Source organism: Xyrauchen texanus, chromosome 11 (genome assembly GCF_025860055.1).
Source record: "Xyrauchen texanus isolate HMW12.3.18 chromosome 11, RBS_HiC_50CHRs, whole genome shotgun sequence".
Taxonomy (NCBI): domain Eukaryota; kingdom Metazoa; phylum Chordata; class Actinopteri; order Cypriniformes; family Catostomidae; genus Xyrauchen; species Xyrauchen texanus.
Genome location: NC_068286.1, coordinates 5,812,452 through 5,943,171, shown reverse-complemented (window position 1 = coordinate 5,943,171; position 130,720 = coordinate 5,812,452). Strand labels below are relative to the sequence as shown.

Below are 130,720 nucleotides of genomic sequence, written 5' to 3'. Positions count from 1 at the left end.
TATTTACCAGAGACCAAATATTGAAAATGTGTTTAAATACTTTTGGACCACACTGTAAATATAATATGATTAATGGAATAATTCATGCTAAGCTATTGATGTGTAATAGATTTAAAGACCTCTCTGTAACTAATGCTGCCACTGATATTTGGGAATTGGCTTGTGAAGGGTCCAAATCCAGATTTTTAAACCAAACAGGAGATTTAAAGTCTTGCAATGCATGAGTCTTAAGAAACATTTGCTGTTAGTAAGGAGGTCTTATATTATGTATATAGAGTTGTTATAAAGTTGTTCGCTGTCCTTTTCTACATATTGCGCCGCCGTTTTGTGGTCCATTCTGCTTAACGCGGCAGGTCATTTTTGCTTGTCGCAGCCCATTTGTTTCCCCGCACGTTTCGCGGCCGACCCACTGGCCCGCCAGATTACCAGTTCAGCCCTGGTTACAAGTTTAGCTTGATCGATAGCATTTGAGACTGTGTTGATTATACTAACAATAGTTTCGACTCAACTCTCGTTTATTTAAAAAAAAAAGCAAAAATCACGGTTACGGTGAGGCGCTTACAATGGAAGTGAATGGGGCCAGTCCATAACATTAAAATACACACTCACTCACGGAAAGCTTCGCCTATATTTAAGATTTATGCATTTCAATGTCAATTTGAATAAATGTAAATGTTGTTTATTTAATTTAGTTAAAGATTACACAATTCAATTTGATGGAATTTTATTAAGAAATTGCATAAATCTTAAAAACAGACAAAATATTTGTTGAGAGCTGTTCAAGAGTATAGTCACACGATGTAAACACTATACATGATAATATGATTTTAGTGTGATGAAATCAGGGATTTACCTGCATTTTACCAGATTACAGGTTTCCCATTATTACATTGTAAAATTGGATAAAAGTTTATACAGTTAAGGTAAGCAAGTGAATTATCACAATAAAATCATCTTAATGTTTACGTCTTGTGGCTATACATTTGTAATGAGTGCCTCAGTATCAACGTGATTTTTGTATTTTATTGTAATAAACTTGGGACGAATCGAAATAATGATTATTATTTTTTGTAATCAACATAATGCCACCAATGCTGTCGATTGAGCAATCGAACAGTTCATTCGTCATTTAAAAAGACCTTCTCATAGGCTACAAGTTGTGAATCTGTGTGTATGAGCCGATGACAATTGACATTTCCCATGAACACTGCTCACTGCACACCGAGTTCATTTTATTCTACATTCTCTGAATTGCCGCCAAAAGCTCATCGATGTTGAAAACAGAATAAGAATGGGAATTTAATAATGTATTATTGACCCTGCTTTTCCATTTAAGTACTTCAAAATACCTCTAAACATACTTTTTTCTCATGTTTTTCAATCTGTTATGTGGTTATATGTTGTTTGTACTTGTTTTACAAGGTTCCTCAGAGATCAACTGTGCAACTGGATCTACAAGCACTGTAGGGAATTTCCAGGAAGGATACGAGGGTGAGATAAATATAAAAATAAACTGAATGCAACTAGTGCATAATTTTAGTGTTAAATATTCAATACTAGTATTGCACTAAACAATATAGTGTATTAGTTTGCAGTATTTCCAAATTCTGAAGCATATAACCAAAACTATATTTTTGAAATTGTCAAATTTAGTGAAAGATTAGAAGTATTGGATCCTTTTTTTATATATAGTTTTAAAATTATAATATAGGGTAGGGTTAGAGATAGAATAAAATAAAATTATATTTAATTATAATTTATTCTCTCTCAAACCCTACATAACCCTGACCATGTCCCGAAATAAAACATTATTATTTTGGTTTCTGTGGTAATCGTAACTTTAGCTTGTTGGAGTATTATAGGAGTAATAATGCACGTAAAGTACTGTTTGATTGTGTGTTAGAATTGAATGGTGTACATTGATTTATCTGGCGGCCTACAGGAGACGTGGAGATTCTCACTAACATCAGACCTGAAGATCATCTGGAACTGCAGGTGTATATATTCCCCATCGGTTTGACATTTCTGGAACTGGATTGGACTGAGGGAGCTTCAACTGCTACCATTCGCACAAGGAAACCTCTGGATGCTGATGCACTAAAGGAGGTTTGTTTGACCTCACTGGTCGACTTTATTTGGGCATCATTTACGGTCTGTACACTGGAAGAAACATATCTCTTATTGTGTGTTTTATTTCTTCTAGTTAGGAGAAAAGGTGTATTATTCAGTCACCTGTACAAACACAGAAGTAGGTTTATTCACATAAATAAATAATGCAAGACATTACCATTATATAGATACCAGTGCATAAACTCTTCTTTTTGCATCTTAGCTTCAAAACCAACGGACATTAAATGTTATTGATGTCAATGACAACCCTCCAGTCTTTGAGAACAAAATATACAGTGCAACAGTATCAGAGGTGTGTACATGGTCACATCTTCTCATAGCTGACAAACACTGACAAAAATCTCTTAGTAAACTCTTTCCTTTGCTCTAGACGCTGTCCGTTAATTCAGATGCGCTCAGGGTAAAGGCTACAGATGCAGATGTCTCTCCAGAAAACAACAGAATTACATATTCAATACAGGTGAGTCATTTTTGAGTGGACATTATGTTATACATTAGGCTAGTAAATGAATAGGCCACCTCAAAAGCACCATAGTAGTCGATACACATATTTGAAAGACAAAGGTACAAGACTGGTTTTAACAGACTGGAATACAGCTCCAAGACCAAAGAGCGTGTCTTACTCGACTCAATCACGATAAGCTCAGTTTATGTCCATACACTTTTAGCGTAGCTTCATGCTAATTCATGAGACTTCCTTCATAAACAGCCTCCAGCACCACCTGAATTTGAGCTGAGAAGTGATGGAACCATCAGGTTGATCCAGCGTCTGAACTACAACATTCATGCGGCCTACACCTTCACCGTAGAAGCTAAAGTAAAGCTCTATCAGTGTCCTCTTTACTGTAAGTATTGCTCTATACTTAAAGACAGACCATAACATTCGTCTATTTCTTTGCAGGACAAAGATGATTTCAGTGACACAGCAACGGTTACAATAACAGTTGAAGATTTCGACAACCTAAACCCTTATTTTGATATCAGTCTCTACCAGGCAACCATAAAGGAAAATCAGGTACATGACATCAGAGGACAAGATCAATGCTTCAAATGCATTTCTGATCAACCGTATAAGACCGTACATCTGTTCTGCGTGTTCACAGGTAGGGCCGTTCTCAACAGTCTCTCCCGAGGCCATTAAAGCTCAAGATGGAGATACTGGGATCAACGAGCCTATCATTTATAGCATAACAGCAGGTACTGTTAACAGAGGATTTACAACATATTTCCATGACATAAACTCTAATCTAAACAACATCCTCCACACGTTTCCAATGATAGATTTTTGATGTGGTCTGGCAAGTGGTGAAACATTTGAAATAATTTCCAATCGAATAGTATTTTCAGTAGATATGTTAAAAGGAGTGGTCAACCGAAATGGATTTTTAAACATCCGATGATAATAATGGTGGTATTCAGTATGTATGATAAATATTTTGGAACAATGCAAACGTAAATGCTGAAAACATAGTAACTAAAAAATATATAATATAATAATACAGTTACAATGAACAGAATAATATATATATATATATATATATAGCGGGGGTATTTCTCCCTATTTCGTGGTAGCCGCGCAAGAGTCATTCACTATAGAAACAGCGATGTCCTCCTCCATTTTAAACAGTGTGTATCCAATGTGGAAACTCTGTAAGCGCCTCGAGTTCTGTAATCAAACAGTCCGTTGTGTCTCTCAGCTGTGATGAGCCTTAATCCTGATATTGTTCATTTAAAGCTGTTTAAAACAATGTCCTAGCTTAAGTAATGTAGTGGTAATACGAGCGATCACAGAGCGCTGTTCTATGTAAACAATGACTAACGGATTAACTTTACGTCACCAACTGGCTCATATTACAAACAAAAATGCCTTTTGCCGCCACCTGCTGACTAACATATGTAATTTCAAAAATAAAGGCAGTAACTCTTAACACATCTGTACTGCTCTTACACTTTAGTTTAGAACAGCACGAACACAAGCGGAGTGCTGATGATGTCACACAATCAGTGCTCATGGAATGTCTCTCATCCAATCAGATTTGAGAACCGTAACTAACTGTGGTTTATATATATATATATATTAGGGCTGTCAATTGATTACAATTTTTAATCAAATGAATTACATGGTGTCCCGATTAATTAATAGCGATTAATCGCAATTAGTCGCATATACAAATATTTGTATACAATAATTCAATATATAATGATTAAACATATTTACATCAATATATAATTATACATAGTTATCTTTATTATTTATATATATATATATAAAATAACTAATATTCAAATAATTAAAATGCATGACATTCTTGTAGCAGAAAAGTTCATCATTGATAAGTCTTTAGAATACAATGTAATGTTTACTACCATATTATTGATCATAAGTCAATCATTGGCACACAGTTCACAGCAATCCATTAAACAAGTGAATTTATTAATCAGTTGGAGATTTATTATGAGGGCTTGTTTAAGGACCGTCAATGTACACCTGCGTCACATTTTTAATTTTTTTATTAATGCTTACAAAACTTTTACATCTAGAGTCAAGAGGTATATTAAAACAAACAACAAAAAAAGTAAAATAAATAAATTAACAGTTTAAATAAAAATATCAAATTGTTTACATATTTCAATACACTTTACAGCTTTCTTGTTACTCAAATTGGAAATTGTTCTTAGGTATCGCTGAACCACTGAATTAAAAATGAAATCTAATGGTTTATATTCACCATACTTACATTTATGAATACTAAACTTTGCCAACAAAAGCAGAACATCAATCAAATAATATTCCTTATGAAGAGACGTGTCATAGCTAAAAAATTAATAAAACATTTTCAAAACAAAGTTGAAAGCTGGGAATAATATGATCTCTAACAATCTTGCAGAAGGTTTGAAGGAAATGTATTTGATTTTATTCGTGATTAAATATTTATAAGTAATATTTATGAGTAATTTCCAAATTTTGCACCATCTCAGTCCAGCCACACCCTGTGTCAGACATGCTTGTGTCGCGTCTCGGGTGTGTTGCGTCATAAACATCAAATGTTTAGGTCACTGTGTCAAGTTAAACATAGTTTAATACTCAATTTTTAAACACATCTTGAGATCTCTTAGTTCGCATTTGCGCTCCTTCAAGTGTTTTGAACGCAAAAACGTGTTGTTCTGCCTACTGAAGTGTTTCTTCACTGTAATAAACTGTGTGTTGCTCACACAGCTGAAGATCCACTTACTGCCCTCTGGAGTAAACAGGTGGTACTACAAGCATTTCTCAGGAATCTTCCTTATTTTTGATTTTTGTAAAATGAATCGCAATGAACTAATGCGTCAAATAGACAGCCCTAATATATATATATATATATATATATATATATATATATAGTGTATATATATTATAATGTAGAAATGTATATATATATATATACACACACTGTATATTTGTATAGGAAATTGGGCCTGTTGTCATTCAATACCATTAAACTCTTTATAATACAAAACAATTTTACTTGATTATAGGTAGTGTCAAAATTTTACTTAAAGGAACATTGTGGACTCAAAACAAGTTAAGCTCAGTTAACAGCATTTGTGGCAAAATATTGATTACTACCAAAGAAACATTTCAGCTTGTCCCTGTTTTTAAAATAAATAGCAAATGTTACAGTAATCACAGTCCCAGTAATGTCTTTACAATGGTCATGAATGGGGCCATAAACAATCAAATGTACACTGTTTGAAAAGTAGAGCCACATGACATCAACTTTATAAGCGTTTTAATTCATTTATTAATTTAGTCTGATAAAATCACTTACTCATCTTATCTGTGTAATGTTATATTCAATATTACAACTTTGTCGTCATGGTGATGGCTGTAAACCATGTAATCTGGTAAAAGCCTTAACTCCGGTAAATCTCTGATTTTTCCATTAAATTATGTTTACACTTATAAAGTTTACATCTTGTGGCAATACTTTTAAAACAGTGTGTATTTTAACGCTGATGCGCTGGCTCCATTCAATTCCATTGTAAATTACTTCCTGTACCTGCAAGTTTTGCTTCTTTAAAAGGAATATTCTGTTGTATAAAATACTACTTTTTTCAAAAGTATAGCCACAAGACATAAATAATATGCATGTAAGCATGATTTTAGTGCGATTAAATCACTTTCTAACCTTTTCTGTGTAAAGCCATGATGTTGTAACGTCAACAAACCCTTAAAATGACTGTAAAAGCAGGATTTAAACAAATTTACAGTTTAACAGTAGAATTAATTTAAATGCATTTGTAAAATTATAAGCTTCACATTTCTGCCTTTAAAACTACTAAACATTGTCCCCATTCCCTTCCATTGCAAGTGCCTCACTGAAACATTGATCTTTGGTTTTTTAAAGAGAAAGAGTGACCAATCAAAATAATTTTTTTATACAAAGTTATACAAATGATATATACAAAGTGGCCAGAAACTAGCCAAAAACATACCTGAATGAAATTATTCTTATGTAATCTCAGTACATCAAATAAAATGTTACTCATAAAAGTAATGTTGATGCACAGGCCAAATATAAAAGACACAAAGTTAGAGAAAACTAATGATTCAAATGTAATGTTGCTTGCCCAGATTATGTAAGACTGTTAGGCTCACTGTTTTAAACATTTCTGTTTCAGTCTTTCCGAATGAATATCAGACCAACTTTGAAATTGACCAAAATAGTGGAGTCATCTCAGTGGTAACACTTCTGGACAGAGAGGAAATAGAGATGCTAACAGTTCACATTCAGGTATTGGAAGTTTTTAAAGGCCAAAAACAACTATGCTATTAAACAAACAACCTTCCCGAAGAACATTGACTATTCACAGGACAAAAAAAGGAAATTTGTGCCCATGTCTCCAGGCCGTTCAGCAGGATGACTCCAGTAAGACGGCTAACGCTGTGGTGTCCGTCACCGTTGAGGATGAGGATGACAATCCACCAAAGTTTGACCAGGACGAGTACACTGTAGATATTCCAGAAAATTCACCACAGGAGCAGTTTGTGCTTCAGACCCGAGTAACTGATTTAGACCAGGTATTATTCCAGAAAACCATTGTCTGCATTGAAAATATAAATATACAGATCTGCATATTATAAAAACATGTCAAGAACGTGTCCGGGTCATATTTCACCTCAAATTCAAAAGTAAAAAAAATTAAGAAATTTGCATTAATTGCCTGAATTAATTAACTGAAATTGGTTGTTTACGTTGCATTACCATTATGAGAATTTTGGGGGTAAAATGTACTTGATTGTCATACAAATGATGTCACAATGCATGTTATACAAATGATGTCACAATGCATGTCTTACAAATGATGTCACAATGCAAAACGTATTTGTGGTCCTAAAAGCAGGCTTCATTTAACGTTTTTCACATTTAACATTTTTCATGTTTATTCATATTCTTTTGATATTTGGGGTGAAATATGACTTCTTCTTTGAGAGATTCACTCAAACACCAATGCAAGACTTTGACTTGAAATAGGAACAAACTAAATGACTTGTTTCACCACAGGGAGGATTTGTAGGATCATTCCGGATTATTCCAGACTCCGTCCCTTTTTCCATCAGTTCTGACGGGACCATTCGAGTGAAAGGTTCTGCAGAGCTTGACAGAGAGACCACAAGCAGCTTCAGTTTTCAAGTAATATTAAGGAGCATTTTAACATCAGATATCACTTGGATTGTTCTCGATGAAATAAAGATGTCTTCTTTTAAACCTTTTTACCATTGTGTAATAAACAGGCCAATTTTGTCTCCAAAAACTAAAGGTAGAAGCACAAGAAAACTCTCCTTCCAGCAAAACGGCGACGGCCAATGTGAAAATTGACCTACTGGATGAGAATGACAACAGTCCACAGTTTGTAACCTCCAAGTATGAGGGCAAAGTTTACAGCAATCAAACAACTGGAATGCCGGTTATCAAGGTGAGTCATCTTATCGTTTCCCAGCACAAGGGCAATCTTTCAGTACATTTCAGAAGATTATTATGTTATTATGTTTTAAGATGCCCACATAACTACCATATTATATAGGAATGTGATGTGAAATACAAACTACACAAATATTTTCATGAAAAACAGGTCGAGGCAACAGACCTGGATGAAGGTCAAAATGGGGAAATCAGTTACACAATTGAGTTTGGAAATGATGAAGGATACTTTGGTATTAATGAGAATGATGGGCAAATCACACTGGTTAATACAATCCATCTGATGGAAAACCAAATCCTCACTTTTTCACTCTATGTGACTGCAAAAGATGGTAAGTTACACAGTTACATACAGTGGGTTCCAAAAACCTGAGACCACAAGATCTGGGAACACTTTTATTTAAACCTAGAAAATAATTTTGTCTTTCAGGATTAAACATTTTTTGCAATTTAAATGTTCAAATTGTTATGTAAGTGATCCTCTAAAGCAAAATAAACCCTGACTGTGTGTTTACTTTGCTATTATGACTGGCTGACTGTTGACTGTCCCCTTATTACATGGCTACTTACCAAATAAAAAGTAAATCGACATGAAATAGGGAATTATGTAATTATTGAAAGTTGAAACTATGTTATTATGTGAGAAGAAAGAGTCCACAGAGTCTCTAGAAACAGCTGAATTACACCTCCATTTTGCGTCGGAGTTCTGTTGGTGTTTATACGTTGAAAATGGCCGTCTGACTGCTCATTATCCTGCTTATTACACGGCTGCTTGCCCAGTGAATAAATAAATGGATATGAAATAATGATCAACGTGAAATTACGTTATAATATGAGAAGAAAGAAAATGTGGAGTCTCCAGAAACAGCTGAATTCAACTTCGGGTTTGCATCAGAGTCCTGCGATTATTATCCCGCTTATTACACGACTACTTGCCAAATAAATAATGGACTTCAAATATTGATGCGAGCTGAAATCATTTTATAAGCTTACTTGTAAAGATTGCAGAATGATATGGGAAGTAGGAAAGAAGACTTGGAATACCCGGATGACCGGTAAAATATCACTTTACCCCAGATGTGCGGCCATTATTCAGAAACATCAGACCACTGGATGGTTCGACTGACCAATCAGAATGGAGACTCCAGAGCATTGTGTAAAAATCTGATGGTTTTTTTAATGATTTTTTGTATTAAATGTAAAAAATTGTGAAATAAAGTAGAAGCATTTTCACTAGTGGTTTCAGATTTTTGGACCCCAATGTATAGGCGCTTTTCCATCATCGCGCAATTCTCGTTGTTGAACCGTGCCATTCCCTACTGATCCGGGCTTGTTGGAACGTTACAGTTGATTTTACCACTGTGATGATGCAAACATTTTAATTTGAATGGACTGACTGAACAAGCTTGAGTTACCACATCACTATTGGCGTTCCACCAGAATGGTTCTCTGTGTTGAGTATGGTTCAGTTACAAATCCAGGCAGGGAATAGTTTGTAATTGTACCATACAGAAGCGTGCTCTAGTGGAATTGCAACTTGAACTGTTACTGACCATTGTCAGAACCGTTTAGCCTGATGATGGAAAAGTGCTGAATGTTTTTTCTTGGTAAACATTTGAAGAAGGTAAATATGGCTGCGGATAAATAGATTACTGTTGGCTTAAATGTGGCTGCACTTCCTTTTCATACATTTAGGAGGCGCTATAAGTCGATCAACTTCTGCAATGGTGGAAGTTAAGGCGCCTGGAGATTCCCGTCCTCAGTTCCTTCAGAAGATCTATCAGGGTCGAGTAGAAGAGGAGAAGTTAGGGGCCAATATTGTCAAGGTACGTATGGTATATTGTGATGGCATAAGAGATTTGAAAGGCATAGCAGAGGGCACGATTTTCAACTACCACCTGCATTGTCTTATGTACAGGTGGACTTCCTTTCCATTAATCCTATTGTTCCTGTCACTTTAACGGTTGAGAGTGAAGATGACAAGTTCTCCATAGACCAGAATACAGGTGTTCTCTCAACCAAAGTCAAACTGGACTTTGAGGTACAGAAAAGTCACATTGTTCAGCTGTCTATATCAGATGGAACCAACCGGGACGAAGCATCAGTTGAGGTTGAAGTGTTGGACATCAACGACAATGATCCTGTGTTTGAATCTAACCCTGTAACCGTTGACGTACCAGAACATCTCACCATGGGAGATAATGTATCAACAGTAAAGGCGTTGGATGCAGATGATGGGTTTAACGGTGAAGTGCGGTACACTCTTCGGGGAGGTGAAGCGAGGTTTAGTGTTGATCAAGAAACAGGGGTGATAACAGTAGCAGCTCCACTTGACAGAGAAACCCAGGATGAGTACCACTTAGAGATCACTGCACAAGATCAGGGACGGCCATCACGTTCCTCCACCACCACTCTGGACATCTCCGTGACCGACATCAATGACAATGCCCCCATATTTTCCAAGCAGCAGTACGAGGCCACTGTGTCCGAGAATGCAACAGTGGGAACAGACGTGGTCAACGTTGCTGCGACTGACAAAGATGAGGGTGCCAACAGTAACATAACCTATCACATTGTCATGCAGGAGCCTTCCTCAACACCACCTGTCTTTACCATAGATGCTGTGTCTGGTACCATAACCCTGGCAGAAGCACTGGACTATGGCAAAGTGAAGAAGTATACTCTGGAGGTGGAGGGACGGGATGGAGGAAGTCCTGCTCTCACCGGCGGTGCTGCTGTCAATGTGTGGGTGGAGGATCTCAATGATAAAGCTCCCCACTTCAGTATGAATGAGTACGATGTGGCTGTCTATGAAAACCTGGCAAATGGTGCTGCTCTGGTTTCTTTGGAGGTTACAGATGAAGATGAGGTGAGAGAGGAATTGTGGATGTCAGAATTGATTGGTAGATTAATAGAGTTAGTGGACAGTTTACCATCAAGTGAAAGCTGTTATTGTACACATCTGGGTTAGAGTTTGCTCAAAATCTAGTTACTACCTGACAGACACTCAGAAGATCTATGCAAATGACAAACAACGGCCTAGAAAAGCCCCAAGCAACTAGCCAGAACACATAAGTAAAACCTCACTCAGAACGCATCTTAGCAACCTACAAGCAACAGCTGGGTACTGCCCCTAGTAACCAACCAGAATACCTTAGCAATCACCTTGCAATGCCCCTAGCAACTACCCAGAACACATAAGCAGAACCTTAGCAATCACCAAACAAGAACCTAGAACACCCTGACAACAGTTTGGTACTGCCCCTAGCAACCAACCAGAATACCTTAGCAATCACCTTGCAATGCCCCTAGCAACTACCCAGAACACATAAGCAGAACCTTAGCAATCACCAAACAAGAACCTAGAACACCCTGGCAACAGATTGATAATGCCCCTAGCAACCAACCAGAATACCTTAGCAATCACCTTGCAATGCCCCTAGCAACTACCCAGAACACATAAGCAGAACCTTAGCAATCACCAAACAAGAACCTAGAACACCCTGGCAACAGATTGATAATGCCCCTAGCAACCAACCAGAATACCTTAGCAATCACCTTGCAATTCACCTTGCAATGCCCCTAGCAACTACCCAGAACACATAAGCAGAACCGTAGCAATCACCAAACAAGAACCTAGAACACCCTGACAACAGTTTGATAATGCCCCTAGCAACCAACCAGACCACCTTAGCAATCACCTTGCAATGCCCCTAGCAACTACTCAGAAAAAATAAGCAAAACCTTAACCTCCCCACCTAGCAACCACCGAAGACACCCCTTAAAACTGTCTAGAAACACACGAGTAATCACTCACAACTTACACAAGACCCAAGAAAACACATAGCAATGCTTTTGCACCATACAGCACCCTAGGAACTGAATAGCAACCACCCAGAAAACCTTATCAATTGCTTAGAATGCCTTAGCAACACCCTGGCTACCACCCAGAACATCCTGGCCACAACTTTTGAATACCAAGACAAATGTTTAGTAATCTACTTTAGCATCTACTCAGAACACCAAAGCAATGGTTTAGTAAAGCAAGTATACAAGTCATAGATCTTTGTGCGTTACAGATTAGGATGAGGTGAGAGACGATAGGATTTGATTGGTAGATGAATAGAGTTTCAGGATAGTTCACTGTCAAATAAAATGTTACTGGATTGTTCACTGTCAAGCGTTTCCACAGTTTTCTCTTTCTTTCTGCTCAGGGCGGGTTCTCGCAAGGTTACTTTTTACTGGACAGCGATACCTTTGATATCAACAGTCAAGGTGTTGTGTTGCTCAAGAGCAATGCCACTCTGGATAGAGAAACGACAGACAGTTACATCATACAGGTACCATACAATCTGGTTCACATTCTTGTTTTCTTCACCCGAAAAATGAAAGTTCTTTCATCATTTACTCACCCTCATTTTCTTCCAAACCCATATGATTTTCTTTCTTCTGTGGATCACACGTGCATTGTCTTTCTCAGATAATAGCAGTAGACCAGCCTGTTGATGGTTTGAGCTCAACAGCTCAGGTCAAAATCACTGTTCTTGACGTCAACGACAACAACCCAGAATTCATTCCTCTCCCAGACCATATTGAGATCCAGGAAGGTCTGTACACCACCTCATCACCTGGAGAGGTGTGTGTGATCTCAGCCACAGACGCAGACATTGAGGACAACGGACGGGTCACCATCTCCACGTCTTCTTTCAGTGATCTGTTCAGTTTTAGAGAGGTGAGAGGTCGATGCTTTTAGTGCATATCAATATAATAAATATATTCCAACGTCAGACACACTGTAGTTCCAGCAGAAACCTTAAATGCACAGTGTCCTACAAAGTTTTTGGAAAAAAGTAAATATTTCTTCTTTTTTAGGATGGGACTCTGCTAGCTATTGGAGAGCTGGATCGAGAAACTCAGGATGTGTATGAATTGGTCATTGTTGCCATGGATCATGGGAAGCCACAGAGAAATGTACTAACTCACTCTTCTTTGTTTTATCACATGATGCTAATAGGTGTACCTTACTGGTCGTTGTGATTACACAACATAAGACATGGTCCCTGGATCAATGTCTTTTATTGGAACTAGACAAACATTCCTGTTAAAGACACAAAGTTCTGACCCTATCCAAAACCCTAACCATTACCCACCACCACAATCAGACAGAAATAATAAGTTGATAAGAATGGTGCATAAGTTAACCCTAAATTAACCCCAACCCTACCCTTTCTGCTATCGCGAAAACATGATTGATTGACTCAATGTTGTTTCAGGAACATGTCACACTTGGCAAAATCATGGCTACCACACCTCAGTACCCTTTTGTGAGAGGATTGATTGGTATATTCCTAGTCTCAGCGTCTGATAGCACCCCACAGACGATCTGATGCATATTGTGCACAAAAATGACATGAACTTTCTTAAACTGGGAAACTCAAATCTGATTAGCTGGATTAGCACAATGTCTGGGTGTCAAAGCGGAAAGGATTTTATTATTCTCCTGGGATACAAAGTTTCTAACGAACGCTTCCAGTGAAGAACTAGTCCCTGGATTTTCTATAGTGTTCCAAACACAAAACGTTTTGCACCTGTTTACACCTGTATTTAACCCTGACCACTTGTGATAGGATCACCTGATGTGCATCTTAATACAAGGTGTAAACGAGGTCACTGTGGATTCTCGACAGTACATTGAAAGTTCTTCAGCTGAAATCGGTCTTTGTTTACCGAAATTTGAACTGCCCTCAGTGCCCGAAGTTGGAAGTGTTGTTGAACGTATGTGCACATGTGAGTTCCAGTATCCAGGTGATATGTAGAGAGTATGGTGCCAAAAGAAAGATGTTTTTAGTTGTTAATGATGTTATACAGTCAACTGGAATGCATATTTTATTAACCATACACACCCTAGCCCAATCCTTACCCGTCAGTGGAGTAATAATGTCATCTGTAATCTCAACCTCAGAATCGCACTTGTCATTCATTACGTGTACACAATTACTTCCTGGTCTGAGGCTTCTCATATAATGAGCTATCAGTAGCAAAGAGGAAAAGGTAAACATTTAAATGAATGTAAAATGTCTGATGGGAGATGGAGCTTTTCAGAAAATCAATAAGGTCAAATATAGGGTTGAAGTGAGGGTACCGGAACATTCGGTAGCAACATGTCGATTTCCTTTGTGATCATGTTAGGGTACTTAGAGGCACTAAGTAGCAAGTCAATTATATATGCTTAGGCACACCTTTGCTCCAAGTTTATATCTGATTTCAAATGTATCCATCCCTAAAGGACACATAAAAAGGCAAACTCAAGTTGATAATTTCTGCATGTTGGTCAGATGGTCTCTTCTCGTCTAAGGGGGGCAGTTCTTGGCCAGAAGAAGCTACTATGTGTACCAGACTCTTATGTCGATTGGCAAAAGTCTACCTAGGCAAGACTAGAACATTCCTTATCAATTAAATACTTGTAATACCAGACGTTAGGCCAGATACTAGACATGTCATATGTGGGCAATATACTGTACCCACAAAATGATTGTTTGGTTCATTTTTGGCAGAACATCACCACAGTGCGGGTCAATATCACAGATGTCAATGACAACCCTCCTGTGTTCAGTTCCGATGCTTACAGCCACAGCATCCTGGTTAAAGACGCCAAGCCTGGAGACCTGCTGTTGACGCTCTCTGCCACTGATAATGATGCTGGAAACAACTCACTCATTACCTTCAGGTCAGCTCCAGACTTTCAGCAAAGTTTACAAGAATTCAAACCATACATGCAACATTCAACATTCTGCTCTTGAGAATCAGTAGTATGGAGGCAAAGCTATGAACAGACTTTCCAGAAACCTTTTTAAGACAGATCCTTGATACAACATGAAACTTGTATGTCTGTAGTTTCTTGGAAGACTCGCCCATGGTCACTCTTGATCCTGAGACAGGAGACATCACTTTAGCCTCTGAGCTTAATGATGTCACAGAGGACACACTGCTAAACCTAACTGCTAAAGCAACAGATCAAGGAACACCACCAATATCTGCTACAGGTTTGTACTTCAAACACACAAACTGTTCTTCTGCCTTAGTGACACGGATGTCTCTGCTGTGCTCTGATCTACATAGTCTTAGTTGCAGACAGCAAGCCTACAGACAGTTCACTGACTGTCTGCTGCATATTGCAGATCAATATTTTGATCTGTTAAGTAATGTGCCATTGTGCAAAAAAATGTTCTTGGATCTAGGAACCTGTTGACCAATGAGGATTTCAGACTCAGAGTCCGGTCATGGTTTCCGAAATCAAATTCATTGTACAGTAATGCAGTCCAAGTAAATAGCAATTCCCTCCACAATGCAGACAATGCGTGCTAACACACAGCGCTAGCAGTTGGCCACAATTTATTCTTAGTGTATTCTGCCCTCAGTATTCCAATACGATCTGACTAACGTGTTCTTCCGTCTCTTTGTAGCGGAAGTCTTGATCTACATCAGACTTGTCTCTGTCAGTGAGGGTGTGGCTTTTGTCAACTCCTCCTATGACTTCTTCATAAAAGAGAATGAACCGGAGGCCACTGTATTGGACGTGGTCAAAGCATCAGCAGGAGATTCACTGGTTACAGTCAGCTATAATATGAAGTCACACAAGGACATCTTCTCTGTGGATGCGAATGGGACCATTAAAGCTCTTATTCCACTGGACAAGGAGGAACAAGAGTGGTACATCATCAAGGTGGAGGCTGAAGACTCTAGAACTCCACCAAATACTGCTGAGGCAACGGTATTATTAAGACACAACACATCATTGATTGGTTTTCAAATGTACTAAAGTCAGAAACATACTGCAAATGTAAAGTCCTAGCCAACACATTAAAAGCGTACCATCCCGTAGATACTTAGCATGCGTTCTTGTGCCAGTCTGGCAATAAAAATACTCAGTACCAAAGGGGGAGTTATAGTTATTACGTTATAGCACCCCTTGTGGCAACGCTGAGAATGCAATGCATACTCGTTATAAATTGAATATGGACACATTTCAGTACACAAAATGCGAGTTTGCATAACTAGAAGGATTTGCATTCACATACTTGCACAGAATACATTTTCGACCCTAATCCCTGCTCTTTAAGCACTTTTTAAAGCCAAGGTTTCTTAAGAGAATGCCCATTCAAGGTTTATTTAAATTGCCATTTTACATTCTCCCTTTTAATGTTTAGGTCAGCGTTCAGGTTCAGAACGTGAATGAGGCTCCTGTTTTTGATGCTGAAAACTACAAGGCAGAAATCTTCAAGATCTCTCCATATAAATTCCCTATAGTGAAAGTACAGGTTTGTATATCTCAGTGAGGCCTGGTGCTTTTCATAGGAGGGCTAGCAACACATTCCTCGTAAAGAGTGAATTTGCCTATTTAGAATACTTGACCAAGAACCGAATAGTTTAGAGGTTTAAAATGGTTATATTATTTGTACGTCCCGCAGGCATCAGACCCAGATGTCGAGGAGAGCTCAGAACTGCAGTACACCTTGCTGAAATCGACCTCACTGCTGGACATAGACGGTGCAACTGGTCAGATCTATGTGTTGGATGCAACCAATTTTGAAGGGTCTCAGACCTGTGAGGTTAAAGCCACCGATAAACACGGATTGTCAACAACTACAACAGTACAGGTGAGCAGAGATGGAGAGAGGAATTAAATGAATGATTCGAAGGCATTACATTGCAGTCAATAAACTTTTTTGAATGTATAGCCACAAGACGTAAACATCATTCGTGTTAACATTAAATGGTCTGCATTATATAGCACCTTTTTAACCTTAACAGTATTCAAAGCGCTTTACACTGTGACTCGTTCACCCATTCACACACACATTCATACACACACACACACTCATACACTCATACACTCATACACCAATGGCTGCAGAGCTGCATGCAAGGTGCTAGCCTGTCATTGGGAGCAACTTGGGGTTCAGTGTCTTGCCCAAGGACACTTCGGCATGTGGAGTCGTGTGGACCGGGATTTGAACCACCAACCCTGCGATTAGTGGCCGACCCACTCTACCACCTGAGCCACAGCCGCCCCAAAATTTAGTTCTATTGTGATAAAATCACTAACCTTGTATGTGTGGCATTAAAATTGAAACAGGAATGTTCTTTGAGTCCAAGCACCAATATGTTTGACCCCCCCTTTAGGTGGTCGTGAAACCAAGTGCAACTGACAACGTCGTGGTCATCTCAATAAACCAACCAGTCTTCACCGTGGAGAAGAAAATACCAGAGATACAAGAGTGAGTAACACTGCACTTTATGATTACCATATTCAAGTACAATGGTATTTACATGGTACTTCAAGTTACTTAAGGGTATACCATGGTACAACAGTGGTACATGCCCAAATAAACCAGGGCATTACCATGGTACATGCCTTAAGAGCTATTTCTATGAATCAATGGTGCATTTTCCACAATATCTGCTGATATATGTTTCTCTCAGTTCTCTGACGAAAGCTCTAGACTGGACTGTGAGCATCCTCAGTGTGAGAGCTGATAATGGAAATGAGATGCGCTCCACTCTCAGAGAAACCACAACCAAGACATACATCACATTTATCGCTATCAGCACAAGCGGGACCGTGATCTCTGCCACAGAAGTCAAAGAGTAAGATACATTCCTAACCGTTTGCTATTTAGATTAATCTTGAGTGGAAGCGTCTACCAGAAAATGTGAAAATGCCGTAGTCTGGGTTATTGTCAACTTAATGTCTGTGCACTGCAAGAGTAATTTGGGGGTGGTTCTCGCCTTGTCCGACTGGACAATTGAAATCTGTTGGGGCAATGCCCCCCTTGTTACCAATCCTCCTAGTTATACCGTATCTGTACAACTAGGAGCAATCCTGGTTACTTTCATGCGTTCATGCAAGGATACCAGGATGGAACATGGAAAGAACATGTCTGAACCTCATTTCCAGATGTTCCTACGCTTCAAACGGACGATTCAGACTTCACCGCTCAAAATACGTTTTTGTAATAAAGAATGAATACTAGCTTTATTGCCTTCTAGACTTCCATTGCAAGTGTATATCTTGCAGAATGGGAGTTTTTAGGAGGCTAGGATCTGACGGATGTTGACTTCCACAGGAAATTGCAACGTGAGCAGAATGCTGTAACAGATGAACTGGAGAGTGTGTTCGGCACTGGTCTGGAAATCTCAGTGGAGGAAAGTTCTCAAGACATTGCCGATTCTGGAGATGCCAATCAAGCAGTCGTCATTGCACTCGGCATTCTGCTGGGAGTGAGCCTTGTGGGGCTTATAGTGCTAACGACAGTCTTTGTGATCCGGTAAGTTATTTATTGTGGCACAACTTTTATTGACTAGGCTGGTGTTTTGAGACACTGAGTAGCCTTAACTTAGTACTGGCCTACTGTCTTGAAAATCTGAAAACTTGGCAGGAAAACAAATTTACACCAACAACGATTAGAAATGATCTCAAAGTCAACATGAAACCAAAAGTTGTCCCATTTACTTTTTTAAATGCACGTTCCAGGTCTTATTGTGCATGTTTGTCTTTGTAATCTTTTATGAAATTGTCATTGAATGCTCTGCCTCTGAAGAGCACAAATTTATAACATCAAGTCTCACTCTACGGTGGCCCAGGCGTGCGCAACTCAACACAATTAGCAAAGCAAAGAGCTGAACACAACTAAATTAAGCCACAACACAATGAGCATGCTTGGACAAGTTTTGTGGGACGATAAACTAATTTAATACACTTTGTTGCTGTTTCAGGTTTAAGAAAACGAGCAAGGACACGTATTCGGACAAAGTGAGCTTCCAAATTGGCAAAGAAGACGGTTTCAACATTGTAAGTGACAAAATATTGTTAAACTGAACATTTGTTCAATTGCAAAATGTGTATTATCTTAATCAGTTTTGAGATGTTCAACTCAATGTTTTTTCTCACTCCAACAGGAACCCACCACAACCAAAGAGGTACTAAAATCACATGACCTTAACCAAACTTCAAAGGGATAGTTCACCCAAAAATGAAAATTCTGTTCATTAACTTTCATTCATTAACTGTATGACTTTCATATTCTGTGTAACCCTTAAATAACGTAAAAGTCTGGCAACATTTTATTGATTGTATTTTATTATATCTGAACGTACCGTGATGTGTGTTTTTCAAAGGTTGATCACAGACGTGATTCAGAGAAAGAACACCCACATGACCAAAATGAAAACAGCATCTCAAGCTTCTGAAAACACCTCTTGGTGGAATCAAAGGATCATATAAGCTCACATCCCTTCAAGAATATATAAAGACACTTTTAGACAATACTTACTGATATATTTAAATATATGAACACAGTCCATGCAACTGCCTTTCTTTTCTCCTTAATTCCCAAATGTCATCTTTGGATATTTTGTGTTTCCAAATAACATTTCATATTTCGCACTTTAACTGTTCTGCATTTAATTTGTATCTTAGATGATGTAAATAACCATGAAAATAATTCAAATGTGCAACTTTTTAAAAATGCTTCTTAACCCGCATGTTTGACATGCCAATGCCAGACATGCAGTGTTGAGTGTAATCTGATTACAAAGTATTTAGATACTTTAATCGGATTACTTTAAATTAGAAAGTAGTGCAACATGTTACATTACAAATTCTTGTAATCATATTAGTTATCGATTTACTGTGTTAATTAATTTTAAGTATTTCAGTTACACAAATTTCTAAAATATTATGTTGAATACATTTAAAACTTGAATAATGTTTGTATGTCTGTTTGCCCGCTAACAAGTCCTTGTCAGGGAGAATTATGTTTCGCTGAGAGCATGACCGTGAACGAGGAGGAAATAGAGACAATTTGGAATTCATTGAGCGGGAAAAAAAACAACTTTTGTGAAATGTGTTTTAGAAAGTAACGTAAAAGTACTTAGTAATGTGATTAAGTGTTCAAAGAATTAATCAGTAGATGGAAGACGTGACTTTTTAAACCGGTGCATTTTTATTGGCTATGTTTATCCATGCACGATCCACGGCACCTTTACTGTTTGCAGCGTGCAAAAATGAGTTTTGAAGGAATCCTCAAGCCTACTAGATACCAAATGTGCAACATATCCAGTGTGACTTAATCAAACTGCCAAAAATAAACACCTTTTCATACAAAGTTTGATTAAAAATGTTAAAAGACCATTTTTATTTTCACGATAACCAGATGGCAGTTTGACTTAATCGTGATCATGTGACAATGTAACTACTTTATGAAACTTTATTGCCACATACACAGTACAGCATACCGCTTCACGTAATGCTTTTTGTTTTGGTGTTTTCCAGGGATATTTTCAGAATAGCATACCATTCATACCACTTCTGCAGTATGCAGCATGTTTAAATGACTATTTTAACTGCATAATCAAAGTACTGAATTCCAAAATACCAAAACTGGCATTATTTAGTAGTATAATAGTAGTCTACCCTAATAGTAGCCAGTATATATTCTATACTACACAGTATGTAGTAAGCAGAACGCTAGTATTCCCATGTTTCCAATCACCAGAGATACACCCAAAACACACACACACACAAAATCAAAACCAATACGCCTGCTTTTTCACTCTGTTCATAATTAAATCATATTAAAATTTTATTAAGTTATATCCTATATTAAAATAAAATCAAAACAGAAAGACTGAGAAAAAAAATCTAATACAGAGAATGCAAGAATGACATCCAATAGATTATGGAATGTATTTCGGTAAATAAAATAGAGAGCTGTTCCAACAAATGTGCAATAATTCAGGCCACAAATGTTCTGAGCCTGAAAGAAAAAGCACCATTAAGATTCTATATACACAATGTGGGTATATATACAGTAGATTTATATATACAGTATAATCTGCTTCAATGGTTATATACTGTATACATATATCTTACAGGAATATGTATATGTATATATGTGAAACCATCTCATTTACAAAGCCAGGCAACAACTAGAAGATTCTCTACAGAATCAAGGTTCTTGTGGTTCGTTCTTCTTTTCAATGTACAAGTAAACATAGTTTTTCATATCCACCACAAAGCAACAAAAACACAGCAAGGCCATTTTCAGCCCCGCATCTTTAAGTACAAAACTGGCACAGGAGACAAACATCATAATAATAATAATAATAATAACAATAATAATAATAATACACGTAAAAACGCAAATTAAACTTTGCACTGATGGGACTAAAACGTTGTAAACCTTTTCCCTGTTTCACTGCAGCCTCAAAAATCAAACATCTTCAAAAGCAAATAAACCAAACAAAATTAAGCTTTTTTTAAAAAAAAAGAAATTGCCCTTTGCGAAAAATAGGTATCAGCTAATATTGGTTATTTTTCCTTTATTTTGAGATAATGTGTAATTGATTTCCCCTGCCAACTGAAATGTCTGTTACCATGGTAACCACATGTATATCCAGAGCGCCACGGAAACGTGAAACAAATGATGCAAGCGTGCAAAGGGCAAAAAATAAAAACATATCTGAAATCTGAATCAAATCGGACTCAAAACTGAAAAGCGTGGTGCACGGAAAAAGGATAAGAAAAAGGACATGACAGTAATGTCACAAAGGCGGCGGGCGCGACCCCTCTTTCCCGTTCGAAAGTTTGGCAACCACCGCGATCGTGGCCTCGACTGTGCGACAGAGTATTTCCAAAGCGTCCTGTTGTGGCCCTGCTGGATTTAAAATGCCCTGTGAGAGGGCATGGCCGTATGACTCCGCCTCCTGGAGTGAGCAGCTCCGCACCTCGGCTGCATCCGACAGACTGGAGAGAAGCGATGGGTCGGCAGAGGAAGTGGAGGGGACTTCCTCTCTTTCTGGCTCTACTTCCTGCTCTTGTGGTTCTTTACTTCCATCTTCCTCCTCTCTTCCTGCTATCTGGGGTGGAGCTTCATCTGTCCGACTAAATGCTTCATGAAGGGATGATGATGATGATGATGATGATGAAGACGATGACGATGATGACGCGTCCATTTTCTTCTCCTCGAGCGATGCGCTGTCGGGAGTGGGTGGGTCGTTCTCGGTTCCCGGGTCGATGAGGGAGGAGTCTCGGGTTTCAGTGTCTGAAGTGCTGGTGGGCGTTAACGCCTCGCCTGGCTCCGCCTTCTGCTCCGAGCAGGGAGCCAATGAGGTGGTAGAGGGAGGGCAAAAGGTGCTGCTGCTGACCTCTGCTGGCCGATCGTCAGCACTGCTGCTCACTCGCCTGCGCTTCACTGGAGTGACACCCTCCTCTTCCACTGACAGAGACACAGAGAAATATTATTAAAGCATTCTTAGATGTAAATTCATTCTTAGATGTTCATCCAATCAGATAATAGAGCCAGAACTATCTATTTTATAATACAGTGAGTTTAGCATTTACAAGTGTCTGAGATTGATACCTTTGACCTTGCGTTCCTTGGCCTCCATCTCTAATGTGGTGTGATGCTGAAGGCACAGTCTGCATTTAGACAACAGCTCCTGTAAAGCCGGACCCAAAGCCGGGTCTAACTGCTGAGGAGCGTAAACCGACACTATCAACACCAGCGCCTGCAGATCCTGTAAAACACCGAAAGAAGAGCGAGAAACAAAGAGTTAAATAAAGAGTGATGGATAGCTGGAGTGTGGATATGATGTGAGGAGGTGGATGTACGGACTGCATTGAGGAGGCTGCTGGTCTTGCTGATCTCTGCTCTCTGATTGGTCAGTTCAGGCTGCAGACTGTGGTACTCGTTCAGTAGGTTGGTTACCAACACATTGATGAGATTCGAACAGCTCTGCCCTGACAACACTTGCACCGGCACCTAAACGAATGGCACACACACACACACCAGTGTTTTTATGGTTAATGAAAGCTAAAACAAAAACTAAATGAACAGATTTCCTGAACTTAAAAATGAAAACTAAATGAAAAAATGTCATTAACTCCAATAAAAATTAAACATAAAATATAGCTGCAAGCAGTGATGACGGGCCCAAGCGCAACTGGTCCATATAGGAAAACAATGCATGGTGGACACATGCATTCAGACTATTTTAAAGTCTGTTGTAAATGCCACACTTCCTGCTGCCAGGTGGTGGCACTATAACCGTTGACCCAAAATATTCAAATCCATGTGATTAGCCCCCAAGACTAAACCTATATCTACATTTTGATATAAATCACACATTATACACAGAAGATATGATACACTTCCTGTTTCCCATTTTTCCCCATTAATGTCTCGTCATGACAACAACGTTTGAAAATCTGTTCACAATTTAGCATCTTCAATGTCTTGGCATAATGTTGTCTATATGTAGTGACAGTCTCATGAATCACCTAGGAGTATTTAAATGTTCAGAGACTGCAATATTAAAAAAAATCCAAAATGGCCGACTTCCTGTTGGGTGGACCTAATGACTATTATTATGAAAGTTGACTGTCTTGAAAAGAACTATATATGTACCAAATTTGGTGACTGTGGGTGAAAATGGGTGTGCTACAGAGGCCATCTTACACCCCTACTTTAAAGGGGGCGCTGCATTTAGCATCGTCAATGTCTTGGCATGATGTCGCCCATATTTGGTACCTATAACATGAAATCCCTAGGAGTATTTCAAATTCCACAGCATGCATTTTTTTTTAATAATCCAAAATGGCCGACTTCATGTCGGACGAAGCTTATAGTTGTCTGGCTTGATGAGATCTATATATGTACAGGAGCCACTGAACATGTCTTCTAGGTGGCGCTACATGGCCCCACCTGCACCTTTGCCCAGCCCTAATGGCCGGCGACTCTGATTCGAGTGAAAACTGCACTCATACATGCTGCAGAGTTTTCACAAATGTTATGAACCTCAAAAGTACCGAAAATCTTGAAAAGAATAATAACAAGCAGCAGCACTTTCAGTGCTTGGGCCCTAAATAAAAACCGAATGAAAACATTTTAGGTATCTAAAACAGAAATAAAAATGAAAAACATTTTAACATTTAATAACGCAAAACTAAATGAAAACATATTCATTAACAAAAATAAAAAGAGAGGTCAGACACATACATTCAAGTCTTTACATTTAAAGTTTGCAGAGATTTGACAGCTTGAATTTGGGTCTGTTCCTCAAAGACATTATATGACAAGAATTAAGCGAATACAACATATGCACAACTTTAATTTGATGGTGCTTTATGTAATTTCTGGAGCTCATCAACTTCCGTCCTGACTTCTGTCTCTTCACCTTGTTTAAGAAGCAGGTGAGGAAAGAGTAGGCGATGTTGTTGTTGAGGAAAGTCCTCTCATCCATCAGGATACACTTCATGTATTCTCCGAATGCCGGATCCTCACACAACAGCTTCACACACGACTGAGCCATCGCACACTGACACACAAGAGAGAGAAGCAAGACTATAAGAGTTTGTGTGCGCGTGTGTGAGAGAGACTATTTTCAATATGTATATGACAAAATATCATACCTGAGATTGAGCAAGTTCTGTCCATAATTTTGGAAAGAGAGCCAAGTGCAGAGGAAGTCCTTCATATGCGATCAACACACCTGTATACACATTAATATAAAACATCAGCGCACGCACGCACGACGCACGCACGCACACAGAGACCGAATGGGCTCTTACTAAGTTTGACGAGAGTCTCTGTGAATTTCTCGCAGTTGATGGCGACTCGACAGAGCAGGTGAATGAACTGATGATATGACAGGAAGTAGTCCAACAGCATCCTGTCATAAACCTCATCTTTACCCTACGGGAAACGCAAAAGACACGCATGAACAAAAGCAGACAGTGAAAAATGATTTTCCTTGAGCCGAATTCCCGGTCATACACACCTTGCTGGTCTCCACCATTGACGGCAGCAGGCACATGTTGAGTTCAGGTCTGGGTGGCCGAATATTGTTCTTTCCTCCCATCAGTTTGATGTTTTCTCTACAGGGCAGATACGGCCCAAACGACACTACAAACACAAAGAAAACAAAAAGTGTCATGCAACAATGCTAAAAACATACACTAAAGTGATATTACAGTGAGAAACAACAGAATAATAATAAAAAAAACAAGATTCACCACTCTTCTCTGCCCACCTTAACTGGCATGAAGTCATGATATTGATTATTATGGCTGTGTGTGTTATGGTTTGACTCACTTGGGATGTTGCTATGGTGATAGGTACAGTGGTTGTGTTGCAGGAAGGGCACCAGTGTGTGCAGGAAGTCATGAGGACTCAACAGCACCAGCTCCTTCAGCACATCTGAGGACGAGAACGGTCACACAAACATTGATTTAAGATGCTAGTTTCCTTTAAACTATGGTATGGAGTGTACTGCCGTTTTTGTACTTTGAGTCTTGTATTGTAAAGGCAACTCACCCAGACAGGCGTTCCTCAGCTCCGGTGGACTGTACGAGTTGAGGAGAGTTAGCAGCTTATGAGCAAAATCAATCCTTTCCTGCCACTGGATCAGAGCTTGCTTCACATCTACACAGAGAAATCATATCGACAGCTACTGAAGATTTTGGAGTTGGTGTAAAACAGTGACCAAAGCAGGTTTGAATTGATAAAATGATAAGCATCAAATCTCTTGTACATTAAAGGAATGTTCCGGGTTCAACAAAGGTTCAGGATCAGACAGTTATTTAATAATTAACGTTCCTATAGGGACATCTAGCGCTCTGCGCATGTGTCAAGCACTAGGAAGTGTAATCAAGCTTGAAATCATAATCGTGCCGAGAGACTGCGTGAAATTTAGCTCAGTTACATCCCATTATTCCGGATCATCTTTGAGATGTTTCTACATTTTGACTAGAGTCCACCTGTGGCCAATTCAATTGATTGGACATGATTTGGAAAGGCACACACCTGTCTATAAAAGGTCTCACAGCTGAAAATGCATATCAGAGCAAAAAACAAGCCATGAGGTCAAAGGAACTGCCTGCAGAGCTCAGAGACGTGATTGTATCGAGACAGATCTGGGGAAGGGTACAGAAACATTTCAGCTGCACTGAAGGGTCCCAAGAGCACAGTGGCCTCCCTAATTCTTAAAAGGAAGAAGTTTGGAACAACCAGGACTCTTCCTAGAGCTGGACACCCGGCCAAACTGAGCAATCAGGAGAGAAGAGCCTTTGATAAGAGAGGTGAACAAGTACCCAATGGTCACTCTGTCACTCCAGAGATCATGTGTGGAGATGGGAGAAACTTGCAGAAGGACGACCATTACTGCAACACTCCACCGATCTGGACTTTATGGCAGAGTGGCCAGACGGACGCCTCTCCTCAGTGCAAGACACATGAAAGCATCTAAAGGACTCTTAGACTGTGAGAAACGAGATTCTCTGGTCTGATGAAATGAAGATTGAACTGTTTGGCCTCAGTTTTAAGCGTCATGTCTGGAGGAAATCAGGCACCGCTCATCACCTGTGCAGTACCATCCCAACGGTGAAGCATGGTGGTGGCAGCATCATGCTGTGGAGGTGTGTTTCAGCAGCAGGGACTGGGGACTGGTCAGGGATGAAGGAAAGCTGAACATAGCAAAATACAGAGATATCATTAATGAAAACCTGGTCCAGAGTGCTCAGGACCTCAGACTGGGCCGAAGGTTCACTTTCCAATGGGACAATGACCCTAAGCACACAGCCAAGACAATGCAAGAGTGACTACGGGACAACTCTGTGAATGTCCTTGAGTGGCCCAGCCACTCAAGCCCGGACTTGAACCCAATCGAACATCTCTGGAGAGATCTGAAAATGGCTGTCCACCGATGGTCCCCATCCAACCTGACAGAGCTTGAGAGGATCTGAAGAGAAGAATGGCAGAAAATCCCCAAATCCAGGTGTGCAAAGTTTGTCGCATCATACCCAAAAAGACTTGAGGCTGTAATCGCAGCCAAAGGTGCTTCAACCAAGTACTGAGTTAAGGGTCTGAATACTTATGTCAATGTGATATTCCAGTTTTTTCTTTTAATAACATTTTCAGTAATCAAAAATCAGTTTTTTGCATTGTCATTATGGAGTGTAGATTGATGTGAATAAAACATGATTTAAAGCATTTTAGCATAAGGCTGCAACAACAAAATATGAAAAAATTAAAGGGTCTGTTCTCTTCCAAAATTGATTGGATCGCTTCTGTAGTCAAGTGCAGTACCCTTATACACTCACCTAAAGGATTATTAGGAACACCATACTAATACTGTGTTTGACCCCCTTTCGCCTTCAGAACTGCCTTAATTCTACGTGGCATTGATTCAACAAGGTGCTGAAAGCATTCTTTAGAAATGTTGGCCCATATTGATAGGATAGCATCTTGCAGTTGATGGAGATTTGTGGGATGCACATCCAGGGCACGAAGCTCCCGTTCCACCACATCCCAAAGATGCTCTATTGGGTTGAGATCTGGTGACTGTGGGGGCCATTTTAGTACAGTGAACTCATTGTCATGTTCAAGAAATCAATTTGAAATGATTCGAGCTTTGTGACATGGTGCATTATCCTGCTGGAAGTAGCCATCAGAGGATGGGTACATGGTGGCCATAAAGGGATGGACATGGTCAGAAACAATGCTCAGGTAGGCCGTGGCATTTAAACGATGCCCAATTGGCACTAAGGGGCCTAAACTGTGCCAAGAAAACATCCCCCACACCATTACACCACCACCACCAGCCTGCACAGTGGTAACAAGGCATGATGGATCCATGTTCTCATTCTGTTTATGCCAAATTCTGACTCTACCAGCTGAATGTCTCAACAGAAATCGAGACTCATCAGACCAGGCAACATTTTTCCAGTCTTCAACTGTCCAATTTTGGTGAGCTCTTGCAAATTGTAGCCTCTTTTTCCTATTTGTAGTGGAGATGAGTGGTACCCGGTGGGGTCTTCTGCTGTTGTAGCCCATCCGCCTCAAGGTTGTGCGTGTTGTGGCTTCACAAATGCTTTGCTGCATACCTCGGTTGTAACGAGTGGTTATTTCAGGCACAGTTGCTCTTCTATCAGCTTGAATCAGTCGGCCCATTCTCCTCTGACCTCTAGCATCAACAAGGCATTTTCAGCCCACAGGACTGCCGCATACTGGATGTTTTTCCCTTTTCACACCATTCTTTATAAACCCTAGAAATGGTTGTGCGTGAAAATCCCAGTAACTGAGCAGATTGTGAAATACTCAGACCGGCCCGTCTGGCACCAACAACCATGCCACGCTCAAAATTGCTTAAATCACCTTTCTTTCCCATTCTGACATTCAGTTTGGAGTTCAGGAGATTGTCTTGACCAGGACCACACCCATAAATGCATTGAAGCAACTGCCATGTGATTGGTTGATTAGATAATTGCATTAATGAGAAATTGAACAGGTGTTCCTAATAATCCTTTAGGTGAGTGTATAAGATGTTAGGGTGCATTAAGGGTAATGAGGTAACTGTTTTGCGGTGTGGTGGATTGTGAATAATGTAATACCTTTGCGCTGCATGTAGGGCCGTGTTGCCTTCAAAACCGACAGGAAGATGGAGAGCAGCTCCACTAGATCTCCTGTCACATGACACGCTGTGGCCTCATGGTACATCATGTGAAGGGTGTTGAACGACTGCAGACACAGACGCATTTAATCAATCATTACATTCAAAGACAATAAACAGTTTAATCACAAGAGACTGAATGTGTATGAATACCTCAGTCATGAGGATGAGGCCTCTGTTAAACACCACCAGCAGCCGATCTTCATCATTCTCCAGCAGTATCCGGAAGGCACTACCAGAGATTTAGCATAAAAGAAAATAGCTTTTTTTTGAGGGTGAACTATCCCTTTAAAATGAACATGAAATGAGATTTAAGACCCGTTTTACCTTTTAATGTGGTGTATTTCTGGGCTAAAATATTTAATGAGAAAAAAAGGGTGGGAAGTGATTCTATTCATATCCTTCAGGAATTGATTGGGACGTGAATAGTGGGCGCTCTATACAAGAGTGAAGCCAGACCTAAATGTGAGGTGTACCTGATGAGTGTGGTCCAACAGGAGCGTCCGTCCAGACAGCGCAGGTAACAGCTGATGGTGGTTTTCTTGAACTGTTTCACGTCCTCCAGTTCTTCCTCTCTCATATCAGGCCTCTGAGCCACAAACAACTGCATCAGGTTAAACAACTCCTCCACCGCCTACAGACACAAAGAGAGAGGTAAATAAGGCACATGTTGTGTTAACTGCTTTTTCTAGCAATAAACATTACATCTCCTATAGTTTAAGAATCTGCACCCTCCTTTTTGTCCTTCGGGTCATTTTGACCCATATTGAAAAACATTCAAAATGCATAAATTCTTGAATGCAAGAATCTAAGAAAATGTTAAATATTTTTTGGGTCAAATTTCATTCTTATCTTTAAAAAACATTATTTAAAACTGTAAAACATCCAGAAAGTCCGAAAGTGAAATGTCAAAAATGGTTCTTCCAATATGGGTCAAAATTGACCCATTGAAATTCTTAACACTTAATTATATACAAAAGTTAATTAGATTTATATTTGATTTGTTTTGATGGTCTTGATCAAGTCACAACTTTCTATACCTGTTCCAGGTCAAAAGAAAACGTTTAAAATAATAGTAAAAATATAGTAAAAAATTCTTGGCCAACAGGGTTGCAGATTTAGCCTAAATTACCCTTAATGGGAGAAAGCTAATTTGGAAGCAAATGTTGATTTGTAGTAACAAAAAAAGTAAATATAAACTAAATAAAATTTACTTTTAGTCATTTTTCTTAAAATATCTTGGGTATTTTTGAAAGTTTGAGCTTCCTAGTTATCACAATTTTATGTAAAGTTTTGGGACAATCATATGGTAACAGGGTTGCATTCAAAATTTGGGCTTTTGGTTATTAAAATCGTTTTTTTTTCTACAACTAGCAGAATATTAATTCAAAATATAATGCCAAAAAGATGATGCTGTTGTATGATAATAATTGTAACAAAAATAAAATAACAAAAAATCTCAGTTTTAAGAAGTTCTGCAAACATTTGATGTCTTAAAAACAAGTTATTTTATGCTAGGTAATGGTTTATTTACAATATCTCAAATTCTAATTGGATCTGTACTTTGAAAAGTACTGTGACCCCAATATGTGCGCTATTTGCAACAGGGAGACATAGGAGTACCCACCCCTGGGTACTGGCTGGCATGGGGCGTGAGGTTTTTGAAGGCCCACTGGATGTTCTGGTGAGATGCCAGCTGCCGGGTGAAGGCAGGCGACTGCTCGCAGCACATGCGCAGTATTGCATAATACGCCGGCAGCATCCCGCGGTTGAACAGCACCACCTCCTGATCGTCATGATCCGCCAGGATGTAGTTGAATGCGATGTTTTTAGTGACCACGGGGTTTTGAACGATGAGACGGACGTTCTCGCTGCAGTCCACACACACGTTATACCAAAAAGACAGAAGAGCCTGTTTGTTGTGATTCGTGGCAATCGCTGGCTCTGATAACTTGGGCTGAAAACACAGTGAGAGAGAGAGAGAGAGAGAGAAAGAGAGAGAGAACGGCTGAGAGGTGATTAAATAAAACAAGACGTGACAGTTAGAAGTTATGCTGAAATATACATCATAAAAGGTGGACAAGAATATCACAGTTGGTCACATTAATTGGTGCGTTATGGTACGCAAATACGGTACTAAGAATTAGAAGTTCAATTTAATTTCCTTGAATCAGTTTAAACTGTCCATGCCAATGAATCGGTTCAAAACACAGATTTAAATATTTGTTGGTATCTCAACTCAGCATTGCTCACGGACGTCTCTGTGAGACATTTTATATGCTTTAAAAAGTTCTAGTTACAATTAGGGCTGTCAATTTAATGCATTAATTCAGTGTAATTCAGTATATTAAAAATAATGCAATCAATCATGCCAACTTCGTAATAAGGAATATTTCACCATAGGAGCAATTCACTCTTGAAGTACCAACTGTTTTCAGCAGGGGGCAGTAAGTGAAACTCCAGCTGTATAGGCAACGTGCAGCAATACAGAGATCAAACAACACTACACATTCTTGCCTTCAAACACAGCTGGACCAGCTGACGTAGGTGTACATTGATGCATCCTTAGACAGACTGACAATTCAATTGCGAAACAGATTGCTGTGGACTGTGAGCCAATGATAGGCCTTTGTTTGTTAATATGGAAATAAACAATATATTGTCTTCTAAAGCAACTTTCTGTCTTACCAATGCTTTATTCATCTGCCACAATCATGTAATGCATTTTAATCATTTTAATATATTTGTTTTTACTATGTATTATATTTAAAATTATTTAAATATAATTATTTAATCATTATATATATAGAATTATTGCTATTTGAGGGGCTCTCTCGGCAAATATTTATTTATGCGATTCATTTGATTAATCAGCCTATCATGCATTAATTAAATTATAATGTAAACATGGCTGTTTATTACTAAGTATTGCTAAATTGGGGCATCTATATTTAACTTTTTGCATTGAAAATGTTTAATCTACTCTGCAACAATGGCTGTTTGTTCCACATGATGTTTCCTGGGGAAAAAAATATCTCAGTTTTTCTAATTATTTAATGAAAAATATATATAAATATTTTTAGCTACAGTTAGGACCACTTCAAGAACGATTCGTTGGTTTAAGGAAGTGATGAATTTGACCGTTAGTTGTCAGACTAATTCAAAACAACAGCGGGAGGTGCTTCATTCATAGTGATTTTAACATGATTAACGTGACTAACATTAACACAATTGTAATCGAATTTCATTATTAATATTTGGACCATGTTGTTCGGTGGTTGGATGCTCAAATTTGGCCACATCCCCCATTGGCCCTTATCCAATCATGGCCTCCTAATAATCCCATTTCATGAATTGGCTGTATTACTCCATTCTCTCCTCTCCACCAATAGCATAAGCAAATAGTCAACAGCAGCTGGAGAAGTATAAAAGCTAGCGCAGAAGAAAGAGACACACCAACAAAGTCATTTTATTAATAATAATAAAATAAAAACTAAAAACGTACCTTGTCTGAAGACACACGCTTACAGCATTAACAGCTTCATTGATTATAACAGGAACAATCCAATATTCCCGACCTAAGCAAGCATGAGCATCTAAACTAAGATACACTTTCATCTCCTCTCTCACGTTGACATGCTCAGTATCAACAACAAGTCTGGATAAGTCACTGGAGGTAATGTTCTTTGAGTGTACTTTAACTTTTAGATTTTCATCATCCACTCTTTATTCATCATTATTTATTCTTCATCCAGAATAAAGCTTAAAATCAACCTTGCATAATTAAAGGAACACCAGTGACAATATCAATAACTCCAACATTCAGTCTCTTCATGTGTGTATGACATACCTGGAAGAGGTTCCAGAGGTCCATGAAGTAGCTGGAGAACATAAGTTTCTCAGTTTTGGAGATGAGGCAGTAGGTCATGAAGCTGAAGTACTGCACCAGTTTGGTGGTCCCGTGCACGGGCACGTCCACGTAGAGTTTGGCACGGCCCAGCAGACCCAGCAGCAGGTTATACACCTGGTGCAGAACAACAGTGGTGTCGGGACTCAGCGGGAGGTCTCGTGTCGGGATGTGAAGAGAGCGCGTGGAGCGAAACATTTGACGAAACGAGTTACTCGGGATGAGAGAGACCAGAAGATATGCCGCAGCTAGGACAGATCACAAAAAATCAAACCAATTGGGAAATTTTTTTGTTATCGAATGCAATTACATTCATACATTTTAAAGTGTGGCGTTGTTCAAATCATTTTCTTTCCTGGTTTGTGCTTCTCCTCATATGTTAAAGAAGGTATGTTTAGATTGTGTCCTTACATGTGCGGACACGAGGGTAGTTGTGTGCCAGCAGAAATCTCTCCACCCAGTTCTCCATGTTCTGCAGAACCCAGCTGTGAGCCAGTTTATTTCGAGGAGTCTGCACCGCCAACCAGTCCAGACACTGAGATGGGTTATACTCGATCACCTTACACAGACATTACAGTTTCAGATTATATCGTTTCAGAACTCAGTAGAGGTATATTAGTGTATCGTGGCACGATACATCGTGGAGCCTGGAAGCTTTTACATTTTTTTATTATTATTATTTTACAAGCGTCTGGATCCGATACGCGCCATGTCCTATGCCTACGTAACGAGGTCATACATATGGAAAATCGCTTCAATGCACACAAAGAGCTCTAAAATGCGATTACAAGTTGAATCTGCGAGAACTGAAGGTGAAACCATGTCAGCTCGCGGGAGAGAGAAGCGCCTATTTAGCCGGGAGGGATCTGTCCGTCTGATGAGCGAGAGAAAATTAGGCTACGTTCACACAGTCGACGTTTGGGATTGACAACTGTATTTACTATTTACAGGTTTGCGTCTTGAAACAGCCTGTTCATATATCAGTGTACAGTAGCAGTTCGAAAACTGTCTGTATGAACGAACAACCGAAGTCAAGCCGTATTCTAACAGCTGTAATTATAGTGACAGTGACTAAAGTAAATATCAAAGATGGCGACGTCCATAAGCCCAGTATGTCTAATCACAATTGATGCCGCGTTACTAAATAAGTCCAATAAAGGAGCGAGTTCATGCATCAGATCATAATTAACCGACAGCAAAATTAAATGCCTTTTAACCGTGTGCAGAGAGCAGATTTTGTGTCGCGCGGATCATGCCTGTGAGCAGCCAGTGGACAACATTGGCTGAATCTTCAGATGACAAGCATATATTATCAGTCCCGTGAGTTATGAAACACACCAGACACTTGTTTAAACGCAGTCTCATGCAAAATAAATGTAAAAAACCCTCAAATCAAATAATCTATCAATTATGAAAACAACTCTGAATCCAATATGGCCGCGAAATTGATAACATCAAAAGTCATTGGTTCTTGAGTCATGACATTTAGTTACTTAACGTGCAAGAACCGACAAGGTTTGATCTTATGCGAGTTTGGAATGACACAAGGGTGAATAAACGATGGCAGAATGTAATCTGAGTGAACGATCTATTTAATATGAGAGTGCCAATCATAAAAAAAACAGGCTGCAGATGGAAGAAATCTAAAACAGATGAATGGTGACTGAAGCAGCATTATAATCTCAGATCAGTGAGGATTGATTTAACAACACAGAGTCAGATCAGTGCGGCAGCATTAGAGACTCAGATTGAAAATGAGCCGATTTACCTCCCAGATCCTCTGCAGAATGTAGGAAGCAAACGAGGGCATTCCAGGAGGACCCGCAGCAAACTCCATCAGCATTGTCAGCAGCTTGAAGAACGGGTTCGCTGCCTGGGAGACAAACACACACAATATAAGGTCATGTGTGTACAACAAAGAGATGAAATGAATAAAAAGCACTTACTTCTGGAGTGAGTTTAGCTATGGAGGTGAACAGCATAGACACGATCTACACAAACAGAAGAAAACACAAATCATGAGGCATTACATTACAGTTTACAATGGATACGTGTATGTCTGTGTGTATAGAAGTCAAATACAATAGAAGTCTATGGTATGTCCTCATTTTGATGTGCAAGTAAACACGTGTTTGTGTGCCGTACGTGTTCTGCCAGGCGGTTGTTGTATCTGCAGAGGCTGAAAATGAGGTTGCAGGTCTGTCTGATATTGATGCTGTCTCTGATGTGCTGGAACAGGAAGGGAAAGCCTTTTCCTCCGGTCAGTGCTGCCATATCACTCTGAGACAAAGTCAAGTGTCTGCAGATTCACACAGACAAAAAACAACCAGATGTTACCATCAGTGTTTTTTAGAAACGCTGGTTATGAATGTGACTGTGGTTCTATGAAAGAACAACAGAGGCAGAACTGAAAGCACAAGTGGAAAACTCTTGCGCTTTGACCGAGAATGTTCTACAGCAGAAGACAGCTGTTCCAATTCGCATGCTAAATCAGGAGATTTCGTTTTCTTATTCCATTTGTCATGCTGAAGTGATGCACAGAGATGCCAGTCGCACTCAGTGCACAGCAAGAAGGATTATGGAGGGCATGGGCATGGATCAGACATGGCCTCTTTATGATGGTCCACACTAAGACAAACTGAAGACGCCTCATGCATTACGGGGTGACAACGGTCTAATTTTATTCTCGGTCGAAGTGCAAGAGTTTCCCACTAGTGTTTTCAGTTCTGCCTCTGGTGGTCTGGAATGAAAGTAGAATTATTTGCCAATGGGGTTAGAAAAATAAACTTAATTCAAAGGGAAAACAAGTTATTTTTCTAACTCTAATGGCAGATTTTTCTGTCTTGTTTTAAAAGTTAAGTTGACAACATTTTGTCAGATTTGGCTGAAAACATGACTTAAAATTTATAACATTTGATAGTCAAATAAAACGGTCAAACACAGTCTTGTGGGTCAAAGTTTTTGTTTGTCACATGACAACAGAATGGTTACCTGCAAGTTTGCTGACTTTGATTTGATGAACTATTAATATTTTTTTAAAAATTCACTGCTTATCTTTTTCAAAAAAAAATAAATAAATAAAAAAATAAAAAAAAATATATATATATATTTTACTTTTATTAATAATAATAATAATAATAATAATAAGACTAATACTACAGATTATCCCATACTACATATGCCAACATTTATTTTTTTTAAAGATTTTCAGCATTTTATTAGAGTTGTCAGCTGGTGAATCTGCACAAATTGGCATATTAATTAGTATTTTTCTAAATATTGGCATAACCAAAATAAAATGGCATAATATTTTAAGTCTTGTTTCCAGAGAAGTCTGTAAACTTTAAACTTAAGACAATATGGTAAAAATTAATTTGTTTTCCCTTTGACTTAAGTTTATTTTTGTGTGAAGTAAATGTATATTGTTTTAAGAATATTTTGACAATTATACAGTAAAACAAAACATAAATATTCATTAAGAAAATTATTTTTGAATAATTTTAAAATCTGTTGGCATAAGTAGTTTGGAATAATCCATTATTATTATTAATATTATTATTTCTGTAAGAAAAAAGCAGTGACACTTTTTTCTAAAGTATTAAATGAGACGGAGAAAACTTCTTGATGTGTACGACTTAAAAATTCATGATATTTACAACAAAAATGTTTATTATAAATAAAAATAAAAAACTTTCACATGTATTCAAGGAGCAAAGAAAGTAATTTAATACCTTTGACTTGATGGTTACATCACTTGACATTTTTTCAAAGTCATTCAATATTTTCTGTTTGTGTAGAAAATGTTATAAATAAATGTTTTTTTAAATGTTTGAAACCAGTATGGACAAAAATAGGACATTTTTATGAAAAGGCACATTTTGTTCAGGTCAAATGAAGTAACCTTAAAAATTCATGATATTTGCAATAAATAAATAATTACATTGAAAACTTTTGTGTGTATTCTAGGGGCAAGAAAAGTATTTTTATACCTTTTACCTGATAGTAACACCATTTAATTTTAGTCGTTAATTTTGTTTTTTGCAGAAAATGCTATAAATGTGTTTTTTTTGTATGAAAGCAACATGGACACAAATATTACATTCATACAGACCTGATGCATGCATGGGTTTTAAGCTAGTTATTTTTTAATATTTCACATTTTTATTGTCTCGCACAACCTTGTTTAGTATAACACACCAGTGTACATTTGAGCGTGTGTGTGTGTGTGTGTGTGTGTGTGTGTGTGTGTGTACCTCTCAGATCTGGACTGCTCCACCAGCAGAGCTATGAGCGCGATCATCTTCTCCAGAGCGGCCGGCCGGTATTTCTCCTCTGCCAGAGACAAGATGTCCTCCTCTTCATCCTCCTCTCCCTCCTCCTCCTCTGATAACACCTCCACCTGAGGCTGAGAGACAGAGTGAGAGTTTGATGTCACAATTTGAGATATTTGAGGGAAAGATCTAGAGAAGGTCTGCAGATCCACTCACATTTTCAGGTCCTTTAGTGCCCATGTAGAAATGCACCATTATAGAAATGGCTTGAAGAGACAAGAGGAACTGACTCTGTTAGGAAAAAAAATGAACAAAAGACGAAAAAACATTATTGTATAAATACATACATGCTTTACAATAAAATAAAAAAAACTGACTGGCTATAAAATGCACGAAACAAAGTAGATAAAGTGATGTGTACCTCCTCTTCACCCATTTTTGCAAACTCATAAAGGAAGGCAAAGTATTCGGTCAGATGTTTGCTGTGCGGCTTCACTCCATGTTCCATGATTGACAGCAGCGTTTTGACAAACCGTGTTACGCAAGAGCGGCTGCCGATGTCCTCCACAGGCCCATCCATGTCATCAGAGCTGTAGAGGAACAACAACCATTTGAACCAAGCCATTTAACCGAGTACAGTAAGCAGAAATGTACAGTGTTACATCAAGGGTGATGCTTTACATTATAGCTAAACAAAATACTTTTTTTTGCAATTAATGTCTAACTAAAACATCTAAAAATATCCCATACCCATCCTCCATGCCAGGCTGCAGGTACAGGTGAGCGTGGACTGGTCTGAGCCTCTGGATCACATGAATACACAACCTCTGGAACATCTGAAACACAACAGCATGTCAGACAACACACTTCATGGTAATTGTTTGTGTGCATGCAACACACTCACCTGCCGTACAATCTGATTGGGACACTTGATGAGAATCTGCATCGGCCACCAGTTATCATCTGCCATTTGATCCAAAAACCACTGCACAGACAGAAAGTTACCTTTGTAAAAACACAGTACTGAGGAGGTTGGTGGGAAACAGGAAGCTGGATGTTAAGTGGGTCTGCTTTTTACCTCGCAGGCAGCTTGACTGTTGTTGAATTGTTTGGTGAGGAGCTCGATCCACTGGAGCATGGTGGGCTTAGAGAAATAACATAGCAGAAGAATAACTAACAAGAACACAAGATAAGCATCAAAAACATACTCTGTCCCATTCAATCAGATACAGTCACGTCATCAACGAGACCCCCTACAAGTATTAATAATTTAAAGCAAACTGCAACAGAACAACCAAAGAAGTGTAAAGTACACAACTCAAGTAAACACATTGTCTTGATCTTTAGGGAAAGTCCACTGACGCCTGTGATAGACGACAACAGTGTCTCACCTTTTCTTTGGAGTGAATGAAAGTCTCTAAAACAAACGACGTGCTGAGCTGTGAGAGAAAGAGAGAGAGGAGAATTACTAATTTCATAGGTTGAAGAAGCGTTGCTCTGATAATGCGGTTTATGTCAACAGACTCACCTTAGCAGTCATAAGAGACACAGATTTAGGATCAGGTAAAGTGCTGGGAATACTACTGCACAGCTGCCACATGAAACTACAGAGACAAAACAACAAACAAAAACAAATTGCAAACAAAAAAGAAAAAAAAAACACAAAAGAAAAAACAAAGTAAAATCACAACAAAGAAAACAAAATACATAAAAGAACAAACAGCAAAACAAAAAGCAAAACAAAGCAATGCAACAAATTTAAATAACAAACAAAAACCATCAAAACGAAACAAAATAAAACAATAAAACAGCAAAACACAAAACAGCACAAAGCCAAAATGAAACACAAAATAAATAAATAAATAAAAAACAGCCACAATGAAAATAAAAAAACAAAAGCAAAAAACATAATAAATAAAAAACCCAAAATAAAACAGCAAACCAAAGCAAAAATACAAATAAAAAATTAAATGCAAACAAAAAACCCAGAAAAAAAACACAATAAAGAAAAAAAACAACCAATGAAAACACAAAAAGAACACAAAAACAGCAAATGAAAGTAGAACAAAAAGGAAAACAAAACATTTCAAAAAATTACAAACAAAATAAAACAACAAAAACAAAGCAAAAAAACAGAACACAAACAAAAAAAGAAAACAGAAAACAGCAAACAAAAATAAAAGGCAAAACAAAATGACAAAAACCAATACAACAAAGTAAAATACAAAAACACAAACAAAACAATAAAACAGTAGAAACACAAGAAAGAGAGAAACGAAGATTAGTTGACAAAGATTTCTAAAATATCTTGATCAAAGTTCAGAAAATGGTTCTAAACGTCTCTCACCCAAAGTATGTGTGTTCAAAGATGTTCTTGTCTTGGAGAAACTGCATGTTGTCATGCCAGATCCACTATGAGAGAGACACAAACAGATGCAGACTGTTAAATGCTCAGAAAAACAAGAGTGAAGTTTGAGGATGAAATCGAGTGAGGTTTACCTCCAGAAGGTCTGGAGAAATGTCAAAGTTAAAGTCTTTCCCATTTTCCTCCTCCACTTCCACTCTCTTGTAGAACAGCATGTACGCACTGTGTGTCTGAAAGAGAGAGAGTCATTTGTCACTCTGTTTTGAGAGTATATTCGAGAAGAAAAAGTGTCAAATCTCACCAACCTTCTCAAAGGAGAAATCCATGAATTTGTCTGTGACAGAATCATATGTTTTTGTCTGAAAACAGACACAAGAGCATATTTCTCATTAACTGTATTTGGATGACTTGATTGGATCAAATATAAATATGAAAATACATACCGTCATCTCTCCACCAAAACACTCTGAAGCCAGCTGAGCCGAATCAAAAGGCTTCACCTCTGCATCATTAAACAGGTACCTGCAAACAAGAAATGACATCAGCACCTCAAAATGACATCAAATGCATCATGTGGGTGGTAAAATGACTGATAGCTGTGAATGCACACGGGAATGAGTGTTAATAATCACCATTTGTTATTTCGGTAAGCGTGTGGGTTAACGATGTCCCTGATGAAGCTGTAATAATGGCCGCCATCCGCTGTACCCGTGTGCACCGTCACACCGATGAGGTCATACTCGTAACTCTCTGCTGCCTTTGCATCACTGTCGTCACGGAAACCTGCCAACGAGGTCACGATATGTTGACTGGAGTGGACAAACTGCATTTTACATTTCAATTCTTTACATCTTTGAGGTTGTATTCTAGAAGAGTCCCACTCTACCTTCCTTCCTGTCTCCCTTGGCCATCAGGAAGTCCTCCGTGTATGGAGTCATATCGAGCCGGAGTGGAAATGAAAAGTGAGTGTTCACTTTTTCTTTCATCATGGTCACCATGTTGAACGTGTATCGCATTGTGTTAAAACTCAAGATCCGCGGAAGCTTCTTAAAACACGCCCTGAGAGAGAAACAGAGGCAAAGAATGAAATATTTGCTTCCCTGTAACATAATGGAAATATTTCAGTTTGCAGACTCACAAAACAGTGAACTGTACCGTTTTTCAGCACGTACTTTCTTCCCACACTGAGAGCAGGTGTACATGTTATCACCCTCTAGTGTGTCTTTAATAGTGACCTCATCCAGAGACTCCTGAAAGACCATAAAATTGATAACGTCTTAATGTTTGTCTGTTCCTTTCAGAAGACCGATGCTGCTATTTTGTCCTTTTTGGAGCTTGACAGCCCCCTGGTCAATTGTATGGAAAAGAGCAGCCTGGACATTGTCTAACGGGTCATTTAGTGTTCCACAGAAGACAGAAAGTCATATGGGTTTGGAACAACATGAGTGTGAAGAATGACAGAATTTTTGACTCACATAGATGTTCTTCATGTCCGCCACCTGACACCTCACTGTGTAGAACTCCTCAGCTGTTTGACTCACATGATCACAGTCCTACACACACACACACACACTCTTAAGATAATACATTCACACTCACTATTTTTCCAATTAAAAGAGGCGGTATAGAGTAGACAGGAAGTTAAGGTAGGACAGAAGAGAAACAGGAAGCCGGCTGCACTCAAACCTACATCTCCTGCATCTCAGAAAAGGCATAGACACACATTCAGACAGTTGAGTGATTAAGTTTGCATCCTCCTTGCAGGAGCCGCATGATGTTTCTCATTTAAAAACACATTTAAGGAAGAGTGTCTATGCTTTATGATGATGATGATGATAATGCTTCAGACAATTGAGGGACTTGTACACAATTATTACAAAAGGTGCAAACATTCATTGATGCGCAAGAAAACAAGAGACTATGTGACTTTTAAACAGGATGATTTGAGTTAACTGTTATTATTCTGTCTTTTGGGAATATATTGTTTAAATATCTGTTATGTAGATTCAGAAGGGCAGAACTAAATACAAAATAAATTCAGAATAGTGGGATGCAAACTTATTCAAAGAACTGTAGAAGTGGTTGACAGTTGAATAAATCCATCGTCTTACCAGTGAAACAACATTGTTTGTGATGACGCCTCCAAAAAGTGTTTTCACTGTGTTTTTCTGAAACAAACACACAACAGTTAATTAATACACAGACAAAGAGACAGACAGACAAAATTATCGACAGATAGAGACACAGACAGACAAACAAATATCTATCTATAAAGACAGACAGACAGATAGATAGATAGATACAAAGACAGACAGACAGGAAGAGATATAAACAGATAGATACACAGACAGACAGACAAATATTTATCTATAAAGACAGACAGGCAGGCAGACAGACAGATCGATATACAGACAAATAGACAGACAGAAAAAAAGAATCCACTGATAGATAAATTTACAGACAGACAGACAGATAGATACAAAGACAGACAGACAGACAGATAGATAGATACAAAGACAGACAGACAGGAAGAGATATAAACAGATAGATACACAGACAGACAGACAGACAAATATCTATCTATAAAGACAGACAGACAGACAGACAGACAGATAGATAGATAGATACAAAGACAGACAGACAGGAAGAGATATAAACAGATAGATACACAGACAGACAGACAAATATCTATCTATAAAGACAAACAGGCAGGCAGACAGACAGATTGATCCACTGATGGATAACCATACAGACAGACAGACAGGAAGAGATATAAACAGATAGATACACAGACAGACAGACAAATATCTATCTATAAAGACAGACAGGCAGGCAGACAGACAGATAGATATACAGACAAATAGACAGACAGAAAAAAAGAATCCACTGATAGATAACCATACAGACAGACAGACAGGAAGAGATATAAACAGATAGATACACAGACAGACAGACAAATATCTATCTATAAAGACAGCCAGACAGATAGATACAAAGAGAGACAGACAGGAAGAGATATAAACAGATAGATACACAGACAGACAGACAAATATCTATCTATAAAGACAGACAGACAGACAGACAGACAGACAGATAGATACAAAGACAGACAGACAGGAAGAGATATAAACAGATAGATACACAGACAGACAGACAAATATCTATCTATAAAGACAAACAGGCAGGCAGACAGATTGATCCACTGATAGATAACCATACAGACAGACAGACAGGAAGAGATATAAACAGATAGATACACAGACAGACAGACAAATATCTATCTATAAAGACAAACAGATAGACAGACAGACAGACAGACAGACAGATAGATAGATAGATAGATAGATAGATAGATAGATAGATAGATAGATAGATACAAAGACAGACAGACAGGAAGAGATATAAACAGATAGATACACAGACAGACAGACAAATATCTATCTATAAAGACAAACAGGCAGGCAGACAGACAGATTGATCCACTGATAGATAACCATACAGACAGACAGATAAGGAAGAGATATAAACAGATTTATAGAAAGACAGACAGACAAAATGATCCACTGATAGACAAATATACAGACAGATAGATACAAAGACAGACAGACAGACAGACAGGAAGAGATATAAACAGATCTATAGATAGACAGACAGACAAACAGGAAAATATATAAACAGATAGATAGACAGACAGACAAATATCTATCTATAAAGACAGACAGGCAGGCAGACAGATCGATATACAGACAAATAGACAGACAGAAAAAAATATCCACTGATAGATAAATATACAGACAGACAGACACATATTTACATATACAGAGAGGCAGATAGATAAACAGACCGATAACATTAGATAGACAGTCTGACAGACAGACAGGTGTCATACCAGGTCCTGAGACATCTCCTCTATCTTGGTGATGAGGTCAGTGAAGAACTCAGTCATGTCTTTTTGTTCTCCTGTGTTCAGAGGTTGTTTGTCCATCGTGTAGGTCTTACAGAACGGCCGAGGGTTATATGCCTTCCTCTCACTTTCCTGCGCATTGAAATAACATTCATATTGGCATTTAATGCACTTTCATTCCAACAGTCTTACAAACGAGAGTAATATGAGAATTATACAAGCAGATGCAGTTAAAAGCACATACCATGAGATAGGTGAACATCTTCTGCAGCTCCAGCAGCGTTGTCTTATGCTTTATATCCTCCAAATACTGTAAACGCACACCAAAAACATACATACACAAGAGTCACACACGGCACATTCCAACACATCTACAGATATACACAACAGAGTAATATCCTGCAGTTCATTAGCTTCCCAGTAGGCCGTTTACGGTTGCCAAGCAACATGCAGGAGACATTCACACTGAACAGTTCTTGCGTTAAAAAAGCTAGATGCAGTGCAATGAGTTTAACAGAGCGCAGGAGTCTTGACAAGTGTTTTCTGGCACGGTGATAAAAAATCAACAAGAAGTGCCGCAACGGTCAAAAATGTTTGTCAAGCGCATGTTTACATAGACCGATGGAAGAACCTGTTTGGTGTGAATGGCCCCTAGCAGGAGTCTGTAAACGGCCTATTTTACAAAAGCTTCAAATTTAGCTCATCCAGTAAGATTAGGGTATCCTCTCGGTGTGTTGTGCTCACTTTAGCAGTAAAGACTGCTTGTCTGGCCTCTGGGATCATGTAGAGTTGTTGGATGGTGGAGGCCAGGTAACATGTGGCACCCAGGTTAGTCAGCCCCACAAATCGACACTCGGCTCGGACATCATCATGAGGCCAGTAATCCCACTTATATGGTGCATGAGATGCTGCAGAAAGTAAAGACATATTTGAGTTGTTTATATGTTTTCCTGGTCTTTATGTGATGATTACAGAGTATGTGTGCATTCCTCACCCTGCATGTGCTGCGACATGACCCAGTTGTGCAGGAGTCTGTAGTTCTCCACCGAGCCCTTCACAACCTCCACCAGCAGGTCGTAGGCTGCTGCGCGCGCCGCGGGACTCTTGCATTTGGGCTGCTGACGGTCCTTTAAGCTGGGCAGCAGGAACAACAGATCATACGTGTCCCTCAGGAACTCTTGACCCTCCCGTGAGAACTTAAAAGTAGGCTTGTGCTTCAAGACGCTGGTGGCCAGACGCAGAAGACCCGTCAGACCGTCGTCCTCGATCGCACTGTCCTGCTGGTCTAGAATCTCACGGCTATGGGAGAAAAACAACCATCAATTTAATTCTGATTGGTCAAACGCAGCAAGCTGATTTCTTAGCTGTGCTTGTTTTATGTCTCCCGAATCAATCAGCGCTCACTTTTTTAATTATGAGGTGAAGACTCCAGTCATATCAGTACCCTTATAAAAGCTGTTTTATTCTACATGAGGCAGGGGTGCCATCATGAGGGCTTCCATATTAATGTCACATGACCAGATGAAAACTACTCTATTAATCGAAGTAACTGTCTTTTAATTGGACACTTTTACTCATTGATTAAATTAATCATGGTTGATTGTGAATAGTGAATATCTTCAATAGCATCTGTAACTGAAAGCTTGACTTTGAATGATGCTGCATCCACACCACTAGGTGTCACTGCAAGTCCAAGATGACACGAGCAAAAACTTACTGAGTGCAGCTTTAAATTAAAATGTTCATAAAGTAACAAGTTAGAAGATTCCCTGTATTATTTACAGCATTAGCTGAGAATTTCTTCTTTCATATGCAAGCAAAATAGACATTATAACTGAAATATAGCTAAATAATTCAGAATCTAATCAAATTGTATCAAAATCAGAATCAAATCGAGAGCCAGTGAATCGGAATCAAATCAAACCGGGAAATCTGTATCGATTACCAGCCTTAATGACTGGCCTACAGTATATCAGACATTTTGATATTTACATGGTTTCTATTCCCGTTGCATGCGTTGGTGAAATCTCATTGGTCCAAAATCTCAGTCCACATAGCTGCATTTTAAAGGAATAGTGCGCTCAAAATAAAATTCTATCATCATTTATCATCCTCACGCCATCACAGATGTGTATAACTTTCTTTCTTTTGCTGAACACAAATGGAGAAATATATTTCAGCTCTGTAAGTCCTCACAATGCAAGTGACTGGTGATCAGACCTTTGAAGTACAAAAAAAAAAATCACATAAAGGCAGCATAAAAGTAATCCATACGACTCAAGTGCATCTTCTGAAGGGATAGGTGTGGGTGATAAACAGATTCATATTTAAGTCTATTTGTTTGCTATAAATTCTCCTCCCTTCTCAGCAGATGGCAATATGCCCAAAGAATTTGAAATCATCAAAAATAAAATGAGAACACTTAGGAGAGATGTAAGAAAGTCGACATTTATAATAAGGACTTAAATATTGATCTGTTTCTCACCCACACCGATCATATCACTTCAGAAGACATGGATTAAACCACTGGCGTTATCAGATGGATTACTTTTATGCTGACATTTATGTGCTTTTTAGGGTTTCAAAGTTCTGGTCAACATTCACTTGCATTGTATGGACCTACAGAGCTGAGATATTCTTCTAAAAATCTTCTTTTGTGTTCTGCTGAAGAAAGTCACACACATCTGGGATGGCATGAGGGTGAGTAAATGATGAGAATTTAATTTTGGGGTGAACTGTCCCTTTAAACATCAAATCTGTTCAGATTGACAGTGATTTTTGTTGCTTTGGGCAGGATTTTCATTTTCAGTGTGGACATTTAAATGACTTGACACGTTGTGAATGGTACAAAGTCTAGTGCTGGACTTCACGCTGATGGTGATTTTCCAAAATCACGATTTCTAAGTTGACGTGTTTGTGGTTGAGCCTAAGAAGAGACGGTTCTCTTTACCAAATGAAATGAATCCAGTTAAAGGAAATCGTGGAATTCTGCTGAATGAGTAAGATGTGTGTGTGTGTGTGTGTGTGTGTGTGTGTGTGTGACCTGCGAATGCAGTCGGCGAGGTGTCGGGCCAGCGCGTCCAGATCCAGTAGGGTGGTCTGATTAGCGTCTTTCACATGGATGTTGTCGATGAGTTTGCAGAGCAGCCAGAAGTATTCCTTACAGCCTGTGTGGAACATCGCCTCTTCCTCAAAATCTTCCACCTGAACCAGCAAAACACAAACACAAACACGTATACTCATTTCACAAAGCGTTAGCATGTACACATTTTAGAAACACTGTGCATCTATTCACTCAGCATGGCATTTGACTTAAAATCCAAAAAGACACCCCACACCGTTGACGAGTATATACATAAACACTGAGAACTACTGTACGTGTGTACTGACTCTGGTTGGTTTAAGCGCTTGAGCGTCTGGCAGGAACTTGAGCAGTGTTGATGCAGCGAGCAGCAGGAAGGATCTATTGATGGATTCTTCTCCTTCCAGTCCAGACAGAGAGAGCTTATAGAGACCACTGCATGCCTCCTGACGCACCGCAGTCTACACGCAAAAACACAAAACAGTTCAGTGTTATAAGACCAATGCCGCCACCACCACCAATGCCAGTGTGTCTATCTTTTGTGTGTCACCTCTGGTATGAGCAGTGTGAGTTTCTTCAGCCAATCGTGCAGATGTTCACTATCAGCCAGACTGGATTTCACCAGAGAACAGCAGTGAGCCCAACTCACCAGCAACCACATGGAGTAATGAGTTACTGAAGAAACAAACACAGCAACATACTCATCATGACACTATCAGAGAAATGTCACAAACAACCACAAAGACCACTAAATATGTTTAATAGTCCAGTTGGAAATTCTTCCTGGCCGTCTAGGACTACCTAAATGCATCAGAGATATTCAGCCAATCACTGCTTACCTTCATGTCTGGATCTGTGATCTGACTGGGCCTTCAGAATCCTGCAGAACAATCAAGAGGACAGAAGGTATTCAATAGGAGCTGAGCTTGACTGGAAACAGATGATTGCCGTGTGCCCTGACTTGCCTTAGAGGGCATCAATTTGTTTAGCTTAGCAACCTGCCACTGTCAAACTCTACAGAAATGAACTGAGTGAAGTCTACTGTGTGCTTCACATGAGGAGCACTATTAGAGTGTTTGCCCATCTAGAGCATTCCAGATCAGTCATGAGGTCCAATTCGGGTTGGATGCTGCCTTAGATGGTGGCTGCATATGCAAGCAGTGAGTGTCTCTCACCTGTGTGCCAAATTGTCGTAAGTGTAGGCCACGTTGATGAGTCGCTGGATGAGATTGGTGCCTTGAACGAGACTCAGGAACACCTGACGACAAACAAAATTAGCTGCAGCATACAGACACACACACACACACACACACACACACACACACACACACACACACACACGAAACGCTCTGGAAACGGTTTCACACCTCCGTTAGGCGCGCTATATGCAGGCCCTTCCCATGGTCCCCACCGGCTTTGCGGGACTTCCCTGGCCACGCCCTCTTCCTCTGGGAGTCCGTGAGACCGGACCAAGCGAACACGTCGTGATACGCCAAGTCCAGATCGGCCGGATCCACCGCAAACTGACAAATCAGCTTCAACAGACATGCGAGACAGTCCAACAACCACTAAGGAGAGAGAAAGAGAGAGCAAGACATTTGTAAGGCTCAATCGAGTCCTACCAGTTGAGTTTACTCTTGAACGCACATGCACATTAAGCTTAAGTAGCAGCATTTGATGATCCCACTGTTCATACGGTTTAAAAAACTTAAGTCTTTTTTTGAAATAAGGTCTTTCCCCATTCAAGTAGACAGGAGCTGTACTTGTATTACCTACATATAAAATATATCTTTCATCCCCTCCACTTGGATTTAAAGGTCGACCAATATATCGGATTTACAGATTCATTGGGGCCAATAGTTGCGTTATCGGAAAAAATAAACTCTTGATAGCTTCCGATGATTATTTTGGGTTTCATACAGTATAACGGCGCCCTCAAGAGGTTAAATAAAACAACCACTGACTCTACCAGGAGTTTGTTGTGCAACCGGCTATTTATAGAGACGGACACTTCAAAAAACATCAATAGAGAAAAGGCGTGGTATGTATACAATACACGTAGTTGTTATTATTGTCATGGTACAATCAATCAATCATTTAAGACAACTAAAGTTGGTTTGAGAATTAATTAGCTTATATCTAATCTCTGCATTGCCGACAAGGGGGAGAAGATAACATTAGAGCTAACATTAGCTGTTCAAGTGGTTAGTACAATGTTACAAAGTCAAGGATGAAAACTGCTTACCTTTCTCATAATATGCTCTTGTAATAGAATAAAAAAAGTCACTTATGAATTCGTGCAGATCAATGTTTTTTTTTGGGAGGGACATTTGGAGTATGGACACAGTTGTAGTATCTTTAGTAGTAGTATCCAAAGTATCCTAGAAGACACTTTGGGCTTTATTTCACAAGTTTCAGAATTAATATATGTTGTTATTTTCTCAAGTTAGAGAAGCTGAAGTTTATAGTAATGGAAATATTTTGTGCTGAACATGTTTTAGAATCTAAAAAAAACAATAATAAAAGTACCAAGACACTCTATAAATACAATGTTCACAAAGCCACGAGTCTAAAGAAGTTACATTTCAAATTTGAAGATGATCGAACAATAAATGAGGTTCCTGCAGCTTTAATCTCTGTAAAATCTCTGGAAGTGTACAGAGTAATATTAAGGCTCCGCCTCTCAAGACGATACTAAATCTGACGGCACTGCTCGACTATTATGACTAAAACTACGCCCCATTTTTAAAAACAGACTTTGGAGACAGCCTCGTTTTGTTTATGAGACTCTAATATATCAGATCATATAGTTTTACAACATGAATGCTGCTCAGATCGCAGTTTGTTGAAGAACAATGATGATGGGTAATTCTTTCAGGCGAGATCTCATGTAAACAATGGGGAATATAGCAATATATCTCAGATTGATCACTTTTATGGACAAAAAGTGCTATTGGATGTTTTTCAATGAATGCTTGTCATGTACAATTGACCCAAGTGTGTTGAACTGGATTCATCTGGCCATTGCAATTTCATAATAAAAGTCCCGTTTTGATATTGCATGTTTTCATTTGCACTCCTGACACAAATAACTAAATCGCTGTTTCTGGAGCATTGCTATCGTGAAACAGAGATCAGATATCAATGTTGAACCCTTAGACCTATGAAAAGTTGTATAACTGGTTAAAACATTAATTACATTTATAGATGGTAAATGATATATTAAATGTAAGAAGAGTGACGTCACTACCTTGTGCGGTCGATTGTGTATCAACAGGTTAATAAGATTATTATCAGTAGTAAATTAATCATTAATGCTAACTTCATATGAAAATTCTCTTCCTTCCTTTCTTTAATTCATAGATTTAATATGACAATAAAATAAAATTATAAATATTGTCAGTAGTGATGAATCATACAGTCGCTATTTGACTTTGTAGGTCAAGTCAACTTTATTTATAAAGCACATTTAAAAACAACAAAAGTTTAACCAAAGTGCTGAGGTGGTGTTTGATGTTAATGCTAAACAAATACATTTAACCTGTAATATTTTCATTCATTTCAGATGGCAAAGGCTTTGAAAGTACCAGTGTGGGAGATATTTATATAAGTATCGCCATGTAACGTAATGCTTACTAAAGTTCCACACTATTTTACATTGAGTGAAAAGTTTCAATTCATATTGTATATTTTAATAAATATTTATCAATTAATCGGCCTGTTTTCCCACGGTATCAGCAAAACCCACTATCGGTCGACCTCTACTGGGTTTATCCAGAGACACTCACCACAGTCCAGGATTCCTGTTCTTTCGGCTCTAAAATAGCAGAATTAAAAATGTCCAGCAGAAGCTGAAGACCTCCAGACGACACGAACTACAAAAGGGACACAGGAGGATATATTAATACAGAAACACGTTTCCAGCACAAGCACACAACACTGACAATGAGGCCATTTGTGACAACAGACATGTGTTTCTTTTGGGAAACAAAAATCATGTTCCACTCGCTAATGGTGTGCCCCAAGGCTCAGTAATTGGCCCTCACCCTTTTTCCTCATTTACAGGTTTAAAATTAGCAGATAATTCAGCAGCATGGTCTCAGATACTATAACTATGCTATTGACATGAAAATCTAGGCCTTTATCAGCTCCCAGGTTTTTGCACCTTGCAGCTCCAGGTGTTCTTGCTGTTCTCAATCTGTTCTTCACTGGAATCATCAGAGTCTGGATATAGATCACTGTAGCTGCCCTGCAACCCACACACATCAGAAAGGTCAGCTTCAAAACCAAAGACAACATCCATGAACCCTTACAGACTCAAAGGATGGCACACGTGGACAAGTTTTTGAGAAGTAAAATTATGAACGTGATGTTGGGTGAGTGTGTTTGTCAGCTGAAAAGCAGCGCAAGTGTGTATGTACCGTAGATTCACGGTGAATCCTGCGGTTTGGTTTGCCAAGGGCCTCTATGATTTCTAAAGCGTACAGCAGCTTATGAGGACTCTTGATTCTCAACAGATCCTTCCAGCACAAACCGTCAGACCCCTAAAAAACAACACATGTATGTCATGAAGAAAATACAAAGGGTTTAGGTCAATGAAGACCATGCTGATGAGGGTCATGTGACTGACCGTGTCATCAGAGATATTCTGGAAGGCTTGAAGCATACTGGGACATGTCGGCAGCAGCATGAGCAGCTCCCAAACACGGCGAGACAGATTTTCTGCATGGAGGTGCAACTCCTCACAACGAACACTCTGCCGAAGAGTAAACACACACAAACACTGATCAGAAAAGACCTCTGGATACCATTTCGCTTTATCTGAGGTCAAAGGTGTGGAGCCAGATGTTTGGTACCTCAGTGCTGTGCTGGGGTCTGTCAGGGCTGGGTGGTTTGAAGCAGGCCAGCATTTCCAGCAGGTCAAAGAGTGTGGTGAGGTGTGGCTCCTGCAGGAGGAGTAGCATGGGGATGTGCTCCTTCTGAGGTGGAGGTAAACACGACGCCGGTAGCTGAACTCCCTCGCCCTTCCTCTCCCTCCGCGGAGCCCCCAGAGACACAAACACCATCTGACGGGACATGAAAGATATGCAAATCTGTATGTGTATGTGTGTATGTGAGAAAAACAAGGATATCTTTGTTAATCAGGTTAAGTGCATGTATGTTCATTTGTTCATGTCACCTGCATGTCTTTGAAGCCGAGCTCATGAAGAGTTTTCTCATCGTAGTCAGTGGTCAACTCGTGTCCTGATGAGATCATACGCACTGGACCCATCAGACCACCTGTACAATGGCAAAGAAACACAGTCACAATGATCCAATACTGGTATCTTTAATAACATCTGGAGAGTGTGAAACTAGCCGGATCTGTGTTTGTGTGGGTACCTGGGAAGTCCTGCTGGCGGCTGGTTTGGCCGAACTCCTGCAGCTGAGCCTGCTGACTGAACTGATCTTTCTGAAGATTTTCATACCAGTGAGTGACCTCTGCCCTCAGATCAGCCACCTGATCACTGGGGTACATCTCGATGGTCATCTACACATACAGCATGACAATAAGGCTTGTTTACAGAAGTCAAAATGACAAGACAAAATTTGAAAATACTGAAACTGCATGTGTTAGCATGTGCTTGCTGCTTTTTGAAGGCCAGCCTTAAATCTGAGCTGATACTTTTAATAATGATGAGGAAGGTATTCAGTCTGACCTTGTCTGGCAGTCCGGCGGGCTGGCACACAATTCTGAGTGGGAGTGATTGTTTATCACTGAGCGCTTTCAGATGACTGCTGATGCCCGTTCCCTCAATCTGCCACTGGCGCAGGTGATATGCAAACCTGAACAGACAAATCAGATCCGAGAAGCCTGACTACAACACACTCAATAACTACCAGTAATTGTGGTGTATCTGTGCGTTTAGTGTATGGTCATGTGTTTGTGTAGTAGTGCGTATACCTGCGTCTGAAGGCCTCCAGGTGTGTTTTGAGCAGCAGTAGACCTCTCTCTATGATGGTGAGGCTGGAGTGGGCATCTTTCTCCAGGTTAGAGGAAGCCATCATCAAACTCTCCATACACTTACTGATGAACTCCTGCTCTTTCTCTAGACCTGTCTTACCTGCAGCCACATTCACCCATAAATAAATGAATGTGCATAATGTACATTTTTGCACGTGTTCAATGAATTACACGAATGTATGGGAGGGAATTTAAAGTTTACAGACCACTGATGTAATACGAGTTGATATACTGGATTGCAGCTCGGCTAATGTCTGCAGACTGAGCCCTCAATGCGATTCCCCACAGCTGATCCATACCACACAACTACAGACAGCGAGAGAGAACAATCAGAGAGAACAGATACAGACAGCAAACAAAAGAGAGAGCAGTCAGAGAAAACAATCAGAGAGAGATAACAGAGAGAGCAGTCAGCAAGAGAACAGAGAATGAGAAAAATCTGAACATTTACAGAGAGAACAGTCAAAGAACAAAGGGAACAGCCAGGGATTAAGCACAGAGTGAAAACAATCAAGAGAGAGAATAAAGAGTGAGAAATGAGAGAGCAAATCTAGAGAGAACAGATTTTAAGAATAGCCAGAAAAGAGAGAAAAGACCAAATGATCAGCCAAAGAGAGAACAGAGAACAGCCAGAGATGGAAGAGAGAGAGAGAAACAGTCAAAAAGAGAACAGAGTATGATAACAGTCAGATAGAAAAAACAGAGTGAGAAAACAGTTAAGGAACAGAGATTGTGAACAGAAGAACACCCAGAGAACATTGAGTGAGAAAAGTCAGAGAAGCATCAGATCAGTACAGAAGGAATAGTCAGAGAGAATAGCCAGAGAACAGTCAAAGAAAAGTGTGAGAACAGTCAAAGAGGACAGCCAGAGAATAGAGAGAAGAATCAGAGAAGAGTCAAAGAGTACAGAAAGAATAGTGAGAGAGAACAGCCAGAGAACAGAAAAGAGAGAGAACAGTCAGAAGAACAGCCAGTGAACAGAGGAGTTATAAACAGTCAGAGAACACTCAAAAAGAACAGTCCGAGAGAACAGAGAGTGAAAACAGTCAAAGAGATCAGCCAGAGAATAAATAGAGTAAGAACAGTTGGAGGGAATAACTACAGAACAGAGTGTAAGAACAGTCAGAGAGAACGGCCAGAGAACAGAGAATGAAAACAGTCAAAGAGAACAGCCAGAGTATAGAGAGTGAAAAGAGTCAAAGAAAACAGCCAGAGAATAGAGTGTGAAAACAGTCAAAGAGAACAGCCAGAGAAAAGAGTAAGAACAGTTGGAGAGAACAGCTAGCGAATAGAGTGAAAACAGTCAAAGAGAACAGCCAGAGAATAGAGAGTGAAAACAGTCAAAGAGAACAGCCAGATAACAGAGAACGAAAACAGTCAAAGAGAACAGCCAGAGAATAGAGTGTGAAAACAGTCAAAGAGAACAGCCAGAGAATAGAGTTAAGAACAGTTGGAGGGAATAACTACAGAACAGAGAGTAAGAACATTCAGAGAGAACAGCCAGAGAACAGAGAATGAAAACAGTCAAAGAGAATAGCCAGAGAATAGAGAGTGAAAACAGTCAAAGAGATCAGCCAAAGAATAGAGTAAGAACAGTTGGAGAGAACAACTACAGAACAGCCAGAGAGAACAGAAAAGAGAGAGTGAGAACAGTCAAAAAGAAAACAGACAGAGAACAAAAAGAGATAACACAGACTAGTGGTGGTCTTGATGTCTCACCTCGCAGTTGGAGCTGCTGTCGTAAGCACTGGTGGCCAAACGAGCCAGATTACACAGATGCTGAAACAAATTGAGTCCCGTCATGCTGATTGTCTCCGGCTTGAGCTGAGGCATCTGAGAGAGAGAGAGAGAGAGAGAGAGAGAGATAGAGAGCGAGCGCACAAAACAGGTGATGACAGACTCACTCACACCACATTCTGTTTAATGCTTGATGTTCAACTCTGCATTCACCAGACCTTCTCCAGGAAGAGATGTTTATAAGTCTCCATGCCCATCGCATGCTGGTCTTTACTACGGACCTGGTTTAAGAACCAGTGCAGCGCATCATCGTAACACTCCAAGTCCTCCACCAAACAGTGCCACAAGATGTCCACCTGCTCCAGACTTAACCCTGACAAAAACACACACAGGAAATCCATCAAGTTATTGTGAGTCTCAGATGCACATCCTGTAGTTACATGAGAGAGAGAGAGATACTCACTGAAGTGGTCAGGTGATCCGAGTGTTGAGAACACACAGGTGAGAAACTGGAGACGCACCTGCACCTCTGCACTGTGACTGTACCTGGGATACACAGGACTGATTTTAACACACTGGACATTAAACAAACATACTTACAGGCAAAAACACCCAAACAGAGACTTACAGAGAAAATTTGTGGCACTGTTCTCTCACTTCCTGGATATAATGCAACAGATCCTCAAAGAAGAGCTTCATCATGTGCAGTTCCTTCTCAGCCCACCTGCAGCGCACACAGGACACCATCATCATCATCATCTTTATCACAATTCAGTTCTGACACATGGAGTAAGATACTTACAGCTATGCTATAACAATTTTACTACCATAGTCATTATATTGTTTTACTACAGTTTTTTCCTTTGCCATCCTATAAGACCCAAAACAAGTTGAACACAAATAAAGCTTGCAAACGTTTCAAAGGAAAGTCGAAAAAACAGTGATATTGCATTGTATGAGTGACTGTGTAATCTATTAAGAACTGAACTGAGTTTTTGGCAGATAAAACTTGAAGCACAGGGCTGGGCAAAGCAGTGGTGGGCGGAGCTTTCTTACATGGTTATCCAATGAGTGTCATAACTGGAGCCGAACTGCTGAAAGGTCCCAAAGAGCTTTGGCAGCAAACGCAAAGACACCACCACCGACCTAACATCAGAAACAAACACTTAAACATCTCCTGCTGGATCACAGAGCGACCCAAACCTCCCAGTGCAAACCGCAAAACAACACTAGAAATCAGTAGCAGGTGAATGTCTGATGGACTCACCGGTGGTTGGACAGGTTCTCCAGACAGCCCTCGATGAAACGCATGCGGATCTGACGATCGGTGAACCAGCACACCAGAGAACACAACAACTTCTCTGCTTCATTAATGAGGCCTTCTGACAGGTGTATCTAAATCACCATAGCAACAAAAGAGAAACACATTTACCAAACAAACATAATTAAAACTATACATGCAAAGTTTCAAAATAGTCTCAGTCTGTTGTAAGGGGAATGTACCGCATTGTCATCCTGGACCAGGTCCCACAGAAGAGTGTTTCCATTCTTGCAAACGTTGTCCAGGTTGATGTCGGTCACGGCATGGGCTGAGTACTGATGCTTGTGCACCGCTGGGCCTGGACGGTTAGAGATACATCTGACTGAAACTCCCATGACTTTTATTTGAAAAAGGGGCTAAATGAACCTAAACTGCTGTACAATTTTTGGCAGAATTACTGAAATAATGTCAGTTTTTCCCCATGTAATAAGTGATTGCTAATGCAAACATAAACATTACTATTGCTTATAGGGATTTGAACAAACCCCTTACCTTAAGTACTTCGGCATGTAACATGTCCTGCACATTTGTGCTTCGGACATGAATCATCCCTCAAATCATGTGGCTTGTTTAGGACAGGTGAGCAGGTGTCAGTGCAAGAGTGTATGTACCTTGTGCCAGGTGTTCATGGTATATGGAGGCCAAGTTGGGAAGATGTTGCTGCAGGTGTGAGCTAAGTTCAGCGTGAGAGTTGATCTCGACGAGCTCTTCCTCGCACCCGGATTCCTCTCCGTCAAAATCCGCCATGTTTTTCTCAGACTTCGCACTGACCTGGGAACTGCTGCAACTTACATCATCAGCACTCAGCATGTCCTCTACCAAATGACTACAACAGAGAGAGAGAGAGAGAGATTGAGTTTGAGAGAGGGACAAAGTTGGTCTTGAGAGCACATTTATCAATGAAGTTGGAAAACCTAGTGAGCTGCATACCTAGACAGCATATTTAGGCATCACAGGTGCACTCCCAATGCGAAGCCTGTTCCAAAAAGTAGGAAACAACATTATGCTAACTTCTATGATTCCTTATAATGCCCAAATTCTAACAAGCTCAGTGAAAAATAATCCAGGATGGCAGACGAGTTGAAACAATATGTTGATTATAAATAGAATTAATTCAGTTCCAAAAAGTACTGATAAACTAGTTGAATCTAATTAAAAATGTAAAAAATCGAAACGTGCTTTATGAAAGTTTTAGACAGGCGTACCACATCTCGCTGTTTTCTAGCATCTCACGCTATGAGTGCCACATTTTTAAATGCACTGCAACAAGCTCATAATCCAAGATGGCGGCCGTGTCGAGATGAAATGTTGATGTCTAGTTGAAAACTTTTCAAAATGTGTCTTGAGATTTTTCCGTTCAGTTCCTTATCTTTTCACTGCGTCTATTTGTTTTTGAACACAAGTCCTGTGTGAACAGCCCCTTAGATGGTAGCTACCTATGAAGGCAGTAGACAACAAGGCAGCTCACTAGGTTTTAATGTATATATCACTTTAGAAAGGTAACCTTACCCATCATGATGATGATGATGGTGGTGGTGATGATGATGATGGTGATGCTGTGGGCTGATAAGACGTCTGCAGTTGAAGAGCTCATTGCCCATGGCCTCAGTCAAGAAGTCTGTTGGCCGCGGCAGAGAGGGTGGCTCCTGGGAAACGGATGGCCCATGTGAGGGGCCCATCTCTGGCCCACTCTGCTGTGGCTGCTGAGGATTCTGGGAATGGGAATGTGAGGTGGGATCCGCCTGCTCTCCAGATGTTCCCTCAAGGCACATGGACGAAGAGGAGCAGGGCTCGAGGATTCGATGAGACGAAGAGGCGACCACAGCAGCAGCTGCCTCGGGGGAGAAGGGGATGGACTTGGATTTGGAAAGTCCAGAACCGGAGGCAATGGATCCAGGAAATCCCGGCGGAATCCTGGGTCGCTCTGGAGGACCCTGGACATCTCCGAGAGCTTCACTGGCTTTCCGTTTGCGCAGTTCTGACGTAGGAGCGTCTCTGGAATCTCGAGATTCTTTCTTTGGGCTTCCCTCGGTTATGACAGCAGGCAGGTCATCATCATCGTCGTCGTCTTCATCATCTTCATCATCCTCGTCATCATCTTCCTCTTCTTCTTCTTCTTCTTCTTCCTCCTCCTCCTCCTCCTCCTCCTCTTCTTCTTCTTCTTTCAGAGCCTCACTGTCGGCCATGTCATCGGAGTGCATCTCACTGCCGGGACTGCCTGCTGATTGGCTGGCTCTGCTGGATCCAGCCTCATTACTGGACGCTTCGCTACGACCGCTGCTGCTGCCCTCTTCCCCGCTGTTGGCCGTCTCGTCCGAGCTGCCCTGCAAAGACTCCTGTGATAAAACCCACCAATATCAATAATAAACACGTATGACACAATAATATTTTCAATAATAATTGGAATCTTTGTGTGTGCTCAGTACTACCTCTGTGTCCGACAGCCTTTGCTGCCCCCGTTTTCCACTGCTCATGATTGGCTCGTCCATCTCCATGTCACTTCCTCCACTGTGATGAGTGTCGCTGTTGTCGCTGCTCTCTGGGCTTCCGGCAGGAGAGCCTGCGGGGACAAATATCATACAATGACATTTAAATTCTTTACCAGAGCTATTGTGGAATAAATCATTCATACATTCCGATTCATTAAGCGACTTTTTCCCACTTCTGGTTGCACAATTAAACACAATGAATTAACTAGTGTCTGACTCAGCATAATATCAATCAAATGTCTTGGAGTAGGTTGGTTCACTCAGTGGCCATCTTGGTGATTAACTTGAATGGGGAAAAACTGAAATCTCCAAAACTATTTGTCAAGATTGTTCAAAACATTAGTGTGATTCTCACAAAACAGTTCTACATTTGTGCTACAAAATATTTCCTACATTTAGGACCATCACATTTTTTCTTGCATTGTGACATTATTTTTAAGGACACTTTTTCTACTTTTCTACTTTTTCCGTAACGGACATTTTATTTTACAATTCGCATTATTTTCATTATTTTTGGTGGCTCAGCGGTTAAGGCTCTGGGTTACTGACCGAAAGGTCGGGGGTTCAAGCCCCAGCACCGTCAAGATGCCACTGTTGGGCCTTTGAGCAAGACCCTTGACCCTATCTGCTCCAGGGGTACCGTTTCATGGCTGACCCTGCGCTCTGACCCCAGCTTAGTTGGGATATGCAAAAACAACTGCATTTAATTGGCTCTGTACCTGTACTCTGCACAATGGCAATAAAGTTTAATCTAAATCTTAATCTTAATTGTTTACTGTATAAACGATAGTGTTGTACACCAATTTTTTACATTAAAATAAGCAAAAGGTAGTACACATATAGTACTACTATGATGTACAAATTTACCATTTTTATAATATATAAATTTTTTCACATTGCAGTAATGAGAATATCATATTAACCGTCTTTTATTGTGACTTTATTGTCAGGACACTAGAGCACATTTTACCCCCAATTCTCATTACCACAACACAATCATATTTACTGTAATACATTAAATACGCTGCTGTTATACTGTATTTTTTTATTAAATAATTAAAAATGCAGTCATGTGACGCTATGCGAAGGTTGATTGCTTGAATGCGCACTCCGCATAAACTTTACTTCAATTATCTTTTTTTATTAACCAGGAAGAACTGTAATAATTTTGTTTGTTAAACTGTGCTGGGAGGGAAAGATGTCGAAAAAAAGTGAATCATCAGACTGTGGGGACAGTAAAAAGCACTTACGTTCTCACATGTCGGGACAATTCGCAGGATAAAGATGGCAGAGGTCCAGTCGATAGTGACAGCGAGCTTCATGACGTAGGTCGGGATATCTCAAACATTTATGAAGCACTAACGAAAATTTCGGCCGACATGGAGGGCCTCGCTGAAATACGTAGAGTGATCATCTATGTAGGCGAAACTTTCCACCATGACCGTAAGAATGGATGATGTTGAAAACGGGTCGAATTACTGGAGTCTTTGAAAGAGAGCTACAGTCTAACCCGCCTGCTTCCAAGGCTGTTGTGGAACGAGAGTGGGAAAAACTAGAGGATATGGAAAATCGAGCAGATGTAATAATGTGCTTTCATTGGAATCCCTGAGGGAAAGGAAGTTCAAGATATGGTGAGGGTTTTGGTGGCTCATTCAAAATGTTATCGACACAGCGGGCTGCCGGCTCGAGAGCACGCACCAGAGCTCTCGGGCAGCTTCCCGGGGCAGATGACAAACCCTGATCTATCTGGCAAAATTCTTGCGGTCGACTGACAGAGACTTTTTTTCTTCGAGCGGTGAGGAATAATGGCAATTTGTGATGGGAGGACCACAACATCATGGTTATTCCGGACTTTGCTAGAGCGACAAGCGAAGCTCATCCTTTCACTTTGTGGGTTCAATGTTATTGTTTACTGGGGCCTAAATCAGCGGGCTCAAGCAAACTGGTAGCAACAGTGTTGTGGAAAGTCTCGTAAACATGCATGGACCGTTGGATTTCTGAGCGATCGACACCAGTTGGGACTGTTATGTGTGAGGTTGAAGCACACATGAAGTTTCCTGTTCTGTGGGTTGTTGGGGATTTTGTGGTTGCATCAATGTTGGATAGTGGTCTATATCACTTAGCCTTGGGTACACAATTTTTCTTCGCATGTCAATATGTCACACTTTAATAGTTAAAATGTTTTTCTCCACATGGAATGTCAATGGGCTGGGGTGCCCTATAAAAAAGGTGGAATATTTTCTTAAAGAGTACAAAATATGATATAGTGTTACTCCACAGGAAGCTGAAAAACTTGGCAGGGCATGGGGTGGGCATGTGTTTTTTAGTGCTGGTTGGAGTAAGAGCAGGGGAGTCATCAAATTGATAAGTAAGCATCTACAATTTAAATGTCTCAAACAGATCAGAGATCATTTAGGAAGAATCGTTACTGTATTAGCTGAAATATAGGGGCAAAATCTTATTTTGGTTAATATTTCTGCACCCAACGTTGATGATCTGAACTTTTTTTACAGATCTTGAGGTAAAGTTATAAGCAGTTGGGATCCTTCAGGATGTGGTTTTTGGTGGAGACTTCAATCATTTAATGGATCCAGTCCTTGATCATAGTGATGCACAGGTGTGTAGACCCTTTAGGGCAACGTTGACACTAAAGCGGATGTGTAAAAATCTTGGTAAATTTTTCAAATTTTGCCCCAGTTTATACGATTTACTCTAGAATAGTTTTTTTTTTTATATCCAAGTCACTTATTCCATCTGCCACTGACTGCTCAATTGGGAATATTTTAGTTTCAGATCACGCGTTGGTGTGTTTAGAGATGTTGCTGCATATAGAGAAAAGGAAAATCACATAGATGCCGCTTCATCACATCACTTCTACATGACCTAGCATTTCAACAAATGTTAAAGACAGAAGTCAATGTTTAAGTAAAAGAACATTTGGCCCACAGTGTCCTCTGTGCATGGCATGGGAGGCACTTAAGGCAGTTCTTAGGGAGCGGAGCATACAAAATGTCTCATTCATTAAAAAAATCAAAGCAGAGGAAGTCAAAGAGTTGGAAAAGAGTATTAAAAGTGCTGAAAAAAGCTCAAGTGCAGAATGTCATACAGCGGTCTTAGCAAGTTGACATAGCTGAAGTATAGGTACAATGCTATTTTGTCACAGAAGGTAGAGTTTTGGTTATTCAGGGCAAGACAGACATACTTTGGGACGGGGGACAAAGCATGGAAACGCCTTGCCAGATACATAACTTTTTTTTTTTCCACCATTCCTTCAGTTAAGTCTTCTGGAGGCAATACATTTACTTCTGCCACAGATATTAAAAAAGCCTTTAAAAGAAATCTATTTAGATCTTTATAGCTCCATGTCTGTGCCTACCAATAAGGATATTCAGCAACTTCATAGAGCCATTAGAACTCCCTAAATAACCGAGTGATCAAAAAGACTTTCTTGACTCAGATTTTACTTTGGAGGAGCTTGTTGAGGTAATTAAATCCTAACGGGTAAGGAACTGGGGCCAGGTGGATTTTTTAGATTTTATGTCACAGAACTGGCTGCACTACTGCCAACCATGACACAAGCCCTGATCAGTCTCATTCTTAAAAAGATAAAGACCCAAATGAGTGGAAAAGTTATCGTCCAATTTCCCTGATCCAGTTAGATGTAAAAAAATAATACTTTTTTTAAATTCTGGCTAATCAATTAAGCAGAGTAATTACATCTATTACATATATTTCAAATGGGGTTTATTCATGGTCATAGTTCTTCTATAATATAGTCTATATATTTCTACAAAACATCTATAATATTAGAAGTTTTATAGATATTATATGGTCAGTAGCCATCTCACTTGATGCCGAGAAGATGTTTGATAGGGAGGAATTATGATTTTGGTGCATTTAGGGCTTCACGATTACAGCAAAAATCATAATTGTCGATTATTGCCCTTGATATTGTAATCGTGATTATTAATGTCGATTAAAATATTAAATTACCATGATGTCACAAAGTAAGTAACCCGTGTGGTTCTTCAGAGTAGCAGATTTCTATGGTGGATATGAGCTGCGCTCCAGTTTCTTTAAGGCATCTTTAATTGATATCTATGGTATAGAATACATTTAATTATTGCTAAATTACTGCTTAAATTACTAGTCCACATACAGTAAATAATATGGCATATTCAATACTCAAACTTATTAACAGCTGATTTAAATTGAACAAGTTACTGCATTCAGTAAGCCCTTAGGTGGCAAGAAGGTGCCCATTAATCCTGTTAGATCTGCAACGGTGATCTTGTTCATGTAAGATCATCTTTAGATCATTTTTGGCCTCAGTGGTTGCACTCGTGCACTTGCACATTTGCGATTAGAGTTTATGCGATTTGTGAAAATGCTAAAATCTACCAATACCAGCTGCGTATTAGAGCAGGCGTGATAACAATGATGGTGATTCCTGACATATGCTATTCATGCCATATTTTTTATGTTGGCTACACCTCCAAAACAAACTTAGAACAGTGAATTACTTTATTGCTATTATGTACAAATCAAATTCACATTGGCCTACTTATTAACATAAAACAAATAAAAAATATCGAGCAACGCCACAAACTCTCCCATTACACAACTGCTGTTAATCACTGCAGGTTTACACAGTTTGAGATCAGCATCGCGAGCTTAATGACGCTCCGCACACTGTTCTGTACTCTCACGAATGCTCTCATTAAAAACAAAGCTGTCTAATCAGCATAATAAATCAATTATTAACACCGCGTCTGTGCCTTGATTAGAACAGGATTGTTTTAGTTTTGTCGTGTTGCTCATTTGTCGTGTATTTAACATCTACTTTCAAAGCGAGCGGTGCAATATGCAATGAATACAAAACATTTACAAAGTGCTTTTCGCTCTCGTTCTACAGCTTCTTATCAAGTGTCAGGTGATGTTTCTTCAGTATTCATTTTCGTATGCCGCGCGAACGGAGCTAGAACATAAAGCATCTGGGTATTCAGTCGGTCAAAACTTGCGCATTAGGATCAGTAGTCATTACTGATAGGATGGAGGACTAATCTAAGCGGCTCTGATTGGCCATTGCCGTTTCATTGCTCAACGGACATGTCTGTGATTGGTTAGAATACTCAACCGCTGAAAAAATACATTGTCAATAGAAACCATTGTAAGCATCAAACACCAAAGCAAATTCCTTGTATGTGAAAACTTACTTGGCAATAAAGTCAATTCTGACTCTGATATTTTAGGGAAGGTCAATGTTATAAAAATGATTTGTATCCCCAAATTCAATTATCTACTACTGACTCTCCTTCTAGAAGTTTCTCTTTCTTATTTTAAACAATTTGATGGAATATCGAAGTCTTTTATTTGGAATGGTCAGTGACATGTGTTGCACTTCAGTAAGTTACATAGACGAATTAGAGTCTTTGTGTGGGCCTTAACAGCTCATAAGGGGTTATGGGAAAGAGATTTTAACTTGGTATTGGAGGATGTGGAGTGGGAAAGAATCTTAAAAAAATTTAAAACTATGTCTAGGGTGCAGGGTGGTATTTGAAAAGATGCCATAAAAGCAGCTTGCCGGATTGGACACGTATGGTAAGAAATGGGACAGGTATTTGGCCTTTCTGTGGGGCTCTCAGTGAGGACCATGTGGAGACATAATTGTGGTAGTAATTATGGATTCTGTTCTTTTTGGATTTCTTTTCTCTTTGTTTGTTGATTTTAATATCTTGATAACCTCAAATATATTTTTTGTTTGTTTGTATGTGTCTTGTAATTTAGACTTTGACTCAGGGATGTTTGTTGAGGGACAGGGTGGAAATAATGGGGGTTAAAGTTGATTCTATATATATATATATTTTTTTTTTTCACATTGCTTTAACACAGGGGTCCCCAAACTACGGCCCGCCCCCACATTTGGACCGGCCCTCTGAACAATGCCATGCAGAGAAATATTTTTACAATTTAATTTTAAATATGTTTTAATCATATCATATTTGTATTTGATAATACATATTGGCTTTCAAAATAAAATTTCCCTTAGTTAGAATTATTAAAGTAGCCAAATTATTTGTTAGATTCACCCGGATTAACGTTCCATCGTGATCGAGCGAGTGCACGCGATCCAGCAAGAAAATTTAAAGTGACAACAAAATGCCCAAACGGTTGGGAAAGAGAAAAGTTGATTCAGAATGCAGGGTATTTAACCAAAAGTGGACAAGTGATTATTTTTTTGTTCAATGCAAAGAAACGGCTGTTTGCCTCATCTGTCAAGAAACAGTCTCAGATGAAAGTAATGACGTGCAGGACACGGCACAGCTGCTCATTTTTCTTCGCGGAGTTAGCTCAAACTTTGAAGTGTCCGAGGAGCTGGCAGCCCTAAAAAGTCTCAAAAGGTACTACGACAGGGGAGGATATTTTTGGTAAAGTGTGCCAAACGGTAGAAGAGTTGGATCTAGACTGGTCTAAGCTGGCCAGCATCACGACTGACGGAGCTCCTAGTATGGTTGGCGCGTCAAGGGGACTGATAGGACGCATGAATAGAGAAATGGAGGAAAGAGGTCTCATGCCCCTTTACAAGTACACTGCCTAATTCACCAGCAAGCACTGTGCTGCAAAGTTCTGAAGTGGGAATCGATTATAAAAGTGGTGGTGTCATGTATAAACTTCATCAGAGCAAGCGGACTTAAACACAGGCAGTTCCAAGTCTTTCTGTCCGAGCTAGAGTCTTCTCACGGAGATGTGCTTTACCACACAGAAGTCCGATGGTTAAGCCGGGCAGAGTTTTGAGGCGTTTTTACGAGCTGCTACCCGAAATCAATGTTTTTCTTCTGACAAAGGGCAAAACTGTCCCAGAATTGATCGACACAAAATGGAAATGGGACCTCGCCTTTTTAACAGATGTGACAGAAATGTTGAATGGCCTCAGCGTGCAGCTCCAAGGCAAGGGAAACTAATATGTGACATGTATTCCCACATAAAAGCATTTGAGGTGAAACTAGCACTGCTTGTGGGACAAGTGCAAAAGCAAGACTTCACCCATCTCCCTGTTACCCAAAGCCTCTCAGCTGAGAAACCAGTGGTCCCATTCCCAGCTGAAAAGTCAGTGGAAGCGCTGGAAATGCTGAAGGCGGAGTTTGATGTGCGATTCCGTGAGCTACATGTCCACGCTAAAGAAATCCGCCTTTTCAGAACCCTTTTGCTGCTGACATTGACGAAGCCCTGCCTTCTTATCAGTTTGAGTTGGCTGAGATACAGAACTGTGATGTTCTGAAAGACGCGTTTAAGCCCAACAGTCTCATTGAATTCTATACTGCCCTCCCTAACGAGACCTACCCAAACATCAGAAGGAATGCAATGAAGATGTCCACACTTTTTGGCACATATATCTGTGAGCAAACCTTTTCACGTATGAAACTGATGAAAAATCCGATGAGATCAAGACTCACTGATGAACATTTGCATCAGTCTTTGAGACTGGCTGTGACAGGAATGGAACCTGACATTGGACTTCTCACCAGCCAGAAACAAGCCCATAGTTCACACTGATTAGCCTAATACGCATGAGTAAGTAAATAATTTGATTTCAATAGCAATGAATATGAAAAAATGTCATTACGATAGTAATAATGCTCTTTTAATAGGCTATATATCACTTGATATGTATAGTGCATAAATAATAAATTAATCTAGCATTAGGAGGCAAAATATTGTAAATCCATTTAAAATCATAATAAAATCTCCACAATAAATCACTCCGGCCCATGCCATTTTCTGTTAGACTACGGCCCTCCATTATAGAAAGGAAAAATGATGTGGCCCTCATAGAAAAAAGTTTGGGGACCCCTGCTTTAACAAGAATACCACCATTACCATCTTTGTCTAGCGGTAATAAGAATTAGGGCGTAAAAAGTGTGCAACTGTCATGAAAATAACGGCCCTAAAAGTAGGCTTCGATATGCAAACTGTAACTTATTTGTTTCTTTTGATTTTGGAGAACAATACATTTTCTTAACATTTTTTCTCGAAAATGTTTATTGACAAATGGTATCAGTGATTTCACTTAAGCTAAAAATTGTATGTTAGACCAAGTTATTTTAGGCTGATAGCAACTAGGCTAATTTAGCTAGTGTATATTAAAGCTAATTAAACCAGGTAATGCTTCTATTAATAAGGTGATTGGCTTTTTTAACTGAAAGACAGGACTTTCTTTTTATTAGCTGTTATGTTTAACATTGTAATTTTCCCCTTTTCTCCTGTGCGTTAAATACAGATCTCTTACACACCTTTCTTGTTACCCATGGGAATGTTGGAGTTGAGCAGCGAGGCGAAGGAACTCTGTTTGGACAGCTGAGTTTTGGCTGCCAGGGCGTTATTCCACAAGGCCTTGATCAACATGGATGCCAAATACAGCGTCTACATCCAAGGAAACAACTTAATCACATAAAGGCATAGACAGGTGAAAATACACAATATAATTTCAATCTGTCCAGAGACGGCTTTGACGTTCAGGGGACTTACAATGCATTTTAGTGCTCATAGGAGAATTCCTCTTAAATGTATAACATTGTCATGCAGGCATCAGGTCGTATAATTGCTAGATGTGCACATATAGAGTGTGGCGTACCTGTTCGGTGTGTGCGCTGGGGTGTAACCCAGACACCAGGCTGAGCACGTGTCGCAGGGGCAGAGGGTCCAGGTTCTTTATGAGTGAGGGGAACAGGTCATGGATGTAGCGACTGCAGTGTTTCAGCTAAACACAGAGACAGTGGTTTAACACTACAACATTCAAACCATCACAACTGTATGAAACACAAACATCATCAGAACAGCATGTGTGTACCTGAGCAGCAACCCATATACAGTCCACATGTTGAGTGCTCAGTCGGCCCTCGGCAGCTAGAAAGTTCAGAATGACTTGGCACTGTTTAATGATCTACAGTAGAAACAACATAATAATAAATCTCTAGTCAGTGATCAGGGAGAAATAAATGTTCAACTAAATTAAATGTCACAAAACATGTTCAGAGCAAAAGCCAACAAGGACAAGACGACTAACATATTGAGTGGTACTTGACAGTGTAAGGCCACATTCTCATTTGAAACGCAGTAATTTCACAACTTTTTAGCCTTTGTCCAGTGAAAACTGAGCTTTTCGAAAACGCTCCCCCAAGTGGATACATTTGAAAATGCCGTCTTTGTCTACTAGTGTAAACAGGAAAAACGGAGATGTTCGATAACGATTGTGTTGTCATGTGACACAGTCATGGAATCCATTCAACCCAAAACAATCAAGCCGATGGAGCCTGGGTAGCTCAGCGAGTATTGATGCTGACTATCACACCTGGAGTCGCAAGTTCGAATCCAGGGTGTGCTCAGTGACTCCAGCCAGGTCTCCTAAGCAACCAAATAGGCCCAGTTGCTAGGGAGGGTATAGTCACATGGGATAACCACCTCGTGGTCATGATTAGTGGTTCTCGCTCTCAATGGGGTGAGTGGCAAGTTGTGCGTGGATCACTGAGAGTAGCATGAGCCTCCGCATGCTGCGATTCTCCGCGGTGTCATGTACAACGAGTCACGTGATAAGATGCGCGGATTGACGGTCTCAGAAGTGGAGGCAACTGAGTCTTGCCCTCTGCCACCTGGATTGAGGCGAGTAACCGTGCCAACATGTAGTAGAGGACCTACTAAGTAGTAGGAATTGGACATTCCAAATTGGGAGAAAAGGGGATAAAAATACATGTTGTAAATACATGAAGCATAATAAATGAATACAAACTCACCTCAATGTGCAAATTTGGTCCAAATATGTGCTCTACAACATTGTTGTTGATGAGCCAGTCAGCGAGTTCCTTTGCAATTGACCTGAGAGAAGAAATATAAATCATGTTGATACACGTTCAGGCTCTATTAATAGCATTGGAATATTTAATATAAGTCCAAGAGCTAAACATAACAGACTCACGTCTCAGTGTCAGACACCAGTGATTCATTATTACAGACGTCATTGAAGGTGTGCAGCTGATTCTGTGAAAAAACACAAAAGAACATATAAAACACCAAGCACACTGGGGGGCGAGAGAGAGAGAGAGAGAGAGAGAGAGAGAGAGAGAGAGAGAGAGAGAGAGAGAGAGAGAGAGAGAGAGAGAGAGAGAGAGAGAGAGTGTGTGTGTGTGTGTGTGTGTGTGTCTCTCTCTCGTACTGTGATCTGGCTGAGTCCAGCCAGTCTCATGGTGAGTGTTGGACTCATAAAGTATTTGAAGGCCAGGTCCAGACTCTCTCTGTCGAAACACAGCGCGCTGTCCAACGGCTCTTTCACCGTACTCCACATCAGATCGGCCATGTTACGCGCCGCGCTCTGACGCAATTCCTGATCCGACAACTTACACAGATACCTACAGAGAGAGAGCAAGATAGTTTCAGACAGACTCTCCAGCTGTGGTAGATCAAACAGGCTGTAATCAGGTGCATACAGATCTCTGATGGCAAATATTCAGTACAATTTAAAGGGATAGTTCACCCAAACATTTAGATTCACTCATTTACTCACCCTCATGCCATCCCAAATGTGTATGACTTTCTTCAGCTGAACACAAATGAAGAATATTTCAGCTCTGTAGGTTCATTCAATGTAAGTGAATAGTGACCAGAATTTTGAAGCTCCAAAAAGCACATAAAATGTGCATAAAAGTACATTTATCGATCCAAAAGATTTTAGGTGAGAACAGACCATAAATATAACTATACTATAAATCACTATAAACCGTGACATCAGCAGTCTCCTTTGCGATCATGATTTCAAGCTCGATAACTCTTCCTAGCGCTCTGAGCATGTGTCAAGCACTAGGAAGTGTAATCGAGCTTGAAATCATGATTGTGTTGAGAGACTGCAATAGCAAGATGTTCAGTGAAAAAGGAACATTCTGGTCCATCTCATCCAAATCCATGGATTGCTTCAGAAGACATCGATTTAGGAGAGTTATGGATTACGTTTATGCTGCTTTTATGTGATGTTTGGAGCTTCAAAGTTCTGGTAACCATTCACTTGCATTGTGAGGACCTCCATTTGTGTTCTGCAGAAGAAAGTCAGACACATCTGGGATGGCAGGAGTACTGCATTTTTTCACATTGTTGAGAGATAAAACACACAGATAAATTGCAACCCTGTATAAGTGGCGCTGACAGAGATTGCAAGACAATGCCAGAAAATATTAAGTCCTTAATACTAAAAGGATAGTTTAAATAAAAAGCAGAGGTGAACAATGTTTTGGAAGTACACTAAAACAGCATATATTTACTTTTAAATGTATTTATTTATGGTCTCTGATGCATCCATGCTGTCAACAACTTCTCCATGTTGTGGGTGATGTCGGAAGAGTTCTGTTGTTGTTTAAGTACTAGGTCAATTTGGTTAAGAGAAAGTTTTTCCCATGACCATAAAATGAATGTGGAAAAATGTAAACGACAATATCGATTTTTGGTGGGGGCCTGGGTAACTCAGTGAGTAAAGATGCTGACTATCACCCCTGGAGTGACTCCACCTAGTGTCTCCTAAGCAACCAAAATGGCCCAGTTGCTAGGGAGACTAGTCACATGGGGTAACCTCCTCGTGGTCACTCTAAAGTGGTTCTCGCTCTCGGTCGGGTGCGTGGCGAGTTGTGCGCGGATGGCGCGGAGAATAGCGCGAAGCCTCCACACCCACTACGTCTCCGCGGTAACGCGCTCAACAAGCCACGTGATAAGATGCGTGGATTGACGGTCTCAGATGCAATATAAATAACAATATAGATTTTTGGCAAGTGAACAACAATACAACATCGTGAGGAAAAATATAGCAATACTTTAACAAATAGATCCCCCCCCACCTCTAGTTGTCATGACAACAAAGTAATATTGGATCTAACTTTACACAGATAAGATTAGCAAGCAATTTCTTGACACTGAAATCATGTTTTGTGGTTATATTTCTGGAACAGTGTGTATTTGAATGTTTATGGACTGGCTCCATTCACCTTCATTGTAAGTGCCGTAATGTAACCACAACGGTTGCTCTGTTTTTTGTTGTTGTAATAAATGAGGGAGGAGTCAATATAAATTTTTTGAGGGCATAAACATTACCACAAATGCTGTTGATTGAGCATAACTAATTTTAAACCTGGAACATTCTTTTAACACGTGTGCTTTCAAAACATTAACATTTATACCACTGCAATGTGCTGCCCCACAGAGTGCCCATATAAATGCATTACTGTAAATTAGATTTTAGCTCGTTTTTACAAACAGAGGGATGAGTCGAAATTATTGTCAGAAGCAATACACAGCCATAAGCCCAGAGTTTACCTTTAAGGGGAAGCTGTATCTGAATCAAAAGTGCGTAACAACTGATGAATGTGATAGCTTGTTGTATCACAACCCAGAGTTTCAGTTGACCGTTGAGAGCTTTAGTTGGAAATTAAAGCTAGTAAATGTAAGAGTCTGTATGATAAAGTCATGATAGAGCACTTCCGCATCCACATCAAAACCAATGATCAGAAAACCAAAGAAAAAGATGGAAACAGTTCTTCAGGATTCTGCCTGTAAACACAAATGCTATTTCTCACTGTGTGTCTCTATTTTGCTGCTCTAATCCTGTCTGGCTCGAGTCACATGACCTGCATTCTCTCAGCTCCCCCACCAGCCGTCTGGCTCCCCCAAAGGTGATGTGAGGAGAGCCGTGGCGAGACTGTTGCTATGGTGAGGGATGCTCTTCCTAGCAACTCAGCGGAGCGCAGATTCTTGGCGGTAGTGCTCTTTATGAGAGCAACTCGTTTCTGCTCTGTCTGCCTCCCGTTTCTTTTTTCTCTGTGGGTCACTCTTATAACCGATTAGATTAAACGAACACATTTTAGGAGAATGAGATGTAGTTGAATGTTCAAACCTGATAACATAAGTGCGAAAAGGGATGATGTGCTGCATCACAGCGGGAATGTGCAACCATATTCTGATCTGTAAGAAACACAAATTATGCTTTTTAAAATACCTGTTTTCCTTTCAAGATCACTTTCAATGAGCATTAGATCGAATGTTAACGTATGTGCAACACTATGTGTCTGATTGGCTAAAACTCTGACATGCTGGTCTCTGATTGGCTGAGACGTTTATTTCGATTAGACTCACGTTAGAGACGATGTTGATGAAGGCATGTGCGATAGGGAACGGCAGTGTGTCAGGAGCGCCAAACTCAAAACAATCCTTCATCAGAGAGAGGCCGTGCTTCCCACAGAACATACACACATAGCGCAGAAGGTGTAGCGGGACCTCCACATCCTGTAACACACACACACACACACGTTAACACATTAGCATGCTACGTAATCCTTATTAAAAACAATGTTATTTCTATCACAAATGACACCAAAAGAACACACTGTCTTAATTTCTAAAGCATGTACATGTGGCAATATAATACCAGTTGGATGGAAGAGGACAGAAACTGATTTTAAAGGGGTCATGACATGAGAAACCAAATTTGCCTTGATCTTTTGGTATATAAGAGGTCTTTGTATCATTAAAACGTCCTGCAAGTTTAATATTTTAAGACGTCCTCCCCATTCTATATGAATCATTTATTTAATCAAGCTCAAAATACAGCTCGTTCTGGATTCATGGTTAGAAGTGACGTGTCGGTTAGAAGTGACGTAACAGCGTTTGCATATGACCGCCTCCAGCACAAGATAACTACGCTTTAAGCGCAAGACAACTACGCTCATTTCAGTATCGCCGTCGCCTCACAAGTGTTCAGTCGATGGACAGCGAGCTCTGACAGAGACTACTTGTGCACAGGAAAATTACGATGCCACACAGATGTGCTGTTCCTGGCTGTGGTCAAACAAAACCTCTGAATAAGCTGCCGAAAGATCCAGACGTCAGGGAAAAATGGATGCAGTTTATTTTTTGCGGAAGTCCCAGTCACGGCAGTGTTAACTTAAGCGTTTGTTCTGTACATTTTAAGGATGACTGTTTTGAGAACAAATCTCAATATGATGCTGGCTTTGCCAGAAAACTGTTGCTCAAAGATAAGTCTGTGCCGACTATTCTGGGAACAACGACGACATAAACTGTAAGTAATCTATTTTAAACTTTAAACTACTTTTTAAAGCGCAATTTCATTCATTATGAATAATCACAGTGTTTTTACTTAGTTTACTTGCATATTGTTCTGGCTGGAGGCGTCAATAATTGATACATAGGCACTGACGTTAGCCAATCATAACAGTGGGCGTTAACACTGAAGTCTTAAATGGAAAACGCCCCCAAAACAGACTGTTTGAATCAGAGGATGAGAAACAGAGTGGGAAAAGGTCATAAATCACTAGATTTTAAAAGTTTTTCTTAAAAAAAAAAATATTAATACTATAATTGCACCTAAGTGAACATAATAATACAATAAAAAAACCCATGTCATGACCCCTTTAAAACACATTCTTCAGAAGCGCTCAGTAATCGCCAATCGTGAGTGAGATTCCAACGAGATTCCACTTTGATTTTTGGAGTTCTATCTGTAAAATAATTGCTGCTTATTACATTTGGATTGTCAAAAAAACCATTCTTCTAGTTTTTGTTTTCTGTATATTCTAAGACTGCCAAACCATTAATATTAATCACTTTTAAAGGGATAGTTCACCCAAAAAGGAAAATTCTCTCATCATTTACTCACCTCATGATTTTAAGAATATTTAGTTGATCCTCACAATGCAAATGAATGGTGGCCAGAACTTTGCAGCACCAAAAAGGTCATAAAAGCAGACTAAAAGTAATCCATAAGACTCCAGTGGTTTAATTAATATCTTCAGAAGTGATATAATAGTTGTGGGTGAGAAACATCAATATTTAAGTCCTTTTCTTACTATAAAATCTCCTCCCTGCCCAAAAGCGCAAAGAACGGGAATTGCCAAAAACAAAAGAAGAATGTAAAAGTGAAAGTGGAGATTTAAGGGAAATAAAGGACTTAAATATTGATGTTTCTCACCCACACCTATTATATCGCTTCAGAAGATGTGGATTTAACCACTGGAGTCGTATAGATTAATTTTATGCTGCTTTTATGTGCTTCAAAGTTTTGGTCACCATCAACTTGTATTGAATGGACCTAAAGAGCTGAAATATTCTTCAAAAATCTTAATTTGTGTTCAGCAGAGGAAAGAAAGTCATACACATCTGGGATGGCATGAGGGCGAGTAAATGATGAGAGAATTTCCATTTTTGGGTGAACTATTCCTTTAAGTTGTAAGATGACCCTTTAAGTTGCAGTATTTAAGTGGTACTATGATCGATTTCAGATTTACCTGCCACTAAATGTCACAAAAAAATAATTGCTTTAGATATTGGTCACATGGTTTCTGAGTGGGCTGTTCTTTTCCAGAATAAACTGCAGAGTGGACCAGACTTTATTCCTATAGTCAAAAGTAAGTCTTGCAGAGTCTTATGTACGACGCCGGTTTCCTTTACATTAAAACATGAGCACAACTGTCTGTTTCCGTGGCATGTTTGAATGTAGTGAAAACAGACTGGTGGATCAGGGCGATGACATATGTTCTTCTAAGTCAACAGCTGACATGAATTTCATCCAGATACAGCTTCAGTCAGAAAGACATGTTTGCTTATATTTATCTTGCTCATATGAGCTCCATGGATCTTTTGAATGAGAAGTCCCAGCCAATGCCATAGTTTGCAATTAATAACTAAAATCCTTGATGATCCATGAGAGCAGATTAAATGTAATAGCCAATATTCAAACAAAGAAATACTCCCACACCTAATTCAAGTCAGTTAGTTCTGAACTGAAATGCAACGGCCCCGAAAAGTTTATTTCTGAACTTTGTGATTCAGGGCAATGTCATGAGCGTGTCTGCTTATGTGACCGAGAGACTTACATTCATGTCACAGAAAGAGCCGAGGATATTGCTCTCTTGTGCCGAGATATCCTGGGGGGGAAATAAGGATATTAAAATTAAAAAAGAGAGAAAGAGAATGATTAAACTAAAGTACAATAAAAAAAAAAAAACATACAACTGAGCGACAACAAACAATCCAAAACTGTTCAAAGAAAGCAGCTCCTCCACTTTATTATTTAAGGTTTTGTGTTAAGTTATTTTTGTCCAATTGTTCAGGAATAATGGAGCTCACACTGGAAGAGTGTATCATTGTGCATGTGTGCATGTAACTGTAGTGTGATTGTCGTGTGTGTATATTATCTCTATGGAGCTCAAAAGTTCTGAAATTAACAATGCCAATCAAATATCACAATACAAGTCTACAAACCATTGAAAACAGTCCTATGATGAGGTCAGGTTAGTAATCATTGATGCATGATTTTCATTGAACCATTGATATTCTGTTAAAGAAATCAATCAATGTTATTTCATTTTGGATTGCCAATTCCTATTGAAGTACTACACTACCCACAATCCTGAAGCAAGATCCACCAATCAGAACCAGGGTGGGTGACAAACCAATAAAATCAATGTATTTGACAAAACGTGTCAACTGGTGGACATTTTTGAGTTTTGCTCATAGTGCATTAACTAATGTTAAATTTTGAATTTAAAAATGTCTCCGTATATGTAGAAATAAACAAGAAAAAATATATACACTGGTGGTCAAATGTTTAGAATAATGTTCAGAACTTCTTAAATTAATTCAGTAAGAAAAGAGTTCTCATAAAATAATCCCCCATGTGCAGCAATGACAGCTTAGCAGATTCTTGTTATTCTAGCGGTCAGTTTGTCCAGATACTCAGGTGACCTTTCACCCCACACTTCCTGTAGCACTTGACCTTTCACCCCACACTTCCTGTAGCACTTGCCATAGATGTGTCTGTCTCGTCAGGCACTTCTCACGCACCTTACAGTCTAGCTGATCCCACAAAAGCTCAGTGGGGTTCAGATCCATAACACTCTTTTCCAATTATCTGTTGTCCAATGTCTGCGTTTCTTTGCCCACTCGAATCTTTTCTAAAGTTTCAAAAGTGTCTTTTTCTTTGCAGTTCTTCCCATAAGTCCTCCTGAGTCTTCTCTTTACTGTTGTACATAAAACTGGTGTTGAGCGGGTAGAATTTAATGAAGCTGTCAGCGGAGGACATGTGAGGCGACTATTTCTCAAACTAGATACTCTGATGTACTTATCCTCTTGTTTAGTTGCACATCTGGTCTTCCACATCTCTTTCTGTCCTTGTTAGAGACAGTTGTGCTTTATCTTTGAAGACTGTAGTGACACCTTTGGATGAAATCTGCAGTTTTTTGGCCATTTCAAGCATTTTATCGCCTTCATTGCATACCCTGGAAATGGAGTCTGTCTAGGTTTTATCAAAAATGACTTTTTTTAAATAGTGATGGTGTTGTTTTATACATCATTAATGTCCTGAATATACATTGTGATCAGTTTAATGCCACTTTGGTGAATTAAAGTACCAATTTCCTTCTGAAACAGCAAAATCTGTACACTATTCAAAACTTTTGGCCGCCAGTGTATAAAATGTAAAATTACTGTTCATTATAGGTTCATGTTAACTAATGTTGTCAATCTAATGTTGACAAGTTGTACCTTATTGTTACGTTTTTTGATAAAGGAGTTTCACTGTAGTGAACACGACAGGTCAACAATTACTTTGGACATCTTTTTAAAATTAACTTTATTTATTTTAATCACTTAAAAATAATTTTAATAGAAAAAAAAAGGAACTTTATTTATATTTGTAATCATTTAAAAATGCATATATTGTGATAAATATTGTTAACAACCAAAATATGTAGAATAATATTGCAATCTACATGCTTATATAATCCACCCCTGTGTATGTAAAGAAATAAGAGCAACACTTAGTTAAATAAGGCTGTATTTGTTAACATTAATAAATGCATTAGGTATCATGAACCACCAATGAATAACATTTTTACAGCATTTATAAATCTTGGTTAATGTTAAATTTATACAAATATAAAGTTCATAGCATTAACTAATTATAATATCTACAACTTCTGATTTTAAAAATGTATTCGAGTATGTTGAAATTAACATTAAAATTAATAAGAGCAAACAAATAAAGTATTGTTCAATTTAAGTTTATTTTCACAAATTCTAACTAATATAACCTTTTTGTAGAGGCATCAAAATTGTATTACAAATTCCAGAATTATTTTGTAATGTTTAACACGTGGGCACACATTGTGTATTAATGCACTGTGCGTTTGTTTTTAATATTACCTCTATCGTGGGATGCGTGTTGTGTTTGTAGGCCGTATATAGGGGGAACTGGATTTGGAAGATCTTGGCAGCACACAGCAGCAGTTTCTCCTGGTCTTCTGTGCTCCAGGATGCAAATGGGTCCAGGCTACTGTCAGTCGTGCTCTCGTCCGCCGTGGGCTCACAAAGTCTGGGCTGAGGGTCCAGTTTGACCCCCTGGTTTTGGTTCTGGTGCTCATCGCCTTCCTCCGTTCCACCATCCTCTTCAGCTGAGTCCCTTTCCACATTCAAAGGCTCATCCTCATTGGGTGAAGGCTGGGGCTGGGAGGAGCCCCACTCTGACCCCGCCTCCTCAGTCCTGCTGTCGCCAGTGCCATTATGTAGACTGTCCCTAAGTTTGGTCACTTGGGCAATCACCAGGTTAATGAGGGCATAGACCAGCTGGCTGAACACCTCGAGATGTTTGTATTCTTTAAAACAACACAGACACTGCCTGCAGATGAACACAGAAAGAAAATCAAGGTCTGCTGTCCCGTCACATTTACATGCCAGTGTGTGAATAATGCATGAAAAACAGCCATGATGAAAGAGAAAACACAATTTGAGTGCAGAACGAATAAATGAATAAAAACTGACCTCTGTGTCCATGTGCTAATATATGTGAAGACCCTTACGGCATGCTCCTTCTTCAGCTGTAGGCCGTCTGAGCTGTCTGCTTCTGAGACTGAAAGAGAGACACACACATTTAATGAATCTGGTACAGGGTCCAGGGTCAGGGTGAGTTCAGGTACGTTTTGCAATTGTAAACGTTTGCATTCAGTTGGCTGAAAACTATAATTAATCCTTTAAAATGTCATGTAATCCCTTTAGTTGGACTGAAATCATACCCGTCTGATTTTTACAAAGTTGGACTAACAGACCTACATAAAGCGACCGTAGCTCGGGTTCATACACGACAATTGAACCACAACTGGCCTTGGCGTTTTGCGCGTGACATGGATTTAACACTCGCTCAGCTGACGTCCTTCCTTCAAATATTCATATATTGAAAATCTACCAGCCAGTGGCTAATCTCATTTTTAGTAGCATAGCGATCATGAAATGTACTCGCATTGAAGAGGGTTGAGTAAAAGATCGATGTTGGGATCAAGGTTATTATCGTAAACTAAAACTAAATATAAAAAACTGAAACTAAAATAAATTTTCATGGTTCTGAAAAAAATGTCTTAAAATATAAATTATCGTAAAAAAAAAAATTGGATTTAGTTTTTGTTGCGATAGGTTTTTAAAATGTTAAACCCACTATCACCGTACCACGAAGATGCCACTAGGCAGCGATAGCACTAGCACTACTGCCATTGTTCTCGTTACATCGGCAAACACAGAGCGGGAGGGAATCACTGCAGTACATCATGGAGAGAAGCAAAGCAGTTAAAAAAAAAAACTAGGGTGACCAGAAGTCGGTCCTGGTTTTACGAGGTGTGTCCCGCCATTTTTAAAAAAAATTTAATGTGCAGTTAGGCTCACTGAATTTTTCTTTTCTTTAATTCTTTGAAATTAAATATCTTTGTATCGTGTCTGGTATTGCTTGCAGGGACGGGAAGATATTTGTATTTATTCTTTATTTTAATGGTCAGCATTTGACTGATACTAAACAGTACTTATGTTTATTTAGCTATTTATGAAAATGTTATTTATTCTTTTTAAAAAAAATTATTTAGATAGACAAATTCCCAATGTGCTTTTAAGTCCTCGTGGTCGCGTAGTGATTCGCTTCAATCTGGGTGGCGGAGGACGAATCCCAGCTGCCTCCGCGTCTGAGACCGTCAACCCAAGCATCTCATCACGTGGCTTGTTGAGCGCGTAGCCACTGAAACATAGCGCGTGTAAATGCTATCCACCGCGGCATCCACGCTAGGGCTGCACGATTAATCGAAAAAAAATCACGTTCTCGATTCAAACATAAATGCGATCTCATTTCTTAATGATGGCGATTCACTTTCGTATATTTCCCTGTATTTACATCATGCTGCATTCGCGCGTTATTGGTCACGCTCAATCTCAATCACTTCTCTCCTCTCCCTCATTGGCAGCGTTCGCTGTTTACACTGGCGTGTAACAAGGCGGCAGATCTAAATGGTAAAAGTCAGTTTACTTGGTGGATTTGTAGCGGTAAGAGGTAAAAATGAACCCCAGTGTGGAAAATCCTGGTGGCGACGGTGAGAGTGAGGATGTAACAACATTGGTACAGAAAAAGGAGCACATTCCACCGTGTGGAACTTTTTCGGATTTAAACCTGAAGGCGATGCATAAAGAGTTATAATTTGCAAGCAGTGCTTTTGCATCGTCGCAGCACCACAAGGTAATACCACTAATCTATACAATCACCTCAAGCGTCACCACAAAATACAGTACGAGTTAGCCATGAAAGACAAGGGAGCCACATCTCAAAATACCAGCCGCCAAACCACGCAAACTTCCATAACTCAGGCGTTGTATGCGAGCATCGCCATACCCTCCAAGTTCCCAGCGGCACAAAGAGATAACAAACGCCATCACTTATCATTTAGCTAAAGACATGGCTCCAATCAACACAGTTCAAAACGAGGAATTTAAGGCAATGATAAAGACTTTGGACAAGCACTACTCGTTGCCCTCTCGCAACTATTTTTCATCCGTTGCACTTCCAGGTCTATACACCCAGTGTCGAATTACAGTCGAGGAAGAACTGCAAAATATGCAGTACTTCGCGGCAACAACAGACCTATGGTCAAGCCGAACCATGGAGCCGTATTTAAGCTTGACAGTGCATTTCATAACGAATGACTTCAACATGAGGAGCCGCTGTCTACAGACGACGTTCTTCCCTGCTGATCACACTGGCGAGGAACTGGCACAGGGACTAAAGGACAGTCTCAACTCCTGGAGTTTGGAAGAGGACAAAATGGTGTGCATCACCACAGACAGTGGAGCAAACATTGTAAAAGCAGCCTCCCTGAACAAGTGGACAAGGCTTCAATGTTTTGGCCATAGGTTACATCTGGCTATAGGTGAGCTGTGTATTAAACATTTTCATATTTTCATTTTCATAATTTTCATATTTTAATTTAAATCAGAAAAATGTGTCCTTTATGTACATTTTTTTTTAAATAAAAAAACAACAACATATGACAAAAAACAGAATTAAAATAAGAACACAAGGTACTATTTAGGACTACACTGTCTAAGTTTGTGGATTGAAAACCACTGGTCTAATGCAATTGTCATGCACATTTTGTCAGTAAAGCAGATTCTGTAATCAGCAGTAAATCTCCATCACCAGCTTTCAGATGGAGCAGCATTTACTGACAAGATGCGCATGACAATTGCAGCATTTGCCTAATCGCGATTGCATTTAGATTTATTGTGCAGTCCTAATTTATTTATAAATTAACCAGACATAAGCAGAAAAAATAAAAGTATAAATGCCCATTTTTATTCTGAGGCTTAAATGAACATTGAGGATTGTATTGTATGTTTTTACATTTTAAATGTGCCTTTTAACTAATTACTTATACTTTAAAACATTTTTTTTTAATCAATTTTAAATAGAAGCACACACAATTAAGTTGATCCTGCTTTATGTTTGCCATAATATTGATACAGCCATTTTTACATTTAATGCAAGAAACTTTATGGAATGTTAAATTAATTTACTGCAGAGTTGATAAAGCATATTTTTATTTATAGAGAATGCAATGAAAGATTCCCGGATTGACCGTGCTGTGGGTCTTTGTAAAAAGCTTGTGGCCTACTTCAGCCATAGTTGGAAGCGGAGGAGGGAGCTTGCTATTGCCCAAAAGGAGCTCAACCTGCCTGAACACCAGCTTAAAGCGGAGTGCCCAACAAGATGGGGATCCCGACAAGCTATGGTCCAGAGGGTCCTTGAACAGCAAACTGCTATTGGACATGTTCTCTCTGCTGACCGGAAGGCTAGACACCTGACACCAACCTGGCAGGATATCGAAGTCCTTGAAGTGATCAACAAGACACTCACCCCACTGGCAGACTTTACTGATGCTCTGTCAGGAGAGCAGTATGTTACTATCTCCTCAGTCAAGCCGGTCCTCCACCTTTTGAGACAATGATGGCAGTGCAGGAAGATGATACAGGTCTTGCACGATCAATTAAGTCGAAAATCCTGCATTACCTTAAAGAAAAGTATAGTGATCCACACACTCAGGAGCTGCTCGACATAGCCACAGTATTGGATCCACGTTTTAAACTGAACTATGTCAGCGAGGACAACAAAGTCAGTGTCAAGGACAGACTGAAGAATGAGATGACTAGCATTGGTATGGTAAGTATATCTTTACATGATTCAAGATATTTATTTTCACAGAGTAATAAATTTACATTAGGCTACATTGTTTACAGCTGCAAATAATTGAAATTGGATTTAGCTAACCCACCATAGCTTTTAACTGCTGAGATGTTACTTGTGTTAACAAGTGTAAAATATTAAGATTTTTATGTGATCTTTTCTGTTTTCCAGCAAAGTCCCCCACAACTGACCCCAGCCCAGCCTTCGCTGCCCCAGTAGAAAAGAAGAGAAAGACCTTAGGTTGTTTTTAAAAGCAGCAAAGGGCAATGAGGCAGCAGCACCATCTGATGCTTCTCAAGAGAATGATGTTGACATGGAGCTAGGCTCATATCTGCTCACAAGAAACATTGACAGCGAAGATGACCCCATAATCTGGTGGAAAGAACACAAGGGACAATATCCAAAACTGTCTGTGCTGGCAAGGAAATACCTCTGTATCACTGCTACAAGTTCCCCATCAGAAAGGGTTTTCAGCACAGGGGGAACATTGTAACATGCCAGCGTTCCTCCCTGAAACCTCACAATGTTGATAGGTTAGTGTTCTTGGCCAAGAACCTTTAAGGTTCTGTGCCAATTGGAGCAAAAAGCACAGGTTTTATTTAGTTATTTTTTATTTATTATTGTATATGTTAATGTTTTCTTATGTTCAACAACATAAAGCTTATTCACTTTAAGGGGTCTAAAATAAAGAAAGGAGAAAATGTTTTGTTACTCCTACTGCACTTCATTATACTGAATGTCCTGTGTTTTGTTGTTGTTGTTTTTTTTGTACTTGAGTGCAATAAATTTTGTTTGAAAAAAATGAGAATCGTGTAAGAGAATCGTGATCTCAATTCCCATGGAGAAAAATCGTGATTCACATTTTAGCAAGAATCGTGCAGCCCTAATCCACGCTCAGCTCACCAAGCACCCCACAGAGAACGAACCATATTATAGCGACCACGAGGAGCTTACCCCATGTGACTCTACCTCCCTAGCAACCGAGCCAATATGGTTGCTATAGGAGACCTGGCTGGTGTCACTCAGCACGCCCTGGGATTCGAAAAAGCAAACTCCAAGGGTGGTAGCCAGCATCTTTACCACTAAACTACCCAGGGCCCCTATTTTTATTTATTCTCTATTTTCATAAAAATATTTAAGAAAGCAGCCTTCTGAGTACATTAGCATAGTCATATCGATACAAAATTGGTGAACAATCCACATAGAAAAGGTCTATTTTCTTTCCAGCACAAACATTTACAATATCGGCCACCATATCGGAAATTGATGAATTTTTCCCCTCTAAAATCAGCATCGGTCAGACTCTACTTGACGGCAACGAACATGACAAACACAGAGTATTGGATCGGGCTTGTCAGACCGATACCCGATCCGTCTAAAAGCTTCAGTATCAGAGCCTATTCCGATCCAGGAATCAGATCGGTGCACCCCTAGTACAGATAAAGAGGCTACAAGAGTCCAAAATGAGTAAAATCCCTATCCATCCATCCATCCATCCATCTTCAACCGCTTATACAAAGTCGGGTCGCGGGGGCAGCTGCTCCAGCAGGGGGCCCCAAACTTCCCTATCCCGAGCCACATTAACCAGCTGACTGGGGGACCCAGAGGCGTTCCCAGGCCAGTGTGGAGATGTAATCTCTCCACCTAATCCTGGGTCTTCCCCGAGGCCTCCTCCCAGCTGGACGTGCCTGAACCACCTCCCTAGGGAGGCGGCCAGGGGGCATCCTTACCAGATGCCCAAACCACCTCAACTGACTCCTTTCGACGCAAAGGAGCAGCGCCTCTACTCTGAGCTCCTCACGGATGACTGAGCTCCTCACCCTATCTCTAAGGGAGAAGCCCGCCACCCTTCTGAGGAAGCCAATATCAGCCGCTTGTACTCGCGACCTAGTTCTTTCGGTCATGACCCAGCCTTCATGACCATAGGTGAGGGTAGGAACAAAAATTGACCGGTAGATCGAGAGCTTTGCCTTTCGGCTCAGCTCTCTTTTCGTGACAACGGTGCGATAGAGCGAGTGCAATACCGCCCTCGCTGCCCCGATTCTCCGGCCAACCTCCCGCTCCATTGTCCCCTCACTCGTGAACAAGACCCCGAGTTAAATCCCTAATGCTATTTATTGTTCAACCAAACTCCAATTAATAATAACCAGGGAAAATTAAGATTTGTTGCACAATGCAGAACTTTTAACTAAAAACAAGCCTGAAACACATAAGGGACTCTTATTTTTAAATGACAGACTCTTAGCTTAGTTATAATTACAAAATATGTATTGAAGTTAGGATAAAAACATGAATGAATATCATCAATTATGAAAGATTTAAATACAGCAAATCCCAAAGTGAATGTTTTTATTTCCCCTCTAGATGCCGCTGTTATCACGGATCAAACCGTTCTAACCGTAGAGTCCTCAAGAGTCGGCCACAGATCACGGAGGCATAAAACACAATAAAAACTATTGGCAAATATCAGCACAGATTAGGCTAATCGGTAAACCCGATAATTGGTTTACTTCTACTATTGAGTCATTGTGTACCGTGTTTGTGCTTTGAGTTTAGGTGCCCCCTCTCACCTCCACCACACACACACACACACACACACACACACACACACACACACACACACAGTAGAGCGCAGTTAAAGTTTTCCATGGTAATGAGGGAGTTAAAAGACTTGGTAATCTACCTTAGGGTTGCACAGTTCAATCAAGCAGCTGGCTAGCCTTGACCTACATTGTCCTCTCTTCACTCACTAAAACAGCTTTCCTGTCTATTTTCTATCATTCCCATGCAGCTTGAATGGTAACAATCCAGGGCATTGTGTTCAGGCCTGACTGAGAAACAGAGTGATTGTGATAATAAGAGGATCTGTTTTCAAAGCCGTTCTTCTCAAAACCCCTTACACTACAAAAAAGTTAGTAAAACTCCTCACACAGACTAAGCGAATAGCATTATTGGGTTCTTTTTAAAGGGATAGTTCAAGAGTTATATGGACTACTTCTCTGGTGCTTTAATGAAAATGTCCTTGTCCTATTTCACTTCAAAATCAAAAGAAACACATAAGAAATATTTTTTTGTTTCGTTTTTGCATTGAGACATTATTTTCAGGATATTTAAGCCCTCAACTCTCATTATTGCAGTGCGAAAAAAGATGGCCATTACAATATTCTCATTACCGCACACACACACACACACACACACACACACACACACACACACCATTACTTTAATGAGAATTGGGGGGTTAAAATGTGCTGAAGTCACGTGAAAATAATGTCACAATGCAAAAACAATTAACTGGTCACTATGTGCTTTGAGACATTCTTTAAAATTAGCCACATTTCTTTGTGTTCCATGGAAGAATGGCATGACAGTGAGTAAGACCATTCTTATTTTATTTTTTTTACTTTTTAAAAGAGGTTATAAAGTTGTTTTTTTACAATGATTCAGGCCTACGTCTTTTCATCTTTTTTTTTTTTTGGACATCTGGCACCAGAACTGGTCCAGTGACTGTCTGGCTGCTATTGTACCTAAACATATAATTACAGTGTATGCATAAACAAACTACCACTTACAAATACAAAGCATAAAGGTATTAAAACACACACACACACCGCATTAAAACTGGAAAATGTGTCTCCTGAACACACATACAGCATATTTGTTTTCAGGTTAACAACACTCAAACATAAACAATTAAAAGGAATAGTTACAAAAATGAAAATTCTCTCACTATTTTCTCGCCCTCATGCCATCCCAGATGTGTATGACTTTCTTTCTTCTGAACACAAATGAAGATTTTTGAAGAATATTTCACCTCTGTAGGTCCATACAACGCAAGGGAACGGTGATCAGACCTTTGTAGCTACAAAAAGGAAACATGGATGTAATCCATAAGACTCCAGTGGTTAAATCCATATCTTCAGTAGCAATATAATAGGTGTGGGTGAGAAAAAAGTCATTTTTTTCTTATAAATCTCCACTTTCACATCTGAAAGTGATTGATAAAGCGGAGAATTACAGTATAAAAGATCTTAAACATTATTCTGTTTCTCACCTACACCCATTATATCACTTCTGAAGACATAGATTTAAACACTGGAGTCTTATGGATTCCTTTCATGCTTGCTTTTTGTAGCTCCAAAAATCACATATGGTCTGGTCACCATTCACTTGCATTGTATGGACCAACAGAGCTGAGAAATTCTTCTTAAAATCTTTGTTTGTGTTCTGCAGAAGAAAGGAAGTCAAACACATCTGGGATGGCGTGAGGGTGAGTAAATGACAAGAGAATTTTCATTTTTGGGTGAACTGTCCCTTTAAAGGGTGGGGCTTGCTGGCTATCTCCATACACACACAAACCACAGCTTTTGTGTGGGTCAAAGTTTAAGCTGCATATGCACATATGGGGCTACAACTCCCTATGGGGGAGCACAGACATGAGACATGCCTGAAGGCCAGTTATTTAAAATGCTCGTGATTATTGTTTACTTCAAATTCCAATCATATTTGAATGCCCAAACAAGGGAATTTTAAACTAATATATAAACGCCATGAACGATAAACAAATATATATAAACAAACAAATATATATAATATAGCCCTCGTCACCTTCAATTTTGTTTAAAAAAGTTCCAAAAACAACAGTGTAAATGTAAACCTGACCAAAACTAAAGTTGACCAAACAGATACACTCACCTAAAGGATTATTAGGAACACCATACTAATACTGTGTTTGACCCCCTTTCGCCTTCAGAACTGCCTTAATTCTACGTGGCATTGATTCAACAAGGTGCTGAAAGCATTCTTTAGAAATGTTGGCCCATATTGATAGGATAGCATCTTGCAGTTGATGGAGATTTGTGGGATGCACATCCAGGGCACGAAGCTCCCGTTCCACCACATCCCAAAGACGCTCTATTGGGTTGAGATCTGGTGACTGTGGGGGCCATTTTAGTACAGTGAACTCATTGTCATGTTCAAGAAACCAATTTGAAATGATTCGAGCTTTGTGACATGGTGCATTATCCTGCTGGAAGTAGCCATCAGAGGATGGGTACATGGTGGCCATAAAGGGATGGACATGGTCAGAAACAATGCTCAGGTAGGCCGTGGCATTTAAACGATGCCCAATTGGCACTAAGGGGCCTAAAGTGTGCCAAGAAAACATCCCCCACACCATTACACCACCACCACCAGCCTGCACAGTGGTAACAAGGCATGATGGATCCATGTTCTCATTCTGTTTACGCCAAATTCTGACTCTACCATCTGAATGTCTCAACAGAAATCGAGACTCATCAGACCAGGCAACATTTTTCCAGTCTTCAACTGTCCAATTTTGGTGAGCTCTTGCAAATTGTAGCCTCTTTTTTCTATTTGTAGTGGAGATGAGTGGTACCCGGTGGGGTCTTCTGCTGTTGTAGCCCATCCGCCTCAAGGTTGTGCGTGTTGTGGCTTCACAAATGCTTTGCTGCATACCTCGGTTGTAACGAGTGGTTATTTCAGGCAAAGTTGCTCTTCTATCAGCTTGAATCAGTCGGCCCATTCTCCTCTGACCTCTAGCATCAACAAGGCATTTTCAGCCCACAGGACTGCCGCATACTGGATGTTTTTCCTTTTCACACCATTCTTTGTAAACCCTAGAAATGGTTGTGCGTGAAAATCCCAGTAACTGAGCAGATTGTGAAATACTCAGACCGGCCCGTCTGGCACCAACAACCATGCCACCCTCAAAATTGCTTAAATCACCTTTCTTTCCCATTCTGACATTCAGTTTGGAGTTCAGGAGATTGTCTTGACCAGGACCACACCCCTAAATGCATTGAAGCAACTGCCATGTGATTGGTTGATTAGATAATTGCATTAATGAGAAATTGAACAGGTGTTCCTAATAATCCTTTAGGTGAGTGTATATTTTAAGTATCTAGAAATATTTTGATATCTAAAAACATAAATGTCATTCATATAGCTTTAAAGCCTTAAAAGGAAATCTTATATCCCAATTGAATTCTATGATTTATCTATTTGAAGTTAAATATGTAAAAGTGAATTCTTAAGGTGTATGAAGCACACTTGCACCTTAACAAATATTATAATTTATATGACCATTAATCGTGAAAGCCCTAAAGGGGCAATTAATAGTCTTAGCACTCAAACAGACAATTAATCGTATTTAATCCAAATTTCATAATCGTGACAGCCCTAATGTGATCTGTAAGGTGCCGTCTTCACTATAGTTTCGCTAGTTCCTTTTGATAATGCTCGGACCATGTTGAAAGATTAGAACTGTAGCACTGAGTGCTCTAGTGACATCGATTTTATGGGATTCACTCCCGCATTTAAATGCTATTGCGAGTCCCAACACTTCTCATGTGCATTTGGCTTATGTCAACAAACACTAAATTCCCCATACGTTCATGCAAATGCATTTTACTTATTTTTTCTTTGCATTGCAAATGACTAGGGATTCTAATCTTCTGAAGGATATGAACACAAATCCATAGGTTCATTTGCAAAACATTCGCAGGGAAATTAATGGATTCATCCTGGTTGTTTGAGTCAAATCATGACATCCATCTTAATAATCAGTTGTTGTTTTTGGAGATACTGAATAAAAGAGCATTCGATGTCCATCCAATTAACCAATGAGATACAAGCAAGACAGTTTGCACATGAAAGCCCATAAATGACAATTGTTTTCTGGACAAGGTACCATGTCAATGTCATGTATTTTGGACATGGTAATTATATGCGATCCTTTGACTCACTTTGGAGCATCATGCAAATAGCATGGTATATACACTGGCAACCAAAATTTGGAATAATATACAGCTTTTGCTGATTCGGAAGGAAACTGGTACTTTTATTCACCAAAGTGGCATTCAACTGATCACAGTGTATAGTCAGGACATTAATAACATGTCAAATTACTATTACAATTTGAAAAAAAATGACTACTTCAAAGAGTTTCTTTAAAAATCCTCCATGTGCAGCAATGACAGCTTTGCAGCTGCTTGTTATTCTAGCGGTCAGTTTGTCCATATACTCAGGTGACCTTTCACCCCCACACTTCCTGTAGCACTTGCCATAGATGTGTCTGTCTTGTCGGGCACTTCTCACACACCTTACAGTCTAGCTGATCCCACAAAAGCTCTTGGGGTTCAGATCCGTAACACTCTTTTCCAATTATCTGTTGTCCAATGTCTGTGTTTCTTTGCCCACTCGAACCTTTTCTTTTTGTTTTTCTGTTTCAAAAGTTTCTTCCCATAAGTCCTCCTGAGTCTTCTCTTTACTGTTGTACATGAAACTGGTGTTGAGCGGGTAGAATTTAATGAAGCTGTCAGCAGAGGACATGTGAGGCGTCTATTTCTCAAACTAGAGTCTCTGATGTACTCATCCTCTTGTTTAGTTGCACATCTGGTCTTCCACATCTCTTTCTGTCCTTGTTAGAGACAGTTGTGCTTTATCTTTGAAGACTGTAGTGACACCTTTGTATGAAATCTGCAGTTTTTTGGCAATTTCAAGCATTGTACAGCCTTCATTCCTCAAAACAATGATTGACTGATGAGTTTCTAGAGAAAGCAGTTTCTTTTTTTGCCATTTTTGACCTAATATTGACCTTAAGACATGCCAGTCTATTGCACACTGTGGCAACTCAAAAACAAACACAATGTTAAACTTCATTTAATGAGCCAAACAGCTTTCAACTGTGTTTGATATAACGGCGAGTGATTTTCTAGTACCAAATTAGCAATTTAGCATGATTACTCGAGGATAAGGTGTTGGAGCGATCAAGTCAAGTGGTTTTTATTGTCAAGATGGCTGATGGAAATGAAGTCTGTCTAGATTTGATCAAAAATGTGATGGTGCGGTTTATTACATCAGTAATGTCCTGAATATACTTTGTGATCAGTTGAATGCCACTTTGGTGAATTAAAGTACCGATTTCCTTCCGAAACAGCAAAATATGTACATTATTCCAAACTTTTGGCCGCCAGTGTAATTATGCCAATCATTCAATGCAATGGTTTATAAAAGCACGGCATGCCAATTTATCATCACTGAGGCAAACAAGATTTCACTCAATCCACAACTAAAGCATCAGTCACTCCGTTGACATGCCAAAACATCACCATTTAAGCAAAGGAATCCAATCAAGCCACATCACACACAACAAAGCACAAAAAACACACAAATACTGGCTCATTTCTGTTCTGCAACCCACATCAGGCCAAAGACCCCTAAAAACTCCAATCATGCCTGTCTGATCACTTTAAATGCACCATAACACCAACGAATCAGTCGATGCACTATCAATAAACTTCGATAAGGACCATGCTGTATGTGTTCATAAATTAATCGGAGTATTCTGAAGGATGACAATGTCAAAAACACTTTCAGATCAGGCTAATGCTAAAGCTAATGTCAGTTCAACTTCTCGCCAGCCTCCAAACACACGAAAACAAACTGCTGTTGAAACCTTCAAATTCAGCAATATATCACATATTCGTATAAGGTTATTGCATATCAGATTAAACATGAGGCTGTTGTGAGGCATTGAGCCGCATGCTCGTGCACTCATGCTAGCAACTTCAGCTGCAAACAACTCAAAAAACACAACAAACTAAACAAACAACAAATGCCGATGACTTACTCTCATTGAGCACCTCCAGAAGCTCGGCGCAGTTTTCACACATGGTTCATAAAGGCGGAAAGTGTGATTAGACCATTGGAGAAACAAAATGTAGCCTGTTTTTCTCTCTGTCTCTTGTAAGGGGGTGTTTAAGGCCCGACGAAATGCTTGATAGAGGTTCGTTTTTATTAGACAACACAACCAAGGAGGTTTGTGCTCATGTAAGCGGAATTATTAGCCGAAATGTCGAGGGTGCAGACTGTAAATGTGAGGCTCTAAATGAGCAGAGTCAGTCTCCGAGCAGAGCGTTGCTGTGTAGACTTGCACATACGGTAGCCATGATTAACAGGGACGGCAGTTCCACTTCGGTTGTTTCCGTTGGGTGCCCTCGTATATGTTCGGGTTCCTCTGGGAATGTTCGGGGTCGCTCGGGTGCATACGGGCAACGTTCTGTGAGACATCGGCTCTTTCCGTCATGTCTTGGTGCGGTACGTTCGGCTTTTTTCGTCCATCCCGAATATAGAGAAAGAGGGGCATCGGTTTGTCACACATCGGCTGTTTTCGTCATGTCTTGGTGCGGTCCGTTCGGATGTTTTTCGGAGATCTCGCGATCTCTCAACAAAGTCTCGCAGTCTAGCACGTGGATGTGATGCGTTTCAGTTAATGTAATGGAAGTATGTACTGTATACAGGACACTATCGGTATTTGTTAGCATAGACTAGATTCATTTTTGGTTGTAGTCAGAAAATATCTTTATATCCTTTATGTACAAAAAAGACTTCCATATAACGCAAGTTAATGGTGGTTACCAAAACTTTGGTCCAAACAGCTCCAAAAATCACATGAAGGCAGCATAAAAGTAACCCATCCAACACCAATGGTTTAATCCATGACTTCTGAAGCAATCTAATCAATTTTAAGAACAGACCAAAGAATAACCGCTTTCTCACTATAATTATAACATCAGCAATCATGATATCAAGCTCGATTATGCCTCCTAGCACCAGTTAGCACTCTGTGCATGAATCAAGCACTAGGAAGTGTAATAGAGCATGAAACCATGATCACTACAGAGACTGATGTTATGATTTATATTGAAGGAGTTATACTTTGGACTACAATGGTAAGATACACAGTGAAAAATTTGTTACATTTTCATGTTCTCACCTAAAATCAATTGGATCGCTTCAGAAGACATAGATTAAACCACTGGAGTCTTATGGACTACACCTATGCTGCCTTTGTGTTTTTCAGAGCTTCAAAGTATTGGTCATTATATGGACCTACATCATCAAAAATCACCATTTGTGTTACGTAGAAGAAAGTCAGTCATACACATCTGTGGCTGGCTTGAGGGCGAGTAAATGATGATAGAATTTTCATTTTTGGGTGAACTGTTCCTTTAAGTTCAACAAGTCCTACATGCTAGGTGAAAAACTCAATCACAATGCTTTGTAAAAATATCCAACTTTATGTTGCCATAGTACTAATACACAGCTTTACAAAGTAAATATGAACAGACCCTTTCATTGTAATGGCATCCTTACGAAAAAAAAAAAAAACACACTGCAGACACTAAATTATAAAAAAAAAACAATTCAGTCATTCCCCAAATACTGCAACCAAAAGGAAAAGAAAATTATACATATATAACACGACAAACCCTCAAAAAATATAAAAATGAACTTAAAGAGCAGCTTTACCACTGATCCCAATCCTTCACATTCATTTGCTGTGGTATGTACAAGCCACACAGCCCAATGGCATGTCCCTATGTGAGAAAATCTTTCTGCCTGTGCAGTACCCTTTCACCTTCATTAGCCTGTCTTAATGTATATTACATATTCACAAATAGAAGAGGATAAAGGGCAACAAGGAAAACATTGAAAATGTTTGAATAGTTTAAACGTTACGTACTTGCAAACAGGAAAGCAAAATACCAAACAGAAACCGTGGTGAATAATATACAATGAATTGATATACACTAGTTTCCTCCATATAAAACACGCTGTTATGCTGCCAAGCAAAACCCAAGGGTGGCCGGGACCGAGTGGGAGGGGCTTGGTACAAAGTGAAATGTTTCGAATTTACATATTGGCATTGATTTGGTCGACAAACAACCAACATATCTGTCCTCATCGAACCACTATGTCTCCATTGGAGGAGCTTTGAGGGCCCCTCGCATGTTCTTTCATGAGGGTAAAACTGTACATGTGCTCATTCGCACATCTCCTCCGGGAGCTCGTGAGGGTTCAGGATTCCAGGAACAGACAGCTGGAGCTTGTGTTTCTCCTCCTGAGCCTGACGCAGAGCCGTTTCCCTCTCCTCCAGAAACAGATCTGTGGAGTCCTCGCCCGCAAACTCCTGCAAACACACAATATATTGGATTATGAGCAACTGTGGAAACAAAATCAGTCATTTTAGACTGCAACAATCAGAATTATTAGATCCTGGTGGGACTGATTTTGTCTTTTTCATTCATTGCTATGTGCATCCGTGATTCTTGTCAAACTTTCAGTGGCTGGCTGTACGTTGGTCTATAGTTAGCTACAAAAAGAGGATGTAAAATCAAGCAGGAAGGAAGTGACATACCTTAATCTGGACCAGGAAGTCCCTTAGATGCTCTTTAAAGGCAGGAATGTCCTGATTTAAGCTGAACAGACCCGTGACAAACACCTTCACCTGAGCACTGAAAGAAACGCAATATTATAACCTCTTCAACTCGTTCAAATTTTTGCCAACAATTTTTCATACCCAGATTTAAATGCTCACTTTACACACATACAGTTGACCAATTGCCAAAAAAAAAGTGTAATTTTACAGAAAACTGCCTAAATTTAAAAAAAGATTCCAATCATTCATAAATGACACTATGTTTATAATCTTATGATGAGCAAATGTCATTCATTTGTAGCAGTGACTGGAGCATTACAAAAAGTCACATTACATTCCTCAGAATGAGAGCTTTCATTTGATATACGACTTGCCTATTTAAGTGCTGTGTGAAAATTATTTATATTCATACTCTTATTTCTACATCACATCTAGATGACGGTCAATTGCACACAGAGGATCTCTGGCTTGTTGTTATTTTATATGTAACAAATGCAAAAGTGATGGGTTTCTATTCAAGTCTTTCTAGCATGTCAGTAGTGTCATTTCCTGTCACGACCAAAATCTCAAAAAGTGTTGGTGAAGATTACAATCCACAAACTTATTTCAAATCATAAGTAAAATCTGACAACACTGGTGTCATTCATTTTGCTTCTTTACCTCAGATTACACAAACACCCAATTTTCCGGCTTGTATAGCTAATACGCATGCACATTCTCGAGATGATTGACAGGCTATGCCTGTATTTAAATGGTGACTGGTTCTTCTACCAGTAAGGTGGGACTTCCTTTCTACATCCGTTGACCATTGGGTGCTAGATTGACAAGCTTCTTGGTTGGGAATTCCAGTTTCTCCCATCCATTTTAATAAAAGTGACATGTCTCTGTTAAATAGTCTCTGGTTTCTATATTAAGTTCAGATTCTAACCTTTCAAACGGTACCACACCTGACGGACTTGTACAATTTAAGCATAAACTTATCGCTTCTGACCCCGCTGGCGGCATTTACGGTAAAAGAGTAACAAATTACAATGGCCACATGTATAACGAAAACAGCAACAAGATTCGAGGATGTACGAGCAGCTTACTCTTGCAGGTGTGGGAAGGCCGTCTTTAGCAGGTTGGCTACGTACTCCTGCACGTAGCCCTGATTGTTTACCGTGGTGCCTGCGTTCAGCGCTACGCTGATTTTACCCTCCTCTATCAGGTTAAACATGTAGGCAAGGATTGAGGCGTGCATCGTCAAACCTGCCAATCAAATAAGAGAGTGAATAAACATTAGCATGGTGATTTCATCCACAAGTAGACGTTGAATAAATAGAAAGTATATCATAGGCACGTAAATCACTAATAATAAATGCCCAGGGTATATTTCACCACAAAAGCAATAAAAGAAAAACAAAACTAATTTCAAAATGCTAACATTTAGAAACAGAGAAAATGAAGCCAATTTTTAGGACCACTAAGGATTTTTGCATTGTGATATTTCTCAAAACAATTAAGCAAATGCCCCAAAATAGGCTTAATTCATTTTTTTAAATAAATATTTTCTTTCTTTTGGCCTTGGGGTGAAATAAGACCAGGGCGTTTCTTGTTTTTGTAAGATTCAAAATTGTTTTGTTTGACAAGCGTCCACTAGCTACACTGCAAATGTGTCACTCCATCTCTGCCTAGCAACTGACCAGCCGTGTGCGACGTATCCGTGACAACAGAGAAGATGTGTTGCAAGATGTCGCAGAAGTAGGTCTGATAGAAGCTTTGAGCGGCTCCCTCTTCCTGTGCAATGTTCTGCAGCATGGTGAACAGGACCTGAAGCCCTACAGGGACACAAACACACTCCCAGTGAGTATTTTAAGTGATATTTATGAATCAGAATCAAGCTGCAACTCAAGACTTGCCACCCACCTGTGTCGGCCACGTTCCTCATGGTGTGTTTAAAGGCCCAGATGATGGAGTCCAGCACCAGTTTGAACTGTGCAGGTGGGATGGACAGGAACGCTGGGAAACACTGGGAGTTGACAGCCTGGAGAAGGTAGAAGAAATGTGTTCTATGCTCCGGGTATTCCTCAAAGTTCTGTAAAGGAAAATAAGGAGCGAGTGTTAAATACATACAAATGCACATTATTTATCGGCAGCTGTATCGGTCAACATTATAATTCGTTTTACTATCACAACAGCCTGATTAGGCCAATATTGGAAAATTTAGAAAAGGCTTAAAAACAGGCAACAAGTGAACAGCTAATGTAATCGGACAAAAACGGCTTAAGTGAAGTCACGCAACTCATCAGGTGACTGATCCTTTCATTTGCCATTTACTTATCTATACACAAGATTCACACTGGTTTTATATTGCAGTGTGGGGTTCATGAGAATCTAAATGAAATAACCAATCACTGATATCAAGGACTAACCTTGTTGATCATTTCCAAGGTGCATTCAAACACAGCATCGAATATCTTTGGGATCTCTCCTGTTATGTGACTCCCAAGTTTGTTGACGATGGCTGCCATGGTGCTGAGCACCTCTGGTTCTCGAGCAGCTGGAACGTTCCTTTGGTAGTCAATGAGAACCGCCTCCAGCAAAGGTGGAACAAAGTTCTCTCCTACCTGAGAACACAAAATATCGTTGCCAAATGTCTTTATGACTCGTTATAAGCTCTGGCTGATCCAGGACAAGCGGAACTCACCATCTGTGGGTCGTTGGAGCGGCTGACCCATCCTGAGATGAGTTTAAGAGTTTCCCTCTTCACCGTCCGCATGCTCCTGATCAGAGGCTGCTTTGTCACCATCTCACCTGCAGAGACAGTGTTTTACTCATTAGCTCTGATGTATAACAATAAGCCAGTGGAGTCATATCCTGCATATCTGTTTGTGTGTCGCTCACCATTGGTCTGGACGGCAGAGGATATGTTCTCACTCAGGCACTTGTACACGTTGAGCATGTCCAGGTAGATGCGTCCCAGCTGCAGGATGAAGGGGTGACCCACAGCTTTACACGCTCTGACATTGGTCTTTAGGATGCTGCCTAGCTGACGCACCGTCTCGGGGTCCTTCAGGATGTCCACATTCTGAAAAAAGACATCCGTTTTTGGTGTTATTCTTTCAAGTTTTCAATCTTAGCATCCACCTCTGTATCAAGCGATATGAAAATGTTCACCACCATACTCAACCTCATACAATAAACTAATGACTATGAAATGGAAATGGTTTTGATTTTTCAGAAACTAAAAACTGAAACTTTGTTTTGTCCTAATAGATTTGTTGGATTTATTAAACGTTTCCAAATTCTAATAACACTCACCTTGGTGGCCTGCTGAATGATGCTGTCCCACACCTGGTTGGGGAGCAGCATGTATTTCTCTATCAGGTGCTCTTGGACAGTCTGGTCCGTCTGCGCTCCGATCATGTAGCCCACGGCCTCATAGAAGGTGTGCACCTGCTGCGGCTGCAGGTCACATATGATGGTGTTGATGTTGTTGAGTATCTCATCAATGAAGGGCATCACCTCGCCCACCTGCACCTGTACGAAATGCCTCCTACATTTCTGAGCGATCTTGATGAACGTGTCACACGCCATGTCCTGCACGCCATCGTGCGTCTCTGAAAAAAAGACGAGGCTTTCCGGTTAGCATAACACCAGAATAGACACATTCAACGGAACTTGCCGAGACAGGAAAAACAAACATACACATGACAAGACACTTGGTGAAACTCTCTATTCTCTTCCTCACAGTGTATGTTCCCCACTCTTTAGTTGAATATCTTGGCCACAGAGTGTCGTTCAAAAGCTGATATTTGGTGATATATAGCATTTCATCAATAGTTGATAGCATATTTCGCTGATGCTTTGTTAATCGTGATTTTTCTGCTGGACTGCAAATTTTGTTCAGGACATCTGAGATATAACATTGAATTATTTAACCAAGAAAGCTCACAGACATACAAAAAAGGCTCATTTTGAAGACAACAACCTAAGGTAAGAGTTGATATAGAGTTTGTGGCTATTTGGGGCTTACAGAAGCAGTGATTGGAACAGAAACAAGACGTTTGTTTTTGTTATCTTATAGAGATCAATTACACTTTGTGATTCTTTTGATAAGCATTCGAAATGTGGTGTTAGGACAACAAAATAAACTTTAAAGTCACTTTCCTGAGAATGAGAGCTTTCATAAAGGTGTTCCGATTGACATACACTGGAATAAACACATCCAACGGAATTTGCAGAGACAGGAAAAACACAGTCTCGCAAACATACACATGACAGGACACATGGTGAAACTCTATTCTCTTCCTCACCGTGCATGAACTCGAATAGCTTGTTGACAACAGTCTTGAGGAACTTCCAGTGGGCCCTAAGGAATCGTGGATACTGGCCGACGATGTACATGATGTTGGAGGCGATGATCGCCTTGTTGTCTTTCCCTCGTTTCTGTTCGCACAGACCCAGCAGATCCTGAGGCAGAAAAACGTATCACAGTGTGAGATCCAAACATTAAGCAAAGTGCATTTTGTCCTCACTGAAAGAGAAATGCATCCACAAACATCCAAAATCACTTACTAAATTAGTGAGTTCTTTAGTGAAGTTTTATTTTCACTTTAAAAGTTCTGACTGCAATTTGAAAGTTGAGTAAAGACCTTAATGACGGTGACGAGGAATCTCTTCTCATCCTCCTCATGCATGGCTCCACTGATGGACCCAATGGCCCAACACAGTGTGTTTAGGTTCCTCCAGGACCACTCAGTACCGTTAACCTGATTATGAAGCTTCTCGGTCATGATACGCTCCGTATCGGCATAGTCAAGATGAGTCAAGTAGACTAGACAAGAGAAAGAACCAAACAAAAACATAAGACTTCTCGGCTTGAAACACTTAAGCCAAGTGAGTAAAGCTCATGATGATTACCCAGAGTCTCTCTCATGTTCTTATAGAGGTTGATGGAGTCGGTGTCCTTCATGAACTCTCTCACTACCTCACCCTGATCATTCTCCACCACCAGAACCTCCTCTGGTTTGGCCATGCGGCTCACCATAAGCAGACGCACCTGAGACGGGTCGAACGCACACATGGCTTTCAGAAAGAGCATTTATGAGCAGATTCCTACCAACAACCTTTTATTTGGGGACATTATGTCTGACCTTGGATAGCACAGGCAGGTAGAGGTGTCTGCGGGGTGGCACGTCAAAGTGTTGGCTGGTGGACAGTAGAGGGGAGGTGGAAGTGGAGAATGGACTTTCTCTGTACAGCTCAGCAGCCAGATGGTTCCAATACTCCAGACAGATCTTAAAGATCTCAGTGTCCTCCACCTCGGAAACCAGCAGCATGTAATGCAAAGCCTGAACACATGGAAGTCACGTTATTAGACATGAGCTCATTTAAGTGTGTGTGTGTGTGTGTGTGTGTGTGTGTGTGTGTGTGTGTGTGTGTGTGTATTTCAATTAACATCTCACAGTATGTGTGCTGTGTACCTCCATGAGTGTCTCTCTAATGTTCAGCCGTTTCTCTATCAGTTGTCCGTGCTCTTTGAGGAACGTGCAGAGGAACAGGCTGAGGTTCTGGATGAAGTTTTGCTCGTCATCTTTCCCATTTGCGTACGCCAGACGAATATTTGTGTTCAGTGGCAGCATCTGTTAAAAACATATCATTTAATCTAATTTCTGATCAAACAAACATGGTGACAGCCATCAATTACACTTCAAAAATTGACGTTTTTCTCCATCTCGACCTTTTCTTAATCTTTGTAAAAAATGTTTCAATTCTAAAAACATTACGGGGAACTATTACAAGGCAAACTCTTTGGACATACTCAGACCCATGAAACATCATGAAGTATTCCTCCAATCGGAGGACCAGTTGTATGTGTGTGTACCTGTTTGAGCTGCATCATGGTGAGAGTGAACAGGCTGACAAACTGCTCCTCGTACTGACTGACACTGACGCCTGCGATCTCCGTCAGACACTTCAGCGTCACGTTCCGGAACATTGGTACATTCAGAAACTGCGCGAGGAGAGCAAAACATCAATTAACAACTAATTCTACGCTTGCTCCAAAGATCTTCAACTATCACTCTGTGATATTTAGTAAGACAAAGATGTAGGACTGCCAGCTCGGACACAAAGCTCGCAGCAGAGTGCCGATGAGATCAGCCAGCAGTCCTGATAATCTTCCTCTCTTTCTTACGCACAGGCAAACTGAACCAATGCAAGTGCGCCTTTGTCAGAGGATCATCTAATTTATTAATCAGTCACAACTGTCAGAGCACACTCTAAGGTCAATTCCTTAGATTTGAGTTAGAGCGATATATCTATTTTACCGATTAATCAGTGACGATAGTTGCTTTTTGGTACTATCTATCCACTGCAAAACTCAACAGCCATACTTGCCAATATCTTTTTGGAAGGATTCTAGAGTTACAACTGCTTGGATCTACTGTACGACAGTGGCACCTAGAGTTGAAAACAATCACTGACACCTCATGTGGATTTGCTATATCGAAATCTTCCATCATTGGCAATATTTATCGCTATTTTTATCACCATTTCCTTGCATAATTTATTTTGATTAGATAATATAGATACAAAATCATTAATCTGGTAGATATACAAGCTAAAAAATCCTATTTTGGTCAAACTTGAGCACCGTAATGGGAGTCTCCGTCATTTCAAAACAAGAGTCCTCAGTCTGTTTAGGGCTTGTTTACAGTTAAAAGTCCCACGTTATGCACCAAATCTTGGTTGAAAATAAACTGCATTTGGGTTTTTATTAATTTTAGACTCTTGTAGTGAATATGTCTGTGCCCATCATAGTAAGAAAAGACTTCTATAAATCAATTTTTAAAGCTATCAGCTGATTAATTGGTTATAGGCCTTTTCCATCACATTAGTTATCAACCACAAACTTCACTATTGGTTGACCACTAATCTGAGGTACTGTGTTGCTTATTAGATCAAGTGAACAGATTCTCGTTTAATTTTGGTCTTTCAGATTAGTTCTGAATTTAAGCACTGGACACTGTAAGGGACTTTTCACACATGAGCCAAGTCACTTAGAAGGACACCTTCAATAATGTATTGGTGCTGTCATTGTTATCAACCAAGTCACTTTCAAGTACCTTGTACACCAGCGTGCTGATAAGTTTGGTCTCAAATATGTAACCCAGAGGAATCCAATTCAGGAAACGAAGCAGTGTCTCCAACGTGGCATGGACCAGAGGGGCATTCTGGGAATTCTCCTGGAGAAAATAGCATCATGTCAGTGTTAAAAAAAATAATAATTATACAAGTGAGAGGCTGCCACTGTAATATTCAAAGATAATAATGAGTGAATGACGTTGTTTGTAACCTACCATGACAAACTGGCAAAGCTGGAATATTTGGGAAAATTCGTTGCACATACTGGGAGAAAAAGACAGATGAGGATTAAAAAGTTACACTAGGATTTCTTTCTGTTCCATTACATTTCTAGGCCTGAAAGTCACTGACATTTCCAGGTTTTCCAAGAACATGGGAACCTTGACAATACCTGTCCTTCAGGTGCTTGGCTTTGACCTGAGTCATCTGTCCACTTGAGAAGTCAAACACCTCTTCACTCAGTAGCTTCAGAATGATCATGTTGTTCTGACACAGACTCTCACTGGTGCGACTTGCTCCCACAATGTCACTGATGAACGTGGGCCAGTGCTTCGGCCATTCCTGCTTCAGGATCTACACACGTACAAGAAAATGTATTTACACAGGAGTCACAGTCACTTCTAAATATCACAATGACTAAATATGCGCAGCCACAACAGAAATGATTTAATCACGCTCACCTGCACCAGGATCATGTTCAGCTTTGCTATGTAAACTCCCTCTTTCTGCAAGAGTGAAGAGATGAGCTCAGTTGGGATGCATTCAGTATGCACAAAACACATGGGAGTGCCAATGCTTATGGCTGAGCATAGTGTGTACAATATTATGTAAATATGTGTGTGGGTTATAGCGAGTGTGGATTGTAAACATGGCTGCTGAAAATGAAGTCAAAGAATGAACTAAAGAGTTGTGCTGGAAATATATGTAGCTGCAGTACTGATGCATAACTACTAGCCCAGTGTACACTTGATGATGAGCAATGCTAAATAGGAAACAACCTAAAGAGGGACTGTTTACCTCTACACTGTTTGCATCAGAGGAAGTCTTGATAATCAGCCCTACAACATACTTCTTAATTCCTGTGGACACAGACACAAATTATAAATTTAGTTTTCAAACATTTGTAAAAAAAAAAATCAAAATCAAAAATTATTCTTGGAGATTATTAAAATGCGGTTGTTTGAGAATACTGGTCTGGTAAAAATTGTATTGACAATAACAGAAAATGCCCAATACAAACATATCTCAGAACAGCAAATCCTAACTTTTTCTAAAGATATAAATTTGCATGTGCAAAACTCCCCAATAACATGCTTGCATGTTTGCCAGGGCATTGCCATTGTTTAGCAATTCCGAGCAATAGTAAAATAGGTGCTTCCCTTAGCAACCACCATTAATAAGTGTTTTGATCCAGTGTACTGTAATGATTGCTTGGACAGGGAATGTTTAAATGCATGTTTACATGCTATATATTCCAAAGAGCTGACAGTAGGTCTTCTAATAGCTGCACTGTTATATAATCCGGATGTGTGCAGTAGATTTGATATAATGAGAGAGGATCAGGGCACCTTTTCTAAATGCTCTTTTGGAAATGTTTGATGTTTGTGATTTAACACCATACCAGCTTCCTTGCCTTTTTTCATAGTTAAAACCAGGTTTAATGCTTAAGTATGTTACTTTTTTGTTGTTAAAATGTGTTCTCCTATCATAGTTTAATATGCAGAGACCACTATTAGTAAGCCATTCATGGGTTAATTTTCTCAAAAACAGTAAGCACTTTGTCTCTGTGGCACTATGAAAACGGCTCTGTTTGTTTGGAGGGAGCCACTTAGACCTGCCTCAACAACACTAGTCAACCAATGGCACGAGTTGGGGGCGGGACTATCTCTGTTTGACCAACAGCAGACAGGGGGTGAATTCAGAAGTCTGATTTGATCAATTATTTTTGCAATTCCGTTTGGTGGCACAGAAATGACTCTTAAGCTTCAAATGTACTAAAAGGTATAGTGATTAAAAACCTAATATAGATATATTTGATTAAATGTAATAGTTCAACCAAAAGTGAAAATTCTCTCATTTACTCGCCCTCATGCCATCCCAGATGTGTATGACTTTCTTTCTTCTGCAGAACACAAAGATTTTTAGAAGAATATCTCAACTCTGTAGGTCCATACAATGTAAGTGAATGGTGACCAAACCATTGAAGCTCCAAAAAGCACATAAAGGCAGCATAAAAGTAATCAATAAGAATCCAGTTGTTAATCCATGTGTTCTGAATTGATACCAAAATATAATTCCTTTTTCACTATAATGCACATGTGTCAAGCACTAAGAAGTATAATCAAACTTGAAATCATGATCATACATAGAGACTGCAATGGCAAGATGTACAGTGAAAAACCAGTTATAATTTGGTCTATTCTTACCCAAAACCAATGTGATCACTTCTGATGACATGGATTTACCACTGGAGTCATATAGATTACTTTTATGGTGCCTTTCTATGCTTTTTGGAGCTTCAAAGTTCTGGACACCATTCATTTGCACTATGGACCTACAGAGCTGAAATATTCTCCTAAAAATCTTAATTTGTGTTCAGCAGAAGAAAGAAAGTCATACACATCTGGGATGGCATGAGGGTGAGTAAATAAGAAGAAAATTTACATTTCTGAGTGACTACTCCTTAAAAGAAAAACCTCCATTGGAAATGACTGTGGAGACTAAAGACATACAGTGTGTCCCTCACCTTCACATTGATTTCTTGGTAGAATTTTCCAACGTGTTTTGATTACAGTCTCGAGTATCTGCAACGCATAGTACTGCAATACAAAAAGCAATCGTGTTTAAATTACAAGAGATTAAACATCAGCTCAGTCCACCAGCAGAATAAATCAATTTGCTTAAAGCATTTTTGCCTATAAGGAAATTTTTCTTTTGCCATTCCATTGTGGACAATGTGAGGATGACACACACATGCATCAGTGTTGACATACTTTGGTCTTCATGTTCTGGGAGAACTCCAGAATGGTGTCCACTCTGGTCCATGCATCTGGGTGATCCTTCAGGTTAGTAAGCACTTCCTGTGCCAGTCTTTGCTGAAATAAACACAAAGAAAACAAGATTTTGAAGCACCTCTCTGGTAAATACCAACTTACTGCAGTGAACTTGTCTCTGGGACCACAAATAAAGTCGCACCTGAGATCCCACATCATAGTACATGGAGTTGACAACATTGTCCAGCAGGTTGATGTCCAGCTTCTGACTGAAGTCCAGCAGCTGTCGGGCTGTGTGATCCGCCAACATGGTCATGTCTGCCGGCATAGAGCTGCAAGAATGGGGGAGAGGGGGGTGACACTTATGACACATCTTTGATTGCTCATTCCAGCTGGAATTTCTGACAGGAAAAGATAGGAGCTGACTTCATCTTGATCACTGATCCAAAGGGCTCACATCACGTGGGAAGGGCTTTCCCGTTAAACACACTTTAAGCATGCAGATCACACAGAAGATAACGTATAACGATAACAACTCAGTGCTGTTTGCTAATTTCACTCTTAAACAGTCTGTGTCATTAGTTAAGTACTAGTTTCCCTCCTAAGTGCGTTATTATGCTAACAGGATAGCACTTAACACATGCTGCATGTTATTCTTGCACTGCTTGAAGAGATAAGCAAGTAAACAGACAAGTTTAATTCAATGGATTGTAGACTGATCAAACTTTCACTATAAACCCACATAAATTCAAGCAGGGCAGCTGCATCTACGGTGAGCGATGAGGGACAAAACACGTTTGAGTTTATGCAGTGTGTCAGCAGGAAAACCAGTACTTCATTCAACTCACTTTTGTTATATTTGGATTATATTTACATCAAATGAATATACTTACATGTTTTAACCAAAGCTCCTCTTTCGCTGAAAAAAAACGATGCTAATGCGGTTTAGGAATCGTGTCCTGGAAATGTGTGTCGCGTTAAATCACGATGATGTAGGAAAAAAGGCTTCAGGTGACAAAGTGAGTCAATTCTATCTCATTTTACACAACAACAGTGTGTAAAACTAGTCCAAATTCAATCCGAGCGCCCTGCGAGTTCACTTTACAAGCTCCCTAGCTAGTTACCTCACTACACAGCAATACACACTACAAAGCATACAGTCTGTATGAAAAACTCTTCTGGCGCAATTTAATTTTATTTATTATCTTCAGTCATTGAGTCCGAGTCTCTTCTCAGTCAGCAGCTCGTGCTAGTTCATCTGTTTCTGTGTATAACGCTCTACAAATCGCTTTAACGAATCATTCCGTTACATAACAACCGCATCAAATTAATCGTTAGTTTATTGTTGTATCTATTGCAGGAAAAAAAACAACGTTGTTTATAAAGCAGATAACTGTAAGAGTCTGTAACCCAGTGGCTCTCCAGTCTCACGCATCACACGCAAGACCGGTTGAAACCGGTTCAGACTGGCATATTCCATCTCGGTTTAGTTTTCAGCCCATAGCGCCGCGGAAAATTTTGGACTGTTGACACGCCCTCTACTGCACCTGATAGGCTGTAGAGAGCAAAGTGAACGGCGTTCTAGATTGCGATTGGATAGAAGTGCTGTCTATCAGGATTAACCCCTCCCTCATGTCATTTGCCCTTGGTCTCTTGTATGAGGCGGGCTTTGCATCACAGCGTGATGTGGGCTGGACCGCGTGGAGCATGGAAAATTACTGAGATGTTGAACCGTGATGTACATGACTTAGTATGCCGCGTATTTTTAGGTTGTGGCTCATATTTAGAATGTTTTATATGCATATATTTATATTTAACACGTAGAAATAAAACAAGGACATTTTAATATAAAGTTGTCTTCCTAATTATTTTATTACTCTCATACATTCCATTAAAATACCAACATAATTCCTTTGATGCAAAGCCAGTATTGTGCTTTTGCCCTTTGTTAATTATATTTGACTATTCTGACATGAAACAGAGCAAAATAATATATATTTGAAACATTCAGGTCACATTTCACAACAAAATCACAATATCTTCATTACAATTAAGCAGTTTTCCCCCTGAAATTTGCCTGGTCGCTTTGCACAATACTGCATTACAGTAATTGAGTATTGTTTTACTGTATTACAATAAAAATGATTGTAATACGATTTCTTTAACAAAAAATAAATAAAATAATAAAAACAAATACATGATATACTTAATATATAATGGTATCATTGTTTTTTCACATGATGTTATGATAATGATTTTTTTATTTTGCATTACAGTAATCTGCTTAATTGTCATGGAAATAATGCCAATGCAACAATAACAAAAAAACAAAAAAAAAAACAAATCCTATATATGGTCTATAATAATAATACAATAGGCATATTTCTCTTTTAGGAAATAAATTTTTGAATTTGGGGTGAAATGTGACCTGGTCATATTTTTTACAATTTCATGAGATTCATTAACAATAATGTGCTGATGAGGTTACTTTGGTTTAAAACTGCAATAAAGTGTTGGGGGGGGGTCCTAGGCAACCCTAGGCCCGGTTGCTAGGGAGGGTAGAGTCACATGTGGTAACCTCCTCGTGGTAGCGAATAGTGGGGCCCGTGGTAGGTTTTGCATGGATCGCAGAGAGTAGCATGAGCCTCCACATGCTGTGAGTCTCTGCGGTGTCATGCACAATGAGTCGCGTGATAAGATGCACGGATTGACGGTCTCAGAAGTGGAGGAAACTGGGACTTGTCCTCCCCCACCCAGACTGAGGTGAGTAACCGCGCCACCACGAGGTCCTGCTGAGTAGTGGGATTTGGGAATTCCAAATTGGGGAGAAATGAGGATAATAAATAAATAAATAAATAAATAAATAAAATGCAATAAAGTACGTGGAAGAAAGCTACATGACTATCAGTCCTCACCACAAGGGGCACCAGTGAGACTCACAACATTCATTCATTCAGTCCACTCTCACCTCCTCTTTCATCACTCATCATCACTTTTCTGATCCAATACTTCCTGAACTGCTTCTGTTGCTACTGTCACTGCTGTTACTCTCACTAACTTTGCTGCTCTTACTGATGATGTCATCACCTTTAACACTGTCATCCTGCTCAGCTTCATCAAAATCTAGCTCATCATATGAGTGTTCATCATCCCCTCTTTCCTCATCACTGTTATGGTATTCATTTAGTTTCTCATCATCATCTCTGTCCATGTGTTCTCCCTCCTGTTCATGATCATACTCTTCATAATCATCTGGAAAATCATAGTGGAATGGATTCTGCAGGTTTGCATGCTCCACAGTATCCTCACTTCTGTTTTTACTATAGAAGAATACATAAAAAAACAATTCATAAGCTGTTAAATGCTATCTTAAATGCTTGTTTCACATAGATTGATCAACAACCAATTAATCTCATATTATTGAAACAAACTTATGAAATACTGGTGTACTGCTATACTGTTTAATTACGTCTTCCATAAAGTTCAGTTAGCTACAGTATAGCATGTATACTAAGAGTAGTATGCTAGTCTGAACATAGTCTTTAAAAATGTGAAACAGAACAGGATACTTTGACCAACTCGTCCTATTAGGTATTGGTTTACCTGTATGTGGGTGGAGTTTGGCTGTCTGAGTGGGAGGGGCTTGGAGTATCCTTTCTGTTTTTCAAGTCTTTAGGAGCTTTGCTTCGGATGAAGGATTCACTCAAACCACATCCATGCAAAGTGGCACAGTAGAGCTTTTCTGCTGCTCTCTTAGCATTCATCTGAGACACAGAGAGAGTACAGAAAGTAAAAGACAAAGTTAAAGGCAAAGACCAAAAATCAAAAGACAAGAGAGCTCACCTGTGCTACCTGCTCCAGTAGTAAAGGTCTTCCCTTCACTCTCTCATGGATTCCTCTTATCTCCTCCTGATACTCGCGACATCTCTGGAGATCTTGCTTTCTGTAACCATGTACACATGTATACAAGAATGTACAGAAATATATAAAAATGACACAGCACTATTGGCCAGGCCCAGACAGAATTCATCTGTTTCACATTTTCCGCACTAATTTTGTGGGAAAATCTATGGAAATAACTGAAACAAGATCAAATGTGTTAAACAAGACTACTGCATTCTTATTGAAAAACGGGCATTTAAATTTTGGAGAACCTCTAGACACCCTTTCAGTTCTTACTCTTAGTTCCTGCAAGACCTCTAAAGAACTGTCAACGGTGCCTTTGGTAACCCCATCATTAGGGAAAGGCCTTGAAGCACTTGAAATGTAACTTGAAGTTTCTTGAGTACATAAATGGAAAATTTGGGGGTCCTTTAAAGTGTTTGGAGGATCTCCAGAGGATTACGCTGTTGTAGGTTAAGGATTTAAGAGGTTGCAGTGGTTACCTGAACTCTTTGAGTTTCGACTGGCATGTCTGAGCCAGGGCCACATGAGGGTCATTTGCCTGGGCTCTCTTCGAGATCACTTTCTGCAGTTTCTTCTCTCTCTGTTTTTGCTTCTCCTTCCATCTCTCCTCCTCTTCCTCTGCCTTCTTTCTCTGCTCTAGAACTTTTCTACTTAAAGGGTCAAAGAGTTATCAGAACTGAAGGAACTTCTGAATTAAGGACAGAGCAGGAACAGGGTTTGGGCTTATGGGAGTGCACAGAGGACAGAAGCTGCCTCCAAGTCATGTCGGGATGGTCTTATTTATGAGATAAAATAAATGTCAATGCAGTGTATGTAACTTTTGCCAATGTGGGATGCTTGAGCATTTTGAGAGCTTCAATATGGGACACAATGGATACGACATAAGAACGAAGCCCCCCTTTGAGCGTTTTGCCATTTGTGCATCCGGGTGGGGAGGAGGTTTCTCCCTTGAGCGTTTGGTCAATAGGCGATGATCTATTCCGCCACCACCGCTGCCGTCATTCAGAGATCAATTGATCACCGTGGGGGGGGCGACCCTTACAGGACACTTCAATTTGCCTAAAATACTGGACAACCTGGCAATATATGAGACAGTTGGTAACCCTACTGCAATGCCGTAATTACCATTAGGAAAACTTTATTTGAGGCCCGACATTGGGAAGGAAATTGGTATTGACCATAGTTAATTTTGAATAGTGATTGTTGACTGTACAGTTTATTTTGTACCCATTTTGTGTACTTTGATGAAGAATATCTATAAACTCCTTAAGCCAGTTAGGACGACAACCCTACGTATCAAAACTATATCTCCCAAGTGAAAGTGAAAAGGAGAAAAATATTGAATTGCCCAACATGTCCATTTCATTCTGATCAAAATCACTTAAACGGACTATCCCAGGAGGACTTGATAGCAGCAAGAGGATTCAGGATTATCCACAAACTCACACAAACACAACTAGCCTTTTGTTGTTGATGGATTTTGAGGTTGCAATGGGAGACACATTGGCAGGGATAGTCACTAGTGGCACAAAATTTGGTGGCAGTCACAGGACTTCCCTTGAGTTCTAACGGGGTGAAGGATTAGAACAGGATTGGGTTGGTACCAAACAGGGGTTTGCCTATTGCCAACACAGTTTACCTCACAGCCTCTTGCCGTTTCTTGGCCGCATCCGTGATCTTAGAGGACAAGTATTCCTGACTACCAGACAATGAGGAGCAAAGAGATGAGGAGGGTGTCTTGGGTGAGAGGACAGGTGGGATTACAAATGGCCAACGCAATGGTCTTGGGCTTTTAGTTTCCTCTTCAATATCTGCAATGATGCGTTCCTTGTGTGAGGTAATGTTTGCTGTGCACAATTGGAAGGGTTCGCATGCTGTCACAGGCCGCACATCTCTCCGATTCGCAAGCTGCTTCTGAAACCTCCTGTAGCTTGCATCAAAGTCTGGAATTTCCGTATTGATCTTGGGTCGGTGGCTGCCGCGGGCCTGCTTGTCATCCTCGGTGGCTTTCTGCGCTTTTCTTTCACTGAGGCGGCGTGCTAGCATGCTCGGAGGCATGGAGGCACTGTGCAGCAACTCTTTTGCCCGCATTTGCATCTTTATTGCCCGATAGAGCTCCTCCTCTTTCTGTTGTTCACCCAACGCTGCCTCCTTCACTGCCCGTGGGACAGGTTTAGACCTGAATGGGCATTTCCTCCTCTCCTCTTCCTCTTTAGTGAGTTTGAGCATCTCTTCACGGAGCTTGGCCTCTTTCTGCTCTTTCTTCAACCGCTCACGTTCTAGGAAGCTGAAAGGTCTTTGTGAGGAGTGCAGATGCTGTTGTTCCATCTCTCGATGAAGTCGGCGGCGTTCCTCCTCGCGCTCTTGTAGTTCTTCATACAGCGGGAGGCGTATGTGTGCGGGCACCGGGCTGGCGCGGAACTTCCTCTGGCACTCTGTAAGCTCCTCCAGTTGCCGTCTGAGATCTGCATTCTCTTGTTCGATCTGCGAACGTGATTTTATACCCTTCTTTCGTCGTTCTGCCTCTCGAAGAGTCATCTGGAAAGGTTCAGGGACTGTCATTCTCAGATGCCAACCCTCAACTCCAGGTTTCTTACGTTGTTTCAGTCGTTGACGCTTGACCCTACCCTTTGGTTTTGCAGCGGTTTTCTGGCAGTCTTCTGTCAGGCTCTGCAGTGAGGATGAACACAGGTGCCGTTGAGGTGGAGAAAGCTTCTTTACATTGAAGTCCTGCCACATGTTCTTAATGTGTTCTTTGGGTGAGAGGAGAAGACCTATCTCGCTGTTGTAGTTGCTGCGGTCTCCTTGTTCCTTGTCAACAATGGGGTCCTCATCAGACACGTCAGAGAGATCTGAAGCATGCCGCAGCTCCAGGGAGGACTGGGCTTTTTTCAGACCGCCAGTTAACATCGGACTTGACCTTTCCTGCTGTGAACTGCAGATTTAAAGAAAATATTACACTGCAGTTAATTTCTTTATTTCTTTTCAAAGAGTTCTTGAGATATCAACGAAAATCTGTATGTATTATCATTGACTTCAGACATTCATTGCAATATTTTGACAGTTATTGATAAAGGCCTTTATGATATCACAGGGGTCAAAATTAAAGATGGCCTGCTGGCCTGGGGCCAGTGAGAGAGGGTTTTAGGCCATTTTATTTTCAAAAGAAACCCCTCAATATAACTTGACAATGTCTTTCGTACTGAAGTATTAAAAACATTGATCAAAACCAGCGTGAAAGTAAACTCACCGATTGATTTGATCAGTGTTCTCTGCAGCTGTCACTCCATTGAGCTCAAGTTTCTTGCGATACATACGTTCGAGTTCGGCCATCGTCTGAAGATGAGCTCTCTTCAGCTGTTCTAGTTTATGGTAGTACTCTTGATTTGAGAAGTAGAACTCCCTGAGATCGATATGATCGCCCATCATGCGGTAGTCTTTGATCAGCAGAGGATTGCCATCTTTAGCTGGAGAGTCATCAGCCCCCGAATCAGATCCTGAGTCATATTCCATCTATTAAGATTTGCAGGAGGAAATTAAAAATATACACTGAATTAAGTATGTTTACTGTAATGGTCCACACTGCAGTCCACATCATAGATTAATGGGACATGATTGTTTTGAGCCTTAATGTCAATAAACCAACTAGAACAAATAAAGTATGTAGCATAATTCTCATAATAAAAGGGAAATGAATGTGTTAGCATCAGTACACATATTAATATCACATTCTTTCATTATTTACTCACTATCATGCCATCCCAGATGTGTATGACCTTTTTAAGAATATCTCAGCTCTGTTGGTCCATACAATGCAAGTGAATGGTGACCAGAACTCAGATGGTCCAAAAAGGACATAAAGCGAGCATAAAGTAATCCATAAGATGTCTTCGTGATATGTGTGTGTGAGAAACAGATCAATATTTATGTCATTTTGAAACAAATAATAAATCTACACTTTTACTTCCACGTTCTGGTGTGGAACAGACTTTCAGGTTCACATTCAGCCACCTACTGGTTGGGGATGGTCAAAGGTGGAGATTTGTAGTAAGTAAAACATATCCTATCATATCGCTTCAGAAGACATGGATTTAACCACTGGAGTCATATGGATTACTTTTATGATGTCTTTGTTCTTTTGGACCTTCTGAGTTCTGTTCATCATTCACTTGCATTGTGAGGATCTACAGAGCTGATATATTCGTCTTAGAAATGGTTTTTAAAAATTGCAATTGCAGTTCTCAGCATTATTGCAGGTGGTAAAATGGAAGCGTATTGGTTGAAAACTTTGTGTCTAATCCATCAGACTCCTTGAGTAATTCTTGCCTGGAAAACAGTCATTTGCAGTCTGTAGGTGAGTGTAAAATGTTATGACACAGTGTGTGTGTGCACTGTTAATCTGCAGGTCTGTGAGATTAAGTGCCAGATGGCAGAATGTGTTCCTCATTCAGACAGGAGATTCTCACAGGTCTTCCCCACAGTTAACACAAAACAACACAATTTTATACACTCGTTTACTCTTTTGAGGACACACCGTAGACTTGTATTGTTTTATATAAAGCTTCCTGTAATGACAACAGACAAGGGCTATTACCACAATTGCAACCAGACACTGAGGAGGACACATCCCCCCTAATATTCAGCCTAACAAACGATCAAGATGGATATCTCACTGACTGATTCTTAAAATGATACCCTCAACACTGATCTTAAATATTTGGTTACATCCTACAACTTAAATTAAATTTGAGGGCAGGTTTTGTCCGATTTAGCTAGCATCTGGGCTGATTTTGTCCCCATAGCTAACTCATAGCCAGCGTTGGGTGTGATGCATTACTAAGTAATTAATTACTGTAATTAAATTACTTTTTCATTGAAAAAAGTCAAGGGATTACTCTTAATTGTTTCAGTTATTTAATTGGTTACTTCTGATGTAATTGCGTTAAATACTGTATAGACTATAGAACGATTCTATATAAAACAATAGTGAATTTAAAATCGAAATTTAACATCTAATGTTAAAATATATGTTTCTAATTTAACGCTGCCCCCTTAAATTTTTTGGCCAGTTCATGAATAATGTATTTGATATTATATGATTTATTTGAAATAATTAAAAGAACAGTTTCATGTCTATCCTTGTATTTTTCATCTCGTCGAGTTTGATCAGTGTTTTAGAAAGTAACTAATAAGTAAAGCAGTTACTTTTCAGACGGAGTAAATAGTACAGTACTCTAATTACATAGTAGAATATGTAATTAGTAGTTAGTAACTTGCCCAACACTGCATATAGCACATAATACTTTCAAATCCATAAACGGTCATTTTTCTAATAATGTAGGTAATAAAATGGCATTTCTTTCATAATCAACTGAATATTCTTATGGCATAAAGAACAATGTTTTCATGGTGACATTAGACAATAAGTCACAATTTAAGGAGGTTAATCTTTCCACTTAACCACCTCAGTCTATTACATAAATGTTGCTTTCAACATTGAATCTTCAGAAACATGGCATGTGCTTCGGGACATATTTCTTTGTTTAATTACAGATCCCACCAATAGTTTCAATTCAAACCAATGCAAATCCCATTAGAACACGTGTGAGTGTTACACTGTTGTTCTTTTTCTGCAGGGATCGTTATAATATCGCCTTCAATTAAATACATCACCTTTAATCCATTGCAAATGCAGATTGATAACTTTTATCGCCATGAAACCATTTTCAGATACCTCTTTCTCGTAGTCTGTGTCGTGCACGAGTTCGGCGAGCGCACGCGGCAGTGATCTCTCTCTCTCATACTGCGCTAACGGTGTTTTAGTTTGCGGGTCCACCGGCGTCTTCAGGCAGGACGTCACCAGAACATTATTCCGGTGACACTTATCCATATCTGTCTCTCTCTATCTTTTTACAATCACTGACACAACTGAATGAGTGAATGGCGGACTGCCGCTATGTAACAAGTGCGCGTCTCCTTGGAAACAGCGTAGCGTCGGGAAGCCACAGTGACGCTACAACTGCGGGAGCGCGCACGTAAAATAACAATAATAAAAAAAGCCACGCCCTCTTTTTTCCACGCATAAAAAAAGCCGATACATTTTCCTCCTTGTATTGTCCAATGAAACGAACTTTTGAAACTTGTTTGTAGAAAAGGCGTGTAGTTAAAGGGATTGTTCACTCAAAAGTGAAACTTCTCTCATTTACTCACCCTCATGCAATCACAGATGCGCATGACTTTCTTTTGCGGAAAAAGATTTTAAGAAGAATATTTAAACTCTGTAGGTCCATAAAATGCAAGTGAATAGTGAACAAAACATTGAAGCTCCAAAAAGCACATAAAGGCAGCATATAAACAACCCTTAATACTCTAGTGGTCCAATCCATGCTTCAGAAGAACAGAACAAAGAATATATCCTTTTTCAATGTACATCTTGCCATTGCAGTCTCTCGGCACGTTCAGGATTTCAAGCTTGATTACACTTCCCCAGTGCTTGATGCACAAGCGCTAGATGGAGCTTGGAAGTGTAATCGAGATTGAAGTCATGATCGCCAAGGAGATGGTTGACGTCAAGATTTAAAGTGAAAAAGGTGTCATATCTCTTCAGAAGACTTGGATTAAACCACTCAAGTCTTATGGATTACTTTTATGCTGCCTTTATGTGCTTTTTGAGCATTGGTCACCATTCACTTGCATTGTATAGACCAACAGAGCTGAGATATTATTCAGAAAAATTAATCTGGAATAGCATGAGGGTGAGTAAATGAGCATTTTCAACAATAGCGACTAGTGAAAACATCCTGTTATAAATTTTTTAGTTGGTCTATAAAATGTTAAATCAAATTCCAAAAGACTAAGTAGCAATACTTTTACAAACAGGTGAGAAAGGAAGCGCTAGAAAGGAAGCGCTACAAAAATAAATGTTAATTTTTGCTTTGTCTCATAATTTTATGTAACAGTACTTTGAAATATACATTTTATAATGAGAGCCATTCCTATTAAAAACTTGTATATACACTGCATATTTAAATCATTGGGTAGTGGATTCAAACTGAAATCTTCAGACTTGATTTTCACCACCCTCTGATCACTGCCTTCCCTCCGATTAGACAAGATTAGCTAATAAGATTACACTGACCTGCAGTAACACAGGCCATTACAAGTACTATATAAATTACAACATGTATCAAGGTAAATAACAACAACAAAAGGAGAGCGTTTGCGTGTCAGAAAAAAAAAACATGTTTTATTAAATTACTCAGGGTAACATCTACAGAAAGCGACAGAGACGTTGGTCTTAGCGGGGTGCTAGAGTGGTACACGGCCTTCCTTCAGTAATCACATTCAGGAACACTTTATCGGGTATTCACCTGAAGAGCAAATGAGAGGCAATTATTGTTGGTTCAAAGCAATTAAAGTCAATGTATTCTGAGCTTGTCATTGTTAAAGGAGTTCTTTAGATTTGTTTTGAAAAAATATGCTAATTTTGTTAGCAATAAAGGGATAGTTCACCCAAAAATGAATTCTGAGACCATCCAAGTTCATTTTCATCTTTTTCCATGCAATGAAAGTGAATGGTGACTGAGGCTCACACTCTACCCAACATCTCCTTTTTCACGGACTGGGAGTAAATGATGAGCCATTTTCAGTGAACTATCCCTTTAAGTATTTACTTTAGTAGACTAATTGGATGTGACAAATCACTCACAAGATCATCAATCTTCAGGATGCTGCGGACTGTTTCCGTGGCGAGGGTGAGCGCGCTGATGGAGACGAGCAGAGGCTGAACTACCAGCTCCTCTAGGATGTTTGAGATCCCACCCTGAAAAACAGACAGAGACATTACACACCTCCATTACCTGCTAGCAGTTGCAGGTGTCTGTCTGTAGGAGGCACTAAAGAGCAGGTTGTTTAAAGTCTAACCTTGCGGACATTAATCCCAGCCATTATCTCCCCCTGCGCATGTCTATTACGCAGCTCCGTAACCGTGGAGATGGGATTAAGACCAGCGTTCTCTGCCAGAGTGGAGGGAATGACCTCGAGGGCATCGGCATAGGCACGCACACAGTACGCCTCCATGCCACTCAGTGAACGAGAATATTCTGCCAACCTCAGTGCCAGCTCGATCTCTGGTGCTCCACCGCCGGCAATCAGAGCTCTGCAAGACCGAAGTTAATGAACTGATAAGCTCTAAAAGGTTTCACACCACTAATTATTGAATCTTTGTAATGAGTCCATTTCCATAATTTTGTTTCGAGAATGTAGTATTATTGCCATCTCATAACAAGAGGTAAAAAAATCTGGGTTCTAGTGTGGCACTTACAAAAGTGAATGGGGCCAATTTTTGAATGTTAAAATACTCACTTTTTCAAAAGCATAGCCACAAGACATAAAAATGCACGTTAACATGATTTTAGTGTAATAAAATCACCAACCATTTTTGTGTAGTTAAAGCCAATTTTACAACTTTGTTGTCATGACGATGTGATGTCAGCAAAGTCTAAAACGACCATAAATATTATGATATACATACCTTCACAGCTCAAATAATACATGAGATTTAACAGAATAATTAATGTAAGTGATTTTATAAAATTATAAGCTTCACATTTCTGCCTATAAACCCTCCAAAATTGGCCCCATTCACTTCAATTGTAAGTGACTCTGTAACCTAGAGGAGTTGAAATACATTTATGTGGTAATCAACATCGTCACAAATGCTGTCGACTGAGATTAACTTGTATTGAACCCAGAATATTCCTTTATATCTCATCTGTCAAGTAACCAAAACTCTGGACTGAAAAAAGCGGTCCTTGGAACAAAATAAATATATATATATATATCTCTTTACTTCTTTTTGACGAGGCAGCGGATGACGCAGAGGGCGTCATGGATGGATCGCTCTGCTTCCTCAATCACCAGCTTGTTAGAACCGCGGACCACAATACTGACGGTCTTTCCGGGATTGGCAACCCCTGTAATCTACAGACATGTAAACACAAGCCCAAATCAAACTCTGCATTCATTACACAGAAAGAGTAATCCAAGCCTGCACAGAATATCAATTACAGTTTCATTCGTAGAACCAAAAAGATGATGTTTGTCCACAAGGCCAGGTGACACTAAATACATTTTCAAGTGAGTCTAGCAAAACTCATGTTAACTTTAAACTACAACGAGGATCAGAACGCTTCAGTCCACATTCTAGGTTATAAAAATGTGAAATCTGAAGGACATTCTCACCTTCACCAGTTTGCCTGATCCGTCCAGGCTGACCTCTTCTGCCAGCTCAGCTGTGCCCAACATCTCTGGAGTGAACTGGTCAATGTGAGCTATGGGTTTGGTACCAATAGTCTGACGAGAGTGGATAAAAAGGGAGCAAGTTAAATAGCAGACAAAAGCGATGTCAGATATAGGCCTTGTCTAGTGGCTTCAAGACAACTGTTCTGGTCATCTTTAGAGTCTGGCTGAGAGCGCTTCAGCTGGATGTACCTTGCAGATGAACTCAATCTCGTCCCTCTCGATGTCCTTTATCACCATGATCTTCATCTTATTGAGGAAGTGCAAGGCCAGATCACTCAGAGCATCTCTGAGAAACACACATTCACAAACATCATGAGAACCTCTCATTTACCACCTCATGATTTCCACCAATTATAATTCCGAATGAGAGAATTTAGAAACATTAAATCACAGCATATTAAAGATCTCTCACCATTTAGGGTTAGGTAAAAATATTAATTTTTACTTCTGTTTTGGTTGTGCTGATTATTTTTTCAGTTAAATAGAGCTGTTCAGATTGTAGTTCCCAATATATATATATATTGGAGTGGTGGTGGCGTAGTGGTGTAAAGCACATAACTGGTAATCAGAAGGTTGCTGGTTCAAACCCCACAGCCACCACCATTGTGTCCTTGAGCAAGGCACTTAACTCCAGATTGCTCTGGGGGGATTGTCCCTGTAATAAGTGCACTGTAAGTCACTTTGGATAAAAGTGTTTGCCAAATGCATAAATGTAAATATATATCTCAGCTCTGTTGGTCCATACAATGCAAGTGAATGGTGACCAGAACTTTGAAGTTCAAGAAAGCACAAAGGCAGCATAAAAGTACTCCATAAGACTCCAGTGGTTTAATCCATGTCTTCATAAGCAGTTACTTTAATGCAACCTTTATGTGCTTTTTGAAGCTTCAAAATTTTAGTCACCATTCACTTGCACTATGGACAAACAGAGCTGAGATATTCTTCTAAAAATCTTTATTTGTGTTGAGGAGAATTGAGTCAGTCATACACATCTGGAATAGCATGAGGGTGAGTAAATGAGGGAATTTTCACTGTTGGGTGAACAACAGTGAAAACAAGTTTTAAAATGAATATTTACATAATGCACAAAGTTAGAAGGTTCCTGTATAATTTACAGCATTAAATTAATATCCAGTGTGTGCCCCTCCTTACACCTCTGTTTGTGGTGCTAGTGTACCTCAGAATAGATTTCTGGATGAGCAGCACATTACAGCCAGCTTTCTTAATCTGCTTAATGAGGTTGAGGATGTAGGCTCTCTCTTCACGTAGAACGCGGTCCATCTGAGCATAGTCTGACACCACAATCTGGTTGTCCATCTGTCCACAAACACACCAACAACTAAATCCATGACCATTTCTTTGAAACCAAGGCATACTGAAGATTATCAAACATTATCTCTTATTCAAAAAATGTAAAAGAAAATAATCTATATTCAAAACCATGGTCAAAAACACAGCCGTAAGTAAAAGGCTTTTAGAACAGTGACTACTGCAGAATGCATGCGATCACATACATCAGTTTTGGGAGGGGACAGGCAAAACTGTATCAGGCCGATTTTGGCCTTCTCCACACGGGACAGTCCGGAGTTCACCACCCTCTGAGTCAACACAAGACCATCCACCAGCTCACAATCATCAATGGTCCCTCTGCAAACATACACGACACAAAGATTCAACAGGGCTGGGTGGCATCAAATATTTTATTATATGAAATTAGCCAACATAATGTGGTGCATTAAAATAAGATGATATAAAGCAGGGGTGCCCAATACGTCGATCGCGATATACCAGTCGATTGCAAACGCAATGCTGGTAGATCGCACAAAATGTAAATGTATTTCGTTAAATTTTAATACAAATAAATATTAATGTTTTTCCATATTTTAGTTTCTATCTGACTTGCACTTGACGAGTACATTTTGACCGAGATTTGGCGAGATTTTTGTTTATTCAGTTGCCATGACAACTAGGTTCACGCCTTCCAAGGGCTTCTGAGAACAGAGCGCGAAATTGCGATGCTAGCAGTTTTTGAGGCTAGCTACCAGCAGCTAATGCCCGGACTATACAAAACTGTCTGATTCAATTCCGTGCAAGTCATCAGAATAAGGTGAATGCCCTGGCTATTTTTTTATATTGTGCAGTAGGTGTTTTGGGTTTAGAGTTAAAATTGAATGATATCAACAATGAACATTATTATATATTTTTTTAATTAATTAGAAGATGAATTCCATGTAGGCATAAATGCAGTAGTCCCAACAAGCCTTTTTTTTTTTTTTTTTAAACAAAACTGTTTTTTTAGTTGGTAGATCGTATTGAGTTGGTCATTTAAAAGTAGATCATCACGTAAAAAAGTGTGTGCACCCCTGATATAAAGTATCAATGCTGAGATGATTAACTATTTATTAACATTTATTCTCTAAGATTTACACTGCTGTACAGAGCAGAGGTAGACCGATCTACCGCAATTTTTCTTATTCCTCCGTGGCCAACGCTGGAGGATTCTGACCTATTAGTATGGCTTGATTATACAGTATAACAGCGGCCTTCAGAGGTGAAATAAATCACATGGGGTTTGGTTGAATCTAAATCGGTTTTCATTGACAATATTCATCCATGTTATCCTGACTTCAATTTTGAATACTTGATTATCTAATTCAATTTGAAAAAAGATGTATTGAAGCGAGGGCATGCAAAAAAGAAATATTTATAAATATATGGAAATGTGCCCAGTCAGCACATACATCGTGTCTCCAACTTTATACCTTTTGAATAATGATGAACATTAATCCTCAATAAGCCTCAACTGGTTGAATATTTATATATTCAAAACTTTTAATTTGATGAATATATTGTTTATAAAAAGGTTAATTTATACTTAAATATTGAGCATTGTAACGAAGCCAAATCTCTGTATTTTCAAGATGACAGCCCTTTGTGTGTTTTGGGCTTGTTTACAGTTAAAATCCTGCATTTTGTATCAAATCACAAATTTTTTTCTTTTGTCAATTTTGGTTGAACAATAAACTGCATCTGGGATTTTATTACTTTTGTACTTTTTAGCCTCTATGTCTGTGCCATTGTCTATGTCATTGTATGGAAAGAAATTGTTTTTCAAAACTATCTACTGATTAATCGTTATCTGCGTTTTCCAGCACCGTAGTCAACGGTATCTGCAAAATCCACTATCGGTCGACCTCATAGTGTTAGCATAGTGTTCTCAATCTTCCCTTTTGATGCCTTGCTCTTCCATGGGCCGCTCTTATGTCTCACCCGAGTTTCTTTGTGATGTTGATGTTGCGGAGGTCGACACCGGTGGCTGTTGTGGGGTCGATGACCCTCATGACAGCGTCGACGCTCATGGGTGCGAGCAGACTGGAGTATTGAGACACAACTTTGGAGCACAGGGAGGTGGTGGCGCTGTTCAACAGAGTCTCTCGGTCACTAAGCTGCACCGGCTGACTCATGGAGGTCAGGATCTCCACACCTTTCTCTACAGCCTTCTGAAATGACTCAGAAATGATGGTCGGATGGATACCTGCCAGGAAACACAGAAATTCAGCACTTTCATGCAACCTTTATAATTATTAGCACAAATATGACTTTAGCAACAACTTGGCCTTACCTTTCTGTAGCAGTTTAGTACAAGAATCAAGAAGAGCTCCAGCAATCACCACCACTGATGTGGTGCCATCACCAGCCTCGATATCCTGAGCTTTAGACAGCTCCACCATCTGAAAACACAGTGAAATATCCCCATTATAGTCAAACTATAGCCTCAAATTGTGGCAATTTCTAAGTTCTATATCATTGAACCGGATGAATGCTCAAGCGCTAATCAACTACGGGCCATGCCAAATGCTTTTCATCAAGAACCACCAACCTATCAGTAGATGTTATAATAAAAAACTAAATTGTGATTGGCATATCCCTAGTTTATACGCCAAGACCCTTAAACGCATACCTCGGTTCTTTTGTGACCTGGAAGCTCATTCCACCACCTTTACCTCATTAATTTTTTTGGAGTTTGTTCCCACAACTCTTTGGCATTCCTCAACCTCTTTAATAGTGTGTAACACACACACACACACATCAAAAAATATATATATTATTATATTATGTGTTCCTCACCCACACCTATCATATCGCTTCTGAAGATATGGATTTATCCACTGGTGTCGTATGGATTACTTTTATGCTGCCTTTGTGGTTTTTGGAGCTTCAAAGTTCTGGTCACTATTCACTTGCTTTGTATGGACATACAGAGCTGAAATATTCTTCTAAAAATCTTTGTTTGTGCCCTCTAGAAGAAAGGAAGTGATACACATCTGGAATCTCACGAGGGTGAGGAAATGATGAGAATTTTCCTTTTTGGGTGAACTATTTCTTTAAGTACCAAATGTGTATCATGCCACGGTCCAAATCATTGAGGTCACATTTTTTCTCCATTCTGATGGTTGATGTGAACATAACTGAAGCTCCTGACTTGTATCTGGATGATTTTATGCACTGCTGCCACACGATAGGCTGATAAGATAATCTCATGGATGATTGTTGGTGTCAGACGGGCTGGTTTGAGTATTTCTGGGATTTTCACTCACAACAGTCTCTAGAATTTACTCTGAATGGTGCCAAAACAAAAAACATCCAGTGAGGGGCAGTTCTGTGTATGGAAACACCTTGTTGATGAGGTCAACAGAGAATGGCCAGACTGGTTTGAACTGACAAAGTCTACAGTAACTCAGATAACCACTCTGTACAATTGTGCTGAGCAGAATATAATATCAGATTGCGGTTCTGAGGTGCGGGGTGGTGCTGTTTTGGCAGCACAAGGGGGACCTACACAATATTAGGCAGGTGGTTTTAATGTTGTGGCTGATCAGTGTATTTAGACTGAAAAAGTGCCTGAGAAAATACATGTGTAGCTTAATATGTGTATGGCAGTACACGGACCATATATCAGCAAATATTCTATTTTTCAAATTGTCTTTTAAATGCTTTAAAAACTTGACACTATCTGGACATTTTGAGACAGACACGCGTGTCCAGGTCTCTAAAGATTCAAGTATGTAATAATGTTTGATTAAACAGCAGTGCATTTAAAGGCTAAACATGGCTGTCAGATTATCATTGACATATGCCTTATGGTGATGTTGTCACCTAATTAATATTTATGAGACAAGCTGATAAGGTTTATAATTTATTCCCAAATTTTCAGATCGGAACAGTAACTCACCATCTTAGCTGCTGGGTGCAGCACCTGCATCTGTTTAAGGATAGTGGCTCCGTCATTAGTGATGGTGACGTCTCCCTTCCCATCCTGAATCTGCAACAACAGCGACATACACATCCACTCAGTGCACGGGAACCACAAAAGATACAGAACTTTAAATCAGTCAGGAGACAACTATACCATTTTATCCATGCCCTTAGGGCCCAGACTCGTCCTGACGGCATCAGCGACAGCTGTCAATCAAAAGACAAGATCAATCGTCACACCTGCTGCCACACCCATAACACAATGCACAACTGCTATACAGTCATATGAGCAGTAAGTAACTTAAGTAACATGTGTTTAACAACACGAGTTCAAACACAATGCCTGAAAAAGACTTATAAGGACGCAAATCAGTGCGCATATGACATGAACTGAGCTTAAAACGTGCAAGAGGTTAATACGCAGCTTTAAATGACTTTAAATACAGCATATATTGATTCGTGTGTCCAGTGCAAAGCATAACATGGAAAGCAGCAGAATAATATGCTGACAGTTACTGTATGTGAATCTCCAGAGGTAATTTCTCACCTTTTCCAGCACTAATGTTGCTGAAGCGGATCTGGGCGGGTTTGTCTCGGTCCACATACGCGCCTCCTTTGTTTTTAAAACTACTTGCAGCGGATAAGGCCCCCGGCATGGTGGGCAATATTAATGTTGTTTTATTCTTCAGGAATCACCGAAGGAAACTAATATTCCCTGGTCTCTCTAGGTCGCCTGTGCTGTTCGGATGGGTTCAGATGAATCTCGGCTCTGAAATCCCGAACAGAACCTTCCAGATTCACCGGTTGCGACGGAAGCTGAAAAAGGACCCCAAGCGCGACCGTGCGGACGCATGATGATGACGTCGACGACGGGTGTCTTCAAATATGCCATACTTGACAGATGCTGCAATAAGTCTGCTACGCCCCCACATAAGCATACAAGTTGCTTGGACTATATTATCATCGCGGTTCATATGCTTTAGGATAACATTCGTTTACATGTAAGTGTAGTTCGATATTGTGAGCTACCTTCATAACATGTGCGCTTGACTTGGACACGCATGGTAGAAGCCGGTGTCACTGTGATCGTGTAATAAAGGTAAGCTAGAGGAAAGCTTTTGTCTTACTGAACTTCTCTGGGCGTTCAGTCCTAAAGGAATGAAATAGGATCTTCAGCTGAGTGAATTGAAATTCTGGGGAACAGCTGAAAATATAATTAATTTTAGTTCACCTTATTTTATTCCTACAGGATTCCCATTAGGATCGGTTCCAATGTATGCTCTAAATTCTGTTAGTATTCCCTTAGATTTTCAAGATTATTTATCTCTGACTTCTGTGTGATATGTGATGCATGTACTGTTTTTTAGTGAGACATTGTCAGCTCATTATTTACGCAACCTCATGCCATTGCAGATGTGTGTGACTTTCTATCTTCTGCAGAACACAAATGAAGATTTTTAGAAGAGTATTTAAGCTCTGTTGGTTCTTACAATGCAAGTAAATGGTGGCCAGAATTTTTAACCTAAAAAAAAAGCACATAAAGGCTGTTGGAAAGTAATCCATATGACTCCAGTAGTTTAATCCATGTCTTCTGAATTCCCAATTCCAAATGCACTCGAAGACCTCGTGGTGGCGTAGTGACTCGCCTCTATCTGGGTGGCAGAGGACGAATCTCGGTTGCGTCTGAGACAGTCAATCCGCGCATCTTGTCCCGTGGCTTGTTGAGTGCGTTACCGTGGAGACATGGCGTGTGTGGAGGCTTCATGCTATTCTCTGTGGCATCCACGCACAACTTACCATGCGCCCCATTGAGAACAAGAACCACTAATCACGAACACGAGGAGGTTACCCCATGCGATTCTACCCTCCCTAGCAACCAGGCCAATATGGTTGCTTAGGAGACCTGGCTGGAGTCACTCAGCTCACCTTGGATCTGAACTCGAGGCTCCAGGGGTGTTAGTCAGCGTCAATTCTTGCTGAGCCACCCAGGGCAGGCCCTTATTTCGATTATTTATTTGTATTTGTTTTTACAAAGAGTCACTTACAATGGAAATAAATGGGGCCAGTCCATTAAATGCTAAAATGCTAATTATAGCCACATGACATAAACCGTATTCATGGTAACATGGTTTTAGTGTGATAAAATTACATCCCTCATCTGTGTAACGTTATATCCAATATTACAACTTCTTACCTTCTAATCCCATTATTGGATTTAACTTTATATATAAAAGGTAAGTCAGCGATTTTATCGCACTAAAATCACAATAACGTGCATATTGTTCACGTCTTGTGGCTATACTTTGGAAACGATGAGGATTTTAGTGTTTATGGATGGACACCATTCACTTCCATTGTAAGTGCATTACTGCAACAGATTTGTTTTTAATAAAAGAGGGACGAGTAGATCTTGCATTGCAGTAAACATTATGCCAAAGATTCTGTTGATTGAGCATTACCTAGGGGTTATTTATGTTTCATATAATATAAAATAATGGAGTGGATTCAATTTGACCCATAACCAGGAAGCCCATCAAATGTTCTTATAACAAGAAAGGCAGAAAGACTGAATAATAAATTTGACATAATACCTCCCTTTATTTGCTTCAATTTGTATTTGCACTATGTATTAGGATATGAATTTTTGGAATGCTCTTTATTCATACTATGAAGAAAATAAGGAGCATCATTCTGTCTCTCTCTCCCTCTTCTCAGCAGTATGCTTGCCCTCAAAGAGAAAGATCGACCCATTGTAAGAAAGCTGTTTGACGCTGGCTGCTGTGCGAGATGTGTTCTCCGGTTCTGTTGTGTAGGGACCTACTCATCTTACAGACAACCCTACGAGGTCACTGTTAACCTCTGTTATGCATTGATAGAAAAACTCTACTATATATGAATGCAAAACAGTTTGAATGTGTTTTGTATTAAAGGGGTAGTTCACCCAAAAATGGAAATTCTCTCATCATTTACTCACCCTCATGCCATCCCAGATGTGTTTGACTTTCTTTCTTCTGCAGAACACAAATGAAGATTTTTAAGAGAATATCTCAGCTCTGTAGGTCCAGAAGGTGGTGGCCAGAACTTTGAAGCTCAATAAAGCACATAAAGGCAGCATAGAAGTAATCCATTTGACTCCAGTGGTTTAATCCATGTGTTCAGAAGTGATATGATAGGTGTGGGAGAGAAACAGATCAATATTTAAGTCCTTATTTTACCACAACTCTCCACTTTCATGTTCTTCTTCTTTTGTTTTTGACTATTTACATTCTTTGTGCATATCGCCACCTACTGGTCGGCGCTGGTCAATGGTGGAGATTTATAGTAAAAAAGGACATAATGTGAATCCTGTTCTCACCCACACCTATCATATCACTTCTGAAGACATGGATTAAACCACTGGAGTCAGGTGGATTACTTTTATGCTGCCTTTATGTGCTTTATGGAGCTTCAAAGTTCTGGCCACCATTTACTTGCATTGTATGAACCTACAGAGCTGAGATATTCTTCTAAAAATCTGCAGAAGAAAGAATGTCATAGACATCTGGGATGGCATAAGGGTGAATAAATGATGAGAGAATATGTTTTTTTTTTGGGGTGAACTATTCCAGTAATGTTCTTTTACTTTGCAGGATATACATAGAGAGCTTTTCGCCTTCATCGGCGAGGAAAACCGCAAGTCCCATGATGCATCTGATCAGGGTCAGTCCGAGGACCCGCCGAAGAAACGCATGAAAATAGAAGACAACGGCAGCCTGGAAGATTCTGTCACTCCAGCAGAGCCAAAGACAGTTTCGGATATTTGTCCGGTGTGTCTCGGAGTACTGCAGCACTTCTGTGATCACACTTATGCTAAACAGGTACAACGGATTACTGAGCATTCAGTGTGAAAATCACCCATTAAATTCAGTACATTTAAAGGAATAATTCACCCCAAAAATGTCATCATTTACTCCTGCTTTTCCAAACCCATATGAGATATTTTGCAGAATGCTGCGGTCACTGTTTTTATTTGTCTGCAGGTGTCCGATGCTGTGAAGAAAGAGCAGTATGAGTTTGACCGTCTGGTACTGACCGTCTCTCTTCCTGCTCAGCTCTCCGTCCGAGAGGTCAGTCACACTTCCACACGTGACCACTGTATAATGTGACTTATTATAATAGTCTCTCTCTCTCTGTCTTGCTACAGCACTCTTGCTGGTTACACATCAAACGGGAAGTCAGGTACGTGCATTCGTGAGCAGAACATGTTTGCCTTCAGTGCTCGCAAACGCAGTTTGCTAGAACCTCGTGAGGTTTTGTGTTTCCAGGGAGAAGAGCATGTGTTTGGGGAAAGATGATGTCATCCAGGTAAAGGATGCCTTCAAGTGGGCCGTACAGGGAAAGATCGGCCAGGACCTGGGCGCTGATGTGCTGGCCAATGTATGACTCTCCTTAGACCATGTAAACACAGGAGTATTTTTCCCTTATTCTCTTTTTATTTAGTCCATCATCTGTCTGTTCTCTGATCTGTAGAGTGCATTTGAAGTGAGTGTCGGGTTTACACACCCAGAAACAGATGAAGACTGTCATTTTCTGTAAGTATTAAAAATAATCCATTTTTGAGCTTATCGGTATGCCGATGGTTAATAATTGGCTTATAAATATCGGTGGCCGATACGTCAGTGCATCCCTAGCATTGGAAGAATAAACAAATCAAAATCAGTTATATAAAATGGATCATTTCTCCTCAATTCTGAGTGGATGAGCCACGATTGAAGCCATTGTACAATGCAGACAAACACACACCTGCCAAAAATGATGGCAAAAGAACAATCCCTTAACTGTGATAAAAGCCCTGTGATGCTCAGCACTTCACGACATATCGCTTTAATTTATGCAGATCTTGTCTTTCTTTCTCTTTTGCAGGGCGACCATTTGTCCAGATTGTTTCAAACCCACCAAAAACAAATTGGTATGATTGTTGTCTGTAGTAGTAAACAAAAGTTTTCATTGTCTCTGAATGTTATTTATTTTGTGCTGGTTTAATCATGGGTGGGGAATAATAATGGTAACCATTAATATCATAGCCTAACATTTTATGATCTAATTAAATCTCATATATATATATAATCAAGTCCCGCCCCTCATTATTTCCCACAAAAAATTCTGTTTTAATCAGAACTAAGTCTAATTATGCAAGTTGTGCATAATAACCGTAATAAGGTATTTCCTACCATCGGAGCAATTCAAGCTTGAAGTACCTTGTTTTCAGCAGGGGGCAGTAAACAAAACTCCAGCCGTGCAGGCAACTAATCACATGTTGTTCAATGGCTTCTAAAGCCACTTTTAGTATTGTCTTATCAATGCTTTACTCGTCTGCCACAATAATGTTATGTATTTATTATGTACAGCCGCTCCTCCCCGGGCGGACCGGAGTCAGACCCACGACCCCCGGCAGAAAGAACACCCCCTCTGCATTCATGGTGACTCCTGGGGACACTCCTCCGCCCCTGGCAGCGGCTCCATCGCTCCAGGCGGTCGGGGAGTCCAGTCCCCACTCGCCTTGCGGACGGCGGCCGTTCACCGCATCCATGTGGTCGGTCTACTCCATCCCCCGGCGGATGGCAGCGACGCTCCCCCGGATGGACAGCAGTGTCGAGGACTTCGCGACAGGCATCCCTCCTCCTTCCCGGGTTTCGGCACCAGTGTAACATAGTTCAATGAAAAGGAGGCGGCGAGAACCGGCTTGGCAATATAAATAATATTTTAATTATAAACTTAAAAGACAAACACACACGACGGACATGTCCGTAACGATCTCTCTCTCCCGCACCACCGCCTGCAGTCGGCCTTTATCCCTCTCGGAGGCTTGATTAGCCTGATAAGGGACCGGGTGTGTAGAATCACGACCCGCCCCGCCCTCCACCCTGCCACAGTGATGTTTATAATTTTATAAATGGCAATTGCATTAATTATTCTGATAAACTCATGTTTTATTTTGAGCTGTAAAGTTGTTAAAATTGTCATTATTGCAGTCGTTTTAGGGTTTGTTTACATTACATCGTCATGGTAACAAAGTTGTAAAGTTGGCTATAGCTTTAAACAGAAAAGGGAAGAAATTGATTTTATCACACTAAAATCATGTTAACATGCAAATTGTTTGTCATGTGGCTCTACTTTTGAAAAAGTGAGTATTTTAATGTTTACGGATTGGCCCCCATTCACTTCCATTGTAAGTGCCTCGCTGTAACAGCGAATTATTTTTACTCTTAAGTCCTCGTGGTGGCGTAGTGACTCAATCCGGGTGGCAGAGGATGAATCTCAGTTGCCTCCGCATCTGAGACCGTCAATCCGCGCATCTTATGTGGCTTGTTGAGTGCGTTACCATGGAGACATAACGCATGTGGAGGCTCAGACTATTTTCCACGGCATCCACGCACATCTCACCACTTGCCCCACCGAAAGTGAGAACCACTAATCGTGACCACGAGGAGGTTACCCCATGTGACTCTACCCTCCCTAGCAACCGGGCCAATTTGGTTGCTTAGGAGACCTGACTGGAGTCACTCGGCATGCCCTGGATTTGACTCGCAACTCTACTCGCTGAGCTATCCAGGCCCCATTTTTTGCTTTTTTAAGAAAAGGAGGAGCAAGTAAAAATACATTTGTGTGTTAATCAATATTATTCTTCAAATGCTGTCGTTTGAGCTTAACTTGTATTGAAGCTTGAATATTCCTGTAATGATTATATTCCAAATAATTGTTTATTTGTGGGCCTTTCTCGACTAATATTGATGTGTATGTATGTATATATATATATATATACGATTAATTGCGATTTAACTCGATTAATTAATCAGCATATCTTAATCGATTGACAGCTCTAGTTGTGACTGCTGTTTCCCAACAAATTTAAACACTTCACTGGATCCACCTTATTAAATCTATGGAAATGAATATAATTTACTCTGTGTTGAAACGTTTTGGAGATTAAATGTAAGTTTTAGTTTTCTCTGTGTCCCGCAGTCTATCTTCACCAGGATGGCGGTGGTGAAATCTCTAGAAAAGATCTCTGATGAGAAGTTTAGCAGGTCAGTGTTTTGAGTTTTCTTCCGCACGTTGGTATGTTGGTATTTTTATAATCTCTGGTTTTGTGATCTGATTTATTCTATACAGACATTACCCCTGTCCACCGAAGAAACCAAAAACTACGTGTACAGCACTGGACACCACATGTCTCCACAATTCTGTCTTTATAGCAGGTACATCCAAACCAGTACTAAAACTTAAGGTTGCAATGTGCTGATGGGTATACAAATACAAAGTCTCTCTCTCTCTCTCTCTCTGTCTCTCTGTCTGTCTGCAGGTCGGTATAATAAGTTTTCTCGGGAGCTTCCACAGACACCGTGGGTGATCGATGGAGAGAGACGGATGGAGGGATCCGTGGAGGAGCTGATCGCTGCTCCTCTCCTCTTCTCGTTCAGAGCTGACGGTGAGTGTTTGTGAATGTGATTCCTGTGTCAAATGATCTTCAACGTGCAGTAGGAGGTTTACTGTTGTCTCTCTTGCATTCAGGTTTTAACTTCTCATCATCAGGACGAGAGGATGTGGACGTGAGGACTCTTGGAAATGGTAAAAAATAAAGTTATATTTACACACGCAAACATGTACTTGCTGTTTGGTTTCTTAAAGGGAATATTCCGGGTTCGATACATGTTAAGCTCAATCGACAGCATTTGTGGCATTACCACCAAAATGTACTTTTCTTAAAAAAATTGGGCCGGGGTAGCTCAGCGAGTAAAGACGCTGACTCGAGTGACTCCAGACAGGTCTCCTAGGCAACCAAATTGGCCCAGTTGCTAGGGAGGGTAGAGTCACATGGGGTAACCTCCTCGTGGTTGCCATAATGTGGTTCTCGTTGCGCGCGGATGCCACGGAGAACAGCGTGAAGCCTCCACACGCGCTATGTCTCCACGGTAACACGCTTAACAAGCCACATGATAAGATGCGCGGATTGACGGTCTCAGACGCGGAGGCAACTGGGATTCGTCCTCCGCCACCCGGATCGAGGCGAGTCACTACGCCACCACGAGGACCTAGAGCGCATTGAGAATTGGGCGCTCCAAACTGGGGAGAAAAGGAGAGAAAATCCCCAAAAAGAAAAGAAGGGACGAGTCAAGTACATTTTTGTGGTAATCAACATTATCCCACAAATGTTGTCGATTGAGTTGATCCAGGAACAGTCCTTGAAGTATTGCAGAAATGGTGTAATATACAGATGTGCTTATGTAACTGTTTTTGGAAAGATATTTGTTATATTTGTCGTCCGTGTTCCTCAGGTCGGCCTTTCAGTATGGAGTTGTTGAACCCGCACCGAGTTAAATTGAACAGAACTGAGATCAAACAACTGCAGGAGGTAAAAAGCTTTTATGGATCTAGTAAACTGCTGTTTTGCTCGCAATACTTTGGGAGCCCAAACACATAAAGAGCATCTCTCTTATGGCCTAGTCACACCAAATACATATATTCAGCATTAAAACCATACATGACAAGATTTGAATAGAAAACTTCTCTAACCAGATAGCACATGTACATCTCTGGAGAGGTCTGTTTAAGATCTTTTCATCTGGAAAGCTTCACAATCTAATTAACATCTGCTAAACATCTTTTCAACTTTATGGATCTGTGCATTTCTCTCCTTGTCTTGCAGACGATCAACCAGTCATCTGACAAAATTAGAGTACGAGACCTACAGATTGTCACCAGGTGTGTGTGTGTGTGTGTTTTGTGTTCCACGGCAGAAAGTCATATGGGTATGGAACAACGTGAGTGTAAGTAAATGACGACAGAACCTTTTTGGGTGAACTGTCCCTTTAAGGAGTGCGTGTGTTCCTGTAGGGAAGCAACAAGTCGCATGAAAGAGGGCGAAGAGGCGAAGACGAAATCCTACAGCGCCCTCATCTGGACACACAAAGCCATCTCCAGCACTGATCTGGAGTTTCTGGAAAACATCAAGGTGTTCAATATCTGTCCATGATCTTAGACGCCTGCACAGGGCATCAGTGAAACAAGACGAGAGAGGTACTGATCACTGCTGTCTGTCTGTGTTTGTATGCGTGTAGGATTTGAAGATTGCTCAGAAGACCCCGTTGAGAGTCCTTCATCGCCGGCCGCTGGCGGTCCGACAGAGACTCATACACACTATGAGTTTTTCTTACCTGGACACGCACCATTTCACCTTAAAGCTCTGCACACAAGCGGGGACGTATCCTTAGACACACACATATTTGTTTATATCCTTGTGGAGACTTACGACTCACAATTATTGATCTAAGACTATGGAAGCCCATTTCCGGGACATGACAAAAATGGGTTAAATAGTCATAATTTGAGTCATAATAAGAATATCTCTAATAATTACAAGATACTGTACATTAAAAAAAAAACTATAAAATTCACAAGGTATAATGTACATCATATAATGTTCATTTGTGGTGCTTTCAATATAGCAAAGGGTGAATCTCTCCTTTTTGTTTTTATTAGCATTTTATTTTCATACTGTCCCAACGTTTTTGAAATTGGGTCAGTCAGAATTATGAGGTCAATATGACTTTGAATATAATAATTATGGCAGAGGATTTTATAATTATGACTTTTTATCTCAAAATGTGACCAAGTATCTCATGACTTAGCATAGCATGTGATGTGGTGGAAATGGGCTTCCATACAAAGCTAATTCTAAAACTAATATATAATGATTCTGAAACTTGGTTTTCCTTTAATGATTGAAACTAGTTACATAAAAGAGTTTGTGCACGGGGACTTTGGCCGCACTAAACCAAACCTCTGTGACCTCATGAAAACTGATGCTGATATCCTAGAGCTGGACGTCGAGGTCAGTTTCACTCTACATGTTTGTTTTTTGTACATGTAGGTTTGAATGCAGGGTGGAGGATTTTCAGCTTTAGTTGCACTTTATTTCATTCATTGAAAGATCACTAATATTTCTCCCACCTGTTTTTTGTTTCAGTCAGTAGATATCGACTGGCCTCCTGCGATTCCAGATTGACTTCCCATCTTGAAACGAGAATTATGAAGGAATTCTGGGGAATTGAGCTTAACACATAAAAAAAAAGCCTCACAATCCCCCCCAAAATACCCGTTGCAGTGTGAGAATAGCTCTGTGATAGCGCTTGGTTAGTTTGACAGCTGTATTTGTTGCATTATAAAACGAATCCTAATGCATTGTATTTTGTTAATAAAACAGCCTGATTTTGTTTAAGCTTGTTGTTGTCATGTTCCTCTTTCTTAGTGTAGTGGCTTTTGTAGTGTAATTGTCACATAAAAAAGTATTTAAAGTGGGGTGTAAGGTGAGCTTGCTAAATAGTTGAGGGTAAACGGACCCATTGAGTAAATTCTAGAGACTGTTGTGTGTGAAAATCCCAGAAATACTCAAACCAGCCCGTGTGGCACCAACAATCATCCATGTGATTATCTAATCGGCCAATCGTGTGGCCGCAGTGCATAAAATCAGTCAGATACGGGTCAGGAGCTTCAGTTAATGTTCACATCAACCATCAGAATGGGGAACAATGTGATAAATATATCACATGGCATGATTGACAGTGGCATGATTGTTGG

General features: G+C 39.9%; 5 protein-coding genes across 6 annotated transcripts; 1 reads left to right on the top strand and 4 right to left on the bottom strand.

The window, feature by feature from the left end:
* Positions 1-20,678: 20,678 nt before the first annotated feature.
* Positions 20,679-89,222, bottom strand: LOC127651859 (ubiquitin carboxyl-terminal hydrolase 34-like). Its single transcript, XM_052137895.1, has 77 exons — positions 88,926-89,222; positions 76,546-76,633; positions 75,931-76,402; positions 73,602-73,652; positions 70,846-70,995; positions 70,607-70,674; positions 67,892-68,084; positions 67,655-67,716; positions 67,473-67,554; positions 66,533-66,625; positions 66,317-66,442; positions 65,976-66,105; positions 57,625-57,755; positions 56,705-57,531; positions 55,807-56,021; positions 55,378-55,493; positions 55,142-55,269; positions 54,931-55,020; positions 54,503-54,598; positions 54,338-54,420; positions 54,093-54,247; positions 53,857-53,970; positions 52,344-52,443; positions 52,078-52,237; positions 51,833-51,959; positions 51,516-51,663; positions 51,313-51,413; positions 50,990-51,199; positions 50,764-50,889; positions 50,555-50,677; positions 50,299-50,382; positions 49,922-50,008; positions 47,501-47,701; positions 47,309-47,391; positions 46,973-47,013; positions 46,684-46,808; positions 46,442-46,594; positions 46,095-46,255; positions 44,046-44,350; positions 43,796-43,959; positions 43,296-43,361; positions 43,037-43,183; positions 41,259-41,315; positions 40,623-40,700; positions 40,303-40,397; positions 40,034-40,206; positions 39,780-39,930; positions 39,591-39,669; positions 39,453-39,506; positions 39,282-39,377; positions 39,130-39,194; positions 38,311-38,386; positions 38,174-38,221; positions 37,861-37,926; positions 37,687-37,767; positions 37,533-37,618; positions 37,204-37,372; positions 36,999-37,073; positions 36,765-36,916; positions 34,657-34,810; positions 34,458-34,502; positions 34,280-34,384; positions 32,923-33,070; positions 32,455-32,759; positions 30,232-30,561; positions 29,081-29,238; positions 28,758-28,836; positions 28,546-28,672; positions 25,472-25,579; positions 25,250-25,354; positions 24,936-25,060; positions 24,727-24,850; positions 24,568-24,647; positions 24,333-24,473; positions 22,772-22,918; positions 22,517-22,673; positions 20,679-22,372 (listed from the first exon to the last, which is right to left on the bottom strand). Exons 1-77 carry the CDS (start codon positions 88,966-88,968, stop codon positions 21,699-21,701), a joined length of 10,938 nt encoding a protein of 3,645 aa, XP_051993855.1. The 5' UTR covers positions 88,969-89,222; the 3' UTR covers positions 20,679-21,698.
* Positions 89,223-90,384: 1,162 nt separating this feature from the next.
* LOC127651861 (exportin-1-like) lies at positions 90,385-103,088 on the bottom strand. The gene is made up of 24 exons (XM_052137897.1): positions 102,532-103,088; positions 101,841-101,970; positions 101,639-101,740; positions 101,392-101,464; positions 99,663-99,724; positions 99,326-99,370; positions 99,037-99,218; positions 98,861-98,909; positions 98,627-98,746; positions 97,384-97,512; positions 96,983-97,141; positions 96,653-96,850; positions 96,420-96,558; positions 96,152-96,333; positions 95,813-95,969; positions 94,818-95,116; positions 94,401-94,584; positions 94,204-94,310; positions 93,929-94,123; positions 93,423-93,591; positions 93,200-93,334; positions 92,606-92,765; positions 91,497-91,593; positions 90,385-91,268 (listed from the first exon to the last, which is right to left on the bottom strand). The coding sequence occupies exons 2-24, from the start codon at positions 101,964-101,966 to the stop codon at positions 91,122-91,124; spliced, it is 3,216 nt and encodes a 1,071-aa protein (XP_051993857.1). The 5' UTR covers positions 101,967-101,970; positions 102,532-103,088; the 3' UTR covers positions 90,385-91,121.
* A 1,073-nt stretch (positions 103,089-104,161) lies between these two features.
* Positions 104,162-111,440, bottom strand: LOC127651864 (protein FAM161A-like). The gene is made up of 7 exons (XM_052137899.1): positions 111,279-111,440; positions 108,795-109,057; positions 107,184-108,479; positions 106,024-106,191; positions 105,482-105,581; positions 105,242-105,402; positions 104,162-104,958 (listed from the first exon to the last, which is right to left on the bottom strand). The coding sequence occupies exons 1-7, from the start codon at positions 111,432-111,434 to the stop codon at positions 104,628-104,630; spliced, it is 2,475 nt and encodes an 824-aa protein (XP_051993859.1). The 5' UTR covers positions 111,435-111,440; the 3' UTR covers positions 104,162-104,627.
* A 1,328-nt stretch (positions 111,441-112,768) lies between these two features.
* LOC127651865 (T-complex protein 1 subunit delta) lies at positions 112,769-120,924 on the bottom strand. Its single transcript, XM_052137900.1, has 13 exons — positions 120,651-120,924; positions 120,258-120,310; positions 120,081-120,170; positions 118,470-118,578; positions 118,118-118,382; positions 116,362-116,494; positions 116,025-116,164; positions 115,037-115,133; positions 114,788-114,898; positions 114,396-114,526; positions 113,468-113,702; positions 113,253-113,366; positions 112,769-112,914 (listed from the first exon to the last, which is right to left on the bottom strand). Exons 1-13 carry the CDS (start codon positions 120,757-120,759, stop codon positions 112,900-112,902), a joined length of 1,602 nt encoding a protein of 533 aa, XP_051993860.1. The 5' UTR covers positions 120,760-120,924; the 3' UTR covers positions 112,769-112,899.
* A 52-nt stretch (positions 120,925-120,976) lies between these two features.
* On the top strand, positions 120,977-130,344 carry pus10 (pseudouridine synthase 10). 2 transcript variants are annotated; one of them, XM_052137903.1, is made up of 18 exons: positions 120,977-121,202; positions 122,822-122,948; positions 123,733-123,960; positions 124,123-124,209; positions 124,287-124,321; positions 124,408-124,519; positions 124,613-124,674; positions 125,006-125,051; positions 127,106-127,170; positions 127,256-127,341; positions 127,446-127,571; positions 127,655-127,711; positions 128,419-128,495; positions 128,790-128,845; positions 128,978-129,095; positions 129,202-129,344; positions 129,875-129,974; positions 130,110-130,344. In XM_052137903.1, exons 2-18 carry the CDS (start codon positions 122,823-122,825, stop codon positions 130,146-130,148), a joined length of 1,563 nt encoding a protein of 520 aa, XP_051993863.1. In that variant the 5' UTR covers positions 120,977-121,202; position 122,822; the 3' UTR covers positions 130,149-130,344. The 2 variants fall into 2 exon arrangements, with proteins under 2 accessions (XP_051993863.1, XP_051993862.1); XM_052137902.1 differs by having other exon boundaries at positions 122,819-122,948.
* Positions 130,345-130,720: the final 376 nt, after the last annotated feature.

Coding starts and splice junctions, on each gene's coding strand:
- LOC127651859 (XM_052137895.1), bottom strand. CDS start 88,968: ATGTGTGAAAACTGCGCCGAGCTTCTGGAGGTGCTCAATGAGA. Junction 76,403..76,545: donor ATTAGCACATGGACACAGAG/GTCAGTTTTTAT, acceptor GTTCATCTGCAG/GCAGTGTCTGTGTTGTTTTA. Junction 34,503..34,656: donor ACAACCGCCTGGCAGAACAC/GTACGGCACACA, acceptor CTGTTTGTGTAG/ATCGTGTCTATGCTGTTCAC.
- LOC127651865 (XM_052137900.1), bottom strand. CDS start 120,759: ATGCCGGGGGCCTTATCCGCTGCAAGTAGTTTTAAAAACAAAGGAGGC. Junction 120,171..120,257: donor CTAAGGGCATGGATAAAATG/GTATAGTTGTCT, acceptor CTGTTGTTGCAG/ATTCAGGATGGGAAGGGAGA. Junction 113,703..114,395: donor CGCTGCCTCGTCAAAAAGAA/GTAAAGAGATAT, acceptor TCGGTCTTGCAG/AGCTCTGATTGCCGGCGGTG.
- LOC127651861 (XM_052137897.1), bottom strand. CDS start 101,966: ATGCCGGCAGACATGACCATGTTGGCGGATCACACAGCCCGACAGCTG. Junction 99,219..99,325: donor TGAACATGATCCTGGTGCAG/GTGAGCGTGATT, acceptor GTACGTGTGTAG/ATCCTGAAGCAGGAATGGCC. Junction 93,335..93,422: donor GAGGAACGTGGCCGACACAG/GTGGGTGGCAAG, acceptor GTGTCCCTGTAG/GGCTTCAGGTCCTGTTCACC.
- LOC127651864 (XM_052137899.1), bottom strand. CDS start 111,434: ATGGATAAGTGTCACCGGAATAATGTTCTGGTGACGTCCTGCCTGAAG. Junction 109,058..111,278: donor ACACAGACTACGAGAAAGAG/GTATCTGAAAAT, acceptor AAATCTTAATAG/ATGGAATATGACTCAGGATC. Junction 104,959..105,241: donor CAAACTCCACCCACATACAG/GTAAACCAATAC, acceptor ATTCTTCTATAG/TAAAAACAGAAGTGAGGATA.
- pus10 (XM_052137903.1), top strand. CDS start 122,823: ATGCTTGCCCTCAAAGAGAAAGATCGACCCATTGTAAGAAAGCTGTTT. Junction 124,210..124,286: donor CTCAGCTCTCCGTCCGAGAG/GTCAGTCACACT, acceptor GTCTTGCTACAG/CACTCTTGCTGGTTACACAT. Junction 127,572..127,654: donor CTTCTCGTTCAGAGCTGACG/GTGAGTGTTTGT, acceptor TCTTGCATTCAG/GTTTTAACTTCTCATCATCA.